Source organism: Ictidomys tridecemlineatus, unplaced genomic scaffold (assembly GCF_052094955.1).
Source record: "Ictidomys tridecemlineatus isolate mIctTri1 unplaced genomic scaffold, mIctTri1.hap1 Scaffold_223, whole genome shotgun sequence".
Taxonomy (NCBI): domain Eukaryota; kingdom Metazoa; phylum Chordata; class Mammalia; order Rodentia; family Sciuridae; genus Ictidomys; species Ictidomys tridecemlineatus.
Window position 1 is genome coordinate 213,671 of NW_027521924.1, and position 144,179 is coordinate 357,849.

General features: G+C 41.4%; 1 protein-coding gene and 1 pseudogene across 8 annotated transcripts; one reads left to right on the forward strand and one right to left on the reverse strand.

Moving 5' to 3' along the window:
- The first annotated feature begins 16,702 nt into the window (after positions 1 to 16,702).
- LOC144373080 (uncharacterized) lies at positions 16,703 to 75,939 on the forward strand. 8 transcript variants are annotated; one of them, XM_078036188.1, is made up of 16 exons: positions 16,703 to 16,811; positions 17,250 to 17,392; positions 37,097 to 37,252; positions 37,687 to 37,761; positions 39,386 to 40,852; positions 52,534 to 52,655; positions 53,165 to 53,304; positions 53,757 to 53,926; positions 54,361 to 54,466; positions 64,458 to 64,695; positions 66,375 to 66,406; positions 66,891 to 66,995; positions 69,383 to 69,620; positions 71,310 to 71,341; positions 71,826 to 71,930; positions 75,777 to 75,939. In XM_078036188.1, exons 5-15 carry the CDS (start codon positions 40,800 to 40,802, stop codon positions 71,910 to 71,912), a joined length of 1,323 nt encoding a protein of 440 aa, XP_077892314.1. In that variant the 5' UTR covers positions 16,703 to 16,811; positions 17,250 to 17,392; positions 37,097 to 37,252; positions 37,687 to 37,761; positions 39,386 to 40,799; the 3' UTR covers positions 71,913 to 71,930; positions 75,777 to 75,939. The 8 variants fall into 8 exon arrangements, with proteins under 8 accessions (XP_077892314.1, XP_077892317.1, XP_077892318.1 ...); XM_078036191.1 differs by lacking the exon at positions 16,703 to 16,811 and adding an exon at positions 17,685 to 17,709 and having other exon boundaries at positions 16,883 to 17,392; XM_078036192.1 differs by lacking the exon at positions 16,703 to 16,811 and having other exon boundaries at positions 16,883 to 17,392; positions 39,386 to 40,285; positions 40,766 to 40,852.
- Positions 75,940 to 130,074: 54,135 nt separating this feature from the next.
- LOC144373078 (stathmin-4-like) lies at positions 130,075 to 143,812 on the reverse strand (annotated as a pseudogene).
- Positions 143,813 to 144,179: the final 367 nt, after the last annotated feature.

The window sequence follows — 144,179 nt, forward strand, 5'->3', positions numbered from 1 at the left end:
TTTGACACAACCAAGGGAGAAGGAAGCATTGCCCACTTCACAGGTGCCCAGCGGTGGCGGGGGGCACGTCTCACCTTCCTGGAGGAGCTGGAGGCAGGCCTCAGACTTGGCAGGTGCAGACCATCACTCTAGGTGGGTTTCTCTCAGAAAGAAAACAGTTTATTCCAGGTCAGCTTCAGCTTTAATCTGTGTCCATTGATTAACTTTAATGTGTGTATCCACTGTGGGAAAATGATCAGATCTCTCAAAAGATTGAAAATCCAATCAGAGACTAGACTACGGGTCTGGAATTGGGACCAAGGAACCTCATCTGCAGTGGACTAAATCCTGGAAAGACTAATGAGGTCTCCCTGGAATCTGATGCCATCTCAGCCTCTGGTCTGGAAAGCCACCGGCCCACTCTGCCCCTTTAGCAGCACACAGCTGGGAGCTCAGGGTGGGGCACGCAGACCTCCTCGGTCCTCAGCATCTCGGTTTCAGCAGAAAGGTCAGGCAGCACACTGACCTCAGGGTGAAGGGCAGGGATCCCAGGGCAGGGCTCCCAGGGCAGGGCTGGGGCAGACTTCGGAGACCAGAGGGGACTCTGGCCTTGCAGGGCCCACCAGCCCCTTACCAGGCCTGGGGTCCCCTCTTGGCCTGCACCTGCGAGTTCAGCACCCTCCTCCTCCAGTTCTGGTGCACAGTCAGTGTGGACCAAGAAAGGACTAAAACTGAAGGGACCTGAAGAGACCCCCTGGGCCCAGTATCTCCCCATACTGCCGCCAGAGAGAGCACGGCCTGAGGGTCCCAGAGGAGAGCCCTGGGGTTCTTCAACCAAACCTGGCCAGACCTGAACTACCTGGCATTGGTGAGGTCAGGTTGAAAGGCAAATGCACTAACCTAAACCAAAGAGTGTCCACCTTGAGAGGGCCCCACACCTGGTGACCAGACACTTGCTGCCAGAACGAGGTCTTTTTATTCTTCTTTCCTCTCTTTCTTACTTTCTGCATTCTTTGGGAAACCATATCTGGTTTTAATTCAAATTTCAAGGAAAATACCAAAATTTTGCTTTAATTGTCTTTGTCCAACTTCCTGGGAGTCTGCGAGTGTGTGCTACCCTACTTTCATATCCCCTGCATCGCCTGTGTGGAGTCCTTCCGTGGGGACTTCCCAATTGTCAGAGCTGAGCAGCTACAGGCCCACTGCTCAGATGACCAGCAACTTACCAAAGTGTCTGCATGTAGCTGTGGGGACAAGAGCCCCCAACCCTGTCAGGGCCACCCTCCTCTCAGCCCAACACTCTTAACTCAACAAACAGCCATGTTCCATGAAAAAATGTGAAGCTCTTATGTGACTTAAAGTGCTCATAGGGAGTTGAGTTTGCACTGGAAGCACTGGACCACGGCCACCTGGGGGGAGGGGGGGCAAGGCCTCCTTCCTCTTCTCCTCTGAGCCCTGCTGAGACCCCTGGGCTCACCTGGTAGCCCAACCAGCAAGCAAGGGTCTCGGGGAGGAGCCTGCCTCTCGGGATCAGGGCCTGAGCTCACCCTTGCCCTCCTCCTGGCCACACTTGGCTTGTTTGGATGCTGTCCCCCACTGTCTGACCAGCCACCACCCAGGGCTGTAGCTGGAGAGATGCTGGTGTTGGTGCCCTGGGAAGCAGCCCACAAGTGACTAGGTGTTCAGGCAGCCCTGGTGCTGCCCACATCCAGGGCTCCTGCAGAGAAAAGTGGTAGGGCCATGAGAGAGGCCATGGCTTTGCCAGGCCCAGTGGAATCAAGGGCCGAGGCTGAGACAGGGCAGAGACCTGACCTAATAACCTGGCAATGCCCCGAGGGCCTCACATCCCAAATACAGGGAATTCGAAGAAATCCCACTTCCTAGGGCCCGCACAGGCCAGGGGTGAGGTGGGACCCTGTACTTCTAATGAGGGAGACTCTTGGTAAATCGGCTGAGAGGCAGCGCTGTGTGCTCCAGGTCCTAACTGGCCTCCAGCTCAGTCTCTGCAGTACCCCTGAGAGGAGCCCTGCTCATTGTGTTGTGCTCCGCTGAGAAGGGCCCCGCAGAGCCTCTGAGTTGTCCAGAAAGGAGGTTCTCAGTGCTGCATCACCGGGGCCTGTGCCCCAGAGCCACAGATTTCTATGCCAGCTCCATCGCCTGAGGCTGGGCTACATCTTCCAGAAGAGCAAGGCATCCAGAGATCCTCAGAGATCCACTGCTGGGTGGGCACGTGCTCGGGAAGCAGAAGGAGCGCTGAGCACTCGGAGGACCTCCAGAGAGGCCACCCCATGCTGCTGAGTGTGGGGGACATGAAAGGAGAAAGGGTTGGAGAGACACAGGAAGCAGGTGCAGATCTCCCCGGTTCCCCTCAACCTGCCTCTGTGAAGGGACTCTGCAGCATCCCTGGACCCCTCCCTGTGGCTCAGAGGTCAGACGTCACTCTGTGTCCCAGTGGGCAGCATGAGAAGCTCACTCCATCTCCTCGTGCCACGTCCAGAGGATGAGATCCCTGGGTCCCTGGGGTCTGATCTCCTGCCGGAGACCTACAGGTGCTGGCTCCCCACCTGCCCCGGCCCTGTTGGAGGAAGGTCTCCTTCATCGTCATCTGCTCTGACCTTACACAGAGGAAAAGGAGAGGGTCTCCCCAGGCCAGAGGCCAGCTGTGCATCTGCTGCAGGGCGTATCAGGCCCGGGAAGGCCTGGTGCTCTCCTGGAAGAGGCGGGAGGCCTCTGCTTTGCTGTTCCAGGAATCCACTGCAGGAAAGAGCCATCCTCTGCCAGCACGAGCTCATTAAATGGCTTCTGCCGTATTAATCTTTTGTTTCTGCTTAATGGAGGTTACGGTGCATGGGAGAAGGTAAGTGTGGAGGGCAAGGGCTCAGTGCAGAATCTCCATGGGAATGGCAGCTGGGTCTCCAATTGGTGGCTAGCTCCCTGGCACCCACCCCTGCACCCTCTTTATGAGACTCGGGTGGGCAGCACCCCACTCAGCAGCCCGCAGGTCGCAGCCCGGGAGGTCGCCAGCTGCGGAGCCCGGCCCACCAGCCTGCCCAGGGCCTGCCCTCCACATCTCCAGGGGTTTCACCAAGTCAGCAGGAAAGCACTGAGTTGAGAGATTTCCTGTGAGCAGAGAGCATGTCTGCTCAGCGACGTTTTCAAAGAGGGGAAAGAGGACTTCTGCCGGGTAGCAGCAGGCTCTGCAGGGCCCGCCAGGCCAGGGCAGGACTCCTTGAGGAGCAGGAGCATCCCTGGGAGCTCCCGGGAGGCTGACCACGGCCTGGGAATCAGGACTTCCCGCGGTGCTGCTGGGGTCCAACAACCCCCGATGAAGGGGCTCCAGGCCACCGGGTCCTGAGTGGCCTTCCCAGAGGAAGCCAGCGAGCAGGACCCAGAGCAGACTGGGAGGCCAGGGAAGGCCAGAGGCTGAGAGGAAAATCTGGAGGTTCTGGCCAGGGGGACACATCTTCCCCCCAGAATATTTCAGCTTCATAGTCTCTATAAATGTTCTCTTTTCACATTCTGGGGTGCTGGGGCTGCTGCTTAAACATATGCTCTGGGGGAGACACAACTCAGCCCAGCACTGTCAGGCTCCTTTGTGAGACCTGCTTCCCTGCCTGGTGGCACTCTGGGTCCCATCCCGGCTCTCCTCTCTGCCCACTCGTGCCCTCTCCAGACCTCTCGGCCACCTACTCAAGCATGTGGTCAGGGTTGTCGGGAGACTTCTCAAGCTCCACGCCTTCAACACCAAAGTGAACCCTGGTCCTGAAAGCTGTGCGTTGGCTCCTGAGTCTGTGTTCTGCCTCTCCGTGGATTTAGTTAAGAGTTCACCCACCCTCCATCTACCCACCCCAGCAGTATTTACCAAGCTCTGGGTCTGGACTGCCTTTACACACAGAGCTCCCAGCAGAAGGGGAATGTCAGGTTTGAATTAAATAATCTCATGGACCAAGGGGAAATGTCACCAGCAGCACCACCAAGAGACAGAGAACAGACCCACAGGGCACAAGTCTGGGGAGCCTGGCCAGGACACTTTCCAAGGGACCGGGGATAGTGTGGGAAGGACTGGGGAGCCACAGGAGCACGAGGGAGGGTGTCTGCTGAGGACATGGCTGGCTTTGTCTGCTGAGGACTAGGGTTCTCCACTGTGGTGAGTACCCAAGAGCCGTCCTTCAGCTTGGAAGAGTGGTGACTGGGTCAGGGGGACAGAGACCAGCCTGGAAAAAACCCAGGGGAGTGGGAAGAGCTCTCCCAGAAGGCACACCTTCGTGGGGCGGGGCGGAGGGGCAGCCAGGTGGAGCTGAGGTCAGGATGCTCCTGAACTGCACTCACCTGTTCTTAACAGGTGAAGAGAGGCCGTGTCTGGGAGCCACCCACCCCTCCACCCAGCCACCTGTTGCTGCAGCCTGAGTCCCTCCTGGGCAGTGCCCTGGTTGCAGAGAGCTCTTTCCCACCTCACTGCCCTTCATGGGACATCCTCAGCAACGGCTGGCCACTGCAGGGCTATCAGGGCTCAGCTCCCTTGCCTCCAGAGCAACCCAGGACATCTGCTGTCCGGTCTGGAGCTTTGTTGGCCACTGACTGCACTCCTCACAGTGCTGACCCTGATACCACTGCTCCCAGGCCACCCTCTCCATGGCACTAGGCCAGGGGCTCCTCTGCAAGGGACACTCTGGTCCTCTGTTCTCTTTGGTACACAGGGCCTTCCTTGCCTTGAGGAACAACAGGAAGGCTGGACTCAGTGCTCCCTGGACTCCCTTCCCCCTCCTCATAGCGACTCCCTGTGCAGCTCATGGGCAGCTTGCCGAGGGACCACAGCCCTGCAGATCTCTGAACCTGCACACGGTGGCTAGAGGTGCCAACAGCGCTCGGCCTGCCTTCTGACCCTTGGGCCTGCTGTAGTCGAGTGCATCCTGCAGCCACAGCCCTCCTCCACTTCTGCCACTCCCTCTGCCTATGACAGGCAGTTTTGATGCATGAGGGCTGAAAAAAATGATTCTCTTGAATGTGCCAAAATGAAATGAAAAAAGATTATTAACCTGCATGAGAAAATTCAAGCTTCACAACTTGAGGTGGCTTCAAGGAAACAACCTAAGAGTGAAGGATAGGGCAATCAGTCAGCAATTAGGATTTGGAGCAAGCCTTCAATAATGAGAATATCATCCACACCTCTCATCGTGGGAGAACTGAACAGCCATCACATGCCCCAGACCACCTAGGTAAGAACGTGGCTCAGAAACGTTGGTTTTATTGGGAATTCAAAACTTATTGCTGCTGGGCATGGTGGCACACGCCTGTAATCCCAGCAACTCAGGAGGCTGAGGCAGGAGGATCACAAGTTCAAAGCAGCCTCAGCAACTTAATGAGATCCTGTCTAAAATAAAAAAAAAATTAAAAAGGGGTTGGGGATGTGACTCAGCGGTTAAACACTCCTGGTTTCAATCCTTGGTACACACACAAAATAGTTATTGTTATCCTGAGGGTAGATTGTCAGACCCACTCTTTGTAGGTACTTATTTCCTTGTTGACAGATTCTATGTGTGCTTGATTATTGTAATTGTTTTTTGACATCTGCCTATTTGATTACAAGGGGGATTGTACAGGGTCAGGACTGTTCATGCCTAATATCTGCCTTGGCATAGGTAGGTGCTTAATAAACATTGGGCTGGGTGAATTGGTTGGATGAGTGTATGCATGGATAGAAGGGTACATGAATGAGAGGGTATACTGATGGATTAGTGGATGAATGTAAGATGGATGGAATGATGGAAAAAAATGGTTGGTGGGATAGATGGATGGATGGATAGATGGATGGATGGATGGATGATATGTAGATAGGTAAATGAAAACATAGCTGGGTTGATGGATAGAAGAATACATGTATGTAGATGCCCTCTTAACTTTTGAAAAGTGACTAGTGAGACAAACTGTCAGCATGCGCACACACGAATTATCCACACTCTGGGGATTAGGGGCACTAAGCTTCTATATAGCGGATATGATCACTGCTATAATCTAACACCTAACTAAAGACAGTCTTACTTTTGGATGGTCTCCTATCCAAAATCAACCCATTTGCCATAACTATTGATTATTTCTTTCTCATTCCTTCAGGGGACCAACATGATATATATTTGATGAGTTTGACAACCTGGGCTTTGCTCTGGTGACTTCGGCGATGGTTGGAAGATGGTCTTACATATCAGTCCCCCCATCACTGGATTCCTTTTCTGTTTAGACATGGTTACTCTCCTTCAGGTGCCAAGTGTGAGCTCTGCCAAGCTGACCTCCTGCACACTCAGGCTGGGAAGCACTTACTTTATACTAGTATTTTGTCTGTCCTTACCAAGAACTGACCTTGCCAGACACCTTATTAGATGTTTCATCCAGAAGGAGTCCTTGTCTCCATGTCACAATGGCCTGTGCATGTCAGTTGTGAAAACTGTGGCCTGCATAGATCAAACCTTCTTGAATAGATGTAGACAGATAAATGGAGAGTTGGAATCCTCATCAGTCTGATGCCAAGCCAGTTCACTAGGCTTAATTAATCTACCACCAGCCAAGGGAAATGGATGCTAATTCACTGGGCAGTTGCTTTGTTAAGTCTAAGCACTAGACTTTGTGAAACTAGTTTTGGGACACAGTGGTGTACGTGACCTGTGCAAGCTACACAAGACACAGCTAGTGATTCTGCTTCAACACACAGAGGAGAGGTCACACTCCTATCCAACAGGGTGTGGGTCTACTGCAGGGTCTGACCAAGGGCTTGCTCCTGCCCCACTTCACGTTGCTCTTGGAACACACTTAGCTCTGCTGACAATGCCAGGTGCTAGCTCCCCAGGTCCATCTCCAGTCAGACAGCCTCAGGGACAGGAGAGTGGCATGTCCACTTCATTTCTACCACCTGTGGACTCCCCAAGGGCACACCCTGGCTCCTGGGGAGACCAAGGTGAGAGAATACCCAGAACCTGTCATTTCAGTTCATCCAACACCAGCAGTTTGGGGAGACTGAGTCATCTCCTATTACGTCAGTTCCACTTGAAAGAAGACGGAATACCAACCTGGAGAGGTCACTGCCACCGTGACATGAAATACCATATTAGAAATCACAGTATAAGTCAGATGTGAGGGTGCCCCCTGTAAGCCCAGCAACTCAGGATGCTGAGGCCCAGGGCTGCAAGTTGAAGGCCAGCCTCAGCAACTTAGCAAGACCCTGCTTCAAAATAAAAAATTAAAAGGGTGGTGATGTGGCTCAGTGGTCCAGCACTCCTGGATTCAATTCTCAGTACCAAAAAACATACTGCATTATGAGTTCTGGAGTAAAAAATGGTGCATTATTGTGAACTTGGCTTAGCGGTGTGTCACATCACAACTTCTACTCTCCCTCACCAGGAGCACAACCTGTTAACTCCAGGGGTTACAGAGAGAAGAAGCAGAGACGTGCCGTCTGTCCAGAGCTCCACAGATTTGCAGGCCCAGTGTCTACGTACACTCCCTTTAAACCAGGTGGTCCTGGCACCGGAGAGCAGCCTGCTGCCCAGCGTCAGGTTCAGTCCCTGCTCCATGGGCCTCCTCCTTTGAAACTGGTGCTGGGGGCTCTGCTGAGGTCCACAACCCAGATCCCACAGTCAGCATATAGATAAGGACTCTGGACGTTGTTACTCACAAGTCAGGTTCAAGCACAGCACAGTGAGCAGCACTTCCACCCAGCAGGATGGCTAGACCTGAAGGGCTGGATGAACTGTCAGTTCCTGGAAGGTCAGGAACCTCATGTGCGGGAGGGAGTGCACAGGGTACAGCTGCTTTGGAACACACCTGTGCATTTCCTCACTTATGAACACGAAGTTAGCTACTGTGTGACCCAGAAGTTCTCCCAGACACGTTCCATGAGGAGTGAAAACACATGCACACACACTGCCACACGGATGTTTATAGCACCATTATTCCAAAAGGTGGAAACGACCAAAAGTTTGTTATTTGACAGGTGAATAAAGAATGTATCATACCAGGCAGTGGGATCTCATTTGGCTACAAAATGAAATGAAGAACTGACATCTGCCTCGATGTGGATGAGCTCTGAGAACACGTTAAGCAGGAGAAGCCAGTTATAAGAGCCTGTAGCACAGTACGCTGTGGTTCAGAGAAACCCCTGGAGCAGGTGTTATAGAGACATGAAGCACTGTGGTGGCTGCCAGAGTGGGGTGTGGGCACTCTGCCCCACTGGAAGTGATGACAAAGTGGATGGGATTTCTTCCTGAGGAAATTAGATTCTAAAACTGGCAGTGCTGTGGGTTGTGCATCACCATGGAATGCCAAAGCCCACTGAACTGCACTCTACATGGGTCAACGACATGTTGTTTTGGGACTTGAATCTCGACTACGCTGCTTTTGCAAAACCCCACTCGCCCAAAGCCGCACACACCAGAGTTCTTGTCTCAAGCCTCATGAGGGTTTTCAACCCGCCCCCCAGCTTGTCAGAAGTAATGGTTGAGAGGAGAGCCATTAAGATGATGATAATTAAGTTAAGCTGTCTATAATTGCTGTGACTGGATGATGCTAGATTGAATCAGGCTGTGTATTCAATTGTATATAGACCCCTGCTGTCTGCCTGGGCGCCATACGGGTCTGGGTCTTCTGTGAGCCTGATAAAGGTCTGTAGGACAGACATGTCCTGGCCAGGTCAGTCACTGTGTGACCCTCCCCAAACTCAGGCTCTGGATTAGAGGGGAGCTGAGCCTTTAGAGTGCACTTACTGTAGAACCCTCACCCCCAAGCCAGGGTGGGCGTGTGGGCCACCAACAGCCACCAGGACCCTCTGTCCCACATGCTGTTATCAAGAGCAGCAGCATCCAAGGGAGGCTTAAGCTAGGTCCAAAGTCCTGGGAAAACCAGTCAGCACACTCCAGGCTGACCGCTTCCCTTCTGTGTGATGGATTGTGTTCACTGACGCAGGGAGCCCCCAAGGAGGGAGCAGATAAATGGAGTCCTAAGGAGCCCTGGAAAACACCACAGTACTGAAGACACACGGCACGACCACAGGCCACCGATTCCTTTGAGGACAGGAATGGAGTCAAAGCTGAAGTCTCTGGGAACACCTGGCTGAGCAGGGCTGGCCTTGGCCAGACATCAAAGCCAGCATCCGATGAAGGGTGCTCAGGACCACCCTCAGATGAGGCCCCACGCTCCTGTAAAAGGGTGCTCTGGGTGGTCCTGCGCTCCTGTGGAAAGGTGCTCAGGACCACCCTCGGGCACCGCCCCACACTCCTGTGGAAGGGTGCTCTGGATGGTCCTGCACTCCTTTGGAAGGGTGCTTAGTACCAACCTAGGACGCCACTCCACGCTCCTGTGGAAGGGTGCTCCGGGACCTCCCTTGGATGCCGCCCCACACGTGCCTTTTGCAGGAGGGCAAGGAGAAAGACTGGGAGTTGAGGACAGGGTTAGCGCTGTCAGCAGCTCGACTGCACTGGGGAGGGCGCAGGTGGCATCGGAGGCAGACAGGCATCCTGGGTGTCGCTGGAGCACCCTTTCCTTACGGAGGAGCACACTTTCTGATAATTATTTCCTTTCTATCCAGGATGCAGTGATGGCCTGTGGTGAGCTAGGGTCTGTACACCGTGAAGCTCTGGGTTCTACTCTCCTGGGAGGAGCTGGCTCCACGCAGGAGTCTCCCTGTCTGATGTGCTTCGCCCTTGCCTACCTGGGTGGGGGCTGCAGTCTTCTTGGAGGGACTCGGGACTTGTATTTCTGAACCTTCACTAGTTTCTTTCTCTTTTTCCAACTCATCTTTCCTTAAATTAGCGTTTCTCTGTTGGTTTGAACAATCACAGCAGATGTTCATTGAACGCTGATAAACACTCAGGTCTGGTGCCGTCTTTCAGGGTTCTTGGTCAGGTTCCTCCTGAAGCCCGTCCTGTTCTCGCCCCCTCCGGCTCATGTGCTAATCACTTTTCTGTCTCCTCTGTGCCTCTTCGAAGGTAGGTAGGTTGGGAGCCTGGGAATCCTGCTGCACAGGACAGCTGCTGACCTGAGGTTTCCATCCTGTTCTGCAGGGATTACAAGCTAAGGCACCAGAGTATCTGACGGATTTAATTCTGGCATGAAAACAGTTCATGGTAGAAAACTGACATTTCAGATCTGCAAGTGATTTTGAGACTCATTTAAGACAGGTGTGTCATTTTTAAAGGGAAAGCATGACTTTGGACAGTTAGGAACAGGATGTGGCCCAGTTCCTGCTCTTGGAATAAAGGCCAGGGAGTGGGTGGGGGGCTTGAAGGGCCCCTCCCACCCCAGCCCCTCCTCCTCAGGATGTGACCCTGTTGGGAAAAGAGGCAGCGCAGCTGGAGTCATTTTGAACCGAGGCCATCCTGGAATAGGGGCCTCTGGTGCACACTCCTGAGGGCCAGTCCTGGGGAACAGTGAGGACCGTGCCCTCCCCCTGAATACTGAGCCCAGTCTGTCTCCCTCTTCCTGCCCTCCAGAGCTACTAGGAAGAGCTTTCTCCCTTCCCTCACTAGGACAAGACCTTTGGCCTCTATTTTTCCGCAGAAGGACTACTTTCTCTCTGCAGTCCTCCAACACTGAATCTCCCCCTCCCCCTCCCACCACACTGCAGCTCAGGGTGTCTGTCTGACCTAAATCGCCCTCTTCCCATGTCTCCGAGGTGACAGTTGCTACAGCCTTGACACGGGATAGGTTAAGATGACTCACACAGTTTTTCATTTAACCAGAAAATATCGAGCAAATAAATCACATAAAATGGGTCCGGAGTGGCTGTCCCAGGCTGCTCCCACTCTGGACTGGCTGCGGCCACAGTGGGATGCCAGCGACTGTGAACCTTTTATGAGTAACACTTAATATTTGTATTTTTCTTTCTATTTTACTTCCCTTTTTATTAGTGTCTCTATTTTCCAGCTGACTCAGTTATTAGTCTTAATTACTTAGCATAAAGCATATTTTGGAATGATAAACATGAGTCCTTAAAGTTTGTTTTTATTTATTTATTCATTTTTTACAGAGGATTGAACCAGGGGTGCTTAACTACTGAGCCACATTCCCAACCATTTTTACTTTTTGAGACAGAGTCTCACTATGTTTCTTAAGGTCTTTCTGGCCTCAAAGTAGCAATCCTCCTGCCTCAGGATTATAGGCATGTGCCAATGCATCTGGCTTGTTTTGTTTTTCTTTAAAGGCTGCCTTAAATATTTTGTATTCCTTGAATTTTCATGCAAATTTTAGAATCATTTTGGCAATTTCTGCAAAAACTGGGATCTGGGATATTAATAGGTATTGTGTTGACTATGCGGGTCCATTTTGGACATATTGTCATCTTAACGATGCTGAGTCTTCTGATCTATGATCAAATGACATTTTCATTCATAAAGGCTTCCTCAAATTAATTCAACAGTTATAATCTTCAGAGTATAAGTTTTATAATTATTTTGTTAAGTTTATTTTTAATGATTTTGTTCTTTTCAATAGTATTGTGAATAGAATTGTTTTCTTAATTTCTTGATTTTTGTTGATGTGTGTAGAAATATAATTGATTTTTTATGTTGATTTCATCAAACATCTTTATTCTGATGAATTTTTAGCTGTTTTCTTGGGATTACATACATATAATTAAGCACAGTGTGCGCTGTCACTGTACTTGGTGCTGGCTCTCTTCTCTGTGGACCTGGAATGCAATGGTGTCACCCATGGCAGAGTTGGGCCGACAGAGCCCTGAAGGGAGAGCCTGGGCCTCCTGAGCTGGGAGAGTGCAGCTGGACAAGGGACTAATGGGCACTGAACACACCCAGGCACCCTTTGCGCTACCTGGAGAGAACCCAGCTGACCTCACACACAAGTGGATGACCCTGTGCGAGAGGACAGCACGGCAGGAAGAGGTGGCCGAGTCCCCAGATTCCTGCTGGTGGTGGGACGGGCACTCGAGTGGGGCAGTCTGGCCAGGTCTACCCGGTTTGCCCCTTTGTGTTGAAGAGCGTGCCAGTGTGCACACTGTAACCCACTTTGCCTGCACACCTGTCACAGCCACCTGCCTCTAGCAGACCCGCACTCCTACTCATTCTGGAAACTGTCGCTCTTTGCAACATGACTGGTCAGCTCCCGTCCAGACTCCCCAGCTGATTTTAGCAAGACGGTCTCCCCTCAGCATGTCCACATGATGAGTGGCGCTCATGGCCGCCTGTCATTAGCAGGAGCTTCCTGACTCTGGTGTCCCTGGCACGATGCAGAGGGAGTGGGCACTTCAGATCCACATGACAGACGACCTGCTCGCTCAGGTGCGCCTGTTTTTCCTCCGCTGACAGCAATGTCACAATTCCTGCTTCTTGTCTGAATATTAATTAGTATTTAAGACTCATTAAGCTGGTTTTAGTGATTTATTTCATCCTGTAATTAGATATTATAATTAGATTATATCTATCAGATCTTCAACTTTCCTTTAATAAGAAATTGTTCAATATGTACAGATAAAAATTTATCAAATTATAACACATCATTTGAGCTAGATATAAATCCGGTTTTGCAATAGTTGAATAATAGCATAATGACAGTGTGGAGTTTTGTTTTTATGGGAATGTGTATTTTCTAGGTGGTGAGTTGTCCCAGGCATTGTGGAACCTTTCCAAGTGACAACTGTCCCTGGAACTAAGCCTGACCTTCAGAAGCGGGAGGACTCTGGTGCCATACCCAGCAGCACCTCTTAACTCTCCCGTCCTGAGACTCCCCGTGGGAACTGGCCTAAAGGGTATGTGTGGCAAGTGGGAATGAGGACCAATGGCAGTCCCAGGTCCTGTGTTGCAGTGCAGTGGTGTCCACACACTGGTCAACCAGTTCCAAAGGCAGATGCAAAGAGCAGTTACTCTCTCTTACTAGGTACTTTAAAGTTTTAAATAATTTTTACAAGGAAACCATCCATGTGTAGTCAACAAAACTGTAATCCTTGGCATAAATATGGAATATCATTAGTTTTAATTCAAGCATGGCAGATTTGAAAAACAAATAGAAGTGTAAAATGGAAGGATAAGCCAAGAGAAAATACTTAAAACGGGAAAAATTTTAATAACTCCACAAAAGATTATCCAAATGGCCAGTGAACATATATTCAAGCTCATTATTACTACTCAAGGAAATACAAATTAAAACCACAAGATACCATTACATACACACATATGACAGAACTTAATAATTGAAAATATGTATAAAGAGCAACATGATCTTTTATGTATTCTAGTAGCAGTGAAATCTGTACTAGTTTGGAAAACTGCTTAGTATTATTTCTTAAACTTGAAGATATACATACTTGATGACAAAACATTTTTATCCCTGAATATGTACTACAGAGTAATTAACTGCATAAGTATACCAAGAGACATGCACAAGAATAAAATTATGTCATTTGCAAGTGTAATGGTGGAACTAGAAAATATCATGCTAAATGATATAAACCAATTCCAAGAAACCAAAGGCTGAATGTATTCTCTGATAAATAGATGCTGATCCACAGTGGGAGTGGGGGTAGGGAAGAATGAAGGGCCTTTGGATAGTGCAAAGGAGAGTGAGGGGAGGGTGAGGCATTGAGGATGGGAAGGACATTACAATTAAACAGACACTATTAGCTTATATACATGTATAATTACAGTACTGGTGTGACTCAGCACCATGTACAACCAGAGGAATGAGAATGTATGCTCCATTTGTGTACATTGTGTCAAAATGAATTCTGCTTTACTGTCATGTAAAACCACTTAGGACAAAAAAAAATCACAGTACCTGGCACATAGTAGGTGTTCAATAAATATTGTTAAAATAATTTACACAAAAGAATGTTCATAATAGCAAGTTTTATCAGTAATAGAAACACATTGTTGGGCTGGGGTTGTGGCTCACTTGTAGAGTTCTCACCTAGCAAGTGTGAGGCTCTGGGTTTGATCCTCAGCACCACAGAAAAATAAAATATAATAAAAGCAAAAAAAAATTTCAACCATAAAAAATAAATTACATCTTATGCAGAAAACTGGAAGAAAATTTAGTACAACAAACACCATTATCAGTGATGCTTACATACATAACTTTGAGAGATGACAATATTCTTTTTTATATATGTACCACATTTTGTTTATCTGCTCATCTATTGACGAATTCTTGGGATTCCTTCCACCTTTTGGCTACCTTGCACATATCATTCCCTAAGGATTAGTGGTGTTGAGTACCTTTTTGGCCCTTTTTTTGAAAAAATATCTTTGTAAGTCCTGTGCCCATTCTCTAACCAGAATTTTTAAATAATTTATAAATAGAAATTCTTTATACATTCAGGACATGGATTGGAGACATGATTTCCATGATACTATTTAGTATTTTAATACTAATTAGTACTCATTCAAAATCAGTTCAGTTTCCTGATACTTTGGAATGAGAATCATAAGAAATAAGGCTGGACTAGTGTGACTTAAGGTTATCACTTTCTTTAGGAATATAAAACACAATATCAGAGTAGATTTAAGCCACTGTTTTAATTTAAAGTGGCTATCTACTTCAGTGACAAGAAAAATCTATTTGTGAACTTAGTATTTAAATAGTTTTTGAATTTTGTTTCCCCAAAGCACATACATTATATGGTCAGATGGAAAAACATTTATATAATGAGAAATTGTTAGATATCATACATACACAGTTGCCTAAAATTTATTTTCAAATATATTGCTGAATTGCTGTTAGTGATAGCAGTATTTTAAAGTTCTTTTTGTAGAAAACATTTTTCTTTTTTGCTCTTTACAAATCGGTCCCCTCGGACATGGTTGATTATAAATCTTGTTTTTCATTTTTTCCTCATATTAATTCATATGAACTACTCTTTATAAAGATGAATTTTAGTTTTAAAAACATTCTTCAATCATTAATAGGAAGAAGAAAATAATCTCATTTCCCAATTCACAAATTCTTTATGATATAATTTTACATTCACATGAAAATATCATTCTGTCCTTCATTGCTAAAGACATATGTACTCTCTGACTTCAGCAAATTTAGAGAAAGTATTGTTTCCTTTTTTTAGGAGGTCTCTAGTTTAAAGCTTCAGGGGAAGGTGTATTGTTACACCTCCTAAACCTTTTAGGCACATTCTTCACTTCTCTGTGCTTTACTTCCTTTATTTGTGCCATGTTTATGATAAAAAGGCTTATCTTACAGGGATGTAATAAAGATTAATAAGATAATGCATGAGAGAACATGGACAGAGAAATATAAAATAGTAATCTTTATTGGTTTAATATCTAATTTTTAAGTGTTTATAAAATATGTCATTTATTTTAGTAAATTCTGCCAGGTTTTTTTTGGGGGGGTACTTCCCATGTGTAGGAACTCTAGTAAAAATCAATAGAAAAACTATATTTTAAGGTGTTTACATTTTAATGAAGAACACTGAATTACAATATAAGTGGTTAATACAAGTAATATTATGAGACCACCATGGTAGATCTCACTAAATCTGCATAGAGCAATCAGATAAAAATTCATGTGAATTTGTTGGATGAATAATGATTTACCTAGTTAAGTGTGTTTGACCTTAGTTATTTGAATAAGTCATGAAAGATAAATACTGAAGAAGTATTTATATTGCAAATTGAAATGGGAGAATGTAGTAAAATTCTGACTAGATCTTATAATGGGGAAAAATATCCTAAAAATGTTACTGGGAATACTGACAGAACTGGAATATGAAATGTAGATTAGGTAATAGATCTTTATCAATATCTAATTCCCTGAAATGTATCACTGTACTGAGCTTCTGCAAAAAAAAAAAGATAAAAGAAAGTAAGGAAGGAAGAAAAGAAAGAAAGAAAATACTTATTCTAAAATATACCACTGAAATATTAAAGGAGTCAATATCAAATATCAAATATTTGATAATTTGTGATACATTTGATTTTTTCATTTATTCCAAAAATGATCTCAAAAGCAATCAGAAATATTTCCTGTTCTTCTCCAAGGAACTGGAAAGTGTCAAAAACTACTCTTAAAAGGAGTAAAATGGTGCACAAGAATGATGAAGTTTGTGGCAAAATGTTAAAAACAAATTACTGACCAAATATATAGGAGTTTATGTGTTATTTATGCAACTTTTCTGTGAATGTGCTGTCGCTTCAAAAGAAAAAAAATAGAGAAAAGGCTTACTTGGAATACAAGTTCATTAAGAGCCATTGTAAATATCCTAAAGGCTAAGTTCATTGGGTATTTAGCAAAGCCAACACTTAGAAAGAATCTGGAGCCCATGAAAGAGTATGATTAATTTGTAAGTGGAGGCTCGGCCTCCCTCACTGGCGCCATGTGAGGAAAAGTTTGCAGGAGCGCTGCGGGGCCTCGCGCGACCTGATGCCCGCTCCCTCTGCGGCGCCTGGTCATGCCCAGGCCGGAGCGCCCGGGGCCGTCCTGGCCCCGAGCCTCCTCCTCCGACCCCAAGGGTCCCCTGGGGGAAACACCTTGGGGCTCCTCAGGCGGGTGGAGGAGCAAGTGTCCCAGAAAGACCCACGGTTAGTGCGGGGGGGTCGGGGGCGCGTGGCAGGGCGCTCTGGAGGGCAGGCCCCGCGCGGCCCTGGCCCACCGCCCCCCGCCCCCGCCCCCCCCCGCGGCCCCCGCCCCCCGCGCGCCCCCCGCCCCCCCGCGCGGCCCTCGCACCCCCCCCCCGCCCCCCGCGCGGCCCTCGCCCCCCGCCCCCCGCGCGGACCCCGCCCCCCCTCCTGCGGGGCGCCCCGCTACCCCCATTGCGCAGGCCCGGCTGCCCCAGCGCGCATGCCCTGGGCTCAGGTTGCACCGCTTGGACCTCTTGTGGCTGGGCGGTGAGTTTCCTGCGTGAGCAGCGGCGGGGGCGGGGGCGGGGGCGGGGGCGGGGGCGGGGGCGTTCTCCCGCGCAAGGGCGGGCGAAGTTCCGCGCCCCCACTTTGCTGCGACCTTTGCGGGCTCGCCGGCGGGTGCGGGCGGTAAGCGTCTGCGCGGGGCGGAGGGACGCCCTGCGGCGGGAGGGAGAGCTCCGTGTCAATTTTTTTCTGGGACCAACCGCTGCTGGAGTCTGTGGCGCTTGGGCGGTGAGCGCGGGGACCCCGGCGTGGCAGAGCCATGGATGGACCGGATCGGGGCCTTGGACTCTGCAAAAAGCTGCGGTCACGGTCGCAGCGAGACCGGGAGATGCGCTCCCGGTCCGTCTGGGAGTTGGCTCGTCGGGCGGTGGGGCCGGCTGGACTCAGGCGCCCTGGCTCGCTTTGTCGTCGGGCTCCTAGGAGGAAGACAATGGGAAGCCCCTGTCCTCCGTCTGGTCCTGCCCAGACCCCCGCGGAGGAAGCGGAGCGAGTCCACCTTGGCCAAAGAGGACATCATCGATGGGTTTGCCAGGACCAGCTTTGTCCCTTTTGAAGGGCTGGAGGTAAGCGCCCCCTCCCCCACGTCTGCCTTTACGCACAAAAATTGGAAAAAAATGGTTTCTGTGTTCCTTCCAGAAACAGCACTGTTACTTGTACTTGGCTTCTGCTCCTAACTTTGCTACTCTGTATGTATTTAACCCTAAGCAAACTTCATAATCTTTTGTAACTCATTTTAAAGGTGTTGAATGTATAGATTGCTACTACACCTTCCAGCAGTGGAAGTATGTGATTTTACAGATGACTGAATGCTCTGAATAAGATTAAGAAAGCTTTTTTTTTTTTTTTTTTTTACAGTGTCTACAGGTCATTCCAAAGTGCTGTAAGTGTCCTCAGCTCTTAGGTTGTTTGGTAACATTGAAAACTATAGTATAGAGTTGTTTTTTAAAATAGGCTCAAATTTTCACTTGTCTTAGTGTTTCACTTTGACTTGTAGTGATACCTACTTAGAACTTTAGGGAAGATGGGTTAACTAGTGCACAGGATGACAAGATGTCTGGAAAAATCATTATTTGAAATACTCTCCAGATAAATAAATAAATATTCTCCCAGTATTAGGGATTGAACTTAAGGGTGCTCTTCACTGAGCTACATCCCCAGCCCTTGTAAGAATTGCTTTATTTTGAGGCATGGTCTTGCTACATTGCCCAAGTTGGCCTTGAACTTGTGATCCTCCTGCCTCAGCCTCCTCCATAGCTAGGATTGCAGGCATGTGCCACCATGCTTGGCACTCTGGTTATATTATTTATTGTGCTGCCATATGAATTTTTCACCTGTTCTTCTAACTAAACTTAATTGTGTGTATGTTTATATATTTATCTATTAGGGGATTCTATCTTAAAATGAAATAGCGGCATAAAAAGGAAAAACCACAAGTATTACAGAAAGTCTTTAAATAGATATTGGTTTTAGTTTTACCATGTATAACCTGTGTATCTTTGTGCAATTTATTCAAATCTCTGATCACCTGGCTCCTTGGATGTGAATTCGAGTGATAACATTGCTTATATTTCTTTATATCTATAGAGTAAATGCTGGCATTACTCAAATAAGAAGGGCTTAGAATTATAACTGTTGATAACTCCTTCAAAAAGATGTTCCAAGAAGTAAAATGGGCCTATGAAAAATTCTTTAAACATAAAGTCCTATCCACCTGTTTATCATTATTAATTGTTACTATTGTTAGGCTTTTCATGCAGAATGCATGCTACTTAATTAATATTTGGATTATCAGATATGAGTTTTAATTTGTGGAATATAGTTTTTCTTTAATGCTATCAAGACATATTGCATTAGTATTTATTGGTACTATCTTTGCCTTCCTAGAGAAGTCCCTACATTATCATGATTTATTTAATTTATTGAACGTTTATTTTAAATAAACATTTAAGAATGTATATTTTCTATACTCTGCTTTAGCTATATCAAATTTTGACACACAGTGCTTTGTTTTCAATGTCATTGAAATTACATTGTGATTTGCTATAAAACCCTTGTTTTTTGTAAAAGAATGCTTTTGAAATTTATTCCTGTCCTAATTTTTTTTTATTTGCAATTGGTTTGTTGACAAAACCAGGTCATTTGTTTTATAGTTTGTCTTACTCAAAATTTTGGTAATGTATCCTTGTCACATGTTTCTTTGTCCCCTCTATTTCCTGAAATTTGACTATTAAATCTAGAGCCTTAATCAGGTTTTAGTGACACATCTCTGGCAAGAATATAGTAGCCAGGCATGGTGGAACTCGCCTGTAGTTTCAGCTACGCTGGACGCTGAGGTACGAGGATTGGTTGAGCCCAGGAGTCAGCCTGTACAACATAGGGAGACTCTGCCTCCAAAAAAATAGAGAAAAAAGAAAGAAAACTTCATAGGTATTATTTTTGTGTTACCATTAACTGACAGTAACATGTTATCATCTTTTCTAATGTTAGCCATCAACAATTATTGTCTGCATCTTAAACAGTAATTGATAAAGGACAAGAGTGTATGTAAACATTACTTTTAACTGTTTGTTGAGATATTTCTATAAAACAAACGCACTCATATCAGCAATTTGACTCCCCAGATCAAATTCAGTCAGAAAAGGTCATATGAAAATGGGATAATTTCTTTCTCTTTACTGGATGTTTTTTTTTTAAATAATGGAGTTGTTCTCTAGCATGAACATGATGAAGCGTTCTTTTCTTAGTATCATTATGAAAGCACAGAATGAAACTTATGTGATTGTTTCAATTATGGAGTCATGACACCAAATTTGTTCAGATTTTTGCATTAGAAACCATCCTGAGTCCTTCTAACATAAACTCCAATATATTTTCATAGTTTTCTTAATTGTTTCAAGATCATCTTGTGCATTTTTATTACTATTATTATTATCAATATATATTATACAAAGTATTGGGTTATACTCTGACATTTCCATATATACATGTATCATATTTTGATCATGTCTACCCTCCATTCTACTTTCTCTTGCTCTTTGCCCACCCCCCAGTATCCTTCCCCCTTCCCAATAATTTCTTTTCTACTTCAATTCATCTCCTTCTCACTTTTTACCCTTTGAAAAAACACTAAGGAATGGTCTATTTGGATTTTTTTTTTCTTTTGGTAGTGGTGATGGGGAGGGGGGAACTAGGGATTGAAGCCAGGGGTACTTAGCCATTGACATCCCCTATTTATTTTTACTTTGAGACAGGGTCTCACTCAGTTGCTAGGGCCTTGCTTAGTTGCTGAGGCTGGCCTTGAACTTTTGGTGCTCCTACTTCAGCCTCCCAAACTGCTGGGATTACAGGTATGCACCACTATGCCCAGCTCTAGTTGGATTTTATGGTAAATCTATTTTTAGTTTTTTGAAGAATCTGTAAACGGTTTTCCATACCAGCTATACTAATTTACATTTTCATCAACAGTTTATACAGATTCATATTTTTTCCACATTTCAACTAGCATTTGTTATTTTATTTTTTGCTTTTGCTTTGGTTTGTTTATTTATATGACAAGAGCCATTCTGAATAGGGTGACAGGAATCTCCATGTAGTTTTTTGTGATTTATTAAGGCTAAAGATATTATTTTTACATATATTTGTTGTCTTGTATTTGTATTCTTTTGAGAAATGTCTGTTCAGATCATTGGTCCAGTTACTGATTGGAATATTTGTTCTTTCTGAAGATTAATTCTCTGTCAGATGAATAGCTGGCAAAGATTTTTCCCCATTCTATAGATTTTCTCTTCACTCTCTTGGTGGTTTCCTTTGCTGTGCAGCAGAGTTTTGATTTATTGTAATCCTATTTGTCAATTGTTGCTTTTGTTTCCTGAGATATCAAAGTACTATTCAGGAAATCATTGCATGTTCCAGTATTTTGAAGTATTTCCTATATGTTTTCTTCCAGTAGTTTCAAAGTCTTAAATTAAGATTTTGATCCATTTTGAGTTGATTTTTCTTCAGGGTGATTGAAATCTAGTTTCAGTCATCTGCATGTGGATATCCAGTTGTCTTAGTACCATTTGTTGAAAAGGCTTTTCTCCAGTATATGACTTTTGGAACTTTATTGAGATCAGCTGTCTGAAGATACATGGGTTTATTTCTGGGTCCTCAATTCATTTATATATATATATATTTAGAGAGAGAGAGAGAGAGAGAGAGAGAGAGAGAGAGAGAGAGAGAGAAATTGTAATGAAAATTGTATTATCTGTAAATAGGGAGATATATCTTATTTATGTTTATATTCTTTTTTTAATATTTATTTTTTTAGTTGTAGTTTTACATAATACCTTTATTTTAATGTGGTAGTGAGGATCAAACCCAGGGCCTCACATTTGTGCTAGGCAAGTAAATGCTAAGCCATAACTCCAGCCTCTTTATATTCTTTTTTTTGTATCCATGGATATCTGTTTTTATGTCTATACCAGGTTTTTTTTAATTAAATAGCTCTGTAGTATACTTTATTTATTTGATTGTTTAGTCATTTGTTTATTTAATTTTAGCATTACAATTCTTAATACACCTTTATACCATAATTTATCATATTTTTGATTGTATATAAGGTATGTTGACACCAAATTCACATCTTCATATTTTGTATACTGATGAGGGTCTCTATAGTATATTTTAAAATAAAGGATTACAATGCCTACATCCTTAGTCCTTTTGCTCAGAATGATTTTGATTATTTGTGGTCTTTGTTCATTCCAGATGAATTTTAGGATGTTTTTTTTCTATTTCTGTGAAGAACTGTGAAAGATGTCATTGGTATTTTGATTGTGATTGCATTGAATCCATAGATCACTTTCAGTACTATGGCTGTCTTAACAATATTAATTCTTCCAATCCATGAACATGGAGGATCTTTACATCTTCTACTCTCTAATCTCTTTCTTCACTACTTTCCAATTTTCACTGTAGTAATCTTTCGACTCCTTGTTCAAGAAACACTGATTTCTTTCTCAGTCCATTCATTACTGATATATAGAAAAGCTATTGATTTTTGTATATTGATATTGTATCCCTACTACTTTGCTGAATTTATTTATCAGTTTGAGTCCTTTGGTGGAATCTTCAGGATTTTCTCAGAATATAATTGTATTATCTGCAAATAGGGATAATTCAACTTCCTCCTCTCATATTTATATCACTTTATATATTTTTCTTACCTAATTGCTCTGGCTAAAATTTCAAGCAATGTACTGAATGAAAAGGTTGAGAATAGATACTCTATTTCCTGATTTTAGAGGAAATGCTTTCAGTTTTTCCCCATTCAGAATGATGATGGATATAGTTTTATCATATATAGCTTTTATCATAATAAGGTATCTTCTTTCTATATCTAATTATTCAGAACTTAATCATGAAGGACTGTTGAATTTTACCAAGGACTTTTTCTGCATCTATTGAGATGATCATGTGATGTTTATTCTTGATTCTATTTATGTGCTGTATGCTGTATTACATTTATTGATTCATATATATTGAGCCATCATTGCATCCTAGGAATGAAACCAACTTGATCATGATATATGCTCTTTTTAATGTGCTGTTGAATTCCATTTGAAAGTATTTTATTGAGGATATATATTATCTATGTTCATCAGGGACATTGGTCTATAGTTTTTTGTTGTTGTTGTATCCTCATCAAGTTTTGGTAACTGGGTGATATATTGCAGAATGAGTTTGAAAGGGTTTCTTTCCATTTTAATTCATGGAATAGTTTGAGGAGCATTGGTGGTCGTTCTTTAAAAATCTGGTAAAAATTCATCAATGAATCTGTCTGGTTCTTATACTTTTTTGTTGGGAAACTATTTATTACTGCTTCAATCTCATTGCTTATTATAGATCTATTTAGATTTTTTTATGTCCTATTGGTTCGATTATGGTAGGTCATCTGGGCCCAGAAATTTGTTAATTTCTTCTAGAATTTCCAGTGTATTGGTATATAGTTTTACTCAATATTGCTAATGATCCTATGAATTTCAGTGATATGTGTCATATTATCCTTTTTTCATCTCTTTTTGTTTGGTTTTTCTTTTTTTTTTTGGTTTTTTAGTAGCTAAGTATTTGTCAATTTTGTTTATCTTTTCAAAGAACCACCTTTTAGTTTAATTGATCCTTTCTATTCTTGTATAAAATAAGTGGTTTTTATCTTGAAATTGCATGTAGACACTGTCTTTTTCTTATAAGACTGCAAGTGCTCCTGCAACCCCTCTAATAAATAAGCACCACCCAACTTTTTTGAGGTCCAATACTATTTCCAAACCACATGTTTCAAACATCCTGCCATCGGATGCACCCAAGAGGAGGCGTGCTCCATTGCCTCCAATGGCAGCATCTCAGAGTGCCCCTCAGGGCCTTACAAACATACAGGAGAGGCCAGCTTCTTGTGTGGGGAAATCCACAAGTGTGGAGGAGACTGATAAGGTGGGTAGATTTGTTTTATTTTACAGGATGAGACAAGGTTACGTAACTTAGACCCCCAAGAAAGTTAGTAACAGTTATTAATATGTAATAACATGAATAAGTACTTAACTAAAATTGGTACTGGGAAAAGATTATATGTAGTTTGATGCAATGAAGAATAAGTTGCTATTTTAAGGAGCTTTTTTTTCAAGCAAATAGCTGGTCTATAAACATTAAGTCTTACTTAATGCATATATTACAGATGAAAATGCTTATTTTCAAATGAAACTGTTTTTAAACAACAGTCTTTGTGCTAATTCATGGGCTTCTAATTTGTATGTCTTCTTTACCTAATTTTGAGATTCTGCAGAGGAAATACTGGTGTGTACCTAAAATCAATACTCTATTTTTTAAAATGAGCCTTTTAATAGAACATATTGTGATTACCTTTATGTGTTCTTATGTTCAAAGCATTGTTCTATGTGTACCTTTTCCTTTAAGTTTTATTTTTATTCTTTTTCTTTATTGTCTTATTTTTACTCCCCCAATTATTATTGGTTCCCTTTAATCCTAAATTTGGGAATCTATTAGCAAACAGCTTTTTATGACTAAGCAATCTGAACATTCTTGCTTTATTCATGTGGAAGGTAGATGATTTTTCAAGTAAATGTGATTAAACATAAGATGATGTATTATGTTGCTTGTAATCACACAATGATTTAAATGACTTTGAGAGCAATTTTTATTTTGAAGTATTCAATACAACAGGTGGTCTTCTCATATATGGTTGAAGGATTTTATTTCCTCCTCAGAAATTTAGTAAATTCTAGCCTCAAGAAATGAACTCTACCCATCACCTAATATGCATTTGGGTACTTTCTTAATTTAAAAAAATTGATTATAGTTTTTTTGTAAACTATCATGTGTGTCTTTAGAACATAGCAATTTGAATAGAAACACCTCTTTAAAGAAATGCTTAATGAAGTTGTTACTTAGAAAATCAACTCTCTTATTTCTATTAAGACGTCTAATTTAATGTTTGTGGTGTAAAATCTCATAAATCAGGAATTTTTTTCTGTGATGGAGTCATTTTTCTGACAAACTTTTCCAGAGTTACTGCTTGGTAGTTGAGTGAAGCTTTGCAAAAAAGGTGATCATTGAGTTCAGTCTTAAAATGAGTGTGGGAGTCCATCGGTCAGGTGGAGGACCCTGTCCAGAGATTCAGTTCCTGAATACAATAGCTTGCCTGGGTGTGTGCAAGGATCAGATTGAACCAGCAAGGAAATCTAGAACCAAGTTAGGGTCAGAGACTTCATTTTGTGCTTGTAGCTTCTTTGCATTTCTTCATAGCAAAAGCATTTTCAGGGTTTTTTTATACTTGTATTTACCCTAAAATTACATCCTAAGTGTGTAAGTTATTATACTCTCAAGTAGTTACCAAAGCATCTTTTTCTGTATATAGAAATCATCATAGCCCCTGCTTATAAATCTTTCTTCTGGATTTCCTCATTTAATCCATTCCAGTGAAGTTCCTTAGTACTTGGATCCCCAGGAGGTCTAGGTTGTCTCTTAAAATTCTGGACTGTGCTACCAGTGACCTTACTGAAAGCTATTTCTTTTGATTCTCGCCCTCTGCTCTATGACCACTTGGTGCCCTCTGTTAAGTAATCTTTTTTTAGTATGTTGCCTTTGGCAAACTACACATCTTTATACAATTTTTGATTATTTTTTCTTTTGATCTGGACATCTGGATAGTTCTTTGGTGTATTGTTCAGCAGAACCCAGAATTTTATTTGTTTTTCCCTAGAGAAGCTGAAGAACCATTTTTTATTTATTCATTACAAAAGTGCATGTATGCACACACGTGAATTCTTGGTTTACCTAGGCATCTTAGTGCCTTTTCCTTACATTCCTGGCCATATTTGATGTGAATAGTCACCCTTTGGTCCTGATTTTTTATCTTCTGCTGCATCTCACTGTGTACCTCCGTACCTTGCACAGATCCAGGAGGAGTCAGTTTTTGTTGTTGTTTTTTTTAGATGGGGATTGAACCAGTGATGCTTTATCACTGAGCAACATCAAAAGGTCTTTTATTTTTAATTTTGAGACAGAGTCTCGCTAAGTTGTTGAGGCTGGCTTTGGACTTGCAGTCTTCCTGCCTGAGTCCCTGGGATTACAGGTGTATACCATGGTACCCTGCTAGGAACCAACTTCTTATACTTTAACCACATCCTATTTTTATTTTCCTTGTTGTCACTCTTTTACCCATTGTCTGAATTGGAGATACCTGAATTCATGATTCACTATGTTCACTCTACTCTTTAAGAGGCAGCACATCTGTTCTTTTGTTAAATCCATGGGCTGATAATTTTCACTATGTGATTTTAATAGTCTTCCCCTAGGTCCAGGTCTTAAATAAATGAAGTCATATTTAAAACTAGTGTTTTGTGTATGTACTTATGGGTGTAGAGATGAGAGCATCTTAATTTTAAGTTAGACCCAAATCCACTGGTGAGTATGCCAATGATGAGTCCACAGAGAGGGCACATAAGGTGAAGACAAAGCAAAGGTGATGTCATGCTGCTGCATGCAGCTAAGGAGCACCAGCAGCCAGCAGAAGCCATGGGATCATGGCCTTTCCAATACCTTGATTTCCTTGATTTCAGATTTCTGGCCTTAGAAACCATGAAAGAAGAACTTTGGGTTGATCTAAGCTACTCAGTCATGGTAATTTGTTATAGCAGTTATAGGAAACCAATATATCAGTAATTCCAATTGTAACTCCAATCCTGGTATTCTTCTGGTTGTACCTTGACCTCACTGTTACTTAGTGACTCATTACACCTATAAATCAACATATTTAAAACCAAAATCATTTTTTCCCTCCTAGACTGAAAAGCTAAAGATCATTTTTTAGTTTTTTCCTTATTCTTTCACATCTACTTAGAAACCAATTCTTCACATAGTCACCCTTCATAATGTCTTCCATTTCCTTTGCTGAAGTCATTCTTAGGAAAATACAGGCAGAGTAAAGTGAGAAATAGTATTGAACTTATCCTCAGGATGCTCTAAATGGAGCAAGCTGCCACATTTCTATTTGTTAATTATCACTTCCTAGTTCAGAAACCTCAGTTTGCTGTGATTGATTTTCTGGGTCTCAAGTTTCTTTACAGACTGATCATAACTTTTAAACTTTTAATCCTCATCATTTTCAGGATGATTTTAACTATGACCACAAGATTTGACTTACTGTCTCTCATGTGAAATCCTGCTTCCTTTCCTTTCATAATTGAATGGCCCGATTGCAGGTACAAAAGTGCATGTATGCACACACATGAATTCTTGGTTGCCTAGGCATCTCAGTGCCTTTTCCTTACATTCATTCCTACTATCCCATTCAGTGGATCCTGGTTTTTTTTTTTTTAACTTAATGAAGAATTTTTTTTTCAGATTTTATCATAGAATACTTTTTACTTTCTCTTAACATGTCTCCCTGTGCCTTTTTATTTTTTTATGTATATGTTTAGGTAGCATGTTCATATATTACATAATGCTAAAGATAAAAAGGGGAATACAGTGAGAATCATCATTTTCTGCTTTGTTCTCAACTAAATTCTTCTGCCCAAGGCAACCAATATTGACAGTTCAAGTCCCTTTCAAGAGCTAATGAATGTATGCAAATTCAAGTCAATACTCATACTACCTATTGTTCTTTTCCCATGGTCATGTGCTACCTATACCATGTTATTCCTCACTTTTGGTACTTAATGATTCATTTTGGATATCCTTATTAGAACATAGAGGGCTTCCCTTGTTTAAAGATTGAATAATATTACATTGATGGATATAACAGGATTTACTTACCCTGTCATCTAAAGATAAATATTAGGGTTAAATTGTTATTGTTTAAAGCATAAAGCTCTGTTAAATTTTCCTTTTGTCCTCTTCCAGCTATAGGGCAGGAATTGTATTCTCCAGCAAAATCCTATAACACTGTAGGTATTCAAGAGAATTGGTGGTATAGTACAGAGAATTGACAAACATTAATAAGTAGAGCTTCCACATATCCAAGTATATTATATACAATGAGAATTTGTCATATCACAAAATTTTAGTATTTATTTCAGTTTTGTATTTGTTGAATTTTCTGAAACACTTGGATAACATAGGTTGCTTATATTTAGTTTTATGGTAACTGGACCACGTGGCTTTTAGAAATGTTTTCTTAGGCTTTTATAGAAAATCCAGAATTATGACAACCTTATATTTAAAAATCAAGGATGAACACCTAAAACATTATATTATATATTACACTGTGCATATAAATATAATTAACCATTGGATTGACATTACTTATATACAGACATTCAGAAAATTCAGCAAAGCATATCAATTACTTAGTTTACTGATTACTTGCTGAGGCTGGTCTTGAACTTGCAATTCTCCTGCCTCAGCCCCCTGATTTACTAGGATTACAGATGCCACCACTCCTGGCTGAACTTTGAATTTTAACAAGTCACTATTTTATGTGATTGAAAGTATAGGCATGTTGGGGAAAATGTAACTGGAAGAAAAAATATTTGTACAAATCTGTTCTTAAGTATGCAAAGAATTTTAGATACACTTATGTCCTATGATTTTCATTGTCTGTGATGCAAAATAAACTACAAGGGTGCACTGTTTAACAGAAGTACAGTGTTGCAATCTTTTCCATTTTTTTTCTTCCAAACTATACTAAAGCAGAAAGCAAATATTGGAAATATTTATGTGATATTAGAAATACAAATGCTTACTTTGTATGAGTAAAGTGACAGAAAATAAGTAAGAGAGATAAATACCAGTAATGTCTGACAGTGATTTATAATTAGCAGTTTTATCCATTTTGAGCTTTGAGTTCATTTTAGTGTTCTTTTAAAGTCACTAATACTATGTTTCCCACAATCAAGGCTTACCAATAAGTTAGTTCAACTGTATCTTGAAAAAAATTGTCAAACATATCTCTTTTATATATTTTTTTGGCTGCCCGTATTTAATAATTTGCCTAATTCCTCTAAGACATTTCTCAATATCGACAAATTAAGATATTTGGATTGTGTTTTTAGAAATTATACTGAAATTATTCACATTACAGGCTGTTGATTTTCTGAGCTGATTTTGACAACTGATTGTGCAGTTTCCAAAAAGAATTCATAAAAGTTTAAAATTAGTAAAATAGTCTAAATTTTTTTTGGAATAGATCTGTACCTAAAATTTTCCCCATTTAAGACTGTATTTTATAGAATATATATTTCACTGTCAATTTCATGTCCTTAAATTTTTCTGTACTTTTTTCCCATTATTTCAGGCTTCATGTCATTTTCCCTATAAAGGTGGATATATTCCTATCTACAAAAATGTTCATTTGAAAAGAAAAACTTTCCAATTAGAATTTTTCTGGCAGTTTTTAATGGAACTTTTGGAGCATTTTGTTTTTCTAATGATTCAAAATGTCAATTCTGTGACAAAATATAAAATATTTGACTCATTCTCTTATTTATGCAAACCATATCCCATGCATTAGTATAGAATATATATACAGTTGTATATAGTAAGACCAACATGTGTGAAAGAGGAAGTCAGAAATGCAGTGACTTGACTTAAATTGAAAGTGACTTATAATTCTGGAACTAAAACTAAGTTCAGAAATCTAGTTTCTGCACTGTATGTGCAGAAACTAGATTTATTACATTAGAAGAAGAGGTAAAAAAGTTGAATTTGTGGATAATCTTGACTCAGAATTCATAGAACCTTTGGGAGAATTTTTCATTTGACATATTTGGTGTGTCTTTGCGGCTTACAGCTATGTGTATACAACACCCACCAGCTTTTCCACTGACCACTAACATGATATGCCATTTTCTTGGGATATTGAGTTGTGACTGAAAACACAGTCGGAATAATCTCTAGTGGATATTTCATTTTGTCTCCTTTTGAATTCTGCTACAAACACTCAAAGATTAAGCAATTGAGACTTTTGACATCTAGTATTATGCAAGTGAAATTTAATACCTAGAGTATTCATTTTTAATAAGTAACTTAATTTTTTCAAAATATGTGCTGTCTTCATCTTTTACTCACTTTTATATCAATGGCTTACAAGCAGATGATGTATCTGCTTGTATGAGTAGGTATATATTTGTTTTCATTTTACTTAATTGATTTTAATCCTACTTTTCAACAGAGTAATTAAGGTTGTACTCTTCTATATATAAAGTTTGTATTTGTAGTCTTTAAGAAATATACTGTTTTTTAATCCAGATCATCGGGTAACATTTTATTTTCCCCTCCACTCTCCTCTTATCATATGGAAAGTGGACCACACACATCATTCTACAATTGCCTAGGAACAGTGGTTACCATGGCATTTGCAATTTGATACATCAAATACAGCTGTCTGTACTTCCAAAAATATGACTGGTTTCAGTAGAGAAATGCACTGGCACAATATATTTAATCTTTCCCAGATATAAAGCATATTTTGTTATTGTGGTTTTCATAAGGTTCATTTCAAGGGTCAGAATAACAAAAGCAATGGTGAATGCTTATATTATTGACTATTAATATTACATATCAAGTTTAAAGAATATTACCCAGTTAATGTCCACAATAACCCTCTGTATCACTACTTTTTAGTTTTCTGCCCAGTTTACTTCTGACCGAAATGTAAAAAAAAACTATGCTCATTATAAATTTAAATTTTAAATAAAAATATTATTCAAAGAACTATGGGTTGTGGGATTAATGTGGATTTCTCTTCCTTATCTATTAATATGCAAAAAAGTTGTTTCTCTCTAAAATTGCACAAGATATTCATAAAACCATATTGAAAACCATCAGTGTTAGGAGGCTTTCTTGACCAATCCTTGTGGTTCAAAGTTCGCTTAGCCTGTCTGCCATGGGAGAGATTCACCTTTCAGTGGTAATTGGTTTGTGTTAACAGAGGCCAGGGCAGAGAGAAGTGGGCATCTTTCCTAGAATGATGGTGATAAGCTTATAGAGGTGGGGCACTGTCTGGAATGAAGCCAGCTATACATCTTTGGTGCATTTTTTGGAATCAACTGAATTGGCCCCAGTTTGTTTACCTGTTGGTGTTGCATATTCCCCTACCCTGTCCCTAGAAAGACTTCTGCTAAAATGATAACAGAAGACTAGAGTTACCACCATTCCCTATCTTTAAGCTTGATCATGGGTTCTGCGCTCTTCTGGTTCATCCTGTCTTTTCCCCACAAGATATACTATTGAGAGAGGCCCTCATCTTTGGTCTTTAACAAAATGTAATAAGCAAAGGTTTCTCAATAACAAGAATTGGTTGTATGCTATCACACAAAATTGTAGGGCTTATGAAATGAAAGTGCATGTTGCTTCAAGAGAAGTATAAAAACATTTTCAGGTCATAACACAAGTTGAAAAATTTGTAATTTATTTCTTCTTTGCATAGAGAAGGGCTGGAAAAAAGAAGTATATTGTGGCAGAACAGGAATTGTTGTGGTTTGGAGTATGGTTACATTCTATTCTTGGGCCTATGATTTTTTTTTTTGTCCTTGTCATTTTCTTTTCCATCATCATCTTCATTGAATTTCTCTGTGGCTTGGTTTTCTTCTCTGTAGAATAAGGTTTTGTAACTGTGTTCATCAAAGTGTCTTCCAGCTCTAGTATTGTAAAATTATTTTGATCCTTTTATTGTCTTTTAAAATTGGATGAAAGGGCTTTGTTGTGGGAAGCTTTGATCAGTGGTAATGAGATGGTGATGCCTACTTCAACTCTGTGAGGATTTATGAAACCTAAACTACAGAAACAACTTAAGACATTGAATAATGGACATCTTTCTCCCTGGACTCCTGAAGGACCACGTGGGTATCACTAAAAAGTGCTCAAAGACTTAGTTTCATGAAGATGTGTTCAAGTTAATGAAGTTGCTTAGATATTCAAGTTAATGAACTTGAATATTTCATACTATCTCATAGTATTTACAAGGAATATATAGCTGGCAAAGAATAATGTTGATCTGTACCTTAAAAATATATATATATATGTGTGTAAATATATATATATATATACATATATATATGTAAATATATATATATATATATATATATATATATAAATAATTTATAATAATTTTACAGGATTTCTTAGGTTCTCTATATTTACCCTGATCCTCCCCACATGTGAAAATAATATTGTAAACAGATAATAAAAAAAAACTCCTAATAGATACATTAAATAACATTATTAAAATTAGGCTACTGTTTATATGCCTTAATTGATTTTTTTCTTTTTGTGTTCTTTTCTAGAATGCATTGATTCCAGTGACCCACATCTTATGATTCACCTAATGATTAATAAGTGACCTAGTAACTAGTGCAAAGCTAGTCCTCAGCTAGTCATCAGTCTTTTGAACATTATTTAATTCTGTTTTCAACTTTTATTTAGTTTCATTTAAACCAGTGAATTTTGATTTGGATGAGAATTGTGGGACATTAATGATCTGGCCTGGTTTTCAACCTGACGTTGCCCTTTTTGCTAGAGGATTCTGTTTTTTCCTTGTAGTGTTTCCCTTTTCACAGAGCACACGGTTTGGTGATGTGTGTTTCTATTACAGGTGCAGTGGTCACTAATGGCAGACAGACTTATCAGTAGCTTTAACTAAATTAAATAATTGAATATCTCTAATGATTAACCATAACAGTTTCTCCTGGTAAATAGAAACCTATTTTCTCATATTGTAAACCCTTTAGACTTAAAATAATTAAATTTTAACCACTGTTGAATATATATGTATGTATGTATGTGTGTGTATATATATATATATATATATATATATATATAAAATTTGACCAAAGGAAATGTATCCTGGTTATAAAAGGTAAACATTTATAAATTATTCTTTATTTAATTCTTCATGTAAACTTCACCTGTTAGATTGTTCAGGTTTATATACTCTAATGCATATTCACGTACTCATCACCAGCATTTAACAATCTAGTGTTAATTATTTAACTTTTATTAAAGTCCTTCATGGTATGATGAAATAAGTTGAGGTGATTAAAGGTGGAGAATTTTAGAACAGCGAATTCGGCTTATGCAGCAGACTAAGCACAGGTTCCTGAATATTGAACACTGTTGTGTTTTAAAGTTGATCATAACTGAGATTGATTCCAATAGGACCCCCAATTCCACTTTTACCAAAGAGAAAGGCAGTCATAAATATTTCCTTTTTTAAATATTTATACTTTTCACTTTAACCTTAATAACTATCATGTTTTTATTTTGTTTACGGAATACATTCACATGTCATGTAATAATAGCTGATAAATATGGAACATGTACTGTGTACTAGGCACCATTTTATATATGCTGAGATCATTTAAGGATCACAGCACCTTTTAACATAGATATGGTTACTTTTTATAGATGAGGAGACTGAAGGTCACAGAGACAGTAAATGACACATTTCTTGGTTCTCCCCCTAGTGTTGACCCCATAGTCCATTTTGGGGATCACCATTATGGTGAGCTATCTTCCAACATAAAAAAAACTTCTATGAACCTCCCTCTGGTTCACACTAGGTGATTGAATTCTGATCAGTGCAAAAGTACAGTTACTTGGAGACTATTGGGAGCACATCCTGAAGGACACAGGAGAATATATTCTAAATGGAAACTTGTGTATTACTTAAAGAACTGTGGTAATTTAGGAAGTCTACTTTCTTGGCTACAATCTAACCAAGAAGTACTAAAGGGTTTTAATGTAAATACTCCATTTTTCCTGCAGACTTTCACCCAAGAGGAGGATATGTTCAGTAGATACAGACCATCTTTTCCTCAAGACCAAGTACTCCTCCAGGTTTTCTTTTTTTTTTTTTTTTTTTTTATTTATTTATTTATTTTTTTTATTGTTGGTCATTCAAAACCTTACACAGTTCTTAATACATCATATTTCACTTGAATCCAGGTTTTCTTAGTAGTGATATTTTAGTCAGCCTCAAAAAACTTCAAATTTGACTTTTAGTAACTTTGTTTGGCTGTTACCTTAGCTGACTGAAGCTCTTTTCTGAGAGTGTCTTTTTATAAAAACAACTAACCTCTTCTGTATTCCATAGGATGACTGAAAATATGAAGCTATTTTTTAAATGCTATTACTGGTGTTACATCTCAAAATTTACATTTCTATTATTAATCTTGTTTTGATTAACTAATCTCACAATTCTTATTAATTCAGAACTCCTGCTTTTGGATCATCTTATACTAATTGTTACATTTATATTCTGTCTCTTTATTTAGCAAGTTTTTACTATTAATTATAAGATGGAATCTAGTTATGACAGGCACAAGTTCTACCTCATATCAATTAGTAAAAATCATGTCTCTCCTAATGTCCTTGTTCTGAGGGTCTGTGGTTCAAACTGCAACTCTAGAAATGTACGCCAATTTATACCAGTGTTTTGTAGAATGACTATACCATATATGCTTCCCAAGGTATCCATAGCTTTGCATTCCCTCAATTGTCTTCATAAATGCTATTTATTTATTCTGACAAGTTTTAAATTCCTTGTTCATAGAAATATACATATTCTGTACAAAAATTCTAGCTTATTTTAGGATCTCCAGACTGATAAATATATGAATATGTGGGTATTCTGTATTTGAGTTATGGATATGTTTACATGAATTTGTGAGTATAAAAATTTCTCTATTTTTAAAATTTCTATGCTGTCTGCTTTACTGTATTATGAAAGTCTTTAGCTCTTAAACACTATTGTCTGTGAAGTTCATATCATGACTGCTTTTAGCATGTAATAGGTGAGATCCATAAGTGACAGTGATTGAGAATATGGCCTAAGGTGGAAGTATTTTTATTATATACCTCATGAAAGCAATCAGTCAAAACATGAGAAAGATGAAACTAAGGAGGAAGATCAAAGATGTCATTCCTTGGTGTGCTTTTACTGCATTGTTACTAATAAACCAGGTCTGCAGTGATAGTCATGCTTGAATAAGGCTAAACTGAAGTCAGTTTCTCAAGAAATAACATCTGTAGATTTTTAGAGAAATATTTTAAAATGTTCTTTTAGCATTTAACCATCTCCTTGAGTTTCTCTGAATTTGCTAATACTATGAGAGATCAAGTGAAAGTTTCAGACCACAGAGGCATTATAATCTACTCAAATCAGTATTTACTGCTAATTCCTCACTATGTTTCTATATCATCTGTTTATTACTGAGGATCCTTCTCTTGAATTATTTTAGAGGTCTGTTGGGGATCCATCCCATGACCTCCCGGTGGGGGATGATCACGATAGTTAATCAGAATTGACTTTAGTGGTTCAGAATCAAAATATGAGTTTGAGTGGCAGGTTTTCTTTTCTTGCTAGATTATTAGAGGTCTGAGTTCTGAAAGAAGGAACAGCGTAATATGATGGCAAGGGCTAGCTATAACTATATATCAACTGATATGGTAGAAGTTTAATATTTGGGGGGATGATGAGATCACCAGCCACCTTATGTCTCCTTCCTTAAGAGGAATTATGAATGAGGGGTTTGTATAGTATAGAATCTGCCATGTAGGCTTGTGTTTCTGTCCCTGTGGTGATCCATCGTTGTCTTTAGTATCTCACACAGTTGGCAATGATGATAGCTTTTAAATCATTTTTTTTTCTTTTGGGGCAGGTTTTTTTCCTCTGGCAGAAGTATTAGAAAGTTATGAAATAGTAAATTCGTCACTTTTTTCTGGATGTGTAGCAAAGCACAAAGACAGGGAACTTCTTATGTATTGGTCTATTTTGCTTGGATGTACTTACATGGTCCTGTAAGAGTGGAATGACCCAAATTTACACAAATATCTAGTCCAAGTTTATCAAGACTTCTTACCCATGAAGAAGAAAATACAGAATTCATTTTCCACTCACTTAAATATTTATTGAGAAACTTCTGTATACCAAACAATTGTTCCAGAATTACAGCAATGAGCAAAATAGAAAAACAAGTTCCTGCCCTTATAGCCAATTCCAGTGGAAGCAGATAATAAAGCAGTAAATAAGCCAAAAGCTGTTAAAGGCTTATAGTAAAAAATAAAGCTTGGAAATGGGATAGAAAATTTTGGAGTCAGGGAGGAAGGCATTGAAAGGTGACATGTGAGAAATAACCAGAAGGAAATGAGGGAGGGAAACATTAAGCTATCAGAAGGAAGAATGTTCTAGGTATAGGAACAGCCAGGGTAGCCATCCCAGGAACTCTCCAGGCACCATGAGAGGCAGCAAAAAGGCCATTGTGACTGGAGTGAGCTATTCTGTCCTTGCAGATGGTCAGAGACATCTAGGAACCAGGACATCAATTAAAAGGACTTAGATTTTCTGTGCCAATTGGGAAAATACTAGAAGGTTTTGAACAAAACATCCGAAAGTGACTTACACACTTTAACAGGATCTTTTCTTCCTGCTATGTTGAGGAAAGACAGTAGGCATGCAGTGTACAAGCAGAGCCCTGTTAGAGTGTTGTCATTGATTCAGACTCTATGGTAGAAGTCAAGCTGATGCTCAGTGTCTTTTAAGGAAGGAGCCAACAGGGTAGATTTGTTATGGATGATGAGAGAGGAGATGACAGCAAATAGAAAGATGACTTGCTCTTTGCTGAGATAAAGACCATGAGAAGTACAGAGTTTGGGGTAGAAGGAAGAAAAGGAATGACTGCTAAGATTTCAGGTTTAGACGTGCTAAGTTGAAGTGGCCTTGATGTGGAGACCAAAACAGGTCATCGGATGGAGTAGACATGAATTTACAATCATCAGCATGTATATAGAACTTACAGGTAACAAATCATCAAGAAAGTGTGAGTATAGATATTAACAAGAATATGGCCAGAGTTCTGGTGACACCAATGTTGGTCAGAAGATGAAAACTAATGCACCAAGAAAGCAGAGCAGCCAGAGTATGGATCTGTTGAGAGTGAGAAATGTGGTGTTCTGGGTAAGAAAAAGCACTACAGAAGGGAGGTCATGTGTGTTTATTGCTGCTAACAGGTCCAAAAAAAAAAGTGTTCTGAGAAATGACCACTGATTTATTTGTGGTCAAGGTCATTGGTGATTTTGATAGGAAAAGTGTTAGTGGGTCAAGGGTTGGTAAAAGTTTAATTGGGAAACTCAAGTGGGAAAAGAGAAATTGCAGAAATAAAGTATGAACAATTCTAAGTTTTGTTATAAGTGAAAGAGCAAAGATAGTGTGGCAGTTGGCCAGGAGGCATCAATCTGCCTGAGGAGGCAGGATAGTCCTAGCTTCTGCAGACATTCACCTGCCAGGAATGTGAGCAGTAGCCACTTGTAGTCTGTGACCTCAAGGACCTTATCTTGGGCAAATATAAATTCTTGAAACATTTTCCACTGATACACTGGTGCTAAAAAGAGATAGATTAACCAAGCCAGCTATTAGTGTACCAGTACTCTTCTCCTTTTCAACCCTTACTTTACATTCAATAATTTCTCTGATTCTTCTGTAAAAGTTAGTTTTTAACAGTATTTCTCAAAAGCCTTTTACATTTCAGTTTGTTATTTTCGTATTTGTCCCCTGTCCTAGTCTAAGTTAATTGGGGAGGGATATATTTTATTTTTCCTTATATTTTACCTTACTTCTGCACAGATTTTCTTTGTTTCATAACTATTTTTTTAATAAATTACTATTGTGATTCATTTTGGTAGATGATGGATTTGTTTTAAAGATCAGTGTCTTCATAAGGTTTGCAATTAATTTCTATTCATAGGATTGTGTTTGGTGGTTTTGTTTTTTACAGAGTCCCTGTGAAGCAAGCATAGTGAGAACAGGCTCACTGCGGCTCAGTAGCTCCTCCATTGGGGAACTTCATCTTTGAGGAGAACAAAGTGAAAAGCACCTTCCCCACCCTCCAAAGCAGCCCAACGTTGAAGCGATGGAAATGGCCGAGTGACTGGTAATGTTACTTTTCCCATTAACACTTTCATTTGTATTATGTTCTGCTTAATACAAACAGAAATGATATGTTTGTCTTTTTATTAAATAATGATATTTAGGATTTATAAATAGTCCCTGATTATTCTCACTTGACTGCTTTCTATGAATCTGCAACACAAAATAAAATGACAAAATTATATGGCTTCATTATCTGAAAATGAGCAGATTGTAATTTGTAAACTTATTTAGAAAACATTGCCACTCCAGGATTGACTTATATAGTAAGAGAAATGAATCTAAGTGGAATTTTGTCATTTCACAGTTGGGTAGTAAAATGACTTTTAGCAAGGTCAAGGCTCAATTATTTCTGGATTATATATAAAAAAGCTACAGTGAAGCTGTAAAGGTGCTTTATGTATGAGGCTTGTTTATATATTGTGTTGTTCCTTTCAGCCCTGCAGTTAGTAGATGGGATTCCTCCAAACAGTGCTTTGGAAACAAGCTCTCCTGAGGGGCCATCCAGCCCAGGTATGACACCTTGACTCCACTCTGTGTCAGTACTGAAAAAGAATTTCCATGACAGTTGAGGAATAGATTTAATTAGAATGCTCTATGAAAGAGATCAGATTTTTTGACCTCATTTCCCAAATTTATTTCATGGAATGAATTCTCCTTCCCTTACTCCCCCCAGGAGTAGGGATTAGAGTCTGAAACTGGCACAAAATCAACATTTTAGTTCTGGAATTATACCTGGAGGACTTTCCCTGTTTGGTCTCTTGTTTTTCCTTATTCAGTGTCAGGTTGACATTTGTTAACCTCCTTCCCAAGAGTACTGACACATCATAGTTAGAAACGTTTAGTATGTTTTGGGAAAAAATTTACATTAAAATATAAGCATAGTTTTTTAAGCAATGCTTCTAGGTATGAATTCAATGACCAGGTATCCTACTGTCATGGTAAAAATTTGTTACCCTGAAAATACTTTCTATTATATAACTTGCATTATCAGTTCTCCTCAAATAAGTAACTGAACTAAATTTTATTAAAAGCATGTACACTATGAGAAAATTTTATGTGCATTTTGACTTATATGTTCAATTATCAATATTAAATTTGCATATATACTGGTATATATTGTTTATAGGATATATTTTTCATCCCCATGTTTACCAAATTTGTAATCACATGACTCACATTTTACTTATGCCTGTATCAACATGTGGTTTTATATATGCTTTCATACATAATTTCACAGTATATTCTTATGAATATTGATATTTCCCAATTCACATATTCATTCTTACACTAAAACCCTAACACAATCCAAAATTTTATATTGACCTTTATATTACTTCTACAAGAAAGGCAAATTTTACTTCAATCCTTGTACACCAATAAGAATTTTAAAGTGTATTTTGACTTTTATTTTCAATGATCAATATTAAATTCACATACATATCACTGTATATAATTTATAGAATATATCCTTGAAACTCCCTATTTACAAAATGTCTCATCATATGATTCATATAACAGTCTCCCTAATGTCATACCATGCATGTTTTTTATGTATTTTTTAACATATTTTCACACATTCATCTTATGAATACAGATATTTCCCAGTATACATGTCCATTCTTTAACCGTAATCCTAACTCAAACCAAATTTTTTTATTATCTTTTCATTACCTTTTTATCTAAATCCAGTTTGACTTGAATCCATGTAGTCCAATAAATTTTAAATTGTATTTTGACTTCTATTTTAATTGTTTAATGATAAATCTGCATCTATACTAATATATGTAATTTATAGGTTATATCCTCACCTCCACTTATATACAACATGTATAATCACATTACTTATATTGTATTCTTCTCTGTGTCATAACATGTATGTTTATATATGTTTTGGTACATTTTTAATGTAAATTCTTAGGACTGTTCATATTTTCACATACACATGTTAATCTTTAACCCTACCACTAACTCAAACCAAAATTTCATATTAACCCTAACCTTACCTCTACATGTTAACCAATTTTACATAAATCCATGTGACCAGGTGTATATGTGCCTGTGAGTGCTAGCTGTGCTTACTGGTTCAGATATGTACGTGTGTGTGTATGTATATATACATATATATATCTGACAGGAGACCTCAGCAGTCTTGTGCAGCCAGGCAATTGCATCATCACTACCAGGTCCCTGGATTGGCACCGGCAGGTTTCCATGTTTGGCCAGAATTATTTAGTGCTGAGCACCGCATTGGCCAGAACTCCAGTCCTCCCAGAAGTTGAAGCCAGGAGGGCTGTGAGAAATACCTTGGCTCCAAACAGCAAAAGTTGTGCATGGACCCCAACCTCAAGCGCTACTACAGGGGAGCGGGGGTACGACACAACATTCCTGCACTGCCTTCTACACTGTGGCCCAGACAAGGAACCGGCACCCTACGCCACCTCCTGGGCAAGTTCTTCAGCGCCCCTTCCTGCAACACAAGCCATCCTCCCCATCTTCCCGGGAACTCTGCTTCTCGCTCGCCCTCCCTGCACATCATGTGGCCCCACCCCTATATTGTTGGGCACAGCCCTGCCCTCAACTCATAAGTGAATGCATGATGCGCACACGCACGAACGCAAGACGCGGTCATGTTCCACGCGCACATGCACGCACACACGCACGCACGCATGCACAGACGCACTGCGAACTACTTCTGTGCAGTGGGTTTCCGGCGGCCTAGAAGTTTCAGGCAGATGGTGGAGAAGCACGTATCTTCAAGTAGCTGAGGACCTACCTTTGCAAGGCTGCCTGGCCTGCTCTGCTCCTGGCCAAGAAGCTTTGTCGCCCTCTGGGATGAAGTCCCTTCCAGTTTTCAACTTTGCGGTTCCTGGTGAGAATGTGAGGCCTCCCACAAAGGCAGCCTGGCACTCACCACTGTGCTCCTGTTGGACATTGTGAATCCCAGTGGAGAGCCTCAGGTAGAGAGGGCACCAGTGTGTCCAGCAGTTCGTGGGGTGTAGCACTGGCTTGGGCGGTATCATGGGACCAGAGCTGGGTAAGTAATGCATGGGGAGGAGGCAAAGTGTGTCTCTCTCCCTGTAAGGTGGTTCATGGATGTGCGGACCCTGCTGAGTCCTGTTTGGGATAGGAACCTTGCTGGATAGTTCTTAGGGAACCAGAAGCAGGGTGGGATAGGAGGTGGGAGGGGTAGAGGTGGGTGATGTAGGAGCTCCGTGGGGTAGGAGCTGGGTGGGATAGTGCAGGGGAGGGTGTGCTCTGTGCTATCCATGGGAGGCAGTAACTGAAGGGGTGACCATGCTGAGGCTTGTGGGGGAAGGGTCCTGGCTGGAGATCTTAGGGGACCCGAGCTGGGTGGGGTAGTGTCTGGGGAGAAGGTGCACTGTGCCTGTTGCTGCTAGGCATTACCTTGTAACATTCCTGGGCAAAACCCCACCCTCAACACACAGACGAGTGCGTGAGGCACACAAGCTTGGGCGGGCATATTGCAAGCTGTTTCTGTGCTCTGAGTTTCCAGGCATCCAGAAGTGGCCAGTAGACAGTGGAAAAGCATGTTCCTCAAGTACCTGAGATCCTTCCTGCTGAACCTGGGAGCAGAGCCAAGGTAGGGAGACCTCCAGTGTCGTCAGCAATGTGTGGTGTATGGCCCTGGCTGGAGAGGTGTTGGGGGACCAGACTGGATGGGGTAGGTGCTAGGTGTGGTAGTGTGTGAGGAGGGGGCACGCTGTTTCTGTAAAGTGGTGCCTGGAGAGGAAGCTCATGCTGAGGCCTTTGGGGGCACTGCCCTGGCTGAAGACGCTTCAGGGGAACGGAGCTGGGTGAGGTAGTTGGTAGGGAGGGGCACACTGTGTTTGTACCTGTGAGGAGATGCCTGGAGGGGGCGCTCTTGCTGAGGCCTGTGGGTACAAGGCCCTCACTGGGGAAGTGTTAGGGCACCAGGAACTGGATGGGGTAGTACATGGGGAGGGTACTTGCTGTGCCTGTCACTGCAATGCAGTGCCTACAGTGGATGCTTGTGCTGAGGCCTGGGGGGTGCAGTCCTGGCTGGAGAGTTATTGGGAGACCAGAGCTGAATGGGGTGGAGCTTGGTGGGGTAGGAACTTTTGTGGGGAGAGGTGCACTGTGCCTGTTCTTGCTAGGGGTTAGCTAGAGGGGGCAGTTTTCCTGAGGCTTGTAGGGGCACAACCCTGGCTGGAGAGGTCTTAGGGGACCAGAGCTGGGTGAGGTAGTACCTTGGGAGGGCTGAACTGTTTCTATAACTGTGAAGTAGGGCCTGGGAACATCCCAGCACATATCCCCGCCCTTGACACACATGTGCATGCAGTTTGCACACATTCACTGATTCATGCAGGAACTTATTCCAAACTTCATCGGCACAGTGGATTTCTGGGCAGCCTAAAAGTATACTGCAGATTGTGGAGAAGCTAGGGCCTTCAAATCACAGAGATCCTTTCTACTGATGGCTGCCTGGGCTGCTCCAGTCTTGCCCCTAGACTATGTCACCCTCTGGGAAGGTGTTCTTGCCGTCCTTTCTCATTTATGCTTCCTGGTGAGGATGTTGGGCCTCCCACAGGGGCAGCATGGCCCTCACCACCACCTCCTGTTGGTCTTTGTGGACTTATGAGGACAGTCTCAGGTAGGGAGGACTCCAGTGTCCCCAGTGGTATGTGGCATATGGCCCTGGGTGGAGAGGTTTTAGGGGACCAGAGCTGGGTGGTGAAGGAGTTTGGTGGGTAATGTGTGGTGATGGGGCACATTGTGCCTGTCTCTGCGAGGCAGTTACTTGAGGGGGCGCTCATGCTGAGGTCTGGAGGGGGCGCACAGCCCTGGCTGGAGAGGCATTGGGGATTGGAGCTAGATGAGTTAGAGCTGGGTGGGGTAGTGTGTGTGGAGGGGGCATGCTGTGCTGGCCCCTTGAGAGGGGCCTCTTTCTGAGGCCTGCGGGGGTTGGACCCTTGCAGGAGAGGTGTCCTGGGACCAGAGGCTAGGTGGGGTAGGGTGTGGGGAGGGGACACTCAGTGCCTGTGGCTGCAAGGTGATGACTGGAGCAGACACAGGTGGTGAGGCCTCTGGAGGCGCCACCCTGGCTGGAGAGGTGCAGAGGGACTGGCAGCTATGTGGGGTAGTGGCTGCCTGCTCTGAGTGAGTGCCTGGAGGGGGCATTAGTGCTAAGGCCTGTTGAGGTGGGGAAGTGTGGCATAGGAGTTAGTGTGCTGTTCCTGGGTGCTCTTGACATGAGCTGAGTGGGTGTGGCAGAGGTTGCAGGGCAGTGGGGCAGAGGCACTTGGGTGCTGTTCCTGGGTGCTCCTGGAGGCAGCTGAGTTTGTGTGGTAGAGGTTTTAGGGCTGATACCTGGCTTCAATAGTGGGGCCTTGTTGGGGGAGTAAGTGTGAAGGGAAACTTTGGTTGGGGGCTAACCTGAATGGGGGGATGTTGAAGGGAGAAAGAGGAACACCTGGTTTAAATGGGAGTATGCATGTATCATTTTTAAAGTTGTGCATATGGTGTATCATTTTAAAAGCTGTGTTCTAAACTTTATCTGCCAGTGTTTTCTTTTGTTTGTCCCCCCAAAAGAGTAAATTACAAGTTTTCAGTGTAAGTCTATTCTCTACATTCTGTACATATAATTTATGTGTTTTTCTTGTACCTTTTATTTTATTACAATTAGGTGATTTGTAATGATTCATTGTTTATATATCAATGACTTTCATATTTTAAATCAATCATTTTTATGGAAACCATTTTTGTAAGTCCTCATTTACTTTGCTTTTTAGTTCACTATTTCCCAGTAAGTACAATTACTCATCCATTGGCATTTCCCTTTTTGCTGTGCAAAGTATTTCATTCTGAAATACTTCGATGTGTATTTTGTCCAGTGTGTCTTACTCAAGCTTCATGGAAATTTAATTATCAGTTGTTTTTGTCTGATATTCTTAACTTCCACTCATTTACTGGCATATGTCATCACTTTGTTCTTCTTTAAAACTGAGTAATATTCCATTGTGCATATTGACCACATTTTCTTTATCTGTTCATCTGTTGAAGGACACCTAGGTTGGTTCCATAGTAAAACTCTTTTGTGAGTTGAGCTACTTTATAGCATTGATGTGGCTGCATCACTGTAGTATGCTGATTTTAAGTCTATTGGAAATAGACTGAGAAGTGGGATAGCTGGGTCAAATGGTGGTTTCATTCCAAGTTTTCTGAGAAATCTCCATACTGCTTTCCATGATGATTACATCAATTTGCAGTCCAACCAGCAATCTATGAGTGTGTCTTTTCCCCCACATCCTCACCAACATTTATTTTTGCATATGCAGTAAGTTAGGAGAAACCAGAATGACAACACTTTACCTTCTCAATCAAACAGCATCATGCTAACTGAATGATCAAAGTTCAACATTAACTGTACTTGACAACAGATGTTAAGTTTCCCACCACCTACTCCATGAAATAAGTATCATCTGTCCAATTCTTGTAGAAAATGTTTTGCCTAAAACAGATCATGAGGAGGCAATCAGAAACATTCAAATTCTGCAAAACAACTGTTCAGGACACTTCCACAATGTCAGTGCTGTATAAAAAATGTCAGAAAACCATTATAGATTACAGGATTCTAAAGAAAAATGACAACAAAATGCAACATGTGATCCTTGATCATATCCTGTATATTTAAAAAATCCAGCTATAATGGATTTAGGAAAATTTGAATATGGAATATATACCTTGATAGTAGTTTCATATCAATATCAAATTTCCTCAAAGTGATATTAGTATGGTGGTACAAGAAAATTTTCCTATACATACCAAAATATTAAAATTGATGAATTTAGCTGAATACATATTGGTGTCATGCTAATCTTCATTTTTGCTTAACCTCATTTACATATAGAAAAGTATACAGATTATGGTGCACATCATTTTACTGTTCTTGAAACTTTCCTATAGGATTGAACATTTTAAAATAGCATTTTAAAGGGAAAAAAAGCAGTGTTAGACAAAGTTCTACATAGTCTGAGTTAGTTGCACCTACCTAAGCACACAGATTCTAAAACTAACTTTGCTTCTACCAGATGGCTCTTCTACTTGGGGCAGTGCTCTGAGGTCAAGGTAAATTGCTTTGCCTCTTACTAGCCCTTGCCTCAAGCCTCAAAAATCTCTGGGAAGTAAAACAGTGAAACATCACAGGTCCACTATGTCTTGTGGAAGCTTTGTACCACAGACAGAATTCTCCATAGCCAAGGAGAAGAGTTACACCTAGGATTGTTTACCACATGGAGATTTTCTTAGCCAGGTGTGTGTCCCTCCTGCACCCCACTGCCCTACCTGAGGGACAGGGCTGGCAAATTTGCAGAAGTCAGGGAGGTCAAAAGCAATCCTGATTTCTTCCTTTTGAAAATTCACATGTTGGAAGTTCTCTGGTGGGCTGAGATGACCAAGTGTGGGGTCAGCTGGCAGGAAAGCACTCCAAGTAGCTCCTTCCACCTCCCTACAAGCTCCCATGGAGAGGCCAGGAGAAGCAGCATATGCAGTCAGAAAACAAAAGGACCCCAGTCTTCCCCAAGTGTGGGCTCCCTGCACTGGTTGGTGTGAAAGACTGAGGGGAAGCAGGGAGTCTCCTCAGGCAGGACCCTATGGGTTTCTTCCTTCCCCTCTTTTGCCAGCACCAAGCTCCTAAAGGCAAAGAGAGCTGGAGAGAATTCTTGGGCAAACCCAGTGGGAAGTCCTGAAGGAAACAACATTTCCTGTGAACTTGCTTGTGGGGTGGCACAGTGATTAGTTAGAACTTTACAAACAGATGCGGGCATATTTGTCTTCCAAGCTGGTAAAGCCAGTTTTAGTGTAGCAGGGCTCAAAGTCATTTTCAAAGTCAAATGTTATCAGTCTATTCCCCATTTGCTAATCATACACCCATGCACTCAGAGCAAGCACATATGTTCAAATGCTCAGTTGCCTGTCTCCCCCCTCTGCCATCTCTCCATGCTTTGCCTTCCTCCCAGGTGCACAGGCTGTGGAAGTACTGACTGTGCCCAGTGAAAGACAGGAAGACGAGTCTCAAAGAACCTGGAGCTTGCTCTAATAACTTGGCTTCTCCTTCAAAGAGCTTTCTAAACTCCCTCCACTCCTTTCCTCCCACTCAATGAAGAATAGTAAAGCTCAGATTTTGCATAAAATTCTTGTTCTATTAAAAAATCTGTCCTCTCTTATTCATAAAGCAATCCAAGAGAAGGATTATGCATTTGATTGAATTGGTTGGTTTTGTATCAGGTGTCTGAGACAGGACAAACATTTTAAGTGAAATCACACATTCAAATTTTGTTTGTATAGTCTAGTTTCACCTGGAAAAGTCAGTATGTTACTAAGAATATTTTCTTCCATCTTCAAAGTGGTGAAGTATTTGGAGGCCAGTACCCAGGGTTGTGAATTCTTCCCTCAATTTCATTATTTCATTGTTTTCATTTGAGCTTCTTTATAGCAATGTAAATATATGTATTTCAACAGTCCATCCCAGACAACATCAAATTGTATAATTTTACTCTTGACAACATCTCTATGGCACTGACTAGAAAGGGTTTATTTACCCTAGGAAGAATATCAATTAAAAATCAAATGTTCTCAAAACTCTTTACACTTATGTTGGAGCTAAATAGCACAAGAGCTACCAGAGTTCTTCCTGCTACTAATATCATGGTTTCATGGTAAGACCAGGCACAGTATGAAGAAATAAATTTCAGTAGCAAAGGTAGGTCCCTCTCTAACAATATATATATATATATATATATATATTTCAACATAGAAGATAATCCTAGAAGAAGATAATGCCTGCATTCCAGCTATGGTGCTGCCCTGAGCGGCAGAGTGATAGAAGGGGATCTTGTCACTGCCCAAAACTTTTCCCATGCCAGGCTCCATCAAACAGAACCCTGAGGGCAGCATATGTGGCCTGGATGTATCGAAGGACCTTTCAAATGCCCTGGTGCCCACATTGCTCCTCCCACTGCCCACCCACGACCTTCCACTGTCCCTGTTGTAACATCTTTGTGGACATGAGTGTTCCACCTCCCTGTCCGCTCACCAACCCATCCCTGGACACCTGGTCAGGACCAGGAAACTCACAGCATAAGTGGGCCACAGGTGGGTATGAGACCATCTTCCCAGTCTGCTAAAAGTGGCTCCCTGCTACTCTTGCTCACTTCCATCTGTTATTGCCTCCAGTTCTGCACCTGTCCTGGGAGGCTGGCCTTGCTTGCACAGGTGCTGACATGCAAAGGGCATCCCCTCTGTGCTGAGCCTGGTGGAGTCAGGGGGAGGAAAGGCAGTGACTGTGCCCTCCCCTGGCTTGCTGATACTAGATTCCCAGCCTTTTTTGCTGACTGCTGCCTGGTCCTGGGGATCATTGCATGTCTTGGTCTGGGTGTCCTAGTTGTAGGGTTTCCTGGTTCTGAGTGTGTTTGTCTGATGTGCCCACCCTGCTCGGGTTCACAAGTGCAGACGGCTGGTTGGGCAAGGGTGTTTTTTTCATCCTCATCCAGTATCTGAGAAAACAGAGGCCCAGAGTTTTTATGTCCTGCTCCAAGTGACACCAGGCAGATCTTGTCTCTAAAAATCTCGCTCAGAACAGGTGACCTGATGTGCTATGGGGCTAACTGTGCCCTAACCATGGAAATGCCAGGTTGTCCTTGAGATGAGAACCTGTGTGTAGGGCCAAGAGCAGGCAGCCTAGGGGGCTGAGTTGGGGAAGACCTGAGCATTTGGGGGTGATGGAAGTCAGGTCAGATAGACCCTTGAGGTCTGCCTCCTCTCCCGTAGGAGTTGGACCACCACTGTGGGCAGGTGAGCAACAGCTTGAGGTATCTGAACGTCTGGCATTTCCTGCTGCTACTTGTGTCCCTTTGCCTGTACCTGGGTGCCCTTCTGGTGATGTGCATCGTCTTCCTTGTGGCCACCACGGTGATGTCATTATCCTTGGACAAAGCCATGGCTAGCCACACAGTCCCAAGGGCCCACTCTGGGAATAGCATTCCTATAGAGTATTTATACATTCACCAATTGAAGGATTGTTCATTGTATCTAGTTTTTCCACAGTGTTTTAGTTTTGTTTTGTTTGTACCAGGGATTGAACCCAGGGGTGCTTAACCACTGAGCTGCATCTCTGATCCATCTGCCCCCTTTATTTTTCTTAAAGGTTTTTTTTCTTTTGAATCAGGGTCTCATTGAATTGCTTAGAACCTTGCTAATTTGCTGAGGCTGGCTTTGAACTTGCAATCCTTCAGTCTTAGCCTCCCAAGTGGCTAGAACTTAGGCACACGCCACTGTGCCTAGCTAGTTTTTCACAGCTATAAAGAAAGCTGCTACAAACATTGGTGTACAGGCATGTGAACCTAAGTTTTTATTTCTGTTGGGTCAATTCTTAGGGGTGGCATTGCTGAGTCATAAGGTAACTGTAGGTGGAACTCTGTAGAAAATTGCCATTTTTCTTTCAAAATCACTGTACCATTCCTAATTTCTACCAGCAAAGTATGAAAATTCCAGTTGCTCCCCATCCTTACCAACATTTCACACTGTCATTTGTTCTTGTTTTGTTTTCTCTTTTTATTGAAGCTTTTCTAATAAATGAGTAGTGGCATCTCATTTAAGCTCCAGGTTATGTTTTCCTAATGAGCAATGATGTTGAGCTTATTTTTATGTCTTCTTGTCCATTGGTAGGTCTTTGGCAAAGTGTTGGCTCCAACTACTTCTCTTTTAAAAATTATTGTTTTCTTTCCTTACTAAGTTATAAGAGTTGTGTACACTGGGTTGAGATCTATGTTTTCCAAATTTTTCTTGCAATCTGTGGCTTTTCATTCAATTTTCTTCATAGCATCTTCCGAAGAACAGAAGTTCTTAGTGGTGTTGTTTTCCCAGTTCTGGAGATTGAATCGAGGTGCTCTGTCACTGAGTGTTGTTATTTATTCTACTTGGAAAATCATGTCCTCTGTGAGGAACAGTTTTATTTTCTTCTTTCCAACATGTGTGTTTTTATTTCTTTTTCTTCTTAGTGTTGACTAGGAATGATAGGAGTGGGCATCTCTGCCGTGAGATTCCTTTAGTATGGCAATCGCTTGATTAAAGGCTCTTTCAGGGAGACTGGTGGGCAGCATCAGTAGGGGGAGGTGAAGCTGCAGACTCTGAGACAACTGAAAAGACAGAGGATCCTGTCTGCTCATCACCTCCCATCCTTTTATTCAGCACCCCACCACTGCCATATGTGGTTCCCTCCCACCTGTGACTCTTGAGCTTGGCCCTTTTTCCTCAGCTCTGTGGTCTGCCTGTCTTCTCCTCTGTCCAGCTTCACTCCATCATTGAGTTTGCCTGGCAGCCTTTTCCCTTCCTCCATCCTGTGGTTCTTCCAGCCCCAGGTCAGGCCATAGGCCCTTCCTCCTCTGCTCAGAATGAGGCCCTCCATGTCCAGGATCACTATTCTCAAGGGACCTAAATGTGGTCTGCCCTCTGGGATTCCCCAGTCAGGGTTCCTTTCTATTATTGGAAGCACCCATCTCAGGCATTGATCCCATGCTCCAACTTCACTCCCTTTCTACTCTGCCCCCTGACTGCAACTCCTCCTGGAGTCCCTTGCTTGGTGGTTGGTGGCAAGGTCTCTGGAGCCAGACCTCATAAGTCCAAATCACAGCTCTAGAACTAACCAGCAGGGAGACCTTAGGTAACTACTTAGCCCCTGGTCAGTCAACTTCCCTATCTGTAAAACAGAGATTGTGGTATAATTCATGTAAACCACATAGAACAGTGGCTGTACCAGAAAGTGCCCTGTGTGTTGAATACAGACCACAATAAATGTTGGTGGATGAGGATGTGGGGGGAAAGGTACACTCATACACTGCTGGTGGGACTGCAAATTGGTGTAACCAATCTGGAAAGCAGTATGGAGATTCCTTAGAAAACTTTAAATGGAACCACCATTTGACCCAACTATCCCTCTCCTAGGTCTATTCCCAAATGACTTAAAATCAGCATAGTACAGAGACACAGCCACATCCATGTTTATAGAAGCTCAGTTCACAATAACTAAACTGTGGAAACAGCCTGGATGCCCGTGAATAGATGAATGGATAGAGAAACTGTGGTATATATATATCTAATGGAATATTACTACTCAGCATTAAAAGAAAATAAAATTATGTGCAGGTAAATGAATGGAGTTAGAGAATATCATGCTAATTGAAGTAAGCCAATCCTCAAAAACCAAAGGCTGAATGTTCTCTCTGATAAGAAAAAAATGGAGGAACTTTGATGAGGCAAAGGGGAGGCAGAGGTGAGGATGGGGCATGGGGATAGGAAAGATGGTGGAATGAGATGGACATCATTACCCTAAGTACATGTATGAATGCACATATGGTGTGATGCTACATCAGGTACAAGCATAGAAATGTAAAGTTGCGCTACAGTTGTGTACAATGAATTAAAATGCATTGTGCTGTTATATATAACTAATTTAAAAAACCAAAAAACAAACAAGCAAACAAAGAAAACCTAAGGCTAGCATGGTCTGCTACAAAGCTCAATAGACCTGGTATTTATGATTCTAGAACCACTCCTGACCTTTTTCCATGACCCAATGCATGTCATTCCTTTTTGTGCTAAAACAGAAATCGACATAAAATTTGAAGGTAGACTGTGACTCAAACATCATTGCATTCTCAGTAGAAACACAATTGACCAAGAGAAAGCTGAAAAAAAAATGTTCAACATTACTAATCCTTAGAGAAATGCAAGTTAGAATCATAATGAGATACCCTCCCACACCTATTAGAATGACTATTATCAAAAAGACCAAAGAACCAGCGGCACATGCCTTAATACCAGTAACTCAAGAGGCTGAGGTGGGAGGATTATAAGTTCAAGGTAAACCTCAGCAACTTAGTGAGACCTGATCTCAGAATAAAACTTAAAAAGGTCTGCAGTTGTGTATCTGGGTAATGTACCCCTGGGTTCAACTTGAGTATAAATAAAAGAAAAAGAAAGACAAAAGATATTAAGTACTGGTCTGGATGGGGAGAAACTAGAATTCTTGTAGAATGTTTGGTGGAATTTAAATTAGTCTAGTCATTAGGAAAATCAATATGGGAAGTTTCTTTAAAAATCAAAAATAGAGCTCAGTTGGTAGAGTGCTTGCCATGCATGGACAAGGCCCTGGGTTCAATCCCCAGCACCAAAAAAAAAAAAAAAATTACCCTACAGTCCAGACATCCAACTACTTGGTATATATCCAAAGGAAATGGCATCAGTGTATTAATAGATATCTGCACCCCATGTTCATTGCAGTAATATTCTCAGAACCTAGAAATGGGAAAAGCTGTGTCTATCAGTGGGTGAGTTGATATAAAAAATGTGGTTTAGTAATATAAGGGGACACTATTTAGTCTTTAAATAAAATTAGGAAGTCCTGTCACTTGTGGCATTGAATGAGGGAGGCCAAAGGACATTTTACTGGGGGAAATAAGCCAGGCATAGGACAACTATCACATGATCTCACCTACATGTGGAATCTATAAAAGTTGAACTCATAGAAACAGAGAGCAGAATGGTGACTGCCAGGGGCCCAGGAGTGGCTGGGCTGTGGATGGGGTAGATGCTGGTCCCAGGAAGCCAAATTGCACTTAGATGAGGGGGATGAGTTTAAGGGATCTATTGTACAATAAGATGACTACAGTTAATAATAACATACAACAGAATGAGTACAGTTGATAATGTTATATACACTGGAAAATGACTCAGAGAATAGATTTCAAGGGTTCTCAACACAAAAAAGAATATGAAATAATGTATATGTATACATGTTTCAAAATATGTTTTATGCCATAAATATGTACAAATTATTATCATTATGTTATCATCATCATCATCATCAGGGATTGTACGGAGGGTTGCTTAACCATTGAGTCACGTCCCCAGCCCATTTTATGTTTTATGTTGAGACAGAAGTATGTCATAAAACCCACCCTGGAAGTGAAGGAAACTGGGAAGATATTTAGTTGGTAGCTTGCTACCTCCTCCCCAAAATGGAGCTTTGTTACAACAGAAAGGAAGAAGTGGCACTAGGATAAGCGAGGAGCACTTATGCCTACTTCCATTAGCACTGGGCCTGAAAGGGGGATAACTAACCATCACCAAACTTCTCCCCATAAACCATATGACATGGTCTCTGTATTAGATGCTTTCTGTTGCTCTAACAAAATACCCAAGAATGGGTACTTTATAAAGAGATGAGGTTTATTTAGCACAGAATGCAACAATTGGTAGCCCCTGAGACTGATCTTTGGTGAGAGTGATTACAACATGGTGAATGGCATCATGGTGGGAAGACATGCAAGGGGTCAAGACTGAATGGCCAGAAACTGGGGAGGATGAGTCTTATTCATTTTATAACACCCCCTCTCACAGGAACTAACAGGGACCCATGAGAAGTTCATTACTCCCTTCCAAGGGCCTCATCCCCAGTGGCCAAATTACCTCCCACTAGGCCCCACCTCTTGCAGGTTCTACCCCCTCAACACTGCCACACCGAGGACCTAGCCTCCAGCCTAAGAACCTTTGGGGGATAAACTACATCCATCCTCACAAGCTCCAACAAAGCCACATTGTAAGAGCAGGATGTCCCCGTCCAGAAGTGTGTATGTGAGGCCAGGGGAAGGTTGATATCAGTGGGCACAGGAAGCAGCCAGAGCCCCCATTCCGGAACCTCTCTGATGTCACACTTGTAGTCATGGTACTCTGGGTGCCAAGCCAGGAGAAGGAGCAGTTGGCTCTCATTTGTTTGAGAGCAGGCATCGCAGCATGACTGTATCAAACGATTTATTGTCCCCACCCCGACCCCCAGCCAGATCCTGGCTATTCTCAAGCCTCTGGGCTTATTTCACTGTGGCAGCCCTGGTGTATCTAAGTGCTGTGTTCTTTATATTTCCGTGAGTCTCCGGGCCAGCTGTGGGTTCTCAAAAAGAGACAGAAGGGAAATAGACAGTGAGAGTGCAGAGGCAGGGAGGTGGAGGGAGGCCAAGAGGGGAAGGAGGATATTTAGTGGGAAGCACAGAGATGTGGGGAGCCTGAGGATTTGGGGGGACTGTTGGAGCCTGGTAATGCTGGTGACATTTGGTGGAGGGAATGGGGTCTGTCTCTAGCCTGGATATTCAGATCTGTCCTTAAGGTGTGTGGGTCTGACCTCAGGTGAGCCGGGCCTCATGGGGGCTCCGGGTTGCCCCCGACTAGAACGGAGTCTGGCTCTGATTTCAGAGGCCGAGCACTGGCGCAAAATGGAGAGTGGGCCTACCCAGTGGTCTCCGGACTTCTCTGCCTCCTGAGTTTGTATAGCCTCATTGGCATGAATTTTTCAGACCCAGGAATCTTGAACAGAGGTAAGGCCTCGGACTCCTGGGAGAGGGAGGTGGCACCCCAAGGCTGGTGCCTACAGGGGTCATTTGTAAAGGGCTGACCCCACCTGTGGCCTCAGGATCCCTTCTTACCCTGTCACTATTACTTGGGCCCTGGCACTTCGTTTCCCAAGCCACTGAAGTGTGAAAAACAGAATCCTGGAGGTTTTCCAGTTGCTTTAGAAGGGAGGACGGGCCAAGAGAGGCAGCAGGCTCTTCCAACCACGCAGTTCCCCCTTCCTCCTTCCCATTTCACATCCAACTCCAAGCACTGATCACTATTCCACAGGGGGAGCTCCATGTAGAGCTCCTGTGCTGGACAGCCCTTCTCTCTGACTGCCACCCATCTGAGTGGTCAGCTTGCTCAACAGGGACTGGGGTTCCCCTGCCCTCCTCCTCCCCACCTTCTTGATGCCCAGTGATGCTATGGGGCTGCCCTGAGCATCAGAGTAATACAAGGGCCTCCTCCATTCCCACACCTCTCTCCCTGCCAGGCGCCTTCAAGCAGGACCCTGAGACTGTATACATGGCACGAGTGAATGGCAGGTTGTACCACATGCCGTGGTGTCCCACGTGTTATTTTCACCGCCTGCCCCGAACCTTCCACTGCAAAAGGTGTGACATCTGTGTGGAGGTGAGTGCTCCTCCTCCCTGTCCACTCACCAACCTATCTCCTTGCACCTGGCCAGGACCAGGAACCTCACATCATGAGTGGGCCAGGTGGGGGTATCAGACCATATTCCCAGAGTGCTTCATGTGGCACTCTGGGAACATGGTTCACAAGAGCAGACAGCCGGTAGTGGAAGGGCATTTTTTTCATCCTTTTCCAGTACTTGAGGAAATGGAGGCCCAGAGTTTTCATGTCCTGGTCCACGTGACACCAGGCAGGTCTTGTCTCTAAAGACCTCACTCAGGACAGGTGACTTGATGAGCCATGGGGTCCTAACTGTGCTCTCACTGAGATGGGAACCCTTATGTAAGGTCAACAGCAGGTGGCCTAGAGGGCTGCGTTAGGGGAGGCCCCAGGATTAGGGAGTGATGGAGGCCATTCCAGAAGGACCCTCAGACCTGTCTCCTCTCCCCTAGGAGTTCGACCACCATTGCAGGTGGGTGAATAACTGCGTGGGGCGCCGAAACATCCGGCTCTACCTGCTACTCCTCGTGTCCCTGTGCCTCTATCTGGGTACCGTGCTGGCCACCTGCGTGGTTTTCATCATATGCAGGAGGAACGTGGCATTTTTGGACAAAATCATGACGTATCCACACACTCCCAAGGGCGCACACTGGGAAGTGCTGATGTGGTGGGGAGGGAGGGGCAAACAGCCCAGTAGGGTCAGGGTGACAGGGGAGGGGCTGACGTGGGCGGGGCTAGAGGGAGAAGTCACTTGGCAGGACCTGTGAAGGACATTTGGAAGGCCAGTGGAGTCAGGAACATGGACGAGATAGGATGCCTGTGGAGTTAAGAATCTAGGGGCCCTCAGAGTAGGGTAATGAAAGTTGAAAAGGGACAGGTGGGAGGACAGTGTGGTGGAGGGAGGTTTCCCTTGGTTGTACTGGACTAACTGTCCAATCCATGGAGGGAGAGCCATGGGCAGTGCTACCTGGGGTGGGAGGTAAGGAGGAAGCAGTGGGGTCGAAAGCAGGCCAGGGAGGAGCTCTTCCATGGCTTCCATTCTTAGCCTGTGCACAGCATCCTAGTGGCTGTACCCACTGGGGCCCTCCTGGTCCCACTCATCCTGCAATTGTTCATCAAGGCAGTGGCGGTGGGCACCGCAAGGCAACCCTATGAGGAGAAGGTAAGTGGTGAGTGTGTGTGCCCTTGGCTGTGTGGAGGCATCTTGCACCTCTTCAATTAGACACTTTGTGCACTTTCTCCACTGCCCTTGGCCTTGATGATGCCTCATGAGTCCTTCCAGACCCACCTCTGAAGATGCAGCTCAGATATTTCTATACCCTGGAGCTTGGGGCCATTCTGCCTCCTGGGTGCATTGCATTGAAAGCCTACTGTGTGGGCTGGGGATGTGGCTCAAGTGGTAGTGCGCTCGCCTAGCATGCGTGCGGCCAGGATTCAATCCTCAGCACCACATACAAACAAAGATGTTGTGTCTGCCAAGAACTAAAAAGTAAATATTAAAAAATTCTTAAAAAAAAAAGAAAGCCTACTGTGTGCTGGGTGTTCTAGGTGGTAGTTATTTGAGGGATGGGTGTAGGGGTGAGTAAGTACATCATGCACTTGTGTTGATAAGCAACCTGCCATCAGAATAACACTGGGAGACACCAGGAACACTCTGAGCAAGGGGTCAGTCCTGAGTGGTGTAGCCAACAGGAAGAGACTGGGAGTTTGGCGAAGCCCACGCTGTAGAGGAGAACATGCCACTCTTTGTGTCCTAGGTGTGCTTTTGGAGAGGCAGACAGGAGGGCATTGACTGTGAGAGGTACAATTTTGTAGAAAGGTACAGAAATCTGAAAGTAGGGTGTTAACAGAATGATGAAGAAATGGATCCTAGTTCAAGGACAAGGTGACATGGGCAATGAGGTTGACCCTATGGGGGTCAAGATTAGAAAGGCCCAGAAAGCCAAGCTTGGGATTTTGTTTGGAAGAACTGGAAACCTGGGAGCCATGAAAAATTTTGTGAAAATGTCATTCATTGAGGGGTAATTAGAAACAGTAAATTCACCCTTTTTCATCTATAGTTAGGGATTTTGACAAATGACATTGTGTACTCTCCATCAAGATCAAGGTTAACCAGTTTCACTACCCCAGAAAATCCTTTCATCTCTTGTTGTCATTTTCTCTCCCTGAGTCCTTGTGGTTTTTCTCTTTCCGGAATCATGCATCAATGGTGTTTTGGGCTTTCTAGTCTGGCTTCATTCACTGAGCACGATGCATTTGAGATTCATCTATGTAGTTGCTCATATCAGTAGTTTATTTTCTTTTGTTTCTTGTAGTATATATTTCCCTACAGACTATTTGTACATTCACCAATTGAAGTATTTTTACTTTGCATCTAGGTTTTGGCAGAATTTTTGTTTTGTTTTTGTACCAGGGATTGAACCCAGAGGTGCTTAACCACTGAGCAACAATCCCAGCCTCACCCACCCCACAAGCAGCACCCTTATGTTTTCTTTTTGAAAAATTTTCAAAATTTTGAGAAAGGGTCTTGCTAAGTTGCTTAAGGCCTTCCTAAGTTACTGAGGCTTTGAACTTGTCACCTACTTGCCTTAGCCTCCCAAGCCATTAAAGTCATGGGGAACTGTGCCCAGCCAGTTTCAGGCAGTTATAAATAAAGCTGCTACAACAACCATTGATGCATAGACATGTGGACATAAGTTTTCATTTCTGTTGGGTAAATTGTTACGGGTGGCATTGCTGAGTCATGAGATAAACTTATGGGACATTTTAGAAAACAACTCTACTGTTTCTATTTTGTACCAGCAATAAATGAGAATTCTAGTTGCTCCACATCCTCACTAGCATTTGATACTGTCATTGGTCACTATTCTTTTTTGTTTTCAAATTGTAGCCTGTCTAATAAATGAGTAGTGGTATATCACTAGGGCTCCACTCTGTATTTTCCTAATGACTAATGGTGTTGAGCATATTTTTGTGTCTTATAAGCCATGGGTATATTGATGGTGAAGTGTTTGCTCCAAACTTTGCCCATTTTAAAAAAAAACTGTGTTGTTTTCTTATTGAGTTTCAGGAGTTCTCTATACTGGATTCAGATGTATGTGTTGCAAATCTTTTCTTGCAATTCATGGCTTGACATTTTATTTTCTTCATCGCATCTTCCAAAGAGCAGGAGTCCTTAGTGTTGATGTTTTTCCAGCACTGAGGAGCGAACCAGGGGTGCTCGATCACTGAGCTTCTTCCCCAGCATTCGTTGTTGTTCACTCTAAAAGGAACCTCATGTCCTGTGGAGCAGTTTCTTTGCTTTCTTCCCCATCTGTGTCTTTATTGCTTTTTCTTTGAGCATCCACTAGGAATGATATAGTGGGCATCTTTGCCCTGGGATTCCTTTAGTATGGCCATCACTTAACTAAAGGCTCTTTCAGGAAGACTGGTGGGCGGCATCAGTGGGGGAGGGGAAGCTTCAGACCCTGAGATAGCTGAACAGACAGAGGAGCCTGTCTGCTCATCACCTCCCATCCACCACTGCCATATGTGGTTCCCTCCCAGCTGTGACTCCTGTGCTTGGCCCTTATTCCTCAGCCCTGTGGTCTGCCTGTCTTCTCCTCTCTCCAGCTTCTAGTATCATCATTGACTTTGCCTGGCAGCCTGTTCCATTCCTCCATCCTGTGGTTTTTCCTGCCCTAGGTCAGGCCATAGTCCATTGCTCTTTCTCCTCTGCTCAGAGTGAGGCCTTCCATGTCCAGGATCCCCAAGTCTCAAGGGACCTAAATGTGGTCTGCCCTCTAAGATTCACCAGACAGGGCTTTTTTCTATTAATGGCAGCACTAATTTCAGGCATTGATTTCATGCTCCAACTTTCACTCCCAGCATACTCCATTCCCTGACTGCAACTCCTCCTAGACTCACTTGCTTGGTGGTTGGTGGCAAAGACTCTGGTGAAGACCACATAAGTTCAAATCGGAGCTCTAGAACTGAGCAGCAGGGAGACCTGGGGTATGCTACTCGGCCCCTGGTCACTCAATTTCCCTATCTGTAAAACAGGGAATTGTGGGTTAATTCATGTAAACCTCTTATAGAAGAGTGGATGGCACCAGAGAGTGCCCTGTGTGCTGCTGTTACATCACTACCATTCCTTCCCATGGTCATCTACACATGTTTGTGCTCATCTTAAAAGTCATACAAGTCCCAGCCTTAACATCCCAGGCCTCCACTCCACCTGTTGTACCTTCTGGGCCTTATTTCCTGATCTTGTTCACTAGCTCCCCCTTCACTTTCTGGCCCAGCTCAGCCCAGCCCTTGCTGTCAGGATGATGCTCTCATTAATGGCCAAATTCAGCAGACATCTTCAGACTACTCTTTCTGGTCTAGACACAGCCTCTGAAACCAGAAGTCGCTGTCTCAGCACTTAACTCTCTGGGCTTCTCCTCTGCATGTACCTGGGTGGTGTGAGCTGGGTTGCCTACATGGTTCCCATGATACTCTCTCTATGCTCTACCCTTTCCACTCCCCTTGGTGCACAGGGCCTCAGGTTGCAGCTGCCCTCACCCACTGAAAGTAGGCTGGCCATGCTGTTTGCGGTGTGCTTTCCATCCCCAGTGCAGTGACGGGGCTTTGTTTTTTTGCTACTCGGTATTAAACCCAGGGGCACTTTACCACTGAGCTACATTCCCAGTCCCTGCTACTTTTTATTATGAATCAGGGTCTCACTAAGTTGCTGAGGCTGGTCTCAAACCTGCCTTAGTTTCCCAAATCACTGGGATTACAGGTGTGTGCCACCCTTCCTGGTTGGACCCAAGCATTTTTGATGCCCTGAAATATTTCTGATGGGGGTGCATCTCCGTGGTAGAGTGTGTGCTTAGCATGTGCAAGGCCCTGAATTCTTCAATCCCCAGCACACAGAGAAAAGACATCTGAATCAATGAGTGAACCATCAAACAGAAGAACCAACATTTGGGGATAGAAGGAAAGAGGAAAGGAACAGAGAGAAGAATTGTGTCCTGACCCCCCAGGATAAGGAGAAGAAGGAGAGACAACAGGAAGTTGGGCAGAAGATGGGGCAAGAAGAAGATGCTGCTGAATTTTGGTCCTGTGGAGTGTGAGGGTGTTTGAGACACAGAATTGGAACAGGAGCCCCAAGAGTGGAGCTAGTGAGAGAGGCTGGTCTGGGTGCCTCAGAGCTGTTGGATTCCAGTTGTGTGTGATAGGGTCCCATGTGGGGGGAGGACGGTATTCACATTTACTGCTCAGTTCTTACAAATTTACTATCATTCCTTAAACATTTTCTATACTTTATGTACAATCAATATTTTCTACACATGATATATATCTAATCAAATATTCTTTCTCAAAGTTTAAAGATTCTGTAATTTTTTAATGCTCTGCTATTAGTTTATTTCTTTTGGTACTAGGGATTGAACCCACAGGTGCTTTACCACCAAAGCTGCATCCCTAATCCTTGCTCTATTTTGTTTTGAGATAGGGTGTCACTAAATTGTTGAGGGCCTTGCTAAGTTGTTGAGGCTGGCCTTGAACTTGTGATTCTCCAGCCTCAAAATCCCAATTCCTTGGGGTTACAGGTGTGTGCCACTGTACCTGGTGGTATACTCATTTCTTATGTGCTGTGAACACCTTAAAGGAAGCAGAACCTCATAGAGGACATTGATTCGAGTTGCTTTTTTGGACATATTCCAGAGCTGTTCTGATGTGGAATCATCTTTCCTTTGGCAGAGGAGAGTGTTGAAGATGAAAGTCTTCATGTGTAGGCCATTGGAGACTTGGGGTGGATAGAGGTGCTGCTGGACCACTTTCTACTATAACAGAGTATTTTCTACCTAAAGCTCATGAAGTTGGGGTGAAACTCAACCTGTTCTGGAAGGAGGAGTGGTCGAGGCTGATGGATGGACTCAGGGGAAAGAGAAAGTAGAATAAGGGAGAGGAGAAGCCAGTCAGAGTCCTGGGAAGGACATGACCTTTGAGCTTGGCCTTTCCTGCTTTGTGTACTGAAGGTCTTCAGCTCAGATTTTCTTGGAAAATCTGATTTTTGACTAGGGAAATATGTCTGGGCATCCCCTGCTGCCACTGGTCTCCCAGATAGTGAAACTCAATGAAGGTAGATTTTTAGAAAAATCGAGTGGTAAGACAGTCAAGTGGGAGTGGGGTGGTGACATGATCTTTGGATCAGTTGAGCAGAACACCAGGAGATAGACTTTAAAAGGTACCTGGAAGGATGAGGTGAGAGGACAGGTGAGGCCAATGGAGACAGAGCAAGGATCCTGCAAAGGGAAGCACTAGGGGTTGAGAGCCCTGAGAAGGCAGGAGAGGTGGGTGCTCGGTCAGCACTGTCTGGGGACAGCTGCTCACAAGTGGGTCGAGGGAGGTCACGCTTCCTGGGAGCCTGGGAAGACAGGAGGCCCTGGGTCACTCTTGGGCACTCCTGTACCTAGAGCCTGGCCACAGGCCCAGGTTGAGCCCTGGATTGACTGACCAACTTAGCAAGTGTCCCTGAGAGATGGCCGTACCCAGTCCTGCTGATTCTGAGCTCCTCTTCCCTTCCTCATCTCCCTCCAGTATGACAAGGCATTCAATGTGGGTTGCCCAACAAACTGTTACATCGCATTCTGTGCACCCTTGGGACCTAAGTAAGTTGGTAAACCAAGGGCTCAAGTGGTGGACCCTGGGGCTGGTGGGGGGAGTGAAGCTTGGTCTAGTTCCCTGGTCCCTGTCCCCAGCTCCCAGCCTTAACACTCCTGTTCCTTTCTATTGGGGTTTTCTCCAGGGTACTCTGGGAGTTTCTGGGAATTTCACTCTTCCTTGGTGTTGTAGGTTCTTGCCCCAAGAAATGTGCTTAAGGGGAATGGCAGCCTGGATAAGGCTCCTGGGCTCTGTGCTTTCCCAGCTGAGGGTGAGAGTGGTCAGGGAGTCCAGGCCAAGGTGGGTAGTGACTCCTTGCATTTGGCCTGTTGCTTCCCAGGTACATGTCTGAGGCGGTCTGCATTCAGGTGGACCAGGGGACCAACTGGGGGCCAAAAGAACACCTTAAAGACCTCCTTTGGCCCAGGTGCACCACTCAGGCCCCCCCAAGGAGTGACAAAGCTGCACCTGTACAGAAGGAAAGGAGTATCGGGTGTGCTTTGAATCATGAGGATCTGTGGTTGCACATGTGTTGGGGGAAGCCCCGGATGTAGGGCTGGCCCTGAAGCTGAAGCACTTGGAGCATAAGGAGTGGGATTATGGACCTGGAGGGTGCAGGGTCCAGGTCACAGGGCTTCAGAGCACACCCAGGTGTCCCTGGATAGAGAAAGAGAAAAGACTGAAACACACTTTCTGGTTGGCTTGGTGCCAGTCCTTACTTTTTTGGTCCCCAGTTTCCTCATCTATTAATGAGGACTGAGACTAATCTAGTAGTTTATGTTTCAAAGAAAATTCTGTTTCTTTTATATGTGTTTGTGTATGTGTGGTGTATGTGTGCATGTGTGTATGTATGTACATGTATAAATATCAGTTGTAGATGGACACATATATTTATTTTATTTGTTTATTTTTATGTGATGCCATGGATTGAACCTAGTTCCTCATGCATGCGAGGCAAGCACTCTACCCCAGAGCCACAACCCCAGCACTCCAGATTCTTTATTTATGGAAATTTTTGACATACAATGTGAAACATTTGTGTGGAGCATTAGGTGTACAGTGGGGTGGGTAACCCACAGTGTCCCCCATGGTCTCTTGCAGTAATGTGGTGCCAGCTCTCTCCCTTGTCCTGACTCTAGGCACCAAGGGACTTGACTGTGAGTTGTGGGGTGGAGGGTAGGGAGATCCCCCATGTACTGACTCTGTGTTTACCTTCTGATCAGCCCAGTGGTGCATTGGGAGGCTTCTAAGGGAGGCTTGGCCTCCTATTCTCCCTTCACACCCAGCAATGCCAGGACAAGCACCAGAAGTTCATCTCCTGAGCCCCATGTGGGGGTCTCTTGTTCCTGAGCCCTCACTCCCCTGTTGAGAGTGCCAAGAACCCCATGTCTGTTATATACACATGTTTGGTGCTGCTTCCTATGGCAGCTGTGCCTATGTGTCCTAGGTTCAGGGAAGTGTGGGTGGAGGCTCTGAGGGGCTGGGACAGAGCCCTCCTGGAAGGGAAGATCCTTGTTCTCTGGAGACTCAAGCTCATGAACCAACACTGCCTGACTCTTGGCCGGAAAGGATTCCATATAATAGGAAGGGAACTTGTTTATTATGAGTCCTAATAGGCTATTAGATTAGTCAGAAATTACAAAATTTCAGTTAAACATGAGTAAGTTTTGGAGATATAATGGTCAATAAGGTTGTTCCAGTTAATTTACTGCACACTTGAAAAGTGATAATGCAGTTGGGCACAGGAGTGCCCATCTATAAGCTCAGCTACTCAAGAAACTGAGGCAGGAGGGTCACAAGTCAAGGATCAGTAACTTAAAGAGAATTGTGTTCTGTATCAAAAGATGTAGGTCAATGGTAACACACCCCTGAATTCAATCCTCAGATGTGGAAAAGGAAAGAAAAATTGACCATCAGTTTTGTGGGTTTTCTGTTTGTTTGAGGTGGAGTTCCCAGTATGTTGGCCAGGCCAGTCTTGAACTTCTGAGGTCAAGCAAACCTCCTATGTAAGTGTGCTGAGTCCTGGAAGGCAGGTGTGCACCACTGGACTGGCTAGAAAAGGGATTGTAAACTGGGTTTGGTGGCACATGACTAATTGCAGCAACTCAGGAACTCAGGCAGCTTTAGGCCAGCCTCTGCAATTAGCAAGACTGTATCTCAAAATAAGAACAGCTAGGGATAAAGCCAAGTGGTAGGATGTCCTTAGGCTCAACCCCCCCAGTGCTGGGGGAAAGTGTTTGTACAAACACATACACACACACACATAGATATAAAGATATATACATACATATATATATATATATTTCATTATATAGGAGGATTAGGAGATTTTAGATTTCTGCTTTGGGGCTAGTATGAATAAGCATGAAAACTCATGTCCTTGAGCATGCTAGGCAAGAGCTCTACCATTGAGCCACACCAGAGACCTTACATTTAAATTTGGGTTATTTTCTCACTGTTAGTTATTAGAGTACCCCACTTTTATCTCTTTTTTTTTTCCCATTTTTTGTGGTATGAGGTGGGGCTTCCTCTGATGCTCAGACTGGTCTCAAATTTGTGGGCTGCAGTGACTCTCCTGCTCCTGATTTCTGAGCAGGGGGGATTACAGGTGCATGCCACCACACTTGGCTGTACAATCTCATATTGATAAGACATTTTACATGGGATAGGAATCCCAGAATAAAAAAGAGCAATTTAAGATGACTGGGCATAGTGATGTCTGCCTATCATCCCAGTAGCTCAGGAGGCTTAGGGAGAAGGATCATAAGTTAGAGACCAGCCTGGGCAGTTTTAGCAAGACCCTATCTCAAAGTAAAAAGGGCTGGGAATGTAGCTCAGTGGTATAATGCTCCTGGCTTCAATACCTAGTACTTCCAAAAGCAAATTAAAGAATAAAAACATTATGGCTGGGGATGTGGCTCACTGTTACAGTGCTTGCCCAGCAGGCATGAAGCCCTGGGTTAGAGCATTAGTACTACATAAAAATAAATAAAATAAAGGTATTGTGTCCATCTACAACTAATATTTTTATTAAAAATAAACATGAAAGCTTGGCTTTGTGGCACATGCCTGTATTTCCAGCTACTCTGCAGACTGATACAAAAAGATAACTTGAGTCCATGAGTTTGAGATAAGCCTGGGGAAAATGGTGAGACCGTAAATCCCGAATAATAATAGTAATAATAATCATCATAATAATAACTTGTGTAGCCAAGCACGTTGGTTGGTTTACCCTTGTAATCCCAGAGGATTCAGGTAGTGGTAGGATGATCACAGGTTTGATGCAGGTGTTGGCGTCTTAACAAGACTCTTGTCCCAAATTTGCAAAAGGGTAGAGGGACTGGGGATGAAGCTCAGTGTTAAAACACCCCTGGATGCAGTCACCAGTCCAGCAGATGGGGGAGGAAAAAAGCCAATTTGACTCCATAACATTAAGAACTTGGGACTACAGGTAACTTGTGGTAATGTTTAGCAGGTGCTTACCAGCTTGATGCCCTGGGTTTAATCCCACATACCAAACAGCAAAAAAAAAAAAAAAATTAAAAATCTTTTATGTGTATATCCCAAATCACAAATGAATATCGTACTTTTTCACATACATACATTTTGACTCAGAAATGGAATGTTTAGCATGTGTGTCCTTGGGGAACCAGAGAACAGCACATATTATGGGTTTTGTCCCATTATTTAGCTAGCAAAATGTATTCAAAATCAACTCAAATATCATTAGTAGTAAATTGGTTAAAAATATGGCATGACCATGTAATGTACTACAAGATTATTTGAAATGAATTTAGGGGAAAAATTTTGTAATGTTTTCCTGGGTTCAGTAGGGCATGATTGTAATCCCAGCAGCTTGTGAGACTGATTTAGGAGGTTTTCAAGTTCAAAGCCAGACTCAGCAACTAAGCGAGGAACTAAGCAATTTACTGAGACCCTGTCTCAAAAAATAAAAAGGCTGAAGGTATGGCTGAGTGGTTGAGTGCCCCTGAATTCAATCCCTGGTACTCCTCCTCCTCCCCACCAAAAAAGATCTGAAACAGTAATCACTGTATAAAGTGGGTTCTTGGTTTCAAATCCCTACATTTGTATTCCCTGAATTGCTGAGGTTGGAATGGACATGCCGTCCTGGGTTCTCTGTCAAAGCCTAGGGAAGAACCAGAAATAAGAAAGGATCCTTCTTTCTGTCTGCTGTCTCCTGACTTTTGCTCATGGCTTAAGCCTTTTCAATTAGGAGCTACTCTGGTGGGTGATGAACAAGGGGAAATACAGGTTTGACAGTTCTGTCCCTCTCCCCAAACAAACCCAGCACTCCATTCCCATTCCTCTGTTTGGACCTTTCCTGTTGATTTGCAAAATAAGTATGGAAAAGTAGAGTTTTAGAAAAGGAGACCATTTAGAATTTAGTCAAATCTAAAATTATGTGTATGGGTTTGTTTTATGTATGTTGATATTTATGTCTGAAAATTGATGGTATTAGAGCAATTCAAACCACAACTCATGTCTGAATTTCCCTTTGTTAGGGCATGCCAGAGCAGGGGGCTCAGTTGCCACAAACCTTCAGGGTCCTCAAAGGAAAGCCAACGGAGCATCCTCTAGCTGTGCGGGGTGTCAACAAGTATTATAACGCCAGCACCTTGAAGAAGAAAAATCTCAGATTTCCTCCTACTGGTGAGACCTCAGACAGTGGTAAAAGGCTGAATCCCATGGAAACTTGTGAAGCACTGATAGATAAAAAGATCATTTCTGGAAAAATAAAAGGTAAACTGTATTGTTCCTATTTTCTCCTACTTAGATACTGCTTTTTGTCAACTCTCGGGAAGGCTCTTGAACATCATCTAGAGATTGAGGATTTCATTGATCTCATAATTTTGTTACAAATGGAATTGGATCTGTTACATTTTCCTCCATATTTCTTATACATTATAATTCAACATGATAGTGGGATTCACAATTGTTCCATGTTGTTACATTTACTTGGGGTTTTCTTTTCCTCCTCATGGGTTTAAATGATTTTTAGTTGAGAAAGAAAAATTGTGGATTTCTAGACATGTTTATGGTTTATGCTAGAGATATTTTTTTGTCATTGGCCTAAAAGGAATTCTTGTTTATAAATGCATAGACCTTGAAATAAAATCATTTTCTATTCAAAAATTACATTCAAATACATAAAAATAAATACCTCACCTCAAAGAAGTACTTATTCCTCAGAAATAGAATCTAAGTGGGTAAGAGTTGAAGTATACTGGATTTTTAAAAACAGTTTGTGTAAGGCAGCATCGGAATGAAGTCCACATGGTGCAGTTGGTTGACTGATCCCTGGTATGTCTTTGGAGATTTATTTAGACTCTCCTTCTCCACGCTGGTTCTCCTGCTTTCACTTCTTTGCACTATACATTAAAAGATGCAAAATCATTTCTCCAATTTCTCTCTGGGTAGATTTTGCCCATAACAACCCCAAGATTCATAATTTTCATTTAATATGTTTTCCATCTATAAAGTCATATATATAGTTTTAAAAAATAATCTAAGTATGCAAAAATCATATGTGGTTGGATTAATTATGTTTAATGTGTTTACATCATCACAGAGATAAAGGCTATGTTTAAAAAAGAAGTAGACTTCTTTTCAAGTAATACTGATCTTGACTTTTTCTATAAAAAACTTACCTGGTATCCTTAGGAAAACATCTTACTTTTACCTAGAACTTCTGTGTCAACTAGTAAGTTGCATTTTACAAAGAAACAAACCATGTCAAATATAATTCTTTTCCCAGTTGCCATGTTTGGTGGCTTTATATCCCCTTGCTCCTTCGTACTCAAGAATATTTATCATATCACGTTTACTGCTTAAGAAAGTATCTTAAACAAGGAATGTTTTATTTTAATACAACTTGGGTGGGTATGGTTTTCATTACACTTTGGTGGGGGCAGGGTACCGGGGATTGAACCCAGGGGCACTCAACCCCTGAACCACATCCCCAGCTCTATTTTGTATCTTATGTAGGGGCAGGGTCGCATTGAGTTTCTAAGCACCTAGATAAATTGCTGAGGCTGGCTTGGAACACAAGATCCTCCTGTCTCTGCCTCTTGAGCCCCTTGGATTATAGACTTGGAATTACCAGGCCAGGACTCATTACATTTTAATAACTTGATTGAAGTATAATTTACATACCATGAAATCCAGTTATTTGAATGATCAACTCAGGTTTTTCAAAATGTGTTTTTAAGGTTTCATTAAGATTAAAGAGTTATTAGCTGAGTCTTATATAAATTTTATTTTTAAGTTACTATTACTATCATTTCTAGATAAGTAATTCTGCTTAAAATGAAATTGGTTTTAACACATTTCACATGCTCCTTTTTTATATTATTTTTGTTTTTGTCATAGAAATGGTTTCTGTGGTAAATTGTTAACATTCCTTTCCCTTTCATTTTCAGAGAAGGATTGCTTCCCTTTTGGAACACCTGCAGTAAGTTGATGATGTATTTCTTATAGTTCTTGCTCTGATTAAGGTTACCAAAAGAAATCTGTTTTTCATTTTTTTAAAATTTCTAAAATAAAAGCTAGGGCTGGGGTTGTGGCTCAGTGGTAGTGTGCTTGCCTGGCATGCATGAGGCACTGGGTTCGATTCTCAGCACCACATACAAATAAATAAAATAAAGGTTCATCAACAACTTTAAAAAAATGTTTAAAAAAATAAAATGAAGTAAAGAAATATTTAATGTTTCTAAATAGCACTCAAGAATATTTATCATATATGCTTATTTACTTTTCCATATTTCAGAAAATCATCTTTATTTTTTAATTGAATATATTGTAACCAGTGAGGTTTAGTCATTTAAAAATTAGCTATGGAAAAAATAACTTCTTAAAGTTTGTTTAATAAAAGGAGACCTGGTCACATGTTAATCTTTGTCTTTTCCTGGCTTGTCTTCCTTTGCTCCTGAACACAGCTGAACACCAAGGTGCCAGATACATTAGCATTAATAATGGAGGAAAATGATGGTGATGGAGAGGTGTGGCCTTTCACTGCCCCAGGACATGGCCACACAAGACCAGTGAGTGACTAATTACCTAGTGTGCACATCTGTGTTCGAAAAACAGCTGTTTGCATTTGACTTTCAGAGATAATTTCAAAAAGCTTCAAGTTTAAAATATTTTACTCTGAGAAGATTAATTTAAGATTAAATTTTTTGCCTAAAGAATAATCATCAAAAACCACTTTTTTGAAAAATAAAAATCAATGGCTTCTTTAAAAGTTAGAATACTTAACTCACTGCTTTTTTCTTTCCATGTTTTGTCCCGTTTTCCAGAGAGATCATCTGTTGCTCTGTTTTTTCTCTGTTTCATATTGTGGGTAACTCTTCTACCTAAAACGTAGATCTTTCGTCTTCCCCAGATTATGTACTTTATTTCTCATTTTGACATTTCTCTCAAAGCCTTGATGGCATTTTAAAGACAGTTGAGAGTTAAATTCCTCACCTGATGAGGGAGAATTTCAGTAATAATGAGCTCAGATGGAGCCAGGGAGAGAAGTAGTAAGGGGGCTGGACTGTGATGTGGTGGCTCTGAGGACTGCCATTGGATTCCCATCTCATGACAGAAGGCTGTGTTTTCTATATTCCTTACAACTGGCTCTTTGAAGTGAAAGGGAGGGTAGGCAATATATTTGTATAAAATGTTTTGAGACTGGATTAATGATAGATTATTGTAGTGGAAACTACCACAGTGAAACATAAAGATACAATTGAAAACAACTTTTAAATGCAATAGCATCAGCGAGCTGTGAGACAGTTTCAAGGGTTTTCATGATGTGTAATGAAGTTCTGATAGAAAAAAACAACCCAAAAGTCTATCTCCCAAAAGCTATTAACAGCTTCGTCAAATAAAGTAAAGTTAAAAGCACCTCTACCAACCTGAATAAGTAAATGTCTTGTCTCTTATAAAAGTATCTTTAAAAGATAAAACCATTTAACTAAAATTAATAACAGTGAAGGCAGGAGATATGCTTGTAAAATGACAATTAGAGCTTCCAGGCCAAGAACAACAACCCTAAGATTATTGTCCTGTGTGACATGGGGTGTCACATGATGGTGGAGTGTGATCATTCAAAGATGCAAACATTCAAAAATAAGAGGGAGCCTTACCTAATCACTAAGCACCTTAAGGCCTTGGTTTAATCCCAACCACCAAACAACAAAAAAGAAAAAAGAAAAAAAATGTGTTTAAAAATTCCTTCATGTGAGGGCTGGGGATGTGGCTCAAGCGGTAGCGTGCTCGCCTGGCATGCGTGAGGCCCGGGTTCGATCCTCAGCACCACATACCAACAAAGATGTTGTGTCCGCCGAGAACTAAAAAATACATATTAAAAATTTTCTCTCTCTCTCTCTCTCTCTCTCTCTCTCTCTCTCTCTCTCTCTCCTCTCTCTCTCTCCTCTCTCACTCTCACTTTAAAAAAAAATCCCTTCATGTATCTATTGCAAATCACAAATGAATATGTTACTTTCACCTACATTCCTTTTGACCTAGAAATGTAATTTTTAGCATGTATGTCCTAGGGAAACCATGGAACAGCATAGACTATGGTTTGTGTCCCATTATTTTGATAGCAAAATGTAGCAAAAAGTCAACTCAAATATCATTAGTATTAAATTAATTAAAAATATGGCATGACCATTTAATGTACTACTAGATTATTTCAAATGAATTTAAGGGAAACAAAAAAGATGTAATGTATTGCTGGGTTCAGTGGAGCATGACTGTAATCGCAGAAGCTAGTGAGGCTGATTTAGGAGGTTTGCAAGTTCAAAGCCAGACTCAGCAACTAAGCCAGGAACTAAGCAATTTAGTGGGACACTGTCTCAAAAAATAAAAAGGCTGAGGGTATGGCTGAGTGGTTGAGTGCCCCTGAATTCAATCCCTGGTACTCCTCCTCCTCCCACATAAAAAGATCTGAAACACTAAAAACTGTATAAAGTGGGTTCTTGGTTTCAAATCCCTACATTTGTATTCCCTGAATTGCTGAAGTTGGAATGGGCCTGCCTCCCTGTGTTCTCTATCTGTGTAAAGCTAGAGCAGAACCAGACATAACCAAGCATCCTTCTTCCTGTTTGCTGTCCCCTGATTTATACTCTTGGCTTAAGGCTTTTCAATTAGGAGCTACTCTGGTGGGTGATGAACAAGGGGAAATACAGGTTTGACAGTTCTGTCCCTCTCCCCAAACAAACCCAGCACTCCATTCCCATTCCTCTGTTTGGACCTTTCCTGTTGATTTGTAAAATAAATATGGAAAAGTAGAGTTTTAGAAAAGGAGGCCATTTAGAATTTAGTCAAATCTAAAATTATGTGTATGGGTTTGTTTTATGTATGTTGATATTTATGTCTGAAAATTGATGGTATTAGAGCAATTCAAACCACAACTCATGTCTGAATTTCCCTTTGTTAGGGCATGCCAGAGCAGGGGGCTCAGTTGCCACAAACCTTCAGGGTCCTCAAAGGAAAGCCAACGGAGCATCTTCTAGCTGTGCGGGGTGTCAACAAGTATTATAACGCCAGCACCTTGAAGAAGAAAAATCTCAGATTTCCTCCTACTGGTGAGACCTCAGACAGTGGTAAAAGACTGAATCCCATGGAAACTTGTGAAGCACTGATAGATAAAAAGATCATTTCTGGAAAAATAAAAGGTAAACTGTATTGTTTCTACTTTCTCCTACATAGATACTGCTTTTTGTCAACTCTCGGGAAGGCTCTTGAACATCATCTAGAGATTGAGGATTTCATTGATCTCATAATTTTGTTACAAATGGAATTGGATCTGTTACATTTTCCTCCATATTTCTTATACATTATAATTCAACATGATAGTGGGATTCACAATTGTTCCATGTTGTTACATTTACTTAGGGTTTTCTTTTCCTCCTCATGGGTTTAAATGATTTTTAGTTGAGAAGGAAAAATTGTGGATTTCTAGACATGTTTATGGTTTATGCTAGAGATATGTTTTTTGTCATTGGCCTAGAAGGAATTCTTGTTTATAAATGCATAGAACTTGAAATAAAATCATTTTCTATTCAAAAATTACATTCAAATACATAAAATAAATACCTTACCTCAAAGAAGTACTTATTCCTCAGAAATAGAATCTAAGTGGGTAAGAGTTGAAGTGTACTGGATTTTTAAAAACAGTTTGTGTAAGGCCGCATCAGAATGAAGTCTACGTGGTGCAGTTGGTTGACTGATCCCTGGAATATCTTTGGAGATTTAGTTAGACTCTCCTTCTCCACGCTGGTTCTCCTGATTTCACTTCTTTGCACTATACATTAAAAGATGCAAAATCATTTCTCCAATTTCTCTCTGGGTAGATTTTGCCCATAACAACCCCAAGATTCATAATTTTTATTTAATATGTTTTCCGTCTCTAAAGTCATATATATATATATAGTTTTAAAAAATAATCTTAAGTATGCAAAAATCAAATGTGGTTGGATTAATTGTATTTAATATGTTTACATCATCACAGAGATAAAGGCTATGTTTAAAAAAGAAGTAGACTTCTTTTCAAGTAATACTGATCTTGACTTTTTCTATAAAAAACTTACCTGGTATCCTTAGGAAAACATCTTACTTTTACCTAGAACTTCTGTGTCAACTAGTAAGTTGCATTTTACAAAGAAACAAACCATGTCAAATATAATTCTTTTCCCAGTTGCCATGTTTGGTGGCTTTATATCCCCTTGCTCCTTCGTACTCAAGAATATTTATCATATCACGTTTACTGCTTAAGAAAGTATCTTAAACAAGGAATGTTTTATTTTAATACAACTTGGGTGGGTATGGTTTTCATTACACTTTGGTGGGGGCAGGGTACCGGGGATTGAACCCAGGGGCACTCAATCCCTGAACCACATCCCCAGCTCTATTTTGTATCTTATGTAGGGGCAGGGTCGCATTGAGTTTCTAAGCACCTAGCTAAATTGCTGAGGCTGGCTTGGAACACAAGATCCTCCTGTCTCTGCCTCTTGAGCCCCTTGAATGATAGGCATGGAATTACCAGGTTAGGACTCCATTACATTTTAATAACTTGATTTAAGTATAATTTACATTCCATGAAATCCAGTTATTTGAATGATCAATTCAGGTTTTTCAAAATGTGTTTTTAAGGTTTCATTAAGATTAAAGAGTTATTAGCTGAGTCTTATATAAATTTTATTTTTAAGTTACTATTACTATCATATTTCTAGATAAGTAATTCTGCTTAAAATGAAATCGGTTTTAACACATTTCACTTGCTCCTCTTTTATATTATTTTTCTTTTTGTCATAGAAAAGTTTTCTGTGGTAAATTGTTAACATTCCTTTCTCTTTCATTTTCAGAGAAGGATTGCTTCCCTTCTGGAACACCTGCAGTAAGTTGATTATGTATTTCTTATAGTTCTTGCTTTAATTAAGGTTACCAAAAGAAACCTGTTTTTCTTTTTTTTTTTAATTTCTAAAATAAGAGGTTGGACTGGGATTGTGGCTTAGTCGTAGTGTGCTTGCCTCGCATGCATGAGGCACTGGGTTCGATTCTCAGCACCACATACAAATAAATAAAATAAAGGTTCATTAACAACTTTAAAAAAATATTTAAAAAAATAAAATGAAGTAAAGAAATATTTAATGTTTCTAAATAGCACTCAAGAATATTTATCATATATGCTTATTTACTTTTCCATATTTCAGAAAATCATCTTTATTTTTTAATTGAATATATTGTAACCAGTGAGGTTTAGTCATTTAAAAATTAGCTATGGAAAAATAACTTCTTAAAGTTTGTTTAATAAAAGGAGACCTGGTCACATGTTAATCTTTGTCTTTTCCTGGCTTGTCTCCCTTTGCTCCTGAACACAGCTGAACACCAAGGTGCCGGAAACATTAGCAATAGTAATCGAGGAAGATGATGGTGATGGAGAGGTGCAGCCTTTCTCTGTCCCATGACATGGCCATACAAGACAAGTGAGTGACTAATGACCCTGGTGTGCACATCTGTGCATGTGTGTTGATAAAACTGCTGTTTGCATTTGACTTTCAGAGATAATTTCAAAAAGCTTCAAGTTTAAAATATTTTACTCTGAGAAGATTAATTTAAGATTAAATTAAAGTTTTTACCTAAAGAGTACTCATCAAAAACCACTTTTTTGAAAAATAAAAATCGATGGCTTCTTTAAAAGTTAGAATACTTAACTCACTGCTTTTTTCTTTCCATGTTTTGTCCTCTTTTCCAGAGAGGTCATCTATTGCTCTGTTTTTTCTCTGTTTCATAATGTGGGTAACTCTTCTACCTAAAACGTAGATCTTTCCTCTTCCCCAGATTATGTACTCTATTTCTCATTTTGACATTTCTCTCAAAGCCTTGATGGCATTCGAAAGACAGTTGAGAGTGAAATTCCTCCCCAGCTGAGGAGAATTTCAACAGTAATGAGCTCAGGTGGAGCCAGGGAGAGAAGTAGTAAGGGGGCTGGACTGTGATGTGGTGGCTCTGAGGACTGCCATTGGATTCCCATCTCATGACAGAAGGCTGTGTTTTCTATATTCCTCACAACTGGCTTTTTGAAGTGAAAGGGAGGGGTAGGCATTATATTTGTTAAAATATTTTGAGACTGGATTAATGATAGATTATTTTAGTGGAAACTACCACAGTGAAACATAAAGATAGAAATGAAAACTTTTAAATGCAATAGCATCAGTAAGCTGTGAGACAGTTTCAAGGGTTTTCATCATGTGTATTGAATTTCTGATAGAAAAAACTAACCCAGAAATGTATGTCCCAAAAGCTAAATAATAGCTTCCTCAAATAAAGTAAAGTCAAAAGTACTTCTACCTACCTGAACAAATAAATGTCTGTCTGTTATAAAAGTATCTTTAAAAGATAAAACAATTTAAATAAAAATAGTAACAGTGGAGGCAGGAGGTATGCATAAGTAAAATGACAATAAGAGCATCCGGGCCAAGAACAACCACCCTAAGATTCTTGTTCTGTGTGACATGGTGTGTCATGTGATAGTCGAGTGTGATCATTGAAAGATGCAAACATTCAATAATAAGATGGAGTCTTAGCTAATCACTAAGGAAAGAAAGAATAAAAAAGTGAAAAATGAGAGATGGAGCAACAGGAATGCTCCTGCATTGCTAATGGGAGGCTCCACTCCAGAAGAGGGTTTTTTCAGTTTCCCACAAAATGAAACATGACCTTACCACATAACCCAGCAATATGTTTCTAGGTATTTACCCCCATGCATTGAGATGTGTCCACACATAAACCTGTGCAAAATTTTTATAGCATCTTTATTCATATTTGCTAAATCTGGAACGAGATGTGTTTCAAAAAGTGAATGTGAGGACTGTGTGCAGTTCAGTGGTAGAGCACATGGCTAGCCTGCTGAGGCCCTGGATTCCATCCCCAGCACCACAATATAAACAAAAGAAATCCAATGTATGTGCTACATCCATACAGTAGAATAGTAGTCATGGATAAAAACTGAGATATCATAACACCAAAAGGCATGAAAGAATTTTATCTTATCTCTTTATTTATAACAGGGAAATAACTTGGATAATTGACTACATGCCTATGGTGTGGGCATATTATTCTCTGAAAGATCTTTAAGAGCATAGTGCTTAGTGTTGCCCTTCCATCTAAAGGGGCTAGATGCTCTCCAATTCCAAGTGTAGCGTGTGGGCTAGAAGTGTTCAATCCATGGTAGGGTACTTGCCTAGCATGTAATTTAGGACATCTCAAGTATGAGGAGTTTTAAAAAATCATTGATTGCAGGGATTCAGGGGTGTGAAGAGGATGAGTAGTAGGTTTTTAGGGCAGTGAATTTATTTAGTATGATGTTATAATGGTAGATACACAGAACAATATTCATTTTTCAAATCCCATAGAATTATATAACCCAATAGAAAGAGTGAACTCTAATGTTAAGTGTTAGCTTTGGATTAATAGACGTAAGTTCGTATTTGTTCATTTGTGTTAGAGTGCTTGCCCGACATATACGAGTCCCCATGGTTCAAGCCCCAGCACCTCCAAAAATCAACAAAAGTGTATTAATATATAGATATGTATCCACAATAGGTATCATTGTAGTAAGTATACTGCACTGTAATGCAAGATATCAATAAGAAAATGAGGGGCCAACATGGGAACATTTCAGGATCCACATTTTAAGACCCAGTATGCATTTGGAAAAAGCATTTGCAAGGCTATCTAGTTGTCTTTTCAGTTTTGGAGAAGGTCAGCGGGATCCCTTAAGTGTTCTTCCTGTGTCAGAGGCAACTTAGCGAGGGTCCCTATTGTCTGCTCACTTTTAAACCTAAAATTTATACTAAAAATCCATTAATTAGAAATAATTTCACTTCTAGAAACTTAAAGGTAATAATCAAAAATTAAAGAATACAAAGATTTTATAAAGGGGATTGGTTAAATTATGAAAACACTCATATTAAGGCACTATTCAATTTAGCCATTAGAATCATTTTATGGTCAGTTCTTAGGAATGATGTAACTGGCATATAGCTTTTGAAGGAAGAGAGTGTCAGTATATCCAAATCATTTTGAAATGTGACTTTTAAAAAGCTTGTGAAGTTTTAACAGGATAGTCCATATTGATAGAAGGATTGTCATCATTTTTCTTAATACTTTTATGCATCCCAGGTTGATTTTGTTTTCTTTAAGCAAATGTATTGTATTTATACTTAACCCAGTAAAGATGAAGCTGCCAGGCCTTGGGGGCACACACCTGTAATCTCATCTTCTGGAGAGGCTCAGGCAGGAGGATCTCAAATTGGAGCCTGCCTGGGCCACTTAGAGATACCCTGTCTCCAAATAAAGTGAAAAGAGGACTGGTGTATAGCTCAGTGGGAGAGCACTTATTTGCCTAGCATATTCCTGGGTTCAGTTCCTGCACCAACTCCTACAAAGAAAGGGCAATGGTGGGGGGAGTTGGTGAAGAAAGAATTGAGGGAGGAAAGGAGGGAAGTTGAAGAAGGAGGAGGAGGAAGAAGAGGAGGAGGAGGAGAAGGAAGAGGAGGAGGAGGAGGAGAAACAATAAAGGAAGGGGAAGGCGGGAGGATACAAAATTCAACCAGGAAGAGAGAATGATAACCTCATTTTACTCACTGTAGTATTTATAGTGATTTTCTTTGTAGAATGCAGAGGGGCTAGAGATGTTGTTCAGTGGTAGAGTGCTTTGCCAGCATGCACAAGGCCCTGAGTTTGGTTCTAACACCACACACACACACACACACACACACACACACATACACACACGTACACACACATACACACACACACACACACACACACTCAAAAATAGTTCCAGTAACTTGATAAATTATATTATAACTTGTTGAGCTACCTTATAAATGTCATAAATGCTATACTCAATGGTTGTACACCTGTGATCCCAGTGACTGGGGAGCCTAAAGAGGGAGGATCACAAGTTTAAGTCCAGCCTTAAGAAGTGGGGTAGACCCTATCTGAGAAATTTAAAAGAAGGTTTAGGGATGTAGTTCACTGGTAAAGCCACCATGGGTTCAATCAAATATCGTGTCCTTTTGATACTGACAAGAGTGTATTAATGGTCTGTTTAACTGTTGACTTTTAGAATTTAGAACAATTAAAAACAACTGTTTTACAAACAGCTTATAAAAGTTATGGTTGTGACTAAGAGAGGTTTGGGGCAGGTATTATAATATGGGTTGTTTAAGTCAACTGTATTCATAAGTAGTCTTCAGGCCTTAGTTGAAAGTACATAAAATGTTTTGCTTCTAAATTATGCACTTTTTATTTTCTCTTTGCAGTACCCACTCCCGAACATGGTGAAATGGCTCACAAGTTAATGCCTCACATCTTGGGAGCCAAGGAGGTTCTCCAGAAAAAAAACTATGAATGGCATCCTACTCTTAATTTTCTGGAAAGGAAAATGTTAAAAATTTTAATAATTAAAGGGTTCATTGTTTTAAAGGACTGGTACCATTAAATTTGCCATTTTAGCCCTGTTAAGTGGACATCTCAGAGGCATTAATTACACTCACAATATTGTACAACCTTCTGTTTCCAGCACACTTTTGTCCCTCCAAACAGAAGCTCTACCACCATGTAAGTAAGAACTCCCATTCCTCCTCCTCCACCCCTGGCTGCCACCATTCTTTTTTCTTTTCTTTTATTTGTTCTAATTAGTTATACATGGCAGTAGAAGGCACTTTCACACATCATACACAAATGGAGTATAGCTTCTCATGTTTCTGGTTGTACGTGATGTAGAATCACATCAGTCATGTGGTCACACATGCACCTAGGGCAATAATGTCTACTCTTCTTCCCACCCCATACCTGGCTCCCTTCCTTTCCCTCCCCTCTGCCTAATCCAAAGTAACTTCATTCTTCCATAGCCACGCTCCTTATTGTGAATTAGTGTCAAATATCAGAGAAAACATTTAAACTGTGGTTTTTGGAATTGGCCTATTTTGCTTACTATGATATTCTTAACTTCCACTCATTTACTGGCAGATGCCATCACTTTGTTCTTCTTTAAAACTGAGTAATATTCCATTGTGCATATTGACCACATTTTCTTTATCTGTTCCTGTGTTGAAGGACACTCAGGTTGGTTCCATAGTAAAACTCTTGTGAGTTGAGCTACTTTATAGCATTGATGTGGTTGGAAATAGACTGAGAAGTGGGATAACTGGGTCAATTGGTGGTTTCATTCCAAGTTTTCTGAGGAATCTCCATACTGCTTTCCATGATGGTTACATCAATTTGCAGTTCTACCAGCAATCTATGAGTGGGTCTTTTCCCCTACATCCTCACCAACATTTATTTTTGCTTGTCTTCTTGATAATTGCCATTCTGACTGAAGTGAAATGAAATCTGAGAGTAGTTTTGATTTGTATTTCTTGAATTGCTAGAGATGTTGAAAATTTTTTCACATATTTGTTGATGAACATCATCTTCTGAGAATTGTCTGCTCAGTTCCTTAGTCCATTTATTGATTGGGTTATTTGATTCGGGGATGTTAAGATTTTTGAAATCTTTATATATCCTGGAAGTTAGTGCTCTATCTGATATGTGTGTAGTAAAGATGTTCTGCTACTCTGTGGGCTCTCTCTTCACATTGTTGATCATTCCCTTTGCTGAGAAGAAGCTTCTGAGTTTGAATCCATCCCATTCATTGGTAAGGAATATCATTTTATGGCCCAGAATATGATCTGTTTCAATTAATTTATGAAGTGCCCTTAAAGGGAACGGGAGTTCTGTAGTTGTTGGGTGTCGTATTATATAACATCAGTTAGGCTGAGGTAGTTGATACTGTTCCTCCATCCTTCTATTTACCCATTTAATGTATTTACTGAGAGACAGGTATCAAAATCTCCCACAATGGTTGGTAACTGTTTCTCCCTTTCATTCTGTTGATTTTTGTTTTATATATTTTGAAGCTCTGTTACTTAGTGCAAGAGCATTAATTATTGTCATATCTATCTTCAGGATTTCTATTTATGCTAATACTTTTGCAGTTTATTTTATCTTATATTAATACAGCAGTTCCAACTTTGCGTTCTTTATTTTTGCATTATTATTTTCCTGACTTTTTAACTTTCAATCTATCTGTATCTTTAGATTTTAAGCACATCTTTTGTATCCATGATTAACTCTTGATTTTTTAACCCATTCTGATAATCTCTGCCTTTTAACTAGGTGTTTAATTCATTCTGTCCAATGTACTACTGATATATTTGGACTTAGGCCTCATATTTTGCTCTTTGTTTCCTGTTTGTACCATCTGACCTCTGCTCTTCTGTTCTTACTTTTCTGCAGTCTTAAATTTTAACCATCAACTTAGAATTAATGTCTTTATTTAAAATGTAAAAACCTTCTAAGTCCATACACTATTACTTTATATTATTTTTTTGGTACCAGGGCGTACCTAGGGGCACTTAATCACTGAGCCACATCTCCAGCCCCCCCTTTTTTTTTAATTTTTAGAGACTGGGTCTCAGTACAGTTTTTATGGCCTTGCTAAGTTGCTGAAGCTAGCTTTGATACTCCTGCCTCAGCCTGAGTCGCTGGGATTGCAGACATGTGCCACCACATTCGCCCAGTCCATACTAATTTTAACCTCCTATTATATGCCACAGTTCTGAGAAAAATTCCAGTTCCATACCTGATAAATCCCACCATACAATGCTGTCATTTTTCTTTAAACTGTAGGATAATTTTTAAATGAATTAAGAGAAAATGTGATAGTTTGAAACTATGCTCCTGCATAATTTACATAGTTACCATTTCTGGCACTCATATCTTTCTGAGGATCTGATCATATACTGGTACCACTTTACTTTCATCCAGAGACCTTCATTTAGTGTTTCTTGGAGTACAGGTCTGCTGGTGATGGGTTCTGCCAGCTTTTCTTTATCAGAACTGTCTCCATTTTCTCTTAATACTTTATATATTGATTTCAATATACAAAGTGTATACATATATAAAGTATATACATATATACACACATTATGTGTATTCATGTTTATGAAGTTATTTGGTTTTTTTGGCTTGATATAGAATTCTAGTTTGACAATTTTTCCTTTCAATTCTTGTTTAAAAAATTAAACTATTCTTAGAATAGTTTTTTATTTAAAGAAAAATTGCATGGATATAAAGACATAGTTCTCCTATGCTCTACACCCAGCTGTCCTTATTATTATACCTTTTGTTAATATGGCACACTTATTAGAATTGATGAACCAGTATATTCTGGAGAGATGATGGAGAAATAGAAATTAAATGACACCACTGAGGTCATTTAATTTTTCAAATTTTTCATATAATTCACCAGCAAAGCCAAAGAAACCTGATGTTTTCTCTTTTAGAAGGTTGTGAGCTTTTTATTTATTTTCCTTAATAGAAACAGACCTATTCAGATTGTCTATTTCTCCCTGTGTGAGTGTGAGTAGTTTAGTTTGTCAAGGAACCCATCTATTTTAGCTGAGATATCAAATTTGTGGACATAAAGTGGTTTGTAGTAACTTTCTATAGTTTTTAATTTTATTGATTTTTCTTTTTGCTTGCTTTAGGCTTAAATTGCTCTTTTGGCTTTGGCTTTTAAAAGCTAGATTTCTGAGTTTAGCCCACTCTTCTTCTCTCATCTGTGTCTTCAGTGCTATAAATTCCACTAAGTGCACTAAATGCTTACACAGTTCATTGGATAAATTGTTAATTTTGATAAATTGTAATTTCTTTTGTTGAATTCAAAATATTTAAAAATTTCCCTTGGGACTATTTTTACTCATTTGTTATTTACAAATGTATTATTGAATTCCCAAATATTTGTGGATTTTTCAGTTTTTTTTCTATTGGTGATTTTCAGCTTAATTTCGTTGTGATATAAGAATATATTTGATTTTCAATCTCTTCAATTTATTGATGACTATTTTATGATACAGGACACAGTGTGCCTTTCTGAATTTTATGTAAACTTGAAAAGAATGTGTACTCTATTCTTTTGGGGGAAAGTATTTCAGAATTCCAATAAGATCAGGTTGATTGACAGTGCCATTCTGGTCAACTATATCCTTATTGATTTTCTGCCTGCTTCATCTATCAAGCCCTGACAGAAGTTTTTGGAAGTTTCCAACTATATAGTAGTAAATTTTGTCAATTTCTCCTTGAGTTATTTCAGTTTTGGTGTCACATATTTAGATTTCTGTTGCTAAATTCTTACATATTTAGAATTGCTATGTCTTCTTGGAGTTTGTCCCTCTTTATTGCTGATAATTTTCCATATTCTGAAATGTACTTTATGTAAAATCAATATAGCTATTGCAGATGCCCACTGATTAGTTGGTATAGTGCATCTCTGTCCATCATTTGGCTCTAATTGTAACTGGGTCTTCCTAATCAAAGTGTCTTTTTTTACAGACAATATATGGTAGAGTCTTGTTTCTTATTCCGTTTGACACTTTGTTCTTTTAATTGGCATATTTAGAGTAGTCACATTTAGAGTGATTATTGGTAGAGTTGGAGTAGTATTTATTGTATTTATAACTTCTTTCTCTATATTGCCTTTGTTCTTTACGCATTTTCCCATTTCTCTGGTTATATGAGCATTTTATATGATTTCATTTATTCCCTCTCTTAGAATATCAACTATCCTCCTTTATCAGATGTTTAGTAGTTGCCCCAGAGTTTGCAATGTACATCATAAGAATATAAGAACATCCTCAAATAATACTCCACCCTTTCACGTGTAGGGAAGGTACTCTATGATATTGCTCTCATTAATTTCACTTTTTCCTATGCTATAATCACCCAATATATGGTTACTGTTACCGCTCTAAACACATGGTTATCTTTTATATCAGGAATAAGACAAAGAAAGATGGCATTTCACATTTATTTCTTCGCCAGTGCTCTCATTTTCTTTATGTAGATCCAGGTTACATCATTTTTCTTCTCCTTGAAGAACTTGTTTGAACGTTGGCTCAGAGCAGGTTGCTGGTGATAAATACCCTTTGTTTTTGTTTATGTGAGAAACTCTATTTCTACTTCACTTTTGAAGAATAATTTCACTGTTTTAGTCAGCTTTTGCATCACTGTGACCAAAATACCCAACAAGAAACAATTTAGAGGAGGAAAAATTTATTTTAGCTCACATTTATAGAGGTTCAGTCCATGGTCAGCTGATTCCATAGTGCTGGGCTCAAGCTGAGTCAGAACATGAGGGCAGAAGGTGGCAGAAGAAAGCAGCTCAGAACATGACAGCCAGGAAAGAGAGAGAGAGAGAGAGAGAGAGAGAGAGAGAGAGCGAGAGAGAGAGAAGCACTTCAGTTCACCAGGAACAAAAATACAAGCCCCAAGGCATGCCCCTAGTTGACCCATCTCTCTACAGATATCACTGGGTTAATTCATATCAGTGGATTCATCTACTTGAGTAGGCTACAACTCTCACAATCCAACCTTCCACATGGAGGCCTCTGGGTCCTGAGTCCTCACCCACTCCCTCATGATGTTTTCACCTTCATAAATAATATATATTATTTAACCCTGGCCTGCCTGTCTATTCTACATTCAGAGAAACCTGTTTCCTGAGGGTATGGGGAGGCTCTGAGGGGCTGGGACAGAGCCCTCCTGGAAGGGGAGATCCTAGCTCTCTGGAGACCCAAGCTCAGGAACCAACACTGTCTGGCTCTTTGACCTTGGGCAAGACACTTAACATTTCTCTCATCCTTAAAATATGGCGACAGTAATAATCACAGTGACTGACATGGCTGGCTTCCTGGCAAGGGCTGGAGATGAGAGGAGAGAAAACCAATCATCCAGGATAATACCAAATGTACCTCAAACACAGAAATAAAACTTATTATTAGTTTTAATTGTGTGTATTCTTTAGGAGTGTGTGTGTGTGTGTGTGTGTGTGTGTGTGTGTGAGTGAGAGAGAGAGAGAGAGAGAGAGAGAGAGAGAGAGAGAGAGAGTGTGAAGAGTCATTATGTGTGGTACTGGATATCAAATCCAACCCAGGGTCTTTTGCATGGTAGGCATGCACTGTACCACTGAGCTACAGCAGTCCCAGCTCTTTTTTATTTTCAGACATGGTCTCACTAAATTGACCAGGCTGGCCTCCAACTTGTGGTCCTCTTTTCTTAGCCTCCCACACAGCCTCCCAAGACTTTACAGGAATTCAGTGTCATAACTGGCTTAGGATTTGCTATATGTAAGATCTTGCTATCTGCCAATAGATAATTTTTCTCCTTTTTTTTTCCAATCAGATATTTAATTTTTTTTCTTGCCTAATTTCTTTGGCTGTAACTTTTAATAAATATGTTATTTTTTCATAAATGCCCTTCATCATGTTGAAGAAGTTTTCTTTTGTCTTTGTTTTGTGTGTGTATTTGAAGTATGGAAAGGTATTAGATTTTTTCAAATGTTTTTCTGCATCAAATGATTATGTTGAGTTTTTCCTTCACTATTAATGTATAGTGTACTAGATAATTGGCATTATTCCAAGTTAGTGTTTAATAATAATTAAGACCAGGGTCAAGACTTTAAGATACTATATTCAAGAAACTGGGGGGAAAATCACTCCATAAACTCACTACATGGTATGTCATAAGAATGCACCTTATAATATAAAATCTTTCTACACATAGTAGTTAGCTGCAAGAAACCATTCTTAGTTTAGGAAAATAGTGTTCCAAATTTCAGGGTAAACTACTAGCAACCTTCAACTCTTCTGTGTGGCAATATCCGATTTTTGTTTCCAAACTCTTCCACCCTAGCCTAAATTATGGAGTCTGGAGTGCTTTTCTCCAACCGTGTGATTACCAATATTGTCAATTTTTGCAGTGATCTGATGAGATGTAGTCTGACGTGTATCTTGCATTCATTTCCTGAGCATGTGCTCAATAAGGTGAGATCCTGCATGATGTTGGGGTCAGTCTTGGTCATCTCCCCAAATAATGCATCAGACTATCACCTATATGACATTTTTTGGGGAGGAGGTTGTGTGCTAGGGGTTTAACCTAGGGATGCTTTACCACCGAGTTTCATCCCCAGGTCTTTTTATTTTTTATTAGAGACAGGGACCTAAGTTAAGTTGCAGAGGACCTAAGTTACTGAGGTTGGCTTTGAACTTGTGATTCTCCTTTCTCAGCCTCCAGAGTCACTGGATTTATAGGCATGCCCCACCATGGCCAGCTACACTCCAATCTTTTTTGTACCAGGGTATTTTTGGTAAAGGAGACTGAACCCAGGGGTGCTTATCACTGAGGTACTTCTAAAGCCCTTTTTATTTTTTATTATGAGAGTTGCTGAGGCTGACTTTGATATTTCCATCCTTCTGTCTCAGTCTCTCAGTCACTGGGATTACAGTTTGTGCCAGCATGTTCCAGGTGATAAGATTATGTTTTAAATGCTAAATTTTAAAGCTTTTGATATTTTCATTTTTCATAATTATTATTGTCCTTTAATCATTTTATAGGCCCATCTTTGTCTCTTTTAGTAGATTTCTACTTTTAAAAGTCTGTTTATCTAATATAAGTATAGCTATTTCTATCCCCTAAATTTCTGTTTGCATGAAATAGCTTCCTTCATCCCTCAATTCACAAGTTTTTACTGCACAGTTAAAAACACATGAACTGTAGCAGCATAACAGTACATTTTGTTTTATTATTCATTCTGCCAGTCTTAATCTTTTAATTGGGTACTTTAATTTACATTCAACTTTTGTATAGTTAAGAACATATTGCTATTAAATCATTAATTTTTTCCTGGTTGCTTTCATTTTATTTCATTTGTTCCTTACTTTCTTATTTATCCTTGATTTGGTGATTTCTGTATGGATAAGGTGATTCTTTTTCTCTTTTGTATATCTGCTGTCCTAGTGAGTTTTGTAGTTTTACATGTTTTAATGACAAAGCCTTCACATCTGGAAATAGGACTCTGATAAGAATTTATTTATTTATTATAATTAGGTATATATGACAGCAGAATGCATTTTGATTCGTTGTACACAATTTCAGCACAACTTTTCATTTATCTTGTTGTACACAATGTAGCATTGTACCATATGTGTAATCATACATGTACCTAGGGTAATGATGTCCATCTCATTTCACTGTCTTTCTTGCTCCCATGTCCCCTCCCCACCACTTCCTCCCTTTTGCCCAAAGTTCTTCCATTTCCCCCATGCCCACCCCCTCTCCCATTATGGATCAGCATTCACTTATCAGAAATAATAGTTGGCCTTTGGTATTTTGGGATTGGCTGACTTCGCTTAGCAAGATATTCTTTAACTCCATCCATTTACCTGCAAATGCCATAATTTTATTCTCTTTTAATGCTGAGTAATCAATATTCCATTGTGTATATATGCCACAGTTTCTTTATCTATTCATCTATTAAAGGGCATCTAGACTGCTTCCACAATTTAGCTATTGTGAGTTGAGCTGCTATAAATAAACATTGATGTGGCTGTGTCAACAAAGTATGCTGATTTTAAGTCCTTTGGGTATAGACCAAGGAGTGGAATAGCTGGGTCAAATGGTGGTTTCATTCCAAGTTTTCAAAGGAATCTCCACATTGTGGTAAGCATTTCTTTTAAGGCTGGTCTGGTGGCAAGTTTTCTCAATTTTTGCTTATCTTGGAAAAGATTTATCTTTTAATTCTAAATGTTAGTATGCCTGCCTGCCTGCCTTCTTCCCTTCCTTATGTTTTGACTTTAAAGACCTTATCCCAATCTTTCCTTATCTTTACAGTTTCTTCTGAGAAAACAGCTTTTCATTTATATACGTCCTGATGCTTTTCTCTTTCTGCTTTTAAAATTCTCTCCTAGACTTCTAACACTTTGACTATATTATGCCTCAAAGAAGACTTTTATTTTGGAAAATCTGTTTGGGTTTTTTGGACTACATGGGCTTAGATTTTCACATTTTTCTTAAAATTTTGATGATTTCAGTTATTATTATGTTAAGTAGGCTTTCTATAACTATTTCTTCTTCTCTTCGTCTGGAACATAATACTGCAAGTATTTGCTTAGTATTATCCCATAAGTGTCATAGTCTTTCCTTATTCCTTTTTACTTATTTTTTAAACTTGTTCATCTGAGTAAAAAAAGATATTTCAAAAGATATTTGAAGACATTTCAAAGAAGTGTCTTGAAGCTGAGAATTTGTTGTTGTTGTTATTCTGCTTCATCTAGTCTATTGTTGAGGCATTTGACTACATTTTTGAATGCAATTTGTTGACTGCTTTAGTTCTAAGATTTCTGTTTGGTTCTGACCTCTGCTGAATTTTCTTACTGAAAGCATGAGCTGATTTTCTAGTTTTGTTAAGATGTCTAGTTTGTGTTGATTCTCATTGAGTTTCCTTTAAGTCACCATTTCAAATTATTTTTCAGGTAATTTATTAATTTCCCTTTCCGTGAGATCTGTCATTAGAATTATTTTATCCTTTAGAAGCATAACATTATGTTGGTTTTTCATATTTTTTGTCACTTTAATTCTAGGTGGGCACAGCAGTTTGGTCTCTATGTAGTGTTTCCAGCTAGAATCACGCTAGTGATACTTGTGGATGTGTGGGTGGTTTACAGAATTGCTTTGTGATCTGGGATTCAGCTTTCTTATGAAGGGCAGGTTTTCTGGTGGCTCTGGACACAGTATCTGCAGCCGTAGGTGAAAGGTACTTGTAGTTTCTGTAGGTCATGTAGGAATGGGGCAACTCTAGTAGGCCTAGGCATGTGTCATGTGGCTGGTGTGACAACAGAAGCAAGAAATTGTCAATTACTAATAAACCCATGGGTGAGGGGCTGTTCTGGAAGGCCCAGGTGGGTTTGGCACTGTGTGTATAGTAGTAGGGCATGGGGTACCCACTGATGTCTGAGGACTGCATGGAGCCAGATCACTCTCATGGCCCTGGGTAGCATGAAACAGTGCCCCCAACAGTGGGGATGGTGTATTTGTCTTTATCAGAGGACAGTGTAGGGACCCAACCTCACCAGTGTGCTCAGAAGGAGCCTGTCAGTGTCAGAGGACTGTGTTGATTGCCTTTGTTTGTGCTGATTGCCTTTGGTTATGCCACTCACAGGTCTCTTGGTTATTTCTTCAGTTGTGAGTAGGTAATTCAGGCTGTTTTCTAGTTTTTCAGGGCCTCTGTGGGCTGTGATACTCAAAGAAAGCCCCCTCAGTACATTTTAGGTCCATGTATAGGGGGGCAGGTTGGCCTGCTTCTTGGGACCATGGGTTGGTAGAATTCCAAAATGGTTCATGTAGCAGGAACTTAGTGGGAGAGGATACAGCATAGGTTGACCACTTTCTCTTGGGTAATGTAGCAGCTTGAATTCCTTAGAAGCACCCCAACTTGAACACAGGAGCTGTGAGGACTTTAAGTCTCTCTAGCGGCAAATATGTCAGTTGCTCATTATGTTAGTGAAGGCTGCTGAAGACCTCCTGATTATGGATTCCCGTATTAAATCTCTTGTATTTGGGGGTTTATCTCAACTAGGCAGTTAAGATGGTAGATGTTCTGGGTTTATTCCCTTCTTTACAAGGCTATCCTGGGTCTCTGTTCTCCATAGCATTTCTGTCACATTCCTAGTGTACTCTGGCACTCTCCTTCAAATGCTTCAGTGGAATATGTGTTATTTTTATTTGTGTTTTTTTTTCTTCTGCTTTGGAGGGAAGTGCACCAGACATCTCTAATCAGCAGTCTTGCTGATGTCACCCCTCCATATGGTTGCTCTTTTTAGTTTTGAGGAAAAGCACACCAAACCAGATTCTAGGGCTGCCTTCTTTTTGTACAGTCCCCAGGGTTTCCTTCTGGATAATTTGTCCTTACATTCTCAAAGATCTTAGGCTTCCAAAGAACTTGTGCATCTTGAGAATATCTTTAGAGCAGTTTCAACCTTCAGCTTGCAGATAGGAAACACAAAATGGCTATTAATCATTCTCATGGGGAAAACAGCTTATAACTAGAGAATTCCAAGGCCTATTTAGTCTCTATTCATGGGAACCAAAGACTGAAAAAAAATATGATTGTCATTTTTCCTTGTTCATACATAAGACAGACAGATAGATAGATAGATAGATAAATGGAGTTCTTACATCATGTAACATTATGTTGCTAACATGAATTAAAGCCTTACAAAATTTTACAAATAGAACTAAAAAATTAAGTTTTTGTCATTGTAGATAAAATAGCATGGTCAGAGGTTTTCTGAGTATGAAATAATACATAGACTTGAAATTTTTATAGAAACAATTGACAGAAATGTTAAGCATGACTTAGGAGGGACAAAATGAAGACAGTTATTTTTCAAAAAGGGTTTGTGAATGAAAATGCAGAGAGCAGAGTTAGGGATAATTGGAACTATTTTTCTGAGTGACTGAAAGAATATTTGTGCTATTAACTGCACTAAGAAAAATGTTGTACACACTGGGCCTATTCAGAAAGTGGAGTCTGGCCTTTGGGCTGTCAATCCTGTATGTTTCTACCACTCTAAATTTGGCATGCAGATGGTACTCATCATTACAATTGTTGTTTAACATTTATTGAATATTGACAGTGTGCTAAGCCTGGTGTGGGATATTGGAAAGGCATTCATTTCTGCACATTCCCCCTCCCACCTCCATCTGGTTCCTTCATTTTAGTATTGTCATGTTTCTTGGCACTTTGAAGTTGGTCATTGGCTTGTTATTCACTTAATAATTACCAACGACATGACACATGATGAAAAGATTTGAAGCATTTTAAAAGCTCATTCATTTATCAAGCCACCATTTGTGGGAGATGGGTGCATGACATTAGTTTAAACTTTGATCGAATAAGGGTTGTAATGTTTTTAGTATGCATGCAATTTTATGAAGAGTTTTAGCTTTATTAGGTTACCTTGATCTTAACAAAAATGGAAAATATTGTTTTAGTTCAAAATCTTTAAAATCACAGGGAAATGCACAGGATTATATAAGATTCTAATTTATAATGCAAATATAAATTTATAATATAAATATAATTAAAATTATAATCTATAATTGTACAATTTATAAAATTATCATCAGTGCTCCCCACATATGCATAATATGGATTTTTAAAGTAAAATTAAAGATTATGGAAAAATCAGAATCCTTTCTGTTTTTACCACAGCACAATTTACCTCTTCCCTACTCTTCCAGAAGTAAACATCATCATAACTTGGCAAATTTTTCATCCTTTTAGCCAGATATACATGTTTCCTTTTAGAATATATAATATAGTTTACTCTGTTTTAAATTTTAATTGTTTTGCTCTAATCATTTCCTTTTAAAAAAGGAAATTTCTATGTTCAACATTATATTTACGGTATCTGTAATTAAGCTTAACTATTGTTTAGCACTCTATCTCTAATTTTGGAAATAAATTATATTTTTTTCATACAGTCTTTTAAATAGACATTTTGCTTCCAATATTTGCTATTACTTTTTAAAAATTGTATTCTTTGCTTTTATTAGTGCATTGTAGTTGTGCATAATAGTTGGGTTCATTTTGATATGATCATACATGCATGAAATTGACTTTACTCCATTTCTGTCCCCTATGCTTGCTTCTCCTTTCCCTCCCCTTATCCCTCCCCTTCCTCTATTCTACTGATCTACCTTCCACTCACTTATTTATTTTTAATGAGGCTTCATAGATATACATATAGCTGGAATTCATTGTGGTGTATTTCTGCATGCACATAGAGTTATTTTGTAAAGTACACAGAAGAAAGGATATTATAAAGATAAAAGTATAAATTGATACAATCAAATTATTTGCTATCATTTAGACAGAATATTTCAGAGAAGCAAAATAGAGGAAAATGTTTGGCTTACTTTATAAGTCTAGTATAACTTGATATTAAAAAGAAATAAGGACAATGTAAGAAAATTATAGAATAACTTTGTTTTGTCTACATAAATGTAACTATATTGAATAATTTAAGCAAACATAATCTAGCAGTGTATGTGAATGAGTGTGTAATGTATTATCAACAAATGAGCTATCATTATGCATTTATTAAAATAGCTAAAAGTAAAATGACTGATAATATCAAGTACCTGTGAGAGTGTAGAGCAACTAGAATATGTATATGTTATTAATGGAATACAAATTGATAGACATTTAAGAAATCAGTTTGGTTATTTGCAATTTTGTTGATAATTTGATATAAGTGGAGAAATGAAGTATGTATTTATTTTAAAAAAACTTGGGTGGCAAAGTTTATTGCAGCTTTATTTATAATGGCTAAAATCTCGAAACAACTCAAATGCCAAAAAACTGTTGACTAGATAAACTATGGAATACATGCATTGGAATGCTGTTTAGCAGTAACACAAGTAATTACTAATTCATGCAGTTTCATGGACGAACTGCACATTCATCATGCTAAGTAAAATAAGACTGATTCAAAAGGCTACAAATTGTATTATTCCATTCATGTTATGTCCTGGAAAAGTTACAACTATAAGAAAACAGTTTAGCCAAAGGACTAAATGTGAAGGAAGTAGATTGACTACAAAAGACCATGTGGTAATTTGTGGGGTGATATGAATATTCATTCTCTGTTTTCTCTCATATGCGGAAGCTAACCCACAATAAAAGTAGAGGGATAAAAAAGAATAGAATTCAGTTGAGTAGACAAAGGGGAATGAGAGAAGGAAGGGGAGATGGGAAAAGGAAAGAGTGGAATGAATCTGACATAACATTCCCATGTACATAAGTGAAAAATACCATGGTGAATCTCACTATGTATACATCCACAAGAAATTAATTTTAAAAAAATCACTATGGGTAAGTGGCAGAAAGATCAGAAGAGGGAAGGGAACAGGGGTGGGAGGAGGGATGGGGAAGGAGAGACACTGGGGACTGAATTAGAACAAGATATATTCCATGCTTTCATAATTATGCCAAAATGGATTCATGTATAACTAAAAATATAAATTTTAAAGTTTTATTCTCTTAATTTTGGCACTTCTTGTATGGCTGTGTGCATGTCTTAAAAATTATAGAACTGAACTCAGAAAAAAATAATTCTATCATATTTGAATTATAACTAATAAACCTGACTTTGTCGGTAGGTTTTATACACACTAATGGGAGTTTTATTCCTACATGCTTGATATCAATAATGTTATTTTAGATGAAATGCTTTCCAAAATCCAGTCTTGAACTCTTGCTAAAGCATAAAGTTTTGTTTAATTTTATTGTCTTGGATAAATCCCAATAACTTGCGGAACTTTTACATAAATTCTAATTTGTAAAAATATGTTTGGATTTTTATTTGTGCACAATTATCTCAACAGTAGCTCATAAAATTTTTGCTCATTCTTAAAAAATAATTTTAAAAACGCAGAAAATAAAGTTCACAGATATTGTCATTCACTGAAGTCTATAGGGCTTAAACATGGCAGAACTGTAACACCTATACTGATTTTTTAAATACAACCCCACTGTTTTCTAATTAATTTTAAAATAATTTGTTTTAATTATTTCATTTAACATATTTGTATTGAAAGTGTTATGTTTGCAAGGTTGCAGTGGATACCTCTTTTCTGGGCCAGCCTAACACTTTTTTATTTTTAAATAATACATTCTCCATTTCCTTTGCCCTAATATCACACTCCATCTAGGAATTTAGGTGGGGGTAATACATGTATATCTTATCAGGGTGCCACATACTCTGTTTATAGTAAATGGATTAGGGATCATTAAATGGCACCATTATTAATATTCAATCCTAGAAATTTTACTGGATTAATTTGATAAGAGGAACAATCTCTCTGTCAGGCCTGCAGAGCTATAGAATATAAACTCAGTGTTGCCAGAGGCTGAGGTGTGGTGAAACTTTCCTAGGGTAGAGAACCAGCACAGAAGACAACAGAGCTGCGATGAACTTCTGTTGGCATCATTCATTCAATATTCCCTGAAGCCATAGAGATCCCTGGAATTAACACTTATGTGAAATAATGAACTTCCTTTTCTTTTTGGAATGGGCTTGAATATGAAATCATCTCCTGATTTACTGAGTCACAAAATGAGACATTAGCTCACATGTAATTTATGCCCTCAAGAACTCAGGGACTTGGAAAAATAATACACATAAATTTATTATAGTAATAACGTTGCTATGTTACTTTAATTGACTACCTCACTTAACTGATTATCTCACATTCCAGAACATTAGTAAGAATAAATTGAGTTAAGTAAATAGGAACCATTTTCTCATGCAAGCCAAAAAGTTAGTAGTATTTTAAATTTAAATAGAGGGAAATTTTAAAGATGATAGTCATCCAGTAAAGAGATATAATCCAAATAAACTAAATTCAGATTTCATCTTTTACTGTTGGCAGCTTTTTGGACATATTTTATTTCAAAGACCTAGATTTCTTAATATAAATGTTGAAGGTCAGATGAAGACTAGGTCATTCCAAACATTTAAAGATAAATGCTTTTTCCATTTCTTGGAAAAAAATCACAAGGCAATAAACTCCAGATCTACTATCAGGAGAGAAGAATGAGACAAGGACCCTTCCCAACTTACCTAGCCAAAGACCTCTCATTCATTGATCACTGCTTTCTGCCATTTGTTTGTCATATATTGTTAAATAAAAGCTGAAGAAATAAATATCAGAATCTACAACATGAAAAGTATTGTTAAATAACATTTTTAGAAATTCAATAAGTTGGAAATCAATCAAAAATGAAAAAAAACACTTTAACTCAAATGATGATTTATATTAAAACCTTGAATTTAAGAAAAAGTAAATTTTTTAGACATAACTTGTGTGAGATGTATAAAGAAGTTTACTAAATGGTAATAAGGCTAAACCATGAAAACTTAGGTAAGTACTTATCACTCTCTGTAATGCAAGTACAGCATATAAGCTGGTCTGTTTTATTCAGCTTTTTCATCTGTGACCAAAACACCTGATAAGAACAACTTAGAGGAGGAAAAGTTTATTTGGGACTCAGGGTTTCAGAGATCTCAGTCCATTGGTAGCTGACCATTGCTCTGGACCCAAGATGAGGCAGTACATCATGGGGGAAGACGCCCAGCAGAGAAATGTTGCTCAACACAAGGCAAGGTCAGGAAAGAGAGGTAGAGGGGTGGGGGAGGGAGAGGGGGAGAGAAAACTGGAGAAAGGGGAAGCTTGCACATGGGAAAGATGCATCATTCTAGGGCACACCCCCAGTGACTCACCTCCTCCAGCCACACCCCACTTGCCTTCAGTTATCACCCAGTCAGTCCATTCAAACTAGGATAAACTGATTAGGTTACAGCTCCCCCAATCCAATCATTTCACCTCCAAGCACTCCTGTATTAACACAGGAGCTTTGGGGGGAACACTTTATATATAAACCTTAACACTGCCTAAATGTCAAGTATATCTTCAATGCACATTTTGTTTTAAAGAGATGCATTAAACCTAGAGAACAATTCAGAGAAAATTGACATCTTTATTATATTGAGTTCTATACCCCATAAACATTCTATGCCTCTTCCTTTATATAGGTTCTCTATTTCTTCCAATCTCATTTTGTAATTTGTAGGATGCAAATCCTCTGTTATATTAGACTTTTGCTTAATAATGTTTCCTTTTATGTTTTTTAAGCTATTGTCAATTGTGTTTCAAATTTTATTTCTAGTACATAAAAGTGTAGTTGATTTTTGTAATTTATTTGTAAACCCTGAAATTTTGTTGAACTCACTTAACAGTTTTATGATTTTTAAAAATACAATAGTAATCATGAGAGATTGGGAAGGTTGTAGGGGTAGCATAGATAAAGAAAAGTAGATTTGATCAGTTTTTCTGGTATACAGGTGTTAAAATATGACACTGAACCCCATTAAAGCATACAATTAATGCATAAACATTTTTTAAATGTGATATGTGTGTGTGTACAATGAAAACTACATAGCCTTTAAAAAGAAGAAAATTTTGTCTTTGTGAAAATAGAATCCTTAAGATTTTTCATATAGACAATTATATCATATATGCAAATGAGGATAATTTTATTTTTACTTTCCAATTGATAATGCCTTGCATTTCTTTCCCTACTTTTACTGCAAGGACTAGAACTTCTAGGTGAACAGAGTAGTGAAAACAATACTTGAAGGGAAAGTATACAATCTCTCAGCTTTAGATAGGGTATTAGCTGGGATACTAAGTATAATTGTAGGTATGCTTTAATTAATGAACTAGCCCAATTTGTTCACATGTATGAAGAGTTTTAGTCGTGAATTATTGTTGGATTTTATCAAATTCTCCTTCTGTTTCACTTTATGTAATCACTTGATATTCATATTTAGCTTGCTTATGTGATTAAATTGATTGATTTTAAATGTCAAACTTGCCTTCCATCATAGAAAAGATTCCACTTCCCCCCTGGAGGTGGGAGTGCCCTCTACCCTGTGTGAGGTAGTGGTTTGGGGAGCTCCTCCCGGATACCCAGGTTAGAGGGGCCTCTCCCCTTTAGTGGGGAGTGGTCTCTACCCTGGGTGTGGTATTGGTTCAGGGAACTCCCCACTTCACAACCAGGTTAGGGGGGCCTCCCCCAGAGGAGGGAGTGCCCTCTACCCTGGGTGCATTAGTGGTGTGGGAAGCTTCCCCTGGACACCCAGGTTAGAGGGGCTCTCTACTGGCAGGAAGACTACCCTCTACACTGGTTGTGGTAGTGATGTTGGAAGCTCCTCCCCGTCCCGAGACCCAGGTTAGAGGAGTCATCTCCCTGGAGGGGGGAGTGGTGTCTACCTTGGGTGTCTTAGTGGTGTGGGGAGCTCTCTCTGGACACCCAGGTTAGAGGGGCCTACCCCTGGAGCGGGGAGTGGCCTCAACCCTGGGTGCAGTAGTGGTTGGGGGAATTCATCCTGACACTCAGGTTATAGGGGCCTCTACCCTTGGTGCAGTAGTGGTGTGGGGAGCTCCCCCACAACACCAAGGTTAGAAGGGCCTCCCACCTGGAGGGGAGAGTGGCCTCTATCCTGGGTGTGGTAGTTCTGTGGGGAGCTCCCCCCCGACATCCAGGTTCAAGGGGCCTCCCCTCTGGAGGTTGGAGTGGCCTCTAACCTAGGTGTGGTAGTGGTGTGGGGAGCTCCCCCTGGACAGCCAAGTTAGAGGGGCCTCCCCCCTGGAGGGGGGAGAGGTCTCTATCATGGGTGAGGTAGTGGTGTGGGGAGCTTCCACTCCACATCTAGGTTAGAGGGTCCAAGGAGGGGGACTGCCCCTCTGCCCTGGGTGCTGTGGGGAGCTCCCCCTGACACCCAGGTTGGAGGTGCCTCTCTACCCTGGGTACAGTGGTGGTGTGGGGATCTCCCCCCAACACCCAGGTTTGATGTGTCTTCCCCCTCGAGGGGGTAGCAGGGCAGAGGGGCACTCCCGCCTCCAGTGGGGAGAAGCCTCCAACCAAGGTGTCCAGAGGAGCTCCAAAAGGCACCCAAGGCAGAAGGGCACTCCCCCCTCTAGGGGGAATGCCCCTCCAACCTGGGTATAGGATGGAGCTCCCCAATGCACCCAGGGTAGAGGGGCACTCCACCCTACAGTGGTGAGGCCCCTCAAACCTGGGTGTTGGGTAGAGCTCCCCACCAGACCCAGGGCAGAGGGACACTCCCCCATCCAGAGGGGAGGCCCTTTCGAACCTGGGTGTCTGGTAGAGCTCACCACAGCATCCAAGGCAGAGGGGCACTCGCCCCTAGGCCCCTCGTACCTGGGTGGCATGGGGAGTTTCCCACCACACCCATGGTGGAGGGGCACTCTCCCCTCGAGTGGGGAGGCCCCTTTAACCTTAACCGGGTGTCCAGGGAAGCTCCCCACACCACCACTGTACCCAGGTAAGCAGCACTCTCCCTCCAGAGAGATGCCCCTCGAACCTGGGTGTGTGTGTGTGGGGAGCTCCCTGCACCACCACAGCACCCAGGGAAGAGGGGCACTCCCCCCTCTAGGGGGGAGGCCCCTCTCACCTGGGTGTCAAGGGGGAGCTCCCCACACCGCCATCTCACGCAGGGTAGAGGGCACTCCCTGCTGTATGAGGGAGGCCCCTCTAACCTGGATGTTGGGGGGAGCTCCCCACCTCACTTCCTCACCCAGGGTAGAGTCCACTCCCCCCTCTAGGGGGGAAGGTCCTCTAACCTGGGTGTCAGGGTGGAGCTCCCCACACCACTACCCCACCAAGGGTAGAGGGGCTCTCCCCCCTTGAGGGGTGAGGCTCCTCTATCCTGGGTGTCTGGGGGTAGCTCCCCACACCACCATCTCACCCAGGGTAGAGGGGCACTTCCTCCTCCAGGGGGAGGCCACTCTCACCTGAGCATGGCGGGGGGCTCTCCATACCACCAGTACACCCAGGATCGACGGGGATTCCCCCCTCCAGAGAGAGGCCCCTCTCACCTGGTTGTCAGGGGGGAGCTCCCCACACCGACGCCACACCCAGGGTGTGGGGAAGAGCTCCCCACAGAACTACTGCACCCAGGGTAGAGGGCACTCCCTGGTTGAGGGGGTAGGCCTCTCAAATCTGGGTGTGTGTGGGAGGCGCTCCCCACACCACCACCACACCCAGCGTAGAAGGGCACTACCCCTTCGAGGGGGGAGGCCCCTCTAACCTGGGTGTAGAGGGGTGGAGCTCCCCACACCTCCACTGCACCCAGGGTAGAAGGGCAATCCCTCCTCCAGGGAGGAGGCCCCTCTATCCTGGGTGATGGGGGGAGCTTCCCACACTGCCACACTGCCACTGCACCCCTGGTATAGGGGCACTCCCCCCTCCAGGGTGGAAGCCCCTCTCACCTGAATGTGTGTGGGGGGAACTCCCCACACCACCACCACACCCAGGGAAGAGGGACTTTCCCCCCCTCTGGGGGGAGGCCCCTCTAACCGGGGTTTGAGGGGAGGAGCTCCCCACACCGCCACAGCACCCAGGTTAAAGGAGCACTCCCCCAACTAGGTGAGAGGCCTCTCTACCCTGGGTGTTGGAGGAGCTCCCCACAGCACTCAGGGTAGGGGGCACTCCCCCCTCTAAGTGGCAGGCCCCTCTACCCTGGGTGTCTGGGGGGGGACAACTCACTGCACCCAGGGTAGGAGGGTACTCCCCTCTCTAGGACTCAGGCCCCTCTACCCTGGGTGTCAGGTAGGACCTCCCCACCGCGATCCGGGTACAGGAGCACTCCCCCCCACTATGAGTCCAGGCACCTCTACCCTGAGTGTTTGGGGGATCTCCCCTCTGCATCCAGTGTAGGAGGCCTCTTCTCCCTCTAGGGTGGGTCCCCTCTACCCTGGGTGTGTGTGGGGAGTTCCCCACCGCACTACTGCACCCAGGATAGAGGGCACTCCCCCATCTAGCGGGGAGGCCCCTCTAACCTGGGTGTGGTGGGGTAGAGCTCCCCACACCGCCACCACACCAGTGTAGAGGAGCACTACCCCCTCCAGGGAAAGGTCCCTCTAACCTAGGGGTGAGGAGGAGCTCCCCACACTGCCACCACATCCAGGGTAGAGGGGCACTCCCCCCTCCAGGGGGGGCCTCTCTCACCTCGTTGTAGGTGGGGAGCTACCAACACTGCCACCACACCCAGGGTCGAGGGGCACTTCCCCCTCGCAGGGTGAGGCCCTTCTCACCTGGGTTTTGGTGGTAGCTTCCCACACCACCAGCTTACCCAGGGTAGAGGGGCACTGCCCCCTCGAGTGGGGAGGCCCCTCTCCCCTGGGTGTCTGGGGAGTTCCCCACATGGCCAAAGCACCCAGGGTAGAGGGGCACTCCCCCCTCTAGTGGGCAGGCCTCTCAAACCTGTGTGTTGCGGGGAAGCTCCCCACACAGCCACAGCACCCAGGGTATCATAAGCATAAGCAAGAAGAATTTTTAGTTCCAAATGCCATTAGAGAAACACAGATTCTGTCAAAAAATCCTTACTTTGCTAAATATTTTTTAACTTAGCAAAGGACTTCAGAGATTAAGTAGAATGAATCCAAGCATAAGTGCCATTTACATCCAAAGTGTGATTTTCATGTACAAGCTGACTTCAGATGAAACCTCTCAAAATCATATTCATCTTCCAAAGGAGATGAGAGAGCTGTTCATATTTTCCAAAATCTCAATCTCTGGGTTCAAACTATTATGTTTATATTACTGGAAGATTTCTTTTTTATAAAATATTGCAGTGTTTCAGCCAATGGTTAGGAAATAAATTGTTCACTGTTTGGAAAACAATTGACTTTCTCAGGTAGCTAGAGGATTTGGCATGCTTTGGGACTTCACAGAAAAAATAGAACTACATTAACATAACCCAATTTCAAACAGACATGCTTGGAACACTGGAGAGCTGAAGGGGCCTCTGAGAGTATTTAGTCAAGAGGCATGATTTTAAAGATAGGAAAACCAAGGTCTAAAAATAAAAGAAAGATATCCAGATTTATGCTGTAAGTTGAGTTGATCTCATTCTTCTGAGTTTCAGTTCTTCAGGCATTGCATTCCATTAATATATCATTTTCCATTCTTTATCAGTTAGTTTTTTAGGACATACAGTGTGCCAAGCCTACTGGAGATACAAAGAGAGATATATAAGAGAACCTTTGAACTCAAGGAATTTAATAACATGGTGAAGAAAAAACAATAACTGCAAACCCAACAGAACATTTTAAAAAGTTGCTACACTTAATCAAATGGGATTATATCTGACAATGGTTGACATCTGCAATGTGTAAGGAATTACAAAAACTCGATGCCAAAAAAGGAAAAATTTTAAGTGAGCAATAAACCTAAATAGACATTTCTCAAAAGAAGATATAAAAAAGGCCATGTATATATTTAAAAAAAACACCTAATCATCAGGGAACTAATCATCAGGGAACTACAAATAAAAACCACAATAAGATATTACCTTACTCTGGTAAAAATGGCTTTCATCAAAAACACTAAAGATAGCAAGTAGTGATGAGAACTGTTGGAGAAAAGGGAACTCTTGTACATTGTTGGTGAGAATGTAAATTAGTACAAACCTTATCAAAGACAGCTTAGGGTGTCTCAAAAAATTGTAAGTAGAGCTACAATCCCACCACTGGGTACTTATATCAAATGAAATGAAATCTGTATGTTAAAGAGACACCTGTGCTCCCATGATTATTACAGCACTGTTTGCAATAGCCAAGAAATGGAAAAAATCTAAACATTATCTGATGAATAGATAAAGAAAAGGTGGTGTATATATACAGTGGAATAGTATTCATAAAAAGAATGAAATCCTTTTATTTGAAGCAATACAAGTGGAACTGAAGATGATCATGTTAAGTGAAATAAGCCATGCACAGAAAGCCAAGTACCACAGAATCTCACTCATATGCAGACTTTTAAAAAGTTGATCTCATAGAAGTTGAGAGTAGAATGGTGGTTGTAAGAGGCTGGGGAAAGCAGAAGTTTGGGAAAGGTTGATCAATGGGTACCAAGTTGAAGTTACTTAAGGGTAAGAAATTCTAGTATGCTGTTTTTGCATAGTAGTGCAACTATAGATAACAAAAATGTACTGTATATTTCAAAAACTAGAAGAAAGACTTGAATTTTTTTTACCATAAAGAAATGATAAATGAGGTGATAATATATTTAACCTGATTTGAACATTATGCAATGTTTACATGAATTGAAAGGAGATGAAGTGTAGATAGCAGTAAGATGACAAGTTTATGTATATTGTGTGATGGGTTTGAGCTTGAACTATAGATTGTAAAAAATATTCTGAAAAGTTTAAGTTGAGAGAGTGATATGATATTATTTTCAATTTAGAATTACAAGTATATCAATGTGGAGATTTTACTGTAGTATAAAAAGACCAGCAGCAAAGAGAACAAATTGGAGGAAACTGCAGAAAGGAAGCAAGAAAGACAGATGTTATAAATAAAGAGTAGCAATGAGGATTCAGACAAGAGAAATGGAGGTATACATTTCATAGGTGTTCATAATTGATTAGATATAGAGAGTAAGGAAAGGAAAGCTGGGGATAACTCTAAGATTTCTGTGTCAGACTTCTGTTGGATTAACATTTATCACAATGGGGAATCCAAAAAGATAAGCATGATTGGGAAGGGAATTTAGGGCATGCTGATTTCAAGATGCTACAGTGCATTTCATGTACAGTGGATATATATGTCAAAAATCCAGGAATTTTCTCTGGGCTAGATCTACTTAAGTATATCTAGTTGCTACTTAAGGATATTATTTCCAATAATATTTTGACCTAATTGGTAAGTATGATCCCAGATTCATTATTGTGTAATTCTCCTGGACCTCTCCAGTCTAATTTAATTCTTCTCTTCCTTCTTCTTCTATTTTCCTAATTTAAGAAAACACATTAGTTTGGGTCTAGAGTTATAAATTTGAATTTTGAGTAACTTTTCATTTATATTCCAGTCTCATAATTTTGGTCAAGTTGTACATTGTGAAAATTGGATTCTCATATCAATAAGATATCAGTGATCTACAGCTCATTTTAGATACAACTGTAAAATGAAGTAATAAATATGAAAGAAGTTTGGAACAAAATGTAGATTGAAAGGGAGTGTATTATTGTGATGGTGGTGATGCAAAATCACACTCCAGTAATATACCATGGCCCAAGACTATAAAAATAAGTGCATGCACTTGCACACATATATGCATAAACACACTCTGCTCATTTTGGCACCCACTGTCTTTATTGGATCTTTAATATATTCTATTTGGATTATTACGTTCTCTTTTCCTTTTCCTATTTATTATTCTCTCCTAATGACCTATGTGCTACATTAACTCAAAACTGTTTTTCTTTAAACATTTTCATGTCATGACTTACTAGCTTCCTAGGTCTTGTGCAAATCACTTCAACCAGTTCACTCTTCTATCAAATGTGGTTACTACCACTTAACATCACATGGAAGTTGTAAGAACAGAAAAAGATAATGCATAGGAAAGACCTTACAAATTAAATTATTATATAAACATATATTTTCTTAACTTTATTTTTATTGTTGTTAAACCGGTTATCATGTCAACCTTCTCAAATATATTTTTTTTAAAAAAAAAAACTTCTTTTAGGGGCTGTAGCTGTGGCTCATGAGTAGAAAGCTTGCCTTGCATGTGTGAGGCATTGGGTTCAATCCTCAGAACCACATAAAAATAAATAAAGAATATAAAGATATTGTGTTCATATGCATATATATATATATATATATATATATATATATTCTCGTTTTCATGTCAAGACTTGATTTATCTTCTTAGATTTCAAAGACTAGATTCTCCCTATTGCAGAATACATTCCCAACATTATGTTCATAATCCTCTTTGACTCAGCTCATATGCTCATCATCCTCTGATCATTGACCCTGTTAAGACCATATGTTATTGCTAGGACAATTTTCACCTTAAAAACATACTCCTACCTGATACTCTGTTATTTTCCCTATTTCCTTTCACTTATAGCTCCACTCCCCCAAAATTCCTATTAGCTGTCTAAACTTCCCCATCCTATATTCTTTCCACAGCATTTGACAGAATTGCTCCCAGCATTGTGATAAATCATCTTTATTTGGAATTTAGATCACAATCTTCTCTTGGTTCTTTTCACAGATTAATCACAGTTTACTCTCCATGTCTTTTGCTAGGTCCTCCTGATTTTCTTGATGTCCGAATGAGGAAGTTTCTGAACTACGTCATTGAACACATTCCCTGTCTCCAGTGCTTCCTAAGTGAGCTCATTCTGTACTATGACATTAATTACCACTTATACACTGCTAATGACTCTTTTTTTGATGTTGTTAATAACTCTAATCTCCACCTCCAGCCCTGAATCGTCCTTTCAATTCCAGACTCACAGTCTTCTGATTTGCTACCTTTAAATGCTGATAATAATCTTAAACATAACATGTCTAAACTATAATTTTATTTTTCTCCTCTAACGTTGTTACTGTCCCAAAGGTCTCCATCTCAGGAATTGGAAACACCATGTCTTCACTTAAACAAAATTGCCTCCAGTTTTCTCTGGCTCTTCTTTTCCTTTCACATGTGACATCAAGTCTTTGTTAGTTTTGTGAGCCTGCTGTTACCAGGTATCTCAAAAGATTACTGCCTTAAAATTTATTCTCTAACAGTTCTGAAGTCTAGAAGTCCAAAATTAGTTTAACAGACCAATTAAGGTGCCAGAGGATCTGGAGGAGAATCTGTTCCTTGTGTCTTCCGGTGAGTCCTTGCATTCCTTGACTTCTGAGTTAGAATCAACCTCTACTTCGGTGGTGGCATTGCCTTCACTTTTTCTGTTTTCATGTTGAGGCTCCCTGTACCTGTCTTATCACACTGTGATGGCATTTAGGGCCCACAAAAATAAAGCAAGATAATCTTTTTTTCCTCAAAATTTTCAACCAGATCTGCAAAAGATCCTTTTTTTCAAATAATATAGCAGGTTTCAAGGATTAAGAGCTGATATTTTGGATAAATGTTATTCAGCCTCCTACAGTATCTATAAACACATCCTAAATTATATCCAGCACTTTCCCATGGCTTCTTCAGTGGCTTCTAAATCTGTCATCTCTTTCCTAGATTATAGCAGCACTTCTAGCTTGATCTTCCTGCTAAAGAACTTTTCCTTTTGAGGCTATTTTTTAAGACAGCAATTAGGGCAGTCATTTAAAAGGAATATTATTCAACCATAAAATAGATGAAATCTTGTCATCATGGAAACATGGATGGAACTGGAGGGTCTTTTATTAGATACAATTAGCAAGGCAAAGAAAAATATTGCAAGTTCTCATTCTTTTGCAAAAGATGAAAAGTCGAATCTCATAGAAGAAGAGTGGAGTGATCTCTAGAGGCTAAGAAGAAGAGGAGAGAGGGGATCAAGAGAGATTTGATAATGAGTACTACAGTACAACCACATAAGAGGAGCTAGTTTTGTATTCTATAGCACAGAAGAATTTCTGCAGTCTATAACAATTTATTATATATTTCAAAACAACAAGAGGAATCTGAATTTTCCCAATTCACAGAAATTATAAATGTTTAAGTATCTGGAAGTGCTAATTGCCCTGATTTTATTATTACATATCATATGCATGGGTCAACTATGCATACAATATATGTATGTACAAATATTGTGACAATTTAAAAACCTGAGATCATGCCACTGTTCCTGTGCTGAGGGCCATTACCAAGTAGGAATGACGCATCGAAATTTCCTTGCCAAGCGTACCCCATGCTGCTTAGAGGACATTTGATGGGACATTGCATGCATGCTTTAATGAGGTGACCTTGCTCAAGGACCAAGGCAGATCCGGGTTTAGAACTGATCAGGTTTGAGGAAGTAACCGGCTCCTTGAGTTTAAGGCGTTGCCAGTTTAAGATAATGGGTTTTAAGGAAGTTGGAAGTTGAAGATTATTGCTGGGATTAGGGTGTTCCTGCTGCTTGTTCCCGTTGAGTTCTCGTGAGATTAAAATGGGTTTTGGAGATAGCCTCGTGGAGTAGGTGAATGATGCGGGAGACTGCAGAACGCGTTTGCCCCTGGACCTGTGTGGAGGTGGTGTGAGAGCTGGAATAAAGAATTGCTGTTTGAACCTACAAAGCTGTGAGTGCCTCGTGATTCTGGTGCCAAGCCGAGACATTGGCCTTGGCATTTTGGTGGCCCGTACGCGGAACGTCTGAAATTTGGAGGTGAGTAAAATCGCTCCCCTCTGAGGGAAGGCGAGAGAATGGGTGACCATTTCAAAAAACAATGTGTTCTTGTTTTGATTTATTTCATTTTTGTTTCAAGCTGCCTATCCCTAGAAATTTCTCAGGCAAACTGGGAAAAATGGTTGGCTCAAGGTTTGAAGTTTGTTAGCCCCGAGAAAGAGAAAATTGATACAGTGAATTTTTATTCAGTTTTTGTTTCATTCAGTTGTGGTTTTGTTTTGTGTTATCTTATTGGATTGCGTTATCTTTATAGAAGATTAGAAATTATTAAAAAAGAAGCCGAAAAAGTGTTAAGTAAATTGTTAGAGATTCAGACCATGGAGGAAGACATTTTAGGTCAAGCAAAAGAGAAGGTCTCTCGAGCTAGTCAGAGAAAAGGAGAAAATTTAAAGGAAAAGGGGTTATTAGAAAAAAGGCCACAACAAGAGGCTGTCACTAACTCCGTTTTACCAGAGGGTGTAATTCAACCAACAGCCCCACCGATGGAGACAGCTGAGTGGCCCTCAAACCCCGTAGTTGATAGATGGGATCCTGAGACAGGACCTCAAAGATTAGCATGCCCTGTATTTGAACAGGCAGGAGGGCGGCGAATTCACCGTATTTTAGAATTTAACACAGTGAAGCAGTTAAAGGAGGCTGTAACAACCTATGGTCCTCAAGCCCCCTTCACGGTAAGCATGGTGGAGTCCATTACTAACTTGGACATGACGCCAGCAGATTGGGCTAGCATGTGTAAATCTGTGCTAAATGGAGGACAATATTTGTTATGGAAGGTTGCCAATGAGGAATTTTGCATGGAGACAGCTAGGCGAAATGCAGCAGCCGGTTACCCTCAAAGAAGTCTTGAAATGTTATTAGGAAAGGGACCTTATGAGGGACAGCGGCAACAAATGGAATATGATCCTGCTGTATATGTACAGATTGCTGCAGACGCAGTTAGGGCATGGAAGACTTTACAAGGACATGGAGATTTACAAGGTCAGCTATCTAAGGTAATACAGAGACCTAATGAACCTTACGCTGACTTTGTAGATAGGCTTATTCAAACGGCTGCCAAAATTTTTGGTGACACAGAACAAGCAATGCCATTAATAAAACAACTGGCTTATGACCAAGCAAATCGTTGCTGCAGAGAGGTTATTAGACCATGGAGACATGAAGATTTAAACACATATATTAAATTATGTAGAGATGTTAATGAACAAGGGCAAGTCTTGGCAGCTGCAGTACAACAGGCTTTAGATGCCAGGCTAGAAACATGCTATAATTGTGAACAAACAGGACATTTTAAAAGGAGTTGCCCCATAAGAGGAGGGTTTAACAAAACTAGAAATCAAAGGAATAGAATACCGGGTATTTGCCCACGATGCCGTAGAGGGAGACATTGGGCTAATGAATGCCGTTCTCAAACCACCATAGAAGGTACTCCCTTATCAAAAAACGGACAAGGATCAGGTATTTACCCACGATATCGTGGAGAAAGGCACCAGGCTTCATTGCCAAAAAACGGACCGGGGGGCCCAATGCTCCGGGGCCCACAACCACAAATATACGGGGCAGTGGAGGAACCCAGAAACCCCATCAGGGTGGTGCCCAGGACACATTGTCCATTAAATCCCTCATCAGACAAACCCGAGGGAGCGCAGGGTTGGACATCTGCGCCTCTGCCAGAGCAGTATTAACTCCAGAGATGGGAGTTCAAATCATTCCCACAGGAGTAAAAGGACCTCTTCCCCAAGGAACAGTAGGCTTATTGTTGGGACGTAGTTCATCTACATTAAAAGGACTTATGATAAGTCCTGGGGTAATTGATCCCGATTATGTAGGTGAAATAAAAATTATAGCTAGTTCTCCAGGAGGTATATCAGTAATTTCACCTGGAGATAGAATAGCACAGTTGTTAATACTACCCAGCCTACATAATAAGTTCTCTAGTCTTAATGTAGAAAGAGGTTCCAAGGGATTAGGCTCCACAGGTGTAGATTGGGCTATGTTGTCTTTAAATTTAGATTCTCGCCCAATGTTAAAACTAAATATTCAGGGTCGTGACTTTAATGGACTGCTGGACACAGGTGCTGACCTTAGCATCATATCTCTTCAAGAATGGCCAAAACATTGGCCATTACAACAAGCCACTCAAACGCTTCGAGGCCTAGGAGTGGCGACTAATCCCCATAGAAGTGCTATGGTATTAGATTGGAAGGATCCTGAAGGATGTGAAGGAACTATACAGCCATATGTTTTGGATCACCTTCCTATTAATTTATGGGGACGAGATGTCCTAGATCAACTAGGTTTGATGTTAACAAATAACATCAATCCTAATGTGCCCACTACTAGGGCTAGACAAGGTATCAGGAAAGAAAAAAGATTAGGAAAACAAGAACAAGGTATAGCAGCGCCAATTCAAATAGATCAAGGAACAGACAGACATGGGTTGGATTTTCAGAAAGGGCCACTGAGACAATCAAAATTACTTGGAAATCAGAAAGACCAGTGTGGGTTCCTCAGTGGCCCCTGACTAAAGAAAAGATACAAGTAGCCCATGATCTGGTCAAACAACAATTAGCGGAAGGACATTTACAACCTTCCGTATCTCCCCATAATACTCCCATTTTTGTTATCAAAAAGAAATCGGGTAAATGGAGATTATTACAAGATTTAAGAGCAATTAATAATGAAATGGTCATTATGGGACCTGCTCAATCAGGGATTCCTCAGTTGTCTGCTTTACCAAAAACGTGGCATGTTTTAGCTATAGACATTAAAGATTGCTTTTTTTCGATTCCAATTCATTCCGAGGATAGTCCACGTTTTGCATTTACTATCCCTGCATTAAATCATGAAGGTCCTGATGAAAGATATGAATGGAAAGTACTCCCTCAAGGAATGGCTAACAGTCCAACTATGTGTCAAATATATGTTAATAAAGCAATCCAGCCACTTAGAAATCAAAATCCTGAACTAAAAATATTTCACTATATGGATGATGTATTATTGGCACATAAAGATAAAAACACATTGCTGGAATGTTATGCCACACTTACAAACTTATTAAAAAATTATAATCTAGAGATAGGAATAGACAAAGTACAATTAAATTTTCCAATTAATTATTTAGGAGTTCTATTATCCTCAACCATGGTCCGTCCACCTAAAATTCAAATACGAGTAGATCAACTCAAATCACTTAATGACTTTCAAAAGTTGTTGGGAGATATAAATTGGATAAGGCCTTATCTAGGCATACCAACAGGAGAGTTGGGACCTTTATTTGATATTCTAAAAGGTCCATCAGATCCAAATTCACCCCGAATGTTAACTCCTAAAGCTAGAAAGGCATTAAAAATTATTGAGACATATATGGAAAATATGCATTTAGATAGAATTGATATAAGTTTGCCTTTATTATTTATTGTACTACCAACAAAAAATATTCCTACAGGAGTATTTTGGCAGGAAGGTCCATTATTGTGGATACATTTATCTTATTCTCCTAACACTATTCTTACTAGGTATCCTGAGGCTGTAGGACAATTAATACTCAAAGGTATAAGAGCAGCAAAGACAGTGTTTGGAATTTCTCCCAATAAAATTATTACTCCATATACTATGGAGCAAATTGATGAGTTAGCTAATGAATTAAATACTTGGGCAATAATCATGTGTAAATCGAATGTTTCATTTGATAATCATTTACCATCTAATCCTTTGTTGTCTTTTTGGTCTAAGCATCCTGTAGTTTTTCCTAAAATGACAAGAAAAACACCTATCATGAATGCTCCAAATATATTCACTGATGGGTCTAATAATGGTACAGCTGCAGTAGTTACCCCTGATCAAACTTTTACATTTTTAGTTCCCAAACAGTCAGCTCAAAAGGTAGAGCTTAATGCAGTTCTACAAGCTTTTATGATGTTCAAAGATTCTGTATTTAATTTATTCTCTGATAGCCAGTATGTAGTTAATGCTATAACATCCCTTGAAGATGCTGGTAGGATTTCCCCTTCCTCTACTGTTTTCTCTTTGTTTTCCACTATACAAAGTCTAATCTGGGATAGAAAAGATCCATTCTTTATAGGACATATCAGGGCACATACAGGATTGCCTGGAGCCCTTAGTTTGGGCAATGATTTAGCAGATAAAACTACACATGATATACATATTTTTTCTACTGTAGAAGAAGCTACAAATTTTCATAAAAGGTTTCATGTTAATGCTAATACTTTACAAAAGCGTTTTAAAATAACTAAGGAACAAGCCAGGCATATAATAAAACAATGTCAAAATTGTGTGACCTTTTTACCCCAAGTTAATCTTGGAGTCAATCCTAGAGGACTGATACCTAACCATATTTGGCAGATGGACGTCACACACTTGCCAGAATTTGGAAAATTAAAATATTTACATGTTACAGTTGATACTTCTTCCGGATTTTTGATGGGCTCCCTTCATGCCGGAGAAAAAACTAAAGATGTTATAGCTCATTGCTTACAAAATTTTGCCACTGTGGGTGTTCCTAAACAGTTAAAAACTGATAACGGTCCTGGTTATACATCTAAGTCTTTTAAACAATTTTGCTCATCATTTGGTATTACTCATATAACAGGAATCCCATACAATCCACAGGGACAAGGCATAGTTGAAAGAGCTCATCAAACTATTAAAACGTACCTATTAAAGCAAAAAGAGGGAATTGGAAAGGGGTATATATCCCCCAAAGATAAACTTAAAATAACCCTTTTTACTCTAAACTTTCTAAATTTGGATTCATCAGGACTTAGTGCTGCGGAAAGACATATGTATCCGAAAAATGTACATAAGCCTAAGGTACTTTGGAAAGATATTCTAACAGGACAATGGAAAGGTCCCGACCCAGTTATTGTCTGGAGTCGGGGTTCCGTTTGTGTGTTCCCACAGGGAGAACAGCAGCCGATTTGGATTCCAGAGAGGTTAACCAAAACAATTTCTACAGAAAAAGAAGATGATTTGACTGAAATCCATAACAGCTGAAATCCAGATCTCCAGCTTGGCTATTCTTACATCTGCGACAGTGATTAACCACGGTGCCTTTTTTTTCAATATCTATTTTATTATTGCTTTTTCCCCACATCATAAAGTTCTATTTTATTTTTTGAGCTCATACAAACCTAGGTTAATGTTTTTCTGATCAGTTTTGTTTTTTGACTGTGTTTTATTTTTTGACTGTGGAGTTTTTAAACATTGCAATGGAGAAACATTGCAATGGAGATTTTACCTAGGTAAAGCTACAAGGCCGTTATTATTTTACCTAGGTAAAGCTACAAGGCCGTTATTATTGTCTTATGTGTTGTATGTTATGTCTGCACTGTTTTGTGTTGCATGTCAGTATGTGTGTATGTCCATATTTTTATATGAGGAGCGCTCATGAAAAAATGGATCCGAATTTTTTTTTTATTCACGTGATTTAAGTGGTGTAATCTAATTAGGTAAACAGCTGTTAATGATTGTTTTCAAGGGTGGTTAATAGATCTGTTTGCTTACTATTGTTTTTAAAGGTGATTAACAGATCTGTTTGTTTACTTTCACTTTTCCTTTTCATTATATTTAATAATTCTGTTCAGGATAATGTCTCTTTAACATCATTACCAGAATTCCCATCTCCATCCCAGTGCCGGTGAAGACAAAGAAAACCAAACTACAGCTTCTATGATAGCTACCACAGTAAACTGTATAAACTGATGCATCAATGAATATAACTCAACAAGTAATGCTCAATCAAGGACTTGATTTACTTTGGGAGGAAATGGACATATTGATAGACTCCTCCGATTTGAACTGCCTGCAGAACTTGCCTGGACTATATATCAGATGCATGCATTGTGAACTATCGTCTGGTGCAGCGAATGGTGGTACTGCTGGCATATTTTTGCTGATGGTGTCACCAGTGATGCAATTTCCTTGCCAGCGCACCCCATGTTAATTGTGGTAATGCTGGCATCTTTGCTGATGGTGTCACCAGTGATGCAATTTTTCCAAAGGAGCCGTCAATTGGCTTGGTGTCGTGGCATTTCTGTATCTTCCTCCCTTCTACTAGTGATGGTCTAAAATTTGGGGGCCAACAGAGGTGAGGCAAGAACCTCACCCCCCCCACTGGCATCAAGGTTAAATTTGGGGGCCAACAGAGGTGAGGCAAGAACCTCACCCCCCCACTGGTGCTTAGGCCTATCCACAAGCATGGCTGAATGCTGGACCGGTAGTCAGCGACGGGTTGATCTGATTGCAGTGGATTCAACCTAAGACAGGGGACTGACGCCTAGAGGTCAGTTCATCCGATGACGGGTAAGAACCATATGTTGAATTGGACAACCTACCAGGCACGGTCCTAAGCCACATTGCTTGTTGTTTAATTAATCAGAAGGGGGGAGATGCTGAGGGCCATTACCAAGTAGGAATGACGCATCGAAATTTCCTTGCCAAGCGTACCCCATGCTGCTTAGAGGACATTTGATGGGACATTGCATGCATGCTTTAATGAGGTGACCTTGCTCAAGGACCAAGGCAGATCCGGGTTTAGAACTGATCAGGTTTGAGGAAGTAACCGGCTCCTTGAGTTTAAGGCGTTGCCAGTTTAAGATAATGGGTTTTAAGGAAGTTGGAAGTTGAAGATTATTGCTGGGATTAGGGTGTTCCTGCTGCTTGTTCCCGTTGAGTTCTCGTGAGATTAAAATGGGTTTTGGAGATAGCCTCGTGGAGTAGGTGAATGATGCGGGAGACTGCAGAACGCGTTTGCCCCTGGACCTGTGTGGAGGTGGTGTGAGAGCTGGAATAAAGAATTGCTGTTTGAACCTACAAAGCTGTGAGTGCCTCGTGATTCTGGTGCCAAGCCGAGACATTGGCCTTGGCATTCCTGCTCATAGCATTCTAAGGCCTTGTCTTCCTCAGAGCCAGATTTACAGGCTCTGATTCACCTGTTCTCCCACCTTTGCTCTAAATCATCTTTTATTACAACTTCTTTTCTAGGCTACTCAGTGAGACATCTGGTTTCCCTGATGCTTCTTGGACACACCAGATCTGCTATTAGCTCATGCATTTTGTTCTTCTAGGAAGGCCTCAAGTTATCATCAGATTTTCCCCCTCACTTTACTAAAGATTTCTGTTCAAATATATTTTCAAAGTGGCTTTGACGAACCACTCAATTTAAAGAGCAAGCTCTCTCCCTATATTGTTCTTTAATCAATAGTTAGGGTTCTTTTATTTTCTTTTAATTTTGGAACACTTATCACTACATATTTATTTGTTTATGCACTGTCAATCACATGCAATGCAATGTAAGCATAGTTTGATAATATAATATGTTTATATTATCAAATTCAGGAATAAAACTTAGCTATAAATAATGTAAGAGCATTGTGACAATCCTAAACACACAGGTAATGAATTGTTGGAGTCTGTAAACAAGTCAGGATGGTGCCTGGCATTTTGCCAGGGGGAGTGGTTTATGAGGTGGCGCCAGCGAGCCATTAAGTGTGGAGATTTCTTATTGGTTGACTGCTGTATCTAGTTTATGTTAATTAAGATAAGCTGTGTGGAATGTATAAATACCTCTGTTGTCCTACAATAAAGGGCTCCCACTCCTGCTGTATCAATCGACACAAGTTATTCGTCACCACCCAGTTATTTTGCTGCAGCCGGACTGCAGCAATGAATAATTGCTTGACTAAGCAAGTAGACATAGGAAAGAGGGACAAGAAGAAAAAGGTGAATATTAGTTGGTTAATTGATGTAATGGGAGGGATCATGGGTCTAATTTATTTTGGTAATGTGAGAGTCTAGACCACGGTATATGCTGATGCAAAACATTTATTAGTTGAATGAACAAATGATAAGTGTGGGATATATCTTCTTGGGCAGATTAGTGATATTATAAGCTAACAGCATTTTAAATAAAAAAAATACTAACTAAAACCTATGATTACTCAATGGAAGACACTTCTATTGGCCACCCTTTCCTTGAGTCTTCATTCTCAGAATTAAACATCTATGGAATTGATACAAAAATGCATTGGAATAGCAACTTTACATTCCCATGCTGGGTAGATTTGCAATACTTCATTTTTTTTATATCCCAATGCTGGCATACTACACCCATACAATTTTCAAAACAGGCAAGAGAGAAAAGGCTCTCAGAGTTATATAGATTAGAATACAATTCTGAGCAGAGATTCTTTTCTAATTGGGTGCCCTTGCCCAAGTCAGTTAACTTATTTGAGCCTCAATTTGATAATAATCATCCTAAGAATGATAAGGTGGTAAATAAAAAATATATTCATTATTTTTGGTCACTTTATGTGAAGCACTGTGCTAAGCACTTCATAAAATACATTGCATGAAATTTGCTAAATGTCTGTAAAATGGATATACTAGTAATATTTTAATGTTGACCTCATATTCTGTAATAATTGCAGTCAACTGAATGAAGAGATCTTAGGGAAATCTACAATTGGACTGAAGTTCCCTTTAATTTCTTCTCTGCATAACTCATCCTTCAGCTGAGTTTCCCATCATATACATCACTTATCGAGCCAACGGATCTCGGGTGGATACTCTCCAGTTATGACTCAGTCCTGAATCTCTAACCAATTACTTTCTACCTTCATTCTGTCTTTCTTTTTAAACTCACCTGGAATACATTCTTCTGTTTTATTTCCACTTTCCAACTTGGTTTGCCTGTGATTTCTGTGTCCTCTTGCCCTCCTTGCCACAGCATTCTATTTATTTTAAACCTAAAATCAAAAACTTATTTCTTTTTACAGAAAAGCATGACACAGTCAAGAGAAAAGGTTTCTGTTAGAATTTGTGCATTTCAAAAATATTATTGTGTTTCCTATCACTATTTTTTTCTTCATAATGATATTTTTAAAAACTAGATTTTAGTTTTTGAAACGGATTTAAATTCACAGAAAAAAATGAGCAGAGATTACAAAGACGGCACACCTTCCCCCTGTATTTCTCATGCTTAGCCTCCCCTATTAGAAATATGCCCCATTAGAATGGTGTAGTTGTTATAATCACTGAATCCATATTAACACACAGTGATCACCTAAAGTTCAAGGTTTACCTTAGCGTTTTCTATTGCTCTGTATGTGCCTTGGGTCCGGGCAAATGTGCATGACCTACACCACCACTGCAGTATCATGTAGAGAAGAATCCCTGCCCTAAAAATCCCTCTGTGCTGGTCTTTTCATATAAAAATCCTTCTGTGCTGGGCTATTCATTTAATGTCATTTAAAAATGATTGCATACTATTCCACTAATGGGACAATTATAATTTACTTCATCTGTCTCATGTTAGAATCTATTTAGAAACTGTTTACAATGTTTGTTCTTACTATTAGTCCTGCTCCACTGTGGCTAAAACTTTGTGTCTATTGAGAGTTAAAAGCCTTAGGATAAATCACTGAGATGATCGAAACTTGGATACATTACTAAAAGTATTGAGATAATTAGATTTTATGTTTACACTTTCTCATATCCTAAGATTATACTAAATGTTTTAAAGAAATCTTTGCCAACTTCTTAGATGAAAAAAGCTTTAAATTATGTAATTTGCGTTTTTTGATTAAGACTGAACATTTTAATATATCTTTATCCATTTATGGTTGTTTTTTTTGTGTGTGTGTGATTTCTATTGGTATCACTCAATCCTTTATTCATTAGAGCATTATTTTTATAAGGACTTGAAGGAGATCTTCAAAAATTAAGGATATTGATCTTTCATGAGTCATAACTTAAAAATAACTTTCCACCTTGTTATCTTTCTTTTTTTCCAGTTTTATTTGAAGATTACTTTGGATTTATAGAAGATAGAAAAACAATCTAGAAAACTCCTGTCTACTGTATATCCAGCTTCTCATTGTGTTAACATCTTATATAACCCACAAAATAATGATGAAAACTAAAATATTAAATTTGTTGGAATTCTATTAAATAAATAGCAGTGCTTGAATTTTATTCATTTTCCATAAATGTCTTTTTTTTGTTTTAATACCAAATCCAGTTTAGGATAACACATGGCACTTAGACCTCATGTCTCCTTGGTCTATTAAAATCTGTGTGGTTCTCAGTCACTCCCTCTCACAAAGGTGACTTCTGACACCTTTGAAGATCATGCCTTTAACTTTTAAATGTTAGTTTTAGAGATATTTACATCGTATGCATTTTTATGCTAAACACATTAGTAATCTCCTTTATGGTTTCTGCCTTTGGTACCAGATATGCAACTCTTAAAAAGTATTGTCTTGCCACAGATCACACAAATATTTAATATTATATTATGGTAGGTTTGCTGTTTCATTTATTTATAATGAATTTTAATTTCTCTGGAATTTATTTTGGAATAAGCCATGAAATAGAAATATAAGTTACTCTTTTGTCCCCAGGTGATCAAACATTTGTTCCATTTTTTTGAATAACCTGACTTATAAAAGAACTTTCACATCCTTTGTGATTCTTATTATTCTTTTTAATCACCAATCCTATTCTGTTTTATTTATAAAACATGTTTTATTTGTAAATGTCTTATATTTATAATATGTTTTATTTATAAAATGTATTTATAGTAACATGTTTTAATATTGCTATTTTATTATTATTTTTTTTTTGGTAATTCCAAAGTTTTCTTCCCTTGAGGCACACAACACAGGTGAGGGGAGGACTCACACATTCACCCTAAAAAGACACAGACCTGAGCACCACCTCTTGGATGGCAGCATCCATTCACAGCACACACAGCCATAGCCGTGGGCACCAGGAGGGGCCAGCAAGCAGGGCATGGCCCCAGTCTGTGGCGGCTCTGGGTGCCCGTCAGCATAAAGCAATAAATACTAACACAGGACATGCAGAAGGGAAGCCTAGGCTATGAGGGAGACAGGGGTGGGGGTTTTCTCATACGTCTAAGCACAGTGGCGACATTTCAAATATTGCAAGGAAAACCACTCGTTTCGGTGCATGTGTGAAGTTTGTTTTATACTGCTCTACCATGAAAGTTACTAGCCAACAAACAGAGCTTTCAGTCACTGTTTTATGAACTCATTTTGAAATATGAATCTGTGGCCAAAAGTCAACACATCTGATGAGAATCTCTAACAGAGAAGTAAGGGAGCACAGCAAATCAAAAGAAAAAAAAAAGACACAATGAATGGGGAAAAAGATAACTTCAGAAAACCATAAATAATCTCCTGAAAGAGTTGGCAGGGTCAACATCAAAATATTATAAAAATAAAATGTAACATTTAGAAATAAGAAAGTATGAAAAAAGTGTTTTCCTTAACTTTTAAAGATATAATTACTGAAACAAAAATGTTACTTCAAAATGCAAACAATAAATTAAGGATATTATCCAGAAAGTAGGAGAAAAAGACAAAAAAAGTTGAAAGAGAATAAATGATAAAAAATAGATCAATTTAAGAAGCTCAACATCTGATTCATATGATTTCAAATTACAGAAGAAAAAATTGAAAGTAGGAACATACCACAGAAATAATATAAGAAAAAGAAAAATCAGGATTTGTCCCCAGATTAAAAGGTTTACATTAAACAGTGCCCTGCAAAATGAATTTTTTCCAAGTTCCACCCAAGACAAATGAAACTTCAGAACATCAGTAATAAAGAGATGACCCTAGAAACTTTCAGAGAGAAAACAAACAAAAATATATCTCAAAAGGGAATTCTTTAAAAACAACAGTATGTAAATAAATAACAATAAAGAAACGCCTTCAAAAGAGTGAAAATGACTAAAACTATATTCAATAAGACTACTACTGAGCTGTTAGCTTTATATCAAAGCATTTTCAGGCTGGTGAAGACTCAGAAATATTTCTCATGATTCCCTAGCAAAGTACACCATCAAGAGAGAAAGAAATCATAATACCAAGGAAGCAGGGTATTCAATACATTTTTTCCAGAAAAAAGCAAAGAATTTCAAGGTGAGAACAGCAGGGTGTGGTAATCCTGAAGAGAAACCCCTCCAGACAATTTCAAGAGCAATGCCAAGAGAGGGGAGGCACCCCAGACTCCCCGCAGAGCTGCCACCTGGAAAGCTATATTAAGAATGTTTAGCCAGTTTCTTGGGAGGGTTGTAAAGATTTGATCAAAGGATTGAAGAAAATGCAGCAAATAAAACAGGGCAAATATTAACCACATGAAAAAAATAAATCAATGTTTTTGTAGCCAAAGGGACATTAATAATATTTAGTTTGGAAAACCTACTCATTCTTTCATTCAATAAACATATTAAAATCCTAGCATACCCCGGGCTCTGTGACAAGGATGAGTGAGATGCAACCCTCATTCTCAGCAGTAGGGTTTTTGACCTTCAACCCTGCCACATATATACCAAGGAATTACAATCCATAACACCAGCCTACAACCTCACCTTTCATGATATGCACATGCTCCTATCCAAAACCCTCCTCACAGAGGAACAAAGATGAGTCTGGAAACAAGCCCTCAACTATGCTGATTAAGTCCACCAAACTACACCTGCCCATGAGCACTGAGTAGATCCCTAACCAAAATACCAATTGGGATTATAATTCTCCAGAGGGTCAGACAAGAAGGGACCAATTAATCACCTGCCTACTGACAGGGAACTCATAAAGCAATCAGTTATGATCATCTCTAAGAGGTAATTCAAGATAAAAATGAAAACACTTCCTCCTATTTAAACCACCTGACTGAAGCCTTACTCCAATATACCAACTTAGATCCCAAGTTACCTGATGGTCCAAACTTACTCATGACGTACTTCTCCTATAGCTTCCCTGACATTAAAACCAAACTTAAAAGCTGGAGCAAGATCCCCTCACCCCACAGGCTCAAGTACTTGAGGAAGCCTTCAATGGCAGAGATGGAAAGTCCCACAAAGTTGAATATCAAATGCTAACCAAAGCATTTCTGCAATCTCCTGCTGCTGATACTGCCCCTTCAACCCACAGAAAACACTCCAGAACATTCTATAGGTATGGTCAGCTGGGCAACTGGGCAAAATTTTGCTCTAATTCTCGCTAACTTCCCACTCCCTGTCCTAAATATCCCAGGTGGACCATTGTTGATTGCCCTCTTGCCCAGAGAGATAGGAGGTCACACAGCCCCACCTCACCACAGGCAGACCTTCTGAGACTGGCTACAGACAACTAACAGGGTCCAGGATCCCAGCACCCAAAAACTACCATCACAGGCACCCAGGGTAACCATTGTGGTAGCAGGTAGGCTCATCTCTTTCCTCTTGGACACCTGGGCTATATTCTCAGTACTTGTCCAATTTGGGGGACCCACTTCTACCTCCATAAACTCCACTGTTGGGGTAGAAGGAAAACCATATCAACTATTATTAACCCCACCTCTCACATGCTCCATTCACGAGATCCCTTTCTCCCACTCTTTCCTCATTATTCCCCAAGCCCCATTCCCTTTCTAGGTTGACATCTCCTAAGTAAATTTGGATCTTCCACTTTTCCCAGGAGGGGCTCTCTCCCAGACTCTCCTCCACTCCCACTCCTCCTCCTTCTAGCACCTACCACCACCCCCTCATCAATATCCTGGCCCCCATCCTTGATCAATCCCAGTTATGAGACATACACAACCCCTCTGTAGCCACACACCAAGATCCCATCCTCATCACACCCCAAAACCCTTCTCTTTTCTCATCCCAATCCCAATACCCCCTACCTCTAAAGAGGCTCAGGAGACTCAGATCCATCATTTATGACCTCCTAGCCAAAGGCCTATTGCTTTCACTTTGTACAGATGCCCCTTATAACACATCCATTCTCCATGTCAAGTAACCTCAGGCACCTTCTGTTCGGGCCAAGACCTCTGCCTCACCAACTCAGCAGTGGTCAGTTAAACCCCATTGCTCCAAGTCCATGTACTCTCTTGTCCTCCATCACCACCTGCACAGCACACTATTTAATTCTAGACCTTAAGGATGCCTCCTTCTCCATTCTCTTGCACAAAGATTCTCAAGACCCCTTTGTTCTTACCTGGCCTGACCCAGACATCCAGGTGTCCACTAAACTTGCATGGACAGTCCTTCCTCAGGGATTTAGAGATAATCCCACCTGCCTATACTTGTTACCATCATTCCTCCTCCAATATGTGGATGACCTTCTTCTCTGCAGTCCCTCCCTATATCAAAGTAAAACCCACACAGCCAAATTACTGAACTTCTTGGCCTTGCAAGGATATTGTGTCTCCGTCTCTAAGGTTCAGCTCTCTCTTACTGCAGTCATTTATTTGGGCTTCCAACTAATCCTGTCCCACAAGGCCATTACGATGGATTGAAAAAAAACTCATTTCTCACCTTCCTGTTCCCACTACCAAGGCTGAAGATCTCTCATTCCTGGAATTAACAGAAGACTTTCAGGCATGGATACCCAATAACTCTTTGATGGCTCAACCCCTTTATGTCAGCACAAAGGGCCCCCTCGTGGAGCCTCTCATCACACCCATCAACACTCTCCTCGGCCTCCAGCAAGCCTTCCTGCAGGCCTCAGGCCTTCACTTGCCTGATCCGTCTCACCCCTTTTTCTGTATGTAACAGAAAACAAGGATTCGCCCAGGAGCTCGAGGCCACCAGGTGGGACCATCCTGTGCAGCAGTGACATTTCTCTCGGAGCGTCTTGACCCAGCAATATGGGGATGGGCACCTTACCTCTGGGTACTGGCCTCCTCAGACATCCTGATCCAGGAGTCAAAGAAACTAACATTTGGGTCACCTCTAACTGTCCTCTTCCCCACCCCTTAACTAGATTACTCTCCCGTAAGGGTCTTGAGACCCTGCCCCCTTCCCACATTCTTTCCCTTCAGATCTCAATGATTGAAGACCCCGCTCCAACCTTCAAAACTTGCCCATCCCTCAACTCTGATTCCTCCTCCTAGTGACTCCAATCCACATCAACCTCTCCATTCCTGTACAGAGACCTTAGAACAATTGCTCCCCATCCCTCCCATACTCAGGAAGGACTCTTGCCAACTCCCTCATATACCTGGTTCATGAATGGGAGTCCCTTTTTATATAAAGGCCTTAGAATAACAGGCCTTTATGTAAAAAAAAAATAGAAGTTATAGAGGCTAACCCCCTACCCTCTAACACCACCAATCAACAAGCAGAACTAATAGCTCCAACCTAAGCCTTTATCCTAGCAAAGAGTATGTCTCTAACATTTATACAGATGCTAAATATGCCTTTCATATATTATTAGCTCACACAGCAATATGGAAAGAACGGGGACCCATGACTACCAAAGACTCCTCTATCTCCAATGTTTCATACATCATTATCATCCTAAAGGCTCCCTTCTTCCTCTCCTATTGGCAGAGTACACTGCAAAGCATGTCAGACAGATAATTCTATTATGACAGCCGGCAACAGCCTGCCAGACCAAATGGTCCAGCAGGCAGCTCTATTCTACCTCCCCAACAAAGAATCCAACACCATTTTTCTTTCTACACCCCCAGACACTGTCCAAATGACATCTACATCCCCAAAACTACCCAAGGTACCCATTACATCCTCACTATCTACACCACTTACTTCCCCCTAACCTGTCTTCTCTAAGGGACTTTCCCATACAATCTCTAACCCTCACCCACTAACCATACCAAATTCCTCCAGGACCTCTCCCCTTCTTGTTACTATCAATTTCTTTTCATCCTATGGACAGATCTGGCCTCTGACCCAGGACTTCAAGTCCTCTCACTTCCAGCTCCTTCAGGACTTATATTTTCAGGGATCCTTCATTGACTTTATCCCAACTGAAACTAACCTCTTTCCTCACTCTCTCCTCTATGTCCTTTCCTTCTTCCATATGCCATGATCATCCTATTACACCTCCTTCTCTGCTTCCTTCTCATGGCTCCCAGAATCCTCCTGGCACTCGTTATGCTTGGCAGTTTAAGATATATGCAATGGGCAGAAAACCTCCACTTTCAATCATCACCACTTTCTGTCCCATTAAGGGCTGTCACATTCAACTTGCACAGATCTGCATCACCAAATGTTTTACTGGGCCAAATACACCCAAACAAGCTTTTCCTATCACCATTTCTATCTCTGGTTAACTTCTGATAACTCCAATACATGCAACTACATGGATTGGAAGGGATGTTCCAAATGGTCCTGCAATGACCATTATATGGATAGTAGATATGGCTCTTTCCAACAGACCTTTGCTTTTCAACAGACAAACCCCCTACTTCTCCAAACCCCTATGATAGGGTCCTGCCTTTACTTACTTTCAGGATTGATGATCCTTGAGACACAAAATGGGAAAAAGGAGTAACTGGCTCCATAGACCTTTATGTAAGAAACTCAAACCCTCATGGATCCATCCAGATAATCTGAACCTATGACCAAATACCACACACCCCATTAGATATAGGTCATTGATATTGTAAAGGACAGCTCCCATGAAATCTCCCAAAACTTACAAAAGAGACGCCCTCAAACTTCCTAGCTCTAAATCATGTATTATTCTCTCTCCGTCTTACACCATATAGTAAATCAGTCCCTTTATAAACAAGACTGCTTCATATGTGGCCCAATGGATGATCAACCTATATCAGCCATTCTCCTATCCAATGTGGCCCTACCCATCAACTCTTGTATCCCCATTTTACAAAAATTCACTGACAGCTGTCATTTCATACAGCAGGGCTAAACAGGTCTTGCTGGAACACCCCAACTAACACCCACACCAGCTCCCTTGCTCTCTACACCATATCATCATGGGGTCAGACTCTTCCATGAGCCCCCCAGGAACTCACTTCTTATGCCAAAATAGTTCCCTCACAATATGCATCAATACTTCCACCCCAGGCCTTTGCATCTTGATTGTCCTTTCTCCCAGCTCACTCTCTATACTTCAGCAGAGATGGCTGTATTCATTTTCCCCTCCATCGTGACAACACAATCTAAGTGGGCAGTCGTCCTTCCAGTCCTCATAGTCATCAGTCTAACATCCTCACTGGTAACCCTGGGGACAGAAGAGAGAGCTCTTGGACATAGCCTTAACTTGGCCTCCCAACTTGACCAACTTGGCGAGGAAGTAGTCTAATCCACAGACACTTCAACTGAGGCCATCTGCCTCCTACAGGCTCAGCTCCTCTCCCTGGCAGAAGTCACCCTACAAAACAGGAGGGCAATAGACCTAATAATAGCCGAAAATGGAGGCACTGGCCTTTTCCTTGGAGAACAATGTTGTTACTATGTCAACCAATCAGGAAAAGTGGAACAAAACATAGAAACCTTACAGAATCTAACAGCTATGCTCAAACTCACGTTCTCTGGCCACTCCCTGCTTCCTCTCTTCCCAGTCTAGGGAACCCATCCTTACTTGGGGCTTACACCTTCTGGGATCTCTCTCTGCCATTTCTCTGCCTGATGTTTTTGTTATCATGTGTTTTTAAGTGTTTACAGGAAGCCATCATGAAAAGAACTAAGACCTTGACCAACCAAGTGGTCAATGAGACACTTCTGAGGGAATATACTCTCTTGACAGAAGAAACCCCTCTAGGACCTGCCTCTGCCCCTGTCACCCACCCCCATGCCAGCAGGAAGTAGCCAAAGAAGAAGAAACCTCCATCCATAAGCCACCCTAAACCCCAATATTAAAACCAAAAGGAAGCTGTTGGCATGACTAAAGCCATCCTCCTTTCCCCACCCCCACTTTATGAATACTGTTCTTATCCTCAAGAAATAGAAATTTGCCCATACTTGAGGTAGAAACTTGCCAGTCTTTGGTCTTGTTCTCTCATTGAGAGATAAAGACTTGCCCATCTCTGTTCCCAAGAAACAGAAACTTGCCTTCCGCAAGAAGGCATTTAAAGATATCCGTTCCTCTCTAAGCATTTTTGGCTACATCCCGTAAATTTAGATACACTGCATTTTTATTCCAATTCATTTCAAAAGATTTATAACCATTAATGTGATCTATGCTTCATCTATGTATTATTTAGAGTGTATTATTTAATTCTCAAATATTTGGGATTTTTTCAGTTATCTTTCTGCTACTAATTTCTTAATTCCATCATGATCAAAGAACTTAATTTATATGATTTTCATCCTCTTAAACTTTTGACAGTGGTTTTATGGTCTACATTATGGTCTTTTCTAATGGCTATTCTATATTAATTTGAAAAATTATACAAACATTCTACTTTGTTAACTACTTCTCCTTTTAGTTCTATCAGGTTTGCTTCATGTATTTTAAATCTCTATAATTAATTGTTAATATATTAGAATTATGTTGTCTTGATGAATTCATTTTCATGATTAGATATAATCCTTCATTATCCTTGATAATAATTCTTGCTCTGAAATCTTTTGTCTAATATTAACGTGGCCACTAAGCTTTCTTTTCATTAGTGGTTACATGATACATCTTTGTTCATCCTGTTACTTTAAACAATCATCCTATTTATATGTAAAGTGTGTAACTTGAAATCTAGCAAATAGCTCAGTCTTGCTTCCTGACCCATTGAGATGGTCTATGTCTTTTAACTGGAGTATTTAGACTACTTAAATTTAATGAAATCATCATTAAATGTCAGCTTGCTTCCTGTTTCCTGCTTTTTACACTGTTCTTTATTCCTTTTCTCTTCTTCACTTGCCTTGTTTGGGGTTTGCCATATTTCTAGTATTCCATTTTATCTCAAGTTAAAATGGCTTGTTATCTGTACCTCTTTGTTTCTGTTGAAATCCTTCTCATTGTTGTTTTAGCTGTTGCTCTAAGTTTTGTAACATACATATTCAATTTATTTCAGTCAACCTACAAAAAATAAAATACCACTTCACCTATAGTGTGAAACTTTACAAGAGTATATCTAAAAAAGTTATATGCATGTGTGTACAGTAGACGGAAGTTCTACATCACTGGTTGCCCATCCCATCCTTTGTGCCTTACTGTAGTTCATTTTAGTTTTACATTGTAAATCCCACAGTGAACTTTTATTAATGTTGCTTTTAACACTTAAAAATGGAAAAAAATAATTCTTATGCATTTGTATTTGTATATTTATAATTTATGATTCTCTTTAGCTTTTTGTACAAATCTAATAGCATTTTTTCTTCTGCTTAAAAAACTTTTGTCATCATTTATTTTAGTTCAGGTCTGCTGGCAGTAAATTCTCTTAGATATTGATGCCTAAAAATATTTTTTAGAGTACTGTGGATTGAATTCTGGCTACTCTACAACTGAACTCCTTCCCCACTCCACTTTTTTTTTTTTTTGAGAAAGAGTCAAACTAAGTTGCCCAGGTTGGCCTTGAACTTAGTACCACAACTCCAGCCTTGAAATGTCTTCACCTGCATTCTTGAAAGATATTTTTGTTGGAGATGGAGTTCAATATTGTCAGGATTTTTTTTCAGCCCTTTAAAGATTTTGCTCTATTATTACACAGAATTTTTCAGGTTGCCATACAAAGCTCCACAGAAATTTATCTTCTCACAGTTTTGGAGACGACAAGTTTCAGATCAAGGTGTTACTAGAGTGAGTTTCTTCTGAGATCTCTCCTTGGCTTGTGAAAGGCCATCGTCTCCCAGTCTCCATGTGGTATTCCCTCTGTGTTACTGGGTTCTATTCTCTTCCTATGAGGAGACTAGTCATATGGAGTAGGATCCAACCTAATGGCTTTATTTTAACTTAATTCCCTCTAAGGTCTCTATGCTTTCTTAAGTATTTTGTGTTTAGAACTTCAACACACGAATTTGGGAGGTATATATTCAGACATGAGAATCGTTTTGCAACAAGAAATGTACTATGATTAGCTTTGAGCCTATGTGTGTAATGTTTTGTTTGTTTGCTTTGTTTTGTTTTCCTGTATTGGGAATTGAACCCAGAGCTTTGTGCATGCTGGGCAGGTACTCTACCACCAAGCTACACCACCATAGTTTCTTTGAATATTTTGTTTGCCACTGTTTTTCAAGAATTTGCTCAAGATGTTTCTTCCAGAATTTTTATTCTGTATTTTTTCTTCTTAGAGCTTGTTGAAATTTTAAATCTGATACTTTTGCACTCTAGGAAATTATAAATATATAAGCCCTTACTTCTTCAAATATTTTTCTGTCTCCTTCCATTTTTCTTTCCTCTACTTTCTTCAACACAGGATGTATGTTTCTGGTGACTAGTTTAATGTGTGTCTACCAATTCCATTGGTTGTTTCTATGTTTACTTCCATGGATATTATATCCTAATAAGTACATGTAATTCTATCCTGCCTCCTTGTAAATTTGATAGATTTGTATTGGATGTCAGATATTTTGAATTTCACATTGGGGCCTGGGTTTTGTTATTTTGTTTTGACTTGTTTTGTTTTGTACTGGTGAGGAGCAGGTTGTGCCCCACTCTGTGTGATTCTGTGATACATAAAACAGTAATTTTCAGGCTGTGTTTAACCCTGAGTTATTCCATGTTAGAAGCACTTTGCTATAAGTTACTCTATTTTGAGTACAGGTGCCAAGATAGAAGAAATCCACACCTTGTTTATATAAGTAAACCACTGTAGTGGAGTAGGTCACTCAGAAAACACCAAGTCCCTATTTTGTCCAAATTGAAGAGTTTTAATCCTGACCAGCTGGGACTGCTCCCTACCTGACCAAGTTGTTTCTGTGGGAAACAGCCTGGAACCTCAGTGTTTTAGGTTATTCAAAGGCAAAATCTGCAAAAACCACATCCAGGTTGAGGAAGCTGCAAGTACAGAACCTGAATTGAGACATTAGCAAAACAATGAAACGTCCTTAATCATATTTTCAGTCACATTCAGTTTTCTCATGGGATTTTCCATTATCATGATCAAAAGATAAGTTGATCAAAGTGACCCTAGCCAAATACAAGTTAAAGAATGGATACTGAAATTTAATCAATTATTCCCAATAAGGTATATTGCTGAAGAAAAATGGAGACTAAAGAGAACAGATGAGATAAAGAGATAAGACAAGGCACTAACATCACATGAATTATATATATAATGTATAAGACATATAATATGAAGTGTTTAAGATATTAAAAATTAAGATTGGGGTAATCCAAGATGGCAGGCCAGAGGAAGGCAGCATTCTGTGTCACTATGTGACCTGGGATTCAAGTAGTGAGAATACTGCTTTCTGCAAGCAATATTACTATTTCCTGTGCAGGAATCATGGCCACCCTGCCCATGCAGGGCCCCAGGCCTCAGTGTCTGAGTAGGTCTCCCAACTACTTGCTCATGCAGGACTAATGGGTGCCTGAGTGGGACCATTGGCATCAGCACCTGCCAGAACTTTTGGCCACCCACCCAAGCACAAATCCCAGATTCAGCCCCCCCTGCAGGACACCTGGCTGCTACCCATATGCAGGAACTCTGGCCTCCACTCCCATGTGGGCCCCCATATACCAACGTGGAGCCCCCCTGTCTCCTCCATCTGGGACTCTGCAGCAGCGAAGATAGTCCCCTATGTGTGGTAGCCTGCCTGTACCTGGGAACTTTATCCAGGCTCTGAAGACAGCTGATAGCCACACACTGGTATCTCTGCCCTCAGGATGGTGGAGCTAGTCTCTGAACTCATCGTTCAATGCCATCACCTGGCTCTCCCCATCCAACTGACACCCCATCACTGAAAGCAATCGCCTCCATCTTGGGTCACCTTCATCACCACCTTTAGTGGGGGCAACTCCCACATTGGAACTCAGGCTTGTCAGGTACCAGTTACTAACTCCCCCATCTCCCCAGCAGTCTCTAACCTGGCACAGTGACCGCCCAATGCAAAACAGCTCTTAGCATGGCAGGTACGCAGCATATAAGAGCCCCATAGACAAAGGACTCTTATTATAAAGCAGTAAGGGAGATGGTGAGTGTGATACAGTTTACAGGCGAACACAGAGACCAGGAACTAGAAGGTCTTCAGATGAGATAAAGATAAGACCAGGCACTCACATCACACGAGCATGCCCAAAATGAGATCCTTGAGGTGCAATCTCCCTTTGGGGACAGAGAGGTCCCATACCCCACTTCCAGGTACCCTCTACCCAGGACCAATCCTTCCTCCCTGGTTACCTTTGCCATCCTGAGGGCAGAGATACCAGCTAACAACGAGCGACCTCACCCATCGGATGAGAAGGGAAGCAGGAAAAATACTGATCTCCAACAGAAACAATCCTTGTTTCTTCCTTTGAGATTTTTTTAAAAATCAAGAATCAATAAATGGGATTGATTCAAAATAAAGAGCTTCTTTTCAGCAAATGAAACAATCTGTGAGGTGAATAGAGTGCTTATAGAATGGGAGAAAATTTTTACCACTTGCACATCAAATGGAGCTGTAGTCTCTAGGGTATATAAAGAACTCAAAAAGCCAAATGCCCCCCCCAAAAAAGAAGCCCCACCAATAAATGGGCCAAGGAATTGAACAGACATCTCTCAGAAGGAGATATACAATCAATCAACAAATATATGAAAAAATGCTCATCATCTCTAGCAATCAGAGAAATGTAAATCAAAACTACTCAAGATTTCATCTCACTCCTGTCAGAATGGCAGTTATTATGAAGACAAACAACAGTAAGTGTTGGTGAGAATGTGGGGAAAAAGGCACACTCATACATTGCTGGTGGGATTGCAAATTGGTGCAGCTAATATGGAAGCAGTATGGAGATGCCTTGGAAAACTGGTAATGGAACCCATTTGACCCAGCTATCCCACTCCTTGGTTTATACCCAAAGGACTTAAAAACAGCATACTACAGGGACACAGCCACATTAATCATAATTAATGATTATAGCAGCACAATTCACAATAGCTAAACTGTGGAACCAACCTAGATGCCTATCAGTAGATGAATGGATAAAGAAAATGTGGCATATATACACAATGGAATATTACTCAGCATTAAAAGAGAATAACATCATGACATTTGCAGGTAAATGGATGGAGTTGGAGAATGTAATGCTAAGTGAAGTTAGCCAATCCCCTCCTAAAATAAAAAAAAAAATGCTGAATGTTTTCTCTGATATAATGAGGCTGATTCATGGTGGGTTTGGGAGGGGAGCATGGGAGAATTAGAGGAAGTCTAGATAGGCAAAGAGGTGGTAGGCAAAGAGAGAAGGTATTGGGGTAAAAAAGATGGTGGAATGTTATGGTCATCATTACCCTAAATACATGTATGAAAACATGAATGGTGTGAATATACTTTGTATACAACAAAAGATATGAAACATTGTGTTATATATGTATAATATAAGTTGTAATGCATTCTGCTGTGATATTGCAGCACAACTTTTCATTTCTCTGGTTGTACAAGACATAGCATTGCACATTATGTGCATTCACACATGTGTATCTAGGGTAATGATATCCATCTCATTTCACCATCTTTTCTTTCCTTCCCTCACTTTCCTACCCTTTGCCCAATCAAAGCTCCTCCATTTTTCCCAAGCCTTCCTCCATTATGGACCGGCATCCACTTATCAGAGAGAACATTCAGGTTTGGGGGGATTGGCTTACTTCACTTAGCATGATATTCTTTAACACCATCCATTTCATCTCAGTCAGAATGGCAGTTATCAAGAATACAAACAACATAGCTAATCCCAAAGAAACAATGCTGAATGTTTTCTCTGATATAAGGTGACTGACTCATAGTGTAATAGGGAGGGAGAGCATAGGAGGAATAGAAGAACTCTAGATAGGGGAAAGGGGTGGGAGAGGAAGGGAGAGGGCAGAGGGTTAGCAATGATGGTGGAATATGATGGACATCATTATCCAAAGTACATGTAAGAAGACACAAATTGGTGTGAATACACTTCATATACAACCAGAGATATAAAAATTGTGCTCTATATGTGTAATATGAATTATAATGCATTCCACTGTCATTTATTTTTTAAAAATCAATAAAATAAAATAATGTTTTAAAGCAAAGTTTTCATGTTCAGAAAATTTTCAAAAAAGGATATAAAATGGGTTAGTTTGAGATGTTAGTGTTTCTTCAACTGCCTAGTTTAAAATTCCTTCTCCTTTATGAAGCAACAGCTGGGAGCAGTTGAAAAAAAAGAATACAAACAAAATAAGTGTTGGTGAGGAAGTAGGGAAAAGGCACACTCATACATTGCTGGTGGGACTGCAGATTGGAGCAACCAATTTGGAAAGCAGTATGGAGATTCCTTGGAAAACTTGGAATGGAACCACAATTTAACCCAGCTATCCCACTCCTCAATCTACACTCAAGGCCATTACCCCATCAGGGGAAAAACCCAGGATTAGCAGAGCTAGAAAGGCTAGGGTTTGGCACTGTTCTTATGCAGAACTAAGCTAGGTCCTGTAAGTCCTGGGCTTGGATCATCCTGAACAGGTCTCTCATTTACAATTTGAGGTCAAGGGAGACTGGAGACACTGTCTGGTGCTCACATGGAATCCCAGGCCTCCACCTGCACCTTCTCCTGTCCTAACCAAAATTGCTGCCACATTTCCAACCTTCCCCTGTCAGGAGTGCTATAGCTCCATCAAAGGTCATTGATTTAGGGCAGCAGGATTTAAAACACACCTCTGCTTCAGTCCTCCCTTTCTCAGCCCCAGTTCCTCCTTCTGCTGCATCATAATGGGGACCCCAGGCGCCCTTCTTGCACACACTCTTGCTGACTGATGATGGATGGGTTCCCTTCTAGGGGGTCAGCTCCTGCCCCAGTGCCCAGCACAGCACCCACTCTGCCCCAGCCGGCCTCTTCCGCTCTGCCTATTGGAAGTGTCCTTGTGCTCCCAGGCTCCCTCTTCTCTAGGAAGGCTTCTCCCACTCCAGTTGACAGAGACCCGTCATCCTCTTACCCTTGGATGCATTACCTATGGCTTAGTTTTCTGTTGTTCAGAATGGTTCAAACTGGGACCATCACATTGTTCATGAAGAATCATATAATTTTATCTGTTAATTAAAAATAAGTAAATACTGTACTTAGCAACCAATAAGAATAGATGGCAGCTGTCAGGCTTAAGTGACAGTCTTCAGAGGCCCCCTGCAGTGCCAAAACTCTTCAGCTCCTGGACTGTGGGGAGTCCCAGAGAATCCCAGGAAAGGGGCTGTGCAGCTGGAAGGGCCCCATATGCAGCCAAACAGAGGGACACTGGCAGATGAGGACAGGTAAAAGCTGTCAACAACGAGTTTGCCCATCTTGGTGAATACCAACTTAGTATAAATCCTGCCAATTACCAGAAAAAAAAAACTTAAAATAAGATTTAATCTTACTAAACCATTTTTTAAAAGGAAAAAAATGGAAATTGATTGCTAAATTGTAGGTTCCAGGGCAGATGGAATCCTCAAAAGACCCTATTTCAATAAACCTAGTCAATTATTTTCATTTACAAACTTAGCAAAGAAATCCGCATTTTATCAAGCTCTCAGAGAGATTTTGATGTAAATTGGAAATTTAAAAACCATGGCCTTGCCACTTAGCTTCCTGCCCCATTTGTAAACACTTTTAAGGCAGGATTTGTTTCCTAATGCTTTGAAGGTGCGCCATTCAGAGCACATAATTTGAAATTTCAGGGTCAGATGCTGGGGCTTAGTGGACATCCTGTCTCCATGCTCATTCAAAAGGGTCTGATTGCCACCCCCAATTTAAAAACATATATTTATATATGCATATATATGTGCATATATATGTATATGTTTTATGCAGCATGCTAGAAATACATACACAAAAACTAAAATTGAGATACAATTTCTGTGGAAAAAGTACTTATTACCTGGAATTCATTTTAATGTTTAGTTTTCTGTTCTATTCTGAAGGAAGGAAGATTGGGTAGGGCCAATAAAGCTGAGCTCACAATCCAATGAGTCATATCTCACAGCTTCAGAAACACTGATCTAGGACTCACAGCCTAGTTTGGAAGTGTCAAGAAGCAGCACAGAAAATAGAAGGAGGCCAGTAGAGTAGAGGAAGGGGGGAGATAGGGAGGGAAAGGGTAAGGATGTTGGCCAAATTACAGTGTTATATTGTGTGCATGTATGTATATGAGAATGGATTCCAACGTTCTGTATTATTATAATGAACAAATAAAAAAGTTTTTTAAAAAGAAGCAGCACAGTGAAGTGGCTAAAAATACAGACCCTGGGAGCAAGCTGCCAAATTCAAGTCGCTGTTCTCCCACTTAACTATCTTTGTGAATTTGGGCAAGAGTTATGCTTTCTATACCTCAATTTCTTTTCCTATATAATAGGATAATAAGAATAAGTTTCTCCTCCAGCTGGTGTGAGAATTAGGTGAGGTAATATATAAGTTCAGAAAATTTCCAGGCATCTAGTAAGAATGTTCAAAGCATTAGCTGCCGCCGCCTCCTTCTTCTTCATCACCACCATCAATGTTGATCCTCCAGTTATCCTTTCCTAAAACAAGGCTAAATTGCAATACCACTGGTGGAAAAAACAAAAGGCAATATCAAAGAGTTTATTTGCAAAGCTGTACAAAACTCCACAGTGTGCAGGGCAGGGTGTAGCAATTCTCTGGGCCCCTGGACAGGCAGACTGCCCTCCTGCTCCTGTTTGCAAGGGAGGAGTGGGAGGGGCTTCTGTTTCCAGCCATGGTACTGGTCCTGGAGAACATGAGTTCTGTTACTGAATGGCTCTTTCTGCCTTCCACTAGCAAACATTTTATTTTCTTGATCACAGTTTGATGCACTGAGAATCCCAAAGCTCCCAGGGTGAAAAGGGCTTCTGCCAGGGTCTGACTATTGAGGTTCCCCCCAAATTCCTATGTTGAAACCTACCCCCCATGCAATAGTGTTAAGAGGTAGGACCTTCAGGAGGTGATGAGCTCATGAGGGCTTTACCCTCATTTTACCGTTTTGCCATATGAGGACTGAGTGGAGAGCAGCTTTGACCAGATGATCTTGGACCTCCCAGACTCTAGAAGTGTGAGCAATAAATCTCTTTCCTTTATAAATGACCCAGAATAAGGTATTTTGTTATAGCAACCTAACACATTAAGGCAACTTCTTTCTTACAATGAATCCTGGGGACCATATTAGAATGTTAGTCCATAGTAAGGAAGATTTGGTTTCTTTTCTTATCAATTCATTACACTCAATCCACTTGATTGTCCTGGGAAGAAAGGGAGGGACAGGGCAGGAACAACCCACAGGGAAGGTTTAAAAGAAGGGAAAAGCAAACCTTTCAATTATTCCAAGGGCCAGCATAATTTAACCAACCTCTTCCAGAAGCACCTCAGATACATGGATGGCAAAATTAAGAGGCACCTGCTATCAGATGGGAGGCGGATACATTTCTAGAACTTTCTACCAGTCACTCAAAAAACAAATTCAGGAAGAAAAGCACTGGAGATTTGTAGTAAACGTTTCATTGGTCATGATGATCAAAAGATGATGGTTAACACACACACACACACACACACACACACACACACACACCTCATTCCTCCTGCTGCTAGGCAGAGTGACATGTCTGCCTTGCACTGCTCTGGCTGGGCTTCTTATCCTGTGGGCCCTGCAGCCATGGCTCCTCAGGACTCTGCCCATCATTCACCCTGAACTTCCACTGCCCCTTGTTCACATCTTCCCTCAACAGGGTGCCTGGAGGCTGCTCTTCCAGGCAGAGCCATGAAAATTGGAGGCCTTGGTGGCCTGATTCTGCAGTGGGTAGTGTCGCAATGTCCGTGACTTCTTCTCCTTTCCAAACTCTCCTTCTTTCCCCTCTCCCACCCCATCATTGTTCCCCAGAAACAAACAGGATGGCTTCACTGGTCAATTCTTTACATGTACAAACACCAAAAGCGGAGGAAACGCCCCTAGGCCCCCCCCTCTCCAAACCCAGCGCTGGGAGAGCAGTCGACGGGGGGAGGCTGCTGGAACCGGAGCTGTGGGACTGTACAGCTTTCCTGGAAACTTCTTTGGCCTCTGGGCTTTACCTGGAGGCCTCTTCCTTCAGCTCCTTGTTTTTCCACACCTCTTCCGCATGCTTGTCCTGGGAAGAAAGGGAGGGACAGGGCAGGTCACACAGGCTTCCCCGGGCCTAAAGGAAGGTAGAGGGGTGAGAGAAGGGCAGCACAGGATGGCTATCAGGAACAGCGGAGCAGTGTCGGCCAAGGCGTCCTGGGAGTGGCAGAATGCGGCAGGTGAGTGAGCCCAGGGACAGGTGGGTCCCAGCCTCCCGCAGAGCCCCCAGCCTCTTTCCCCCTTATCTGGCTACTGTGACAGCTGGACTGGCAGCTTGGCTTGACTTATTATAGGGAGCTGCTGGGGTAGCTTGTGTGAGAGGAGCCCCTAGGAGAGCAGGACCACTGCAAGCCCCGCCTACAAGTCACCAGTCTGCGCCATCTGCCTGAGTTCCTGGTCCATTCCCCTTATTGCTTATTGCCCACCCCCCTCCGCCTCCTTCACCTGCTTTCTTATGGTAAGAGATCCTTCATTTGTAGTTCAGCCCAAAGGCAGGCCCCGCCCTCTGCGGCCCGCCAGCTGCATGGCCAGCTACATGGCCAGCTGCATGGCCTCAGCTGACTCCTCAAGGTGGGCCACGTTCTCTGATCACGGCAGGGCCTGGAGGGCGGCTCTGGCACCTCCTGAGCTCTGTGAAGGCAGTGTCCACCTGCAGTGCTGCATCCTGCCTGCCTCATGCTACTGCTCACTGTGAAAACTTCCAGATCCTCTTGTCTTCTAGTTTGTATTTCCCACAATGGCACCTTGCATTTGGCAGGTGCTGGGTAAATGACCCGCCTTCCAGTCCCTGGTATAATCACGTTCAAATGGCAGAATTGACTTGAAGTAGACCCATTGAGGCAACCCAGGCTCCCAAGCTAGACCTTAATCTAGAGCTCTGTCCCTAGAGAGGACCTAGAACTTCCCATGGGTTGGAGGCAGAGAACAGTGTAGATCAAGCAGTAGTTCTCAAACTCCACCATGTGTCAGCATCACCTGGGAACCTCTATGGTCCCCAGAGACCAACCCTAGAAAGCCATGGTAGTAGGTGTGTGGCAGGGTCCAAGTATGTGTAGTTTTAAACTTTGCACCAAATAATTCTGGTGTAGACCACTGGTGACCCAAAGACTGGCCCAGAAGGTTTTCCCACCCCACCTGCTGTCTCCTCCAGTGAATAAAGGTGAGTAGGATCAAGGTCCCAGAGAAAGATGCCCTCTCAAATGTCTATGCTGGCACCTTGCTGCCTGGAGTCTATCCTACCTCCACAGCTCATGTTCCCCAGTGTGAACCTTTCCAATTGCTTCTCAGGTGAGCTCCTGGGCCCTGGGTTTCCAGCTTCCATTTCCTTGTCTCCAAATGCCCTCTCAGTGATGAAAGCCTAGTGACACAATGGTGGGCTTTTCTTTCTAACAAAGGCAAGCAAAGAGCCACCTGGACGCAGAGCTGAAGCACTGGTTTCTAGTCCCAACTCTGCCCATGTTAGCTATGTCATCCAGCACAAGTCATCTGACTCTCTGACTGGTTTGCTCATCTACATCAAGGATAATGCCTGTTCTGCTTACCACCATGGACTTGTGAGGCAGTAGTATAATGAGACAGAAGTGTTTGCAAATAGTCTTTCAAACTCTCTATCACCAGACCAGCCTCAATTATTTGTTTTGGACATGGCCTCTGAGCCCATGCCCCCTCCTATTGTGACTGTAGATTTTTTTTTTCAAGAGTTTGTCTCGAGTCATCCCTTATTAATTGGGGAAGCCTGAAATCAGACCCAGATTGCTTCCCGCCCACAGGGTACTTGGTAGAGGCCTTGGTGCCCCTCAAAGGATAGCATCAGGGTGAGGGGCTGGCACGTGCTGACCAGAGCCAGGGCCTGCACAACGTACAGATCCCTGGAGAAGAAACCATCTTCTCCAGCTCCCTCCTGCCCATGCTAAGAGGGAGCGAAACAAAAAAGAGAAGCACTTACCTTCCTTCGTTCCTCGGCCACTTCTAGTTTCTTCTGGATCTCTTCCAGTGATGGGTCTTGCCGCCAGTGAAAATAGGCATTGAACTCGGGCATCCCATCAAAGGAAGGTGGCTTCAGGATGACTTTGAAGGACTAGCCCGAGGTGCATTTGTTCAGTTCAATGACTTCCAGTTCAATGACTTCCATGTCCAAGATGATGCACCAGTTCAGGTCCCTTGTGTCTGCTGCATGATGAAAGCGATGACTGCTTACCTGCTGAAGAATAGCTGGGACCCCTAAAACATGCACATGGACCAGGAGAGCTGGGTCCCTGTGACAAACCAGTGGCCATGGGCCTGGTTCTGTCCTGAGCACTGCTACCTAAGGTCAGAGGGCTGATAGGGCCCAAGGTCCATAGCCACAGTAAGGCCCCAGGCTCCTCAATTAGGGCCCTGGGGACATGTGATGTCTGACACCAGCCACAGCAACAGCAGCTGCCTTGGCTTCTGCCTCTACCACCAGCCTCCTCTGAGGATTAGCTCTTTCACCCATTGTCCTTGCTGGTGTCAGACAGTGGTGCATTTTACCCACTGCCCACCCAGGCCCCTCCTCGTCCTGCTACCCACTGACTGTGTGGCCTGTGGACACTGACTGCTCCTACCCTGTTCTCTTCTTTCTGTCCATTCAGCACTGTCTTTCATCTGGCTTTGATCTTTCCTCCTACACGGTTTCCCACACCAGCCTAAACAGAAAAGACAATCCCAGGTCATCCAAACCCACCGTCACCTACTGCCAGGCCAACCACACCCCTTCCTCTCAACAGGAAATAGGAGGTGACCTGTCCCCCACACCCAGCAGGAGAACCTGGACATCCAGTGTCTAGGAACCATCTCTGAAACTGGCCCCGAGCAGTACAGCCACCACAGCCCAGGCAGGAAGCCCTCTTCCCACCTCCAGACTCTTGGAGAATCTCCTCCTTTCCTAGGAGACCGCTCAACCACCCCGTGTCCCCTCTTCCCTTCTGGTTTGTTCCTGAGGGTGGACTCTCTGCCTGGTTCCCCTTGGTGTTGTTTGTTCAAGAAATGAACAAAGGTGAAGCTAAGAGGGAGTGCTCTAGAGAGGGCCTGATTCAGATCCCAGCTGCCATCTAGTGCCCCAGGCTAGACCCCTGCAGCTTGGACCCTGGCACTCTGGGTAGGAGCATGTGCACGGGAAGGAGAGTTTCATAAAATGGGGGCTGGGGACTGCACCCTCATGCACAGGAGGGAGCCTCTACTCCTTTCTTCCTCAACTGAGTCCTCACTGACCTTCATATATGTAAGATGACTTATTCAGAAGGTCAGCCAGGAAGCAGGAGAAGAACAGGGACACCAGTGGGAGCTCCTCCATCTTCTCCTTGTAGGCTGTGGAAACATCAGGCAGGTAAAGTTGGGGACCCTGGCTGGCCTCAGAGACCCACATCTACATGAGTTGGTCTGGAGTTTTTAGCTCCAGAAATGCACCCAAGCCACCTGCACCTCTCACATCTGGAACCACCTCCTTAGGATTGTGGCGTCTGATTCAGCCCCTCATCTGTCCCCTTCCAGAGCACCCAGTGGCCCTATCTAGTATTTCTCCCCTCCTAGCACCAAATGCCAGGCATCCTCAGGTATAGATTTCAAGCACCACCACCAGCCCCCAGCTTGACTCTGGGACCCAGCTTTCTGTCTCCCCATGCTCACCCTGGATGAGTCACTTCTTTGGCATTGGGATGTAGAAAATCCATGCTCCATTCTACCAGAAACATTGGGTAGTGCCACACAAAGGGTGGAGAAGAAGACAGGACAGGGAGTCATCACTGTCCCTCTGCTCCACACTGGGTGCTAAGTGGGGCTGCTCTTCCTGACCTTCCTAGCACAGTGGCCAAAGCCAGCATGACTGGTGTCCATGAGGCAAGAGTGTATCTCTACCACCACCAATTCCCTCTGTGTTTGGAGGTCACAGTTCAGAGCCGCCCAGGCCACAGTGGTGACCCCTGTCCATCTCTCCCCACTTCCCTGGAGATAGTGGACATGCTTTTGTGCTTAGCATTCTCAGGCCTTCTCAGCAGCAACCTGCCCAGCACAGAGCCAATTGTGCTCTTTTACAATTGAAAACATAAGTGACTGCAGAAATACTGAATGGGCATTTAAAAAACTTTAAAAGAAAAAATACACCAATGAGCAAAAGGAAGAAAAACTTCAGTTATACTCCCACCCACCACCTGGGGACTGAGATGGTCAGGAGCCACCATGGTGGGACAAAGGCTGGGACAAGAATAAAAGCCCTTCCTCCTCATGGGAGATATCTCCATGCTCTACCCCTGTGCTCTCTTCCCAGGCCTGAGGTTAGACCTGCTAAAAGCACAGAGGCAAAATGTTTGCACAAGAAGAAATTGTTACTGGGGGGAGAGAGGGTGGTCAAAAAATTCTAATTGCACTTATTTTTATTCACTTTCAAAATCATTACTTTGGGGCCAGGTGTACTGGTGCATGTTCAGTAATTCCAGCGACTTCAGAAGCTAGGGCCAGAAAATCACAATTTCAAGGCCACCCTTGGCAAATTTGTGAGACCTTGCCTCAAAATAGAATATTAAAAAGGGGCTAGATATGTAGCAGTGACACAGCACCCTGAGTTCAATCTTCAATACTACACACACACAAAAAAAATTTAAAAATCACTAATTTGGGAGATGGCACAGCTGGGCAATACATTATTAGTTTCCCAATAGTGTGGTTTTGGGTTATCTGACAGCCAAGTTTAGATGATGATGTTGGCCTGCATTACTTTTCAGAAATTGAAGGCCTGTTTTCATATTATGTGTGTCTCCTTTTCTGCTTAACTTTGGGGTCAGGTTCTACTTGGCCCTGCAAGTAGACATGTCTCTGTGCGTCCATAAATCATTATGTGCAGAAAAATAGCCCATTCTTCCATGCCATGTGGGGACCTACCTGCGAGGGTCATGTTTGCTGGGATCTGGTGGCTAATCTGACTGAAAGTCACAGAAGGCGTCTCTCACCAGCTCAGGACATGGTCAAACTCTGAAACAAAAAAAGAAATAGTTTACCACTGATAGATTATCAGCCTAAGGAGGGTCTCTATACAACTGCAGAGGAACCTTGGGGTACTGCACTTGCCCTCACCCCTAGGTCCTCTTTCCACCAGCTCTCACTATCCCAAATACTCACACCCTTCCACTTAACCGGGTCAAGTTCAGGCACTAATGCCAATGTTGCTGTTGGCTTCCTTGTCTCGAGGCCTGAATGTGAACTTGAGTTTCCCAAACCCCTATGAACAAGGGGTGTTCCTCTGTCTCCCTGGGCAGCTCAGTGGCCTTCCCAAGGCAAGGATGCTAGTGAGAGGCCAGTCTCCAGTAGGAATTGCCTAGAGGTATTTTTAAAAATAACCACCCCTCTTAACTTCCGTCTCTACACCCCACCTGTCTCCAGCCAGTTCTGACATGGGGTGAGAGAGAGTTGGACAGAGATGTTAAAACTTTTTCAAGATGGCCTCCCTCTTGCCCGCCCTCCAAGAACCACTGGCCCAGGCCCACTAAAAACAACCCTGGATCACAAAAAGAGAAGAATCAAGGCCCAGTGTCATCACACCTGGTTGATTCATAGACACAAATGGACACATCAGGGCTTTGTGGGAGCCAGAGATGGGCTCCCTACTCAGCATGAGGCCAGGGGAGCCAGGGAGGGACCCCTGTCAGAGCATAAGAGACAGGTCAGAATCTGGTGAAAAGGTCATTCTGCCAGGGAACTGCTCAGGCCAGGGTCAGGGTGAAAAAGCTCAGTGTCCTCAGGGCTCCCTTGAGATAGTTAGAAGGTAGGAGAGCAGCGAAGGCACTGCCTGGAGCTCACTGAAGACAGGAAGGGCTGGCTCTGGAGAGTGCTTGTCACCCAGGCCACTCCATCTTTGACCACTGGTCACTCTGCCAGTGGAAGGTGGTACGAGCCAGCAGGCTGCCTTCTCACGTGGCTAAGTGACACTGAGGCCAAACTGGAGCCCCTTTCCTCCAAGAGCCATGGTGCCTTCCCACTAGGAGCCAGGGTCCGAGCTCTTGTGAGTAGCGGGGCCAGCTCTGGGGTAAGAGCTAGACCAGTGAAGTGTGATTGCAGATGTCAACTCTTGGCTAGTCATGTCACATGTCCGAACCTTGCTTTTCTGACCTTCTGCACAGAGATGTACCAATTAGATGAGAAAAGCTTCTGCCCTGCACCAGCACACAGAATGCGTCATGAATGTCAGGGTCCTTTCCTCTGTGTCAGTGTGGTCCTCCCCTCAGCCCTGCTAGGAGTGTCGTCTCCATTCACAAGTGAGGAGAATGAGGCTCAGAGGGTCTGTGTGACTAGAGAGCGCACAGACTTGACCTAGCTCTAGCTGCCCACACAGTCTTGGTCTCCTTTCTCCTCAATGTGCTGGGTCCAGAGGCCCCTGCCAGGCCTCTCCTGAGTCACACAATGGACCTTCTTTCTCTGGTATCAGGCTGTTCCTGATGGTGCCAGCGGGACCCGAGCAGGGAGGCAGGCCTAGTGCCTGGATGTGAAATCCCCAGTCATGTGTCTGCAGCCTGCATAATCTGCTCAGGGCCGGGCTATCTGAAGGCAATGGGCTGAGTGAGGAAGCTCTTGCCAGGAGAGGCAGCGGCCTTGGACCTTAACCTGGGTGATGGATCAGAAATGGAAGAGGAGGCAGAGAAGCCCACCTGAAAAAAGAAGGGGAGCTGAGCAGGGGCAAGTACTTGGAGTCAAAGGATGTAGCCCTTGGCCAAAGCCAGAATGAGGATGAGGCTGTGCTTAGGGAGCACTTCGCACCCACAGCATCCCAGCTGAGCTTCACTGAGCCAGAGCTAGGCCCACAAGAGAGACATCATCAGCTTCATTTTCAGATGAGGGACCTGGGGCTCAAAAAAGTTAAGATGCTAGACTAAGGTCACAAAGTTCTGAGGTGGCAGAGCCAAGTCAAGCATCCCCATCTTGTGACTTTTAAGTTCCTCCCTAGTGGCCAGGGGAGAAACTAGATTCTCACTACTGCTTCCTCCATGGTCCTAAGAACTCAAGCCATGGCCTAGGGCTATGGATTAATTTTAAAATGTGCCATGTATTTAAGAACATTCTACATGGAAGCTACTGTGCTAGGAGTTTGGGGAACATAGAGAATGTCAGGAGCCAGAGGAGGAAGACCAAGGAGGGAACAGGAGATGTCACAGAGCTGATCAGCAGTGTGCATGGTCAAGGAATTGGTGATGACCATTGGATCAGAATCTGCATGATAAAATTGGTACTCATAGAATATTTGCAATGTAAACACTCTTTTACTTTAGTTTTCATAACTGTGTTGTGAAGTAGCAATACTATCTGCATTTTATGAATGAAGAAACTGAGGGTCAGAGAGGCCAAGTGACATTTTCATTCAGTAGAGTGAGTTGAGTAAGATTCATCCACATCTTAATCCTAATGACTGTGAATGTGGTCTTATTAGGGAAAAAAAAAAGATTTCCTCGGATGTCATTAAAGATTCCAAAATGAGATCATCTCTGATTACCCAAGTGGGCCTTAAGTTCAATGGCAAGTCCCTATGAGTGACACACAGAGGAAGCCATACAAAAATGGAAGCAGAGATTGGAGTGAAGAAACCTCAAGCCAAGGAATGCCCAGGGTGACCAAAAGCTGGAAGAGGCAGGGAAGGATCTTTTCTGCAACTCTGGAGCAAGCATACCCTGCTGGCACCTTGAGTTTGAAATCCTCACCACTGTTTTATGGTGAGGTACTCCAGCCCTAGGAAACCAGTACCCTCAGTAAATAACAAAACCATGAGCCAAAGTCATGATTCTTCCACCTTATCTCAGCAACCAGCATTTGCACATGGTCTGATTTGTTCCTCAAGAGCATCTGTGTACAAGAATCTCAGGGTACATGGGACCCTTAAAAACCCTCATGCTAAGTGCTACACCATTTCTGTTGCAGCCAAGATCTGAAAGATCTGCTCTGTATGGGATGCTCTGAGGAAGGACCAGAAGATACGGGGGCAGAGGGTAGGCAAGACCTCTGGAGAGACCTCTGGGTGCCAAGGAGCACCCAGCCTGAGAGGAGCCTGGTGGCACCCTGGTTAGCCTCTGGCATCAGTGGTCAGTGGAGCCAGGACAGCAGCCTCCTCAGCACTCGGCCTGCTGGTGTGACCTAAGTGTCATCTTGCACAGGTGGTTCAACATTCATGCCATGTCATACCACAGCAAAACACAGCCTAGCGCATGCTCCAATGCACTTTGTAGGAACACCACTGGTCAGTCAAGTGACCCCTGTGGGCCTGGGCATGCATCAGCACAGCAGGTAGGAGAGGACTTCAGCTTCAGCTGGCCCAGATGCCAGTGCGGCCTTACCCCAGGTGATGAAGGGCCATCATGCCATTTAGGTGAAATGCCTAGAATGGTGAAATGACTTTGCATCTTGACAGTGGAATGAGTGGTGGACTGGGTTTATTCAGAACAGAGGGGACCCACTGGGTTGATGCAGGGTACATTGGGACTGAACACTAGAATGGGACAGGGAAATCACAGAGGCCTCCACACCAGCGAAGGAGTCTGTACCTTATATTCAGTTAGAAAGGCTTTGGTGTTCTTTGAATGAGAGGAGAGGGCAGTGGTGAGGCTTACAGGGACAGCAATAACAACGGCTGCCATTTCTTCAGCATCTACTTTGTACAAGGAAAAGCAAAGGCATATCTCAATTTATTTTTGATAATGAGGAAATGGCAGCTCTGCACAGTTGGGTAAAGGACACCAAGTCACACAGACAGTAAGAAGCAGAGTTGGGATTTGAGCCTGTGTGTGTTCCATCAGGAAACCTTCTCTGTGCGCAGGTTCAAGTACAAGCACAAGGAGATTCAGCAGCAGTGTCAGCTTGGGGAAAAGATTAGGAGGGGAAGGCTGGCAATGTTTTGTACAGGCAGGCTGGAGACCAACCTGGGCTGTCATTTGTGTCCCACCCAGCACTGATTTCCCAACTACAGACTCATCCATACACTTCCCCCAGCTCAAGCTTCAGTACATAAATTGGTGAGGGATCATCCCACCAAGCAGAGAGTCAGCCACGAGGCCTCAGACACAGAGGGGTAAGTTTTGAATGGGGGAGGGCTTGGCTGCTGGGGAAGCCCTAGAATCAGGGAAGATGTTGATGAGAGGGATCTCATGGTGGGATGGTGGGGAGGAGAAGATGCCTAAAGTGAAAATATCAGTACCCGCAATTTCCCTTGAACACCACAATGTCAGAGGTGAGGAAATCACTAAACAGATGCATGATCACAGAACAGGGAACTCTCCCGGAGGAGCTGTCTCAATTCTGGGGAACAGGAGAGACTTTCTGATGAGCACATGATGAGAGACATCAGGCCCAGGTAGGCTAAATGTCCTGCATTGCACACAACAATTCCACGCAGGAAAAATATCCCATCAGAAATGCTAGTGACTTCCTCCTGGGGACAGAGGTCCTGAGGTCACACAGCAAGTTGCTGGCAGAGAAAGGTCAGGAGCCCAAGCATCTGGACTCCAGCGTTGGCACCTTTCTCCTTCACACTGGCCCCTTCACCCCTTCAAACACAGGCTGGATGAGAGGAACAGCCCACTCTGAGGCCAGCAGAGCAGCATCCAAAGGTGAGCATGCAGACAGGACGCCACAGGGAGCATCAGCAGGACCATGCTCCCCGGCTTTCTACAAGTCGGTTAGTAACAGGAACAGGCAGGGGAGAGTGCTGAGTGCTCAGGCACCACCTGGTGCTGCCACCTCCCAGCATGCACACTGCCTCCCAGATGCTCTGACTGCCCACGTGGCACAGTGAGTCGCACTGTTCTTGTCACTCTAAGAAATGCCCAAATAGGACTCTCAGGATGTGCCCAGGCCCACGCGGACTATTTTTGAGGGATAAGCAGCTAATGGATGACCAAATGGTTTGAATAGAGCTCTCCTTGGCAAGGATATTGGAGGCCAAATATAGGAACTCTGTCACAGAATTGGTATGACAGCTTCACGGTGGGGGAACCATGAAGGCTGAGCCAGGTCCTCCAGCCACAGGCAGAGTGGGAAGGGCTTCTTCCAGCTGTGCACTGGACTGGCCTCTTAGGAGTCCAGGTCAAGTTCTATATTCACCTGGTATTAGCTGCATTAAGTGACCTCAGTGTCACATGTCTTTACATTTGACTGGAATTGTACCATCTTAGAACAGTAACCTAGCTTATTTCATGCTGACCAGGGGCTCTGATGGGCAGCATGTGTCTTATTTGAGTTTAAAATCAAAAGGAGTTAAATTATTTTTTCATGAATGTGGTTTTCAGTCTTTCCACACTATTTATAAATATTGAATTCCATGCCAAGTCCTCTGTTAAGTCCTAGAATAACCCCAGGAGGGGAATCTTAGGGAGTTCTACAGATGCTCTGCAGGTCTTCAGCAGGGTCTCCTGCAATACTGTGGACCATGTCATCAAGGAAGAAAGGGGGATTAGAGTAAAGACCATTTAGGGATGAGTGAGTCATAGAGGGGGCTGGCAGACAGAATGGTGTGTGATTCACTGGCTTTGGGGACTGGTAGTATCAAAGCTCCTCTTAGGTTTGCTTTTCAGGGCTTCAAGAGGAGACGGCAAATGGTCGAGAGCTTCAGAATGCAGCATAATTATGCTTCTAGGAATGACCTGCTGCTGACAGCAGAACTTTGGAGGCCTAGGTCTGAGGAGGCCCTCCAGGTTCTAATGGCTATGCCAAGAGGAAGCCATTAGACAACCCCAGATAATCCACAGTGATGGGACTTCCCAGGCTATTTTTAATCTCCTATTCAATATATACAAGAGATTCAGCATGGCAGAAGTCAAGTTCAGGGTGTGAATTATTATTCAGGACAGGCAGAGAACTGGGTTTGTGAGTCAGGCTCTGGGTGGGGTCCCAGAGTCAGGAGCAGTCTCAGGCACAAGCACCTGAAGCAAGCTCTGTAATTTCACTCCTGACAATGACATGGATGTTTGACAGTGCACCATGGCTAACCAGGAGCTTCCCGGTACATGTGTGCTTATGCACCTTACACAAACTGCTTCAATTGCAAACATACTAGCCCTGAATGTCAGAAAAATCTATTGACAGAGAAAAGAAAATAAGTATTTGCACTCTAGTGAGTTTACACTTTCAGCATTTTCTTGTTTTTTCCTGTGTCTATTATGTTTGCATTATTGTAATCCATGTGTATACATTTTACCATTCACTCTCCCTGAAACCTATGAAATGAATATGATTGGACCCATTTTCCACATGGTCAGTTTAGCAATTTTGTTTCCCTGAAGTGGGACAAGCAGGAAGGGATAGGCATAATTTGAACCATAATCTTTTTACATCAAATTTCATGCTGTTCCTGACAAAGCTCCATGCTGTTCTCAAACCCAGCCCTGCCCCTACATGGGAGCAAGAAGAGATGCCCATGGCACATGGTTGAAGTTGACTATCTCCAAATTGCCTCCCTATCCTGGGTGACCTCATGCTTTAAATTCTTACCATTAAGCTGTCCTTGGGTTTAGCTATGGCCTCAGACAATCCCCATTTGATAGCCTACACCTAACCTATCAAGCATAATAAATTGAGTCCTTTTCATATCTGGACAGAAAAAGCAAGAGAACTTGTCAACATCCCCAGAGGGTCAAGTTCTTTGCCCATTCTGCAGTCCCACAGATGAAAGGAGTCAAGGGAATCTCTAGATTTTTATTTCCCATCTCTTCTCAGATGAAGAGACAAAGGGTCTAGGAAATCTAGTGCCTGTCTGAGGCCCAAAGATCAGAGTTCTAATTCCAGCCCAAATTTAACTATACTGAAAGAGACCCCTTATCTTTTGCAACATCATTTTTATTTCTTTTTTCTTTCATTCTTCTCCAGAGCTTATTTTTTTGCATTACTTTAATTTTAACTTTAAATAGATATCACTTACAACTATAAGTACACAAGTTAAGTATAAGTTAAGTATAAAATAGTGTCCACTGATTTTCTTTGCATGAGATAAGAGATTTAACAAAATTTATTTCCTCTCTCTACAAACCTGGTTCTATCAAAATGATCTGGATTTTTCAGTTTTGTATTATCATTACCAATTTCTTTTTTTAATGTTATTCACTCAACAAATATTTTTTTAAAACCTACTGTATGCACTATGCAGAGTAGTAAGAAAGACTACATGATCACCTTACTCAACATATCCCTAGCCTAAGATACTTGACATTTGCATTCAGCTTTGTTAATACATTTACTATAATTAGATGGCTCTAAACGCTATTGTTCTGGTTGTTCATGACCATTATATGTCCTTTTCGTATTCAAGTTTTTTTTTTAATTTGATCAGTTTTTACTATCTACAGTACTTCTTGGAATAATTTTCTCCAGAAAGCCCTCATGGTATGCTTCTTGAGACAGCTGTGTCTGAGATGCTGAATGTAAGTGGCAGGCAGCCCTGACCCTGGGTCAACAGTCCCTTGCATGTGGAGGGAGCAGTTAGCTTTGGATGCTGTCTATCCACTTGTTCTCACATACACACTCTGCACTTTGCACTTTGCTCCCCTTTCTGTCTGGATTTCAGGCACAGATGCCCGTCCAGGGACCCAGCGACTCCCAGCACACTTCCTGTCCTCCTTCCCCCAGATTCACATTCTCCAGCTTGTTCTATAAACTCTAGATTTGCCAGTGCCTGTCATAAACCAGGCCAGCCACTGCGGGCTCCCTCCCCTTTTGATCTGTCTTGTTCTTCTGCCTCTCATCTCTGACAGCAGGACCCAAAGCAGGCAGGGCACATAGCTCTAAAAGAAAGGAGCAAAAAGCTTTGGGCTTTGGTGGGGGAGAAACATAGGTATGTACATGTGAGTGGGGGCAGGTGGGAGAGGAATATGTGTGGGGTGCATGTATCTGTGATCCTCCTACCTTCCTATTGGGACTATAAATGGTAAGGGTGAGTTTTTGGATGGGGGGGAGGTCCTTGCTCATTCTCAAACAAAAACAGAAAAATCAACCTTTCCCACACTTTTACATTTCTAAATATAGCAAAAGCTAATTTAACAAGCAAACCAGGTAATGCATGATTCATGTTCATTTCTCAAGCTAACAAAGAGTTTGGTCCTCTAATAAGCAATATAAAAAATTGAATTTTTCCTCATTACAAATTCCACCCAAATTTCTATGCCTCTTCCAAAAAAAGTAAATAAAAACTCATTTCTTTCCATCTATGACTTCAAACTTTCTAGGAATTCTGTCTCCAAATGAAAGTCCTTGGGTAAGCAGGAAACAATATAAAACTGTAAAAAGGGACATAGAATGCAGGATCTTAAGTGTTCTGGAAAAATTAGTCTTTTCTTTGATTATGATCTTGATAATTTGAAATCCTATATGTAAAATCAAGAAAAACAGATCTGAACATTCCTGTTCTTTTTGCGTATCAATTGAAGGTGGACTCTGACCTCTCTCCTCCTCACCTATCCTGCTTTCTTTGCCCTGTGTCCTTTCCTGTTCCACTATCTTATTATATCCCCATTTGTCAATCTGTGTTGCTATGTTTTAAATACTGTCAATCAACCCTCTTTCCTTCTAGAGAAGGCACGTGGTTTAAACTGCCTGGTCAAAGGAGGGAAAGTGGCCAGTCTCACCTGGCCCTCAGATCCCTTTCATGGAGCCAAGATGGAATCTAGATATGAACCACTCATCCAAGCAAAAATGTGAGGAACACCCCACCAACAGTATAACCTGGAGTCCTACTCACCCATGGAGACACGTTCCAAAATATCCCACAGGTGCCTGAAATCTAGGATATACTGCTTTCTCCTCCACATACATACCTATGATAAGACTTCATTTATAAATAAGTCACAGCAAGAGATAAACAACAATAGCTAGTAATAAAATAGAGTATTTATCATTATATACTGATAAAAGTAATTTGAAACTTGCAAATGGCTTATTTCTGGAATTTCCCACTTAATATTTTTGGACTTAGTTGCCTGCAAGTAACTGAAAAAGAGAAAAACAGAACCATGGATAAGAGGGGACTACTGTATGTCTACTAAACACTGGACTCTGGAGGAACATGCTAGACCAAACCTTTAGAACACAGTATCTCAC

Excerpts from the sequence above, each read along its gene's own strand:
- LOC144373080 (XM_078036188.1), top strand. The coding sequence starts at position 40,800 with ATGTTCCTCAAGTACCTGAGATCCTTCCTGCTGAACCTGGGAGCAGAG. Across the intron at positions 40,853-52,533 it reads AACCTGGGAGCAGAGCCAAG|AGGCCGAGCACTGGCGCAAA; the intron begins GTAGGGAGACCT and ends CTCTGATTTCAG. Across the intron at positions 53,927-54,360 it reads TTTTTGGACAAAATCATGAC|CATCCTAGTGGCTGTACCCA; the intron begins GTATCCACACAC and ends GCCTGTGCACAG.